The sequence below is a fragment of the Melozone crissalis genome, unplaced genomic scaffold (genome assembly GCF_028551555.1).
Source record: "Melozone crissalis strain CALT ecotype California unplaced genomic scaffold, PUWL_Pcris_2 ptg000005l_1, whole genome shotgun sequence".
NCBI lineage: Eukaryota > Metazoa > Chordata > Aves > Passeriformes > Passerellidae > Melozone > Melozone crissalis.
In genome coordinates, this window is record NW_026535783.1 from 60,914,807 (window position 1) to 61,058,985 (window position 144,179).

Genomic DNA, 144,179 nt, shown 5'->3' on the forward strand with positions numbered 1-144,179 from the left:
TATTAAGATAAAGCACTGATGAAGTTGGTTATTCTTTTAACTGTGTCAGGAAGGCAGAAGTTGTCCACTGTGGTGTTAGAAAAAGAACTGCTATATATTTTAATAAGCTTTAAGTCAATTAGAATGTTTTCTGTAGGCAATAAAAAGGGTTATCCAAAAGTTCATACTGATAAAGCAAAATAGATTCCAGAATTTTAATAGACTTTGGGATTTAACTTGTATGTCTATTCACACAGCAAAAACAATGGTATAAGTTCATGCTAATCAAAGTACATTAGGTTAGCATGAGTATATTAGTATATTTGGTTAGCATATGCTAAACAAAGTATGCATTTAGATTCCCTTGACTGTCTATGCTTCAACTCTTTCTGCATGTATGTAGTTTAGGATTATTAGCTAGGATTATTAAAATTAAAACTACTATAATTGAACCAGAAAGTCAAGTGCATGCTATTGTCTTAACTCTGCTTTGTCATCCCTGTACACAATCAGAATAAAGTATGTCCTGGAAGAAAAAAAAAAAACTGAAGAAAAAAAAAACTAAAGAAAAAAAGGATGAACAAAAAGATATATTTTTAAAAACAGATTTTGGAAAAAATAGCTTTATTAGTTGTTCTGGTGGGCCTGGAAGTAAAACAGAATTCTATTAACTCTTAAATTTAATTCTTACACTATAGAATCCTGTGGATATTTACTTGGGCCTATCACTCCAGAATGGTAGGTGGTAGGGAAGGTGATGGAAGAGGGCTTTGAAAATACAGAGACAGAAGATTATTGTAGTCTGACTTCGCAGGCACTGTATAATGACTATGGAGCACTCTGGAAATTATTGATGGTGTAAGAAGCAACAGAGTGAAGCCTGAAAAGCCACATTTTGACAACAGATCCCATATAATGAAGACTGAGTATTCAGTAATCTCTATTGTGTGCAGCTATAGCCTCTACTTTACAAGAAGTAAGAAAAACCAACAACAAAAACTCCTCAAAGAGATGATCTTGAAATCTCAAACTACAGACTGAAGCAACTGGATATGGAGAGCCCTGGTTTTGTGATCAGGAGCTGTAATACTCATCCTGTAGATAAATGGAGGGACAAACCTACACAAAATACTCAGCATGAGCTTTTCAATGGCATTTGTGTTGAAGTAACTTTATCTTAGTTTTGACAGATTTGTCATTAACAACAGGAAATTAAAAAAAAACCAACCTGTAACACAGTCTGATGATAATTTTGTCAATGAATTGCAGCCATTTTGTATTCTCTGACTATTGCATTAGTTTTAATAGAGTTTGTGGACTTTTCCAACTATCAAAGCATGTTCTCTCTTCTGGCCAAAAAATCATAAAAGGAAATCATAATTCCTCCTGACCATGGAGAAATCTTGTATGTATGCCTGCAATCTGTTGTTGGATTACTCTGCTCTTTTTAATTTTCTTTTTCTGTAGTAGCTCTATCACTGACCCCTAAAAAACCACTGGAAAAAAGCCCATTTTTTTCCCTTTTCTATAAAAAGGCCAATAAAAATGGCAAATATAGAAGACTGAATGGACATTGCAGTGATTCATTTTGGCAACGCACAACTAACTTATGTAAAGTTCAGTTGGTTCACGGAGTTGGACTCTATGCCATTATTGACGCAGTTCCTGCAGTTCCTGGGGTACTAACTCAAATTCACTCAATCAACTCCCTGAGCAACTCCAAGGATTCCAGATCTTCTTTCTCTGGGACATTCTGTTCCAAAATCAGAATGTATTTTCTCAGAAATTACTTTAGTGGCATACTACAAGAAACTGTACATTTCCACATGTGACCTGAGATTTCAATAAACAATTTGGAGTGATGCTGATGAAAGCAATCAGCTTTCAAACTGTTCAAATATAGATCAACAGATCCGTAGCCAGTGGAAAGTCTTTCCCTTCCATTTCCAAAATCACTTCAGTTGGCTTCAAGTTAGGCATCATGATTATTGTCTTCCCATGGGTGCAATAAGGAAGGTCTTCATTCCTCATTCTATTATGCAATTCACCTTGACATGCTTTTTAAATTTGAAGCTGTCCCAAAAAATGTAAAATATGATAGTCTTGTTACATAGATGTTTTATTTTCAGAACAGCAATAACAAGAACATTAGAGTTTCAGGAAGAGCAATAAAAGTAAAAACACACATTACATAATATAGTTTAAAGAATCTGAAAAGAATTAGTTGGAACTGTAAATACACTCAGATAGGCTGTAATAATTTCAAATCAGAAGGAGATCACTCCTAGGACTCAAATTCCATATGGGCAACAACTCTACTTTCCTAAATCAAATGAGTAGCCCCACAGGAGCCAGTGAACCAGGAGAGGAGTAATTTTTGTTTATGCAGGGCTTAGAATGAAGAAAAACATCTCCTACCTGCATATTCCATGCTCTTGCTTCTTAGTAACAGACAAGAAAGTTATCCTTTCAACAGCAATTATTTAGAACCTCATCTTAACCTGTTTCCCAATTGAGTTGAGCGATTGAGTTGAGTGATGAACAGGAGCAGGGCTAAGAATGGTAAAATTGATGGGTAGGACCATCAGTCATGCCAAGTGAGGGTTTGGAAAGTCAAGTAAAGTGCAGGATTTGGAAAACAAGGCAGCTGGATCCTGGTGGATACAGGACCTTCAGAGCAGAGGAGGGTGTGCACTGACCAGTCCCCTAGCAATGTCACCACACTGTCATAAAATCCTTGTGGTTCTCTGCAGCTCTGCACAGTAACATGTGCAAAGTCAAGACTCAAATACAAACACCTTGCTGGCTCACACATACCATTTTACAGTCAGGAGAGGATCAGGGTTCCAAAGGGTTTTGCTGCGTCTAAACTTCACCAAATGGGATGTTGCTGTATGTGGCTAGTGTGGCCCACTGGAGAGGAAGACATAAGATTCAGATGTGAACCCCACTTTGGATCTTACAGTATGGGATTTGAAAATATAATAGGAAAACAAATTTAGTAACTATGAATACTTTACATTTCCACTCCCACAACTTTAAAGGAGTTTACCTATTACACAAAATTTTAAATTGTAGAATCTTGTATAATTTTTTTTCAAATTGCACCATTATTCAAGCTTTCTCTTCATCTATAACCAGAAAAAATCATGCAGTTTTAAATACATAATATGAATCTATGGCTTTTTTAAGCTAGTTCCACACAGAACAATTTGTAAGATTAAAAAATATAAAGTCTGAGTCTAGTAAGATGACTTAAAAGAAATTATCCTGTTTACCTTATGCTTTATGAAATGGCAAAAGTGCTTATTGAAATTAAATCCTCAGTAAAATTTATCATTTTAATTATGTAAGTCTCAATAAAAACCAAAATAATAGAATGCCTCTAAAGCAAAATGATGAAACTTAATGATGAAACTTCTTTACAGAATAACAAAGATTAGAAGAAGAACTATCAAAATACCTCTGCTGTTATATTCATTAATATAACCTGGCCAGCTCTTCATAGAGAAGGAAGCACTGGGGTACTCTGAGAGGGTACATTTGCACATGGTTCTCCTCATGAAGAGATATCAAAATTGACGTCTCATACCTCAAAGACTTTGAAGGATTAGTAGAAGGGTAAAAACCTCCCTTACAACCCCTGGCTCCCTGGCTGCAGGTCTCTGACCACTATCCACAACACACTCATTCTTGAAAACCTCCTTTTAACAAGAGCATCTGGTGCAACACAGAGGAGATGAGATTATATTATCAATTTGTCTAGTCCAGGATGCTGGCAAAAATGGCATACCTTGTCCCCTTTGGGTGAAACTTCAGCGCACAGAAAAATCTTCAGGACAGTCTGGGCAAAAAAAGAACAAAATGATAAAGAGCACTGACATGCAGAAAAGTCTCATCCTGTATCACGGATTCTCCACACACAAAACCATGACAGTCAAGGACAAAGATTAAAAAATATGATCTTTGGAAAGAAGATACCTGTGTCAGAAAGGCAATACAGAAGTAGAAAAGATCAAGCTTTCCCAAAGAAATGTGAATCAAAAGTACATAAAAATCTTTCTAACAATACAGAATTTACAGCAGAAATGCTAATACCAAAATATTCTAAGGCTTATAAATCTTTCAGAACACATACTGGTCCTCTCTTTCCCCTATATTTTTCTCAAAAAATTAGATTCTTACCAATGTGAAGTGGTGCATCATGAAAAACAACACTAAATATTGGGCTGCCAATATAAAGTAGCAACATGAGGCTGAGCAATCATAACCATGAGTACTAATAGGGCAGGTCAACCTTTCCAGGGCTAAGATATGAAAGCCTTACTTTAAATAAATATTTTTTTTTTAAGTAGCATCAAAAGCAGACTTGATTAAATTTGTTCACAAAGTTCTTGGAATGATTCTAGCTGGAACACAAATATCTATTAATTTTGGTCCAGAGGAGAGAACACCAGTAAACCCATCCCAGCTTTTGCAGCATTTTCCTTGTAACGTCTGATCAGAGTTTAGCTTGTAGGATCCAAACACAATTGAGCAACATTTGATTATGATTATTTTATTTGATTTTCTGAAGTATTTGCACAATATTCTTGTTACTTTGAAGATAGCTCACTTCAAGCTGTTCAGCTTTTATTCAACAAAGCCAAACACAATTTCTTTTTATGAAACACTGTAAATATAGAAAGCTGTAAATTAAGTTGCTCTGGAACAGAGAAAGAAATTTTAAGAAATGTTAAGTGATATATCTAGCTTTGAAATCACTCTCCATGGGAAGAAACAGGACTTTCCTTATTTTCTTGCCAAAAATGGGAAGCAAAAAGGCTAATTCAATTTCGCGTCAGAAAAAAAGAAAATAAGTATGTGTATATATTATAACACATACCAGTAGGTAGAAGAGATACTTAAGAAAAGGAGAATTGTGCTTATAACCACAAAACTTAGGCGTTAGCGAAGGTGTTGGAAGTACACTCCAAATTTTAAAAGTTATAAAGCAATTACTGTAGTACCTGTTAGAATATATGCTTTAACTACTCCTTTATCTAAAATAATTAATTACAGGCTTGTACTACTATTTACATATCACAGTGGTTTAGGGACTATCATAATAAATTTAAATATTCAGGAAAGCATGTAAACTACACTACTGATATGAATAGATGTATTAATTATAAAACCTGGTTTTGCTTTTAACATTTCTTTCATACACTGAATCATCCGACCAGAAACTGAATTGAAAGGTATTCCTCTCTACAGGCTGGCAATTATTGAAACCTTACCACAGGAAAAGGTTTGGGAGCAGATGTTTCAAAACTGGTTTGCTGAGCTTAAAGAGTTTCCTAAATAATGGGTTACCTGAGTTGGAGCACTCCTACACCAGCAGCTCCATCTGATCCCTGCCACGTCACTGCTGATTGCCTCAGAGGTCACCCCTTGGCAGCCTGTATGATTGGCAGCCTTTGCTGCAAGAATACAACCAGCGCTGGAACCCGCTCTTCAGGTTCAGCACATGGGATCAAGGCCAAAGAAAGGCAGCTGGCTTGGAGGAGGGAGGGAGTCCAGGTGCTTTATATAGGCTTAAGAGCACAATAGCATTGGCCAGGCAACTGTGTCTGAATGGAAGTGCACAAAAAGAAGGCAGGACGTTTGTGGTGGTGTTCTGGCTTTAGGAACTGTCAGGAGAAAGGTGACAAGAATAGGAGAGAGATGTTAGGCTGCCATTTCTCACAGCCTGCATAAAACTGAAACAACCACCTTTACAAATAAAAGTAAAAGAAAACATGGAAGGCCAATATGGTGTTAGGTGACAGTTTATTTGTTCACAACAAATTGTATACCAGTCCTAGGTTGAGCCGGTCAAGCAGGTAAGTGAAGGAGTCCTAGAATCTGCTAATCTTATTTCCACTGAAGAAATTTTTATTCTAAATTTGTCATTACAAGCTATGTAAGTGCAAGGAACTTTTATAGCCAATTAAGTGTCTAAAAAATTCAGGAAGAAATTTTTTCCCAGAAACTGAAAGTGGTTTCTGAAAACGCAGTCCTGTGAAAGTCCAGTGCATGATTCCATCATCCACTTAATGTAAAATTTTCTGTGTGTTTACACTGCCTTCCAATTATCACATAGGACTTGATCATTGTGATTTCAATTCTTCTTAGATGCGTTTTTTGGGGACATCAATATAAAACAGCCAGTCATGCTTTTTAAGTTAACAGTCTATCTGGAAAGCATATAGGTAGATCTCTATTGAAGCAGTCCTCAGAACAGTATTGGTGTTCAATTTAAGCAGCTGTTGAGTGCAAAGCAGTCATGACAGCACTACTACCACAGTATACTACTCTAGCAGAACCTGAGAAGTTTTCTTCTGCTACATTTATGAGTTCTGATAATCAATATATTTACAAAAAAAAAAAAAAAAAACAACAAAACTGACCCTAGGACTAGTTTAATTGTTTAGAAAGTGGTGCTAATAAAACCAAGGTCAGGTGTTTGAGTGCCCCTTATGGGCCATTCACTTCAGTGCTGGACTTGATGATCTCTGTGAGTCCCACCCAACTTAGAATATTCTGTGACTGTGATAATCACACCTGGAACCTCCATCTGCCTTACACGTCCATATTACAGTGCTTGCTTATTGAAACTAAATTATTCATTACTGGAAGTAAAGAATCCAAGCAGCAAAGCAGATGGCTTCTTCACAATTTGAAAAGAAAAAATACATAAGAAAGACAATGGTGTAGGAACTGGTAGATTTTGTTACCCAGACTTCTGATCACAGCCCATTCTCTACCACCCTTCCCTTTAATTTAAAGAAAATTATCAACAGAAGTTTTATCTTTTTCCAAACTCCTGAAATCCAAATAGCGTGTCTCCTGACTAGGTTTTGTTCATTTTCTGCTAAATCTCTGCCAGAGAGCATTGTTTGTTCTTTGTTTGAAATTATCAGCAACTTTAACTAGATCTATCAGCTGCAAGGAAATCTCTCAAGTTCTGAGCAATTTCTCCTCCACAAGCCATCTTTTATTAGGCAAAAAAGTTGCTGGGAAAATTCCAAATTCCCTCTTCATCCCTCTGGGATGTTTCTTAAATTTCTGCACCAGGTCCTCAACAAAGAAATGAGCTCTTTCTTTTGGAATCAACAAGAATAAAGTGTTTAGTTTCTTAATTACTGGGCTAGGCTCTCTCCAAAAGTGTCTAAGTTTGGAATTCTTTTTCTGGCTACTTTTTCTAATCAAGAGCCAAGCATTTTCTGCTCCCTGGTTGGGAATATAATTATTTTCATTTCTTTTGGGTTTTTACTGTCTTTACTTGCAGCTCAGAAGTGCCTTATGTTCAGGAATACAAAGCTGTAGACAGATATGTAACAACACTACCACAAAAGCTACATGTACAGGACTCTGATAATTCCCAGTGCTTTTTATATTAGGAGAAGAAAAAAAAAAAAAAAAAAACCAAAAAAAAAACCAAAAAAACCAAACAAAAACCCAACAAAAAAAACCCCACAAAACCAACCAAAAACCCCCAAAAAACCCCAAAGCAGAAGTACAAAAATAAGCTCTGTAAAAGCAATGGATAATAGAACACTAGAAAAGTAAAAAATTGTTATTTTTATGTTCTAGCATTTATAGTCTTCACCAGGACTTTAAGCATTTAATTTGCAGCCTCCAAACTCCACACCAATCAAGCTCAATTTATTCAAGTGCAAATCCCACAGCAACTTTCAGCATTGCATAAAAGTAATTTCCCATACAGAAGCCGCAAGTGACTAGGATCAGCTTGGAAATTTAAATACAATCTAGTTCATAAAAATCCTTTCTTCACCAATTCAAATCCTTTTTGCTGTTCCTCTGTCAAAAGTCACTCAATTAGTTGCTACTACAATGGCATTGCCCAGGCATGCAGAGTGTACAAAAGTCTTTTCTCTCAAAATGGTGAATTTCCTCCCCTCTTGAAGAAATTTCTGGATCCTTTTTAACAGTCAGTTCTGGGATTGGAGGTGCAGTAGCAGAGATGGTTTTACTTTAAACCTGCTTCATCTTCATGCATGTTAAACGATGAACTCTAAATTGAAAGCACTCATTTGGATACCTTCAGAATGTTTCTAGTTCCTACCAAATAGCTATACTCTATTCTATATAAAGACTTGAAATAATTTAAGTACTTGAGAACATCTTCTATTCCCAAATACTTAGGATATATTATTTCCCCCTCTTTGGAGAATCCAGAGCATTCCACAGTGAGTTTTTCCTCATTTTAATTACAGTCAGAATAATATATTTTATATATTTTATTCCCAATGCTTTACATTGTCTGCTACAGGAGAAAGCTATTAGCAATCTTGAGTTATCTGTGGGATCAGAATCAACATGTCCTCCAGTTTTGGTCATACTTTAAAAAAATTATTCCTGCAAAGGATGTCTAATCAGCTCATTATTTAGTTTCTTTTATCTTTAGGTGATAAAAGCAAGATAAAAAGATAAAATCCCACAGGCTGACTTTCTGTCCATAACATTCTATGGCTTGTCCTAATGCTGCTCCAGATCAAATCTCTCAAGTTTTCAATTAGTTACAATTGCTGCTTCCTGCCCTTTTGGCTTGCAAAACATTCTCTAGATCTTTGACTCACATGAGCTTCACAGCTCTCATTCTGTGATTACCTTTGCAGAATAAGCTACAATGAACCCAGTGTCCTTGGTCTGTGTTCTGACAGGCTGCATCTTGGTCAGCCTTTGTATCCTCAACTGTACATTGCTCAAGAGTACAGTTCTCCATGTAGAGCAAAGATTTTGCTTTCACATCAGTGCATTCACTGCCTCAATGCTACTCTATTTCTGTGCACTTGCAATTTTACTTCATTTAACTTGCTTTTACAAAGCTCATGTAGAGATGGCCTTTTTCAAATATTGTCCCACCAATTGTAGAGGATCATTTTCCATGATGAATCAGTATTCTGTATGTGTAAGTGCTGCAGAATTCACCACTGATGTGTTCACCATGTCCTTCCTACCTCACTTTGGATTTTCCTTTATTCCTCACACAGCCTGTAAGCAACTGATCTTCCAAAGGCTCAGCACAAATATTTCACATATACTCACAGCCTATAAAAGGCTTCAAGATTGTGAAACAGTACCCAAATCATTAGATATTTGGACACCATTGATGAATTTAGAAATAGGCAGGACAGATGAAATACATCTACATGAAAGCAACCACTAGATAAATCTAAAGCTAAACACCTTAGCTAGGCAATTTCACATCATTGCTTTTATTTGATTTAATGAGATCAATATCACCCAAGAGTGGAAGGACAGTATGAAATTTAGATTCCTTTCTCTAAAGCAAAATTTTCTGCTAATTTCTCTTCTAGAAAGCTTTTATGCTTTAAGTAACCAGATTCTCATTCTAAGACTTCATCAGTGTACTGTTTTTATAAAGATCTTGGAGGAAGACATGTCAAGCACTTGGTTTAGGTGAGTTAGAGCCAATTAGAATGTGTTCTTTCAAAGGAAGACATTCTGAGCATCAAAAATGAAAACATTTTTGGAATTTTCATTTGGAATTTTTAGGAAGTTTTTCTTGAAAAATGAAATGCATTTGAAAACTCAATTTTATATGAAAAACAAATATGACCAAAACTACTTGATCAATTTTGGCTCAACAGATGGTGACAAGTAATGAATCTATTTCCAAAGACTTCTGAATTACTGCGCTGCCGCCTTGATCACCAAAACTGCAGATATCCACTAACTAATAAATCTAGGCAAAATTTTAAAATACATTAATTTTAAAATGTAATTTAAGTTCTAGTGTGCTTGGTACTGAAAAAAACTTTAACAAAAGTAAGTTCCCTTCAGAGTCCTACAGCCTCATAATTTGGATAAGATCCTAAGAATACAATTCCCATTTAATTCAATGGTAAGCACATAACTAAAACCCTGTGCAAGGCATTGAACATTTAGCACAGTATTCACTAAGTAGATCCAGATGATGGGCCAAATCCAGCTCTGATGTAGGTGGGCAAAATGCCATTTAAATCATTTGAGTTGCAACACTAGAGCCGAATTTGACCTTATATTTTTTGAACATGATGCCAAATGACTGCAAAAACAATGTAGTTTTTACTCAAGTGCAAATGAATGCGGTGGTTTCATCCTAGACCCTGGAGGACATGTATTCAGAGCACAAAAGCATCACAGAGTCTGGCACAGCTTGTAACTGCTTTTCCACAAAGATCCAGGACCCGAGTGTTTAGGGCGTTGCAGGTCATGAGCAGAAGAGGCAAAGCAGCATAGCTGCATGGACATGGCTGCACACTGCTTGCCTCTTGCTAACCTCCGGCCAGCACTCGCTTCCTCATTTTCATCATTCACTTTAATGTTTCAAGAACAACAACATCAATTTGAATAATTCTGAAGTCTCAGAGGATGTGCTTTCCCTACTGAAAGGCAACTCTGTAACTTTGTATTTTTGCTGATAGAACTACAAGCTGGATTTGTCTTGGTGTGGTTATTCACACCTGGCCTGTGTAATGTTTTACTTCTGAAGATGTGAAGGGTCTTTCCAAAGGAAAATTTATAGAAGACAGTGATAAATGGAACTAGAATTTATCATACGTAAATTTTCTAGCCATTCATATTTTCATATTATTTTCATATTTTCATAATTAAACTTTAGCTTCCAGAATTAGTAAGAATAAAAGAAGAAGGTCCTTTAGAACTATATGCATCTTTATTTAGCACAAATAAGTACACAACTGGTAACAATAAAACAAAAATCTAGATGGCCCATAAAAAGGCTGCCTAAACCATGAGATCCAGCAACTCCCCTCACCACTTTTTGAGGCTATTGAGTCCAGTTAGCTTCAACATCCCCTTACTGCTCATTTTCTTACTTACCTTTTCCATCTTAAGGTAACAAGGAAAAAGATAGATCCTTCCATAGGAAAAGGGGAAAAAGGTACAAAAACATAGTCTGGTGAAAAATTCCTCATTTTGAATGTGTGTACATGTAAGAAACTGGTGTCCAACAAGTTGAATATATAACAGAGAAAAAAGCAAGTCTTCTAATTTTTCTGGTATTTCACAAGAACAATTTTTGTTCTGCTCTTTGTTCATCTCATTTGTACTCTTTCAAACTGTATTGTCAACAAAGACACTTTCCTGAAAGAAATCAGAAGGATAATACCCCAGGACCACAGAATAGCCAAAGAAATAATCTGCAGTAGTACTTGTTCTCTTCTCACATAGAAAATGAGAAGGATAATTTGTTTCTGGCAGCCTTCTCCTTCACGTTCTTAGCAATTTTTATCACCAGTTTAATTTTTCCTTCCAATGTTCTCTGATCTGTTCAAACCAGAGACCATAGCAGTGTTTGTTTTGCAGTTGTATGGACCCCAAACCCCCACCTCTGCAGACCAAAGCCAGCACAAGGCAGGCCCTGCCAGTGTTACCTGAGCAGAAGAAACACTTGGGTCATGTATCCAGACTGTAAAGCAATTATGGCAAACTCAAATGGAGACTGCAAATTTATCGGGAACTCTCTTAAAAGCAAGATAAAAGTCTAAATCCATTAACTTGGTTTTGACAATTTTGATTTACTGCTCTTCAGGCTTTTGATTTGGGATTTTTAAATTTAATTAGGAGTAGATGCCATTCAGTGTTTTCCATTATATTCTAGATTACAAGGGTTCAAATCTCACAATTCATTTATACATCTTTCAAAGGTTCCACTCAATCATCAGCATGTAATACTGTTATATTTACCTAAACTTGCTCCATCTGGTTACAGTGACACCAGACTTAAATTCTTCAGACAAATTTTTAAACTGCTGCTGAGAAAATATTTTAAATTTCTGTAGGTGGCAGATAAACTTTTTCTTACCCTTTCCCTCCAACCGGTAGAAGGAATATCTCCTACAACCCAAAACCAAGACTTTTCAAATAAAAAGATGGGCAACATAGTTATTTAAAAAGCGTAGTTTACAACCATGGGGTTTTTCCTCTCACATTTTTTTTTCAAATGTGGTATCTGGAAAACCATAGTAAACTGGCTTGCAATTCCAGTAAGCCCCCCTAGGACAGCAGCTTTCAGTTCCAGGAGAAAATTTTTGCTTAGTGGCTAAAAGACTTCCAAGTTCATGATCCAGAACAGGCCAAGAGCACTTGTAAGTCAAAAACATCATAAATTAACTGAGTAAAACTAAAGTACTGAAATATCTGAAGTTGATTTCAGGGATATCAAATCAGAACTTTGCTCAGACTTCCAAATCTTGTTTAATTTTCATAGAGAATTTCTGTCCCAAAAACTGAGTCTTTACCAAAATACAACATCCCACAAAGCCCACCACTGAAACTTGAACAGACTTTTGCATTACAAGTGCCAGATTTATTTTTTCCCCCGACCATCTTTTTGCTAAATCAGACTTCAAATAGAGAGGTTTTCTGGGAGAAATTAAAAGACGCTCACAAACCACCCCCATCTTAGATTGACTTTGACATTTCACAAGGATGTTAGAGCTAAGTCTAGCCAAATTTGGGTGGAAGGCTTCCAGCCCAGGATTCTGTGGTGAGTAGGGCTGGTGAATAGGTCACATTCTTTCTTCCAGCCATACAAACTGATGTCCTAATATGGTGCTAGGTGGCGGTATTCTGTGAACAGATTCTTTTCCTAATAAAATAACTCTTCATTACCAAATACCACTGTACTCTGACAAAATTGTGGCATTAACCTGTTTTTCAGCAAATGCAGGACATGAGCTACCTTTGTCCCAAATGAGTTCAACCACTCTGTTTTGGTTCAGTTCATACATCAAGGTTCTTGTACTGCTGCTGTTAGAGAGGATATAGGTCTTTGTGTATATTTTGAAGTTGCTTCTGCTTTCAAATTAGGATCACATTAAAGTTAACACAATCTTTGAAAACATTCAATAGAGGATTCATTTGGAAAAGCCCCCTGGGTCCTTTAGAAGAAAGGCTCCAGATCTGTATGAAGAATTGTTTAATGAGAGAAAATTTAAAATCTTTGCTCTGTCATCAGTCTGTCATCAGATTCATGCTGCCCTACTCCCTAACATGCTGACTTCTTCAAAAATATATGGATGATTCTTTCTTTTCAGGGTACCCTTCACCTTCCCCTTTCCTTGCAGGCACCACTGCTGTACAGGGATCCAAGAACAAGAATTCGCTGAGACAGGATGTCTATTTCCTTAGGGGACTGAAAGCCAGGAACTTGGACTATAGTCATACACTTTTACATTTTTTTATCTGTATACCTCAGTTTCATCTAAAAGAAATTACATATCTTGACATAACTAAACTGTGGAATCCAACTGTCTCTTATTACCCGTTTCACAAATAAACAGAGTTTTCCTAGGCAAGCAGATCTACTTTCCAAAAAATGTAAAGCAGCAATGAGAGGGAAAAAGATTCCATCCCTTTTCATGGGAAATTTCTTTTAGTGTCTTGGTGTTGCTCTTGCTTAATGTAGTGTAACTTTCAGATGACACTTCCATCTGTAGTAACTCATAGGTCCTATATCAGCTCAGAATATGCTGGGGTTGCTAATGTCTTTTATTTATTTCTTGTATTTTATACTTGTTAACTATAGTCCAATATTTTTAAAAATAGCAGCACTAAGGAACTCTAATAAAAGAGAGTCTATTTTACATTTATTTCTTGCCATTCATTCTTACCAGCAATTTGATTACATTCTGAAAAAAAAATTGGCAATTAGGCATGCAATATGATTATTCTTATTAACCATTACATTCATAACTACTGCATGTTATTGAAAAAAATCATCTAGTAACAGACAGCCAGTTTTCATTACATGAAAGCCTACATGGAAATCTACAGATAATAAAGCTGTATTTTCCCAAGCATTTCACATTCAGCTTATAATAATAGGATATCTGTTTAAGCTGAATTCACATATATTATATTTTCTTCATAGGAAGTATAATACACTGCAAAAGGGAACTATCAGATTTATCATGAACACATTTCATAAAAATGAGGTCTTCATTAAGCACCAAATGAAACAAAGAAACAAAATCAGGAAAGCAGGGGGAAGGGGTGAGATCAGAGTGATTTTGTTTTGTCCTTTTTCAACACCCTCCTGCTTTCTAGGTTGGCTGTTTACTTATATATTCTGTTCCTGCATAAAGGCATTTTGCATTCCTCTTCCCTGGTCCCCCATTCCACCATCTCACATGAAAGATAAGAAGAATGGGACAGGTAGCAAAGGCAGAGCTTTCCCTGGCTTTGATAGCAGAACTATCCATGTCTCCCCTCCTTCGGACTGTAGCCAGAGCAACTTTCCCTCCCTTTGGAGGGACAGGTTATGGGCAGCAGGAGGAGCAGCCTCCAGGAGATTCACACTCACACTGCAGTCAGTTTGCAGACATCAAATAGCCCCATGGCATTGTCGGACTAACAGCTATCCTGTTTGTTGTTGTCTGTAGAAAACTTCTGAGTTATGCTGAGTTTACTTAGCTGCAGAAAGTTTGGTGAGCTTGAGTTGACTCTGAGGTCTGTTAACCTGGAAGGAAAAGTCCAGCCTATAGTTTCAGAGCTTCACTGCTTGATGACACTAATAAGATCCAGATCCAAGAGGTAGTGACAGCTGTGATCTTCATACACTCTGCCCTGCAGGGTGAGTATGCAAAATAAAGCATTTCATCTCACAGTGTTGCCCCTGCCTGTCGGATTTTGGGGCTGTTTAGATGGTCTGGGAAAAGCCCAAGATGGCCTTGGGTCACCCGCGTTCCAAAGGACGAGAAGAAACTTCAGATTTTTTTTCGGTCTCGGTGTTTATTAATTGCTTATCTAAAAGATTTTCTCTTGGCCTGACAGAGTTCTGCTCAGCAGTCAGCCATGGGCACACACTGAGAGCCCCTGGGGCGGCCACCTATCTTTATACCCGGAGTTACGTATACAATATTTATCATTTTTCTCCAATACCCTCTACCCTTATTAACCAGTGTTCTTTTAGTAAGGTCCAATTCCAGAGTGCCAACATCACCACAGAAGATGGAGGCCTAGAGGAAGAAGAAGAAGGAGAAGGGCACGCCCCAATTCCTCCATCTTACTTCTTTAGACCCCCCTGTACAGAAATCTTAAACCCTTTATGTCACACTCCAATTAGCTTATCCCTTCACCATTCACCCCAGTGAAATCCTCCTGTCCTCATACTGATGTCATCTCCCCTGTGGGATCAAAGTCCAGCCACCAGACATTTCTGGCAACATTCCAGGACTCCCGAGCCCCCCAGGGGTGGTCTCGTTCACCCTGCACCCCAGTTCTGAGAGACTGAGATCCCACACCTGCCCACTCAAGCGCCCAGGGTAAGGGGAAAACTGGAGAAATTAGTGCCTTGTTTTTGAATTAATAAGAATTTTTAAGCCTCTGCCAAGCAGATAAGACTTAGATGGAATGCTGTAAAGATACTCCAGACTCAACAACTTTTTAAATAGATATGCTCATTATGACCAGAAGATTAGAAGCTATTTACAAGTAACACAACCTAGAGAAGAAAAACTTATACATAAGGAGACTGACATAGGAAGGGTTTCTTTGAAAAAGTCAAGATAAAGGAAATGCAAAACACAGCAAAGAAAAAAAGCTGAGGATTCATTAAGCTCCAAACATGCTTCATGAAAATGTGGGTTTTGTATTAAAATAAAAATGAGTACTTAATGAACTAACAGATATTACTACAATTTTTAATAAAATGGCTTGGTATTTGTACAAAATATCAGTATCACAACTGAAAGATATAACAAAAGTATCTGATGGTAAAAAAAGCAATTTCTTCTTTATCTTTTTTTCCTTTGTCTTTTCATAAAATGCTTCCATTTCTAATATGAGCAATTACATTAAGGGCAGTCATCTCCTTAGTGTAAAATATCATTCACACATGATAGGAGTTATATAGGAAGTGACTGCATGCCACAAGGTCAATAATTTACATTCACTATTCAAAAAACAGAGATGGTCCAATTCTGAAAATAATGCCTTGTGGGTGAGCACCTTTCACTGATGGTACTTCTTTGAGCAGGATCAAGTCCTACTTTATGCACCTGACATCACACCATCAAGAAAACTCTGCAGATGTCAGATGTTCATCTTAAAACCCAACAGTGACACCACAAACTCCATCAAAGAAAACACAAAAGCCCTTTTGAACTGTATTTATTGTTGTCAGGAAATACATACCTTTCATCGCATGTAATGGGATATTTTGTTTTACTAAACCTAATTCGAACAGGTGAAACAATAAGAAATAATTCTGTTCATAGCTTATCTTTTAAATTCAGATGGCATTGCTATAGTTAAAGGGAATATCAGTAGAAGGCACAAAAGATAAAATGAACAGAAATCATAAGAGACTAAAAGACATACTTGTTACTGCATTAGACCTGTGGCTTCCAGCAAAATATTTATTTGCTTATTAGCTGATAAAAATTATTATCACTAGTCCTCTTTTATCATGAGTTGCTTTACTATTTTTTTAGAAAGGATTAGTTATCAAGTTTCAAAATATAATGGAGATTTTTATTCTATAAAGAGAATAAAAATCTATACTACTATAGAGATTTTCCTGTATAAAACTTGAGTTCAGGAGGAACCATTATCTCTAAATCAGTAGATTGCCTGTGTGATTTTTTTGTCTCCCTTCTACAATTCCCTCATTTCCAAATTCTTTATGGCCTACAGGATGTTTTAGCAATTATCTGGTTCAGGCACGCTTGGCCTTGACTTTTGTATCAGTTGTGTGCCTGTATCATGCCATATAAGAGGGATCTAATTTAGTTGCTGCATTGTCAGCATTGGTAAAAAAACTAAATTTCTTTCAGAATTAAAGAGTAAAAAAAGCATTTTAACATGCAGAAAGTTCAAATGTTGCAGATGGTTCCTATCAAATGACTGCTATCTGGATATAGCTTTATTGGAAAGCTAAATGTTTATAAAAAAATTTGGGCTTGAATTTAAAGGTCATTTAATTAAGCAAATAAGTAACATTAAATTAGTCACAAATGTTCTTAAAATATGGGGTTTGCCATTTACAATTAGCCAGTAGAAAGTTGACTCATACTTCTCACATCTGACAAAGTGTTACTTTTGATTTTTAAAGCAATAAGAGGTCTTAAGCTATGTCAGGGTACTAATATTTAAATACAAATAGAAACTTGGCATTGAGTCATATTTGGCATGATCTCCTACTTTTCTTCCAATGGCAAAAATTATTACTGAATTTCTCAGTAATTCTCATAGCAATGTTCTTTGGACAGATCTGGAGAAATTTGTCAGCAATTTATATTCTGGAATCCCAAGCACTGTAGAGATGCAAATTATGGCCCAGACACTATCTGCCAAAAGGTAACATGCTGTGATGTGTCTGTTTGCCATCAGGATACTGCTGTGGTAAATTACAGTAATAACTATAATATTGCAGTTATCCCAAACACCTTTTCAAAGCCACTGCTCCTCCTTTGAACATTCAGGTGGTGTTTACTGCAGAGAAACATTAATCTGAATGTATTGACGGTTTTTGATCCCTGTAATTGAGCACTTTTGTACTAGAGCATTTGTCAAGGAACAGATAAATACATGGTTTCAGAGGAAGATTTTTAATGAGACAATGAGAACCCTTTTTTTCTTTAATAGAATGGATACAGTTGTATCTCATCACAGCACTATCCACTATCCTTCTGTTGTTGACAATGGCTGTTTCAGCTTTATTTAATACCTTTTTGATTTCTGTCTACAGGAAGAATGATTACATATAGTCCTGCACTGAAATGTTTACCCGTTTCCCAAATGATGGGAAATTAATCAACAAACATGTATAAACAAAAGTGTTTCCCTACCTCTAACAAGCCAACAAACAAACAGAAATTCCTAGCCTGATGCAGCAGCATTTTAGAAAGCCCTAATATCAGGGTCCTAGAAGGATTACACACGCTGGTTTCAATTGCTGTAGAATTATTTTCACTTCAAAAAGCTTCTATTTAGATTACTTTCAGCTTCAGTTTGCAATGCTCAAATCTATGATCTACAATAGGTTTTGTTTCTAAACTTCATTTTAAAGATTGTTTTCTTAGCAGAATAGAGAATTAATGAATTCTCAATTTTACTTGATTCCTCTTCTCCATTTTGAGCATACCTCTGCTCCTGAAAAAAACTAGATCACAAGGGTGTACAACATATGCCCAAATCTTATTCTATAGCTCATGCCAAATAGTAATGCATGGGCTCAAGTTCCTGCTCCAGTGATAGTCTGCAGCATAATTCTCATGGGTAGAAAACCACATTGTGTTGTGTCCTCTTGACACAATGTATAACAATATCCAGCAAGCTTAATACTCTTGAATATATTTCAGCAGCAGAGCCACAATTATTTTTAGACATCTAATTCTTTAAGCCTTTCTGTGTTATTGTAGGGAATTTTGGCCATCCTCTGCACCGCCAAAGCAAGCTTGAATAATTTCTGTCAAGAGTTCAGAACTCACAACAGAGCAGGCTGGGAGATTGCCATTAGCCCCCAAGAGTCTACAGAATTCTGCCCACTTCTGACACACAGAAAGAGGCTGAGGTTTTCAACTTCATACAAGCTTAATAGCCTTAAAATATTTGCAAAGGCTGTAATTCACCTATTTAATAGAAATTTAAATTCATGTGAGAGAGCAAAATATGTCTTCCTTTTAAGGCTGTGTCCTTTTTTCAGGGATTTCAGTCCTTCCCTAATTAAAGGAAATTGCAAAACTCCCGCCCATTTCCCTAGGAGCAGAATCAGATCCTTTCATACTAGGGACTACACCCTGTGATGTGTGTTTTAATATGAGAATCATCCATATCCAAATGTATTTTTGCGATGGAATTAAGACAAAAATGAGGCCTGTATCACAGACTCCAGAGCAGAGAGTCAGTACTGTTTGCTCAACCCCTAGCATTTGGCCATGTTATTAAGTCCCAACAGGCTTGTTATAATCCATCTCACAGGCCTCAGGGTGTAGGAGAGATCCAACAGCAACAAGAGCTAGCTGAATAAACAACAAATGTGCAAGTGGAGCAGGGCATCCCACTTGTTTCATTAAAAGCCCTAAGCATACATGTGCCTGACTGTCATGCATGATCACACCCTAGGACATCACAGTACACAAAGCAGCTCTCGCTGCAGTTGCCTCATCTCTTTTCAGATTGCGCTGTCTCTTCTGACCAGCAAAAATAATCAAATGCTCTGCTTGGATACACTTTACAAACACTAAAATCTTGGTGTACAACCTTGTCTAACGCTTCCATTATTAGCTTGAGCTGTGGCTTGGAGGGTGTTGAGGAAGGAGCAGGAGGAAAGAAAAAGCTGTGTGTTAAATATTGTTAAGACTTCCGCTGTTTTATATGTAACATCAGAGAGAGCTTCTGCATAAGGTCGTTCTCATGGTTTTCATTATCACATATAGTTAATTAAAAACACTTCTACCCCAGGCAACCAACACGCTGCAAAGAGAATATTAAGAGGGTATAAAAGCATCCTACTCACTTGGAAACTAATTAACTTGGTTAAAAATGAAACAGTTTTTTAAAAAGTACTGTAGTGTCAGGAAGGGCTTGTTGATACCTCAGATTTACTATGTGTGGACAGAAATGAAAGCAGTTTTGCTTCTCTTGAATGTAATGGCAAAGTCTGTCTCCAGGGCAGGCAGATCAGGCCTTTAGCATTAGACTTAAACCTTGAAATCAGTAGAATAGCTGTATGGCATTGAAAATAGGCTTTAGGTGCTTGGTGCTGGTTTGAGAACAATTTAGTAATTTAATTCCAAAATAATAGCCCTGAAAATCTTTCTTCGATATCTTCCTAAATTTTGCAGCACCTCTATTCTTATGAATATCTATCTAAAATAGATAGATACTTTACTAAATTATCTATGAAATATAATTCATAGCTTCGTTATAAAGACTAAATATCTTCTTTCTTAAATGCCATATTGAGACTTACTTAAGTTACCACTATCCTGTGGCCAGGTAGAGACTGGAGCCAAGACCCTTCCATTGAGCTGTAGAGTCTATAATACAGATTCCCCATTCTGGCATTGCCATCAGAAATATTTCTATGGTCAAGGGAGATCATGTCACTACAGGTAAAAAAGTTCAGACAAAACTGAACTTCTCTGAGAGTTTACTCAGAACTATGGAATAGATTCTACTCACTCTTTTGTCAATGAGACACTTACCACAGTCATTAGGTAAAAGAAAAGAACTCTAGGTTTGGGGTGATGCTCCCTGTCTCTGTTAGCAAGCATTAATTCTCTGAGCATGTCTACTGAACACTAGTGGAAGTAGGACCTTCGTAAAATGCAGTAGGAAGTCCTTTCATTTGGAAGATGTGTGGTAAAACTGCTTTCCTTTTTACACTAAGAGATCAGAGAACACATGCATAGTATGAAAAAATAGTTTTCAATCTGTGCCAAAATCCCCCACGTATTGGCTAGCATGATGACCATTTACAGTTTAAGACCCTCTTAATGAAGATTCTCCACTGAAAAAACAAAACAAAACTAGAAATTTATTGAGCTGGATGAAGACAGCAAGAAGCAACAAGGCTTTTTGCAGCTTGGTGTGCAAATCCCCAGTCTCCTGACCAGATACCAGAAGCAAACAAGTGCATTCTTTCTTTTCTTTAGAAAACTCACCTTCAGCACAAGCTTGCATCCCCACATCTCATGAGGTGGCCATGCTGGAGTGCCCCAGCCACACAGCATTCCACAAGCTTTACAAATTGAGATCTCTTTCTGAAATCCTGACTAAAATACATAAAACAACCAAGCCCAATGGAGGGAACCATCCATGGAATCAATACTAATTCTGGAATATTTTCCAGACACTTGTTTGATAAGAAGAATACAGTTTCCATAATATGTGGCTAGCCTTTGCCAATTTTAGACCTAAACTTGCTCTCAAAGCCTGCTGCTTATATGCTGTGAAATTCTCAGCAAGTGCTTTGCTATGTTATAGGAGTTTCTGAAGAATGAAGGCCAGAATTTTAAATTCTCCCTTGCTGACACAGATTTAAATATGAACAGTCAACTGAATAAATACTTACTTTAAAAAAAAGCACTCAATCTTACATTACAGGATTATTAGAAATAGCAAAATTATTTAAACAAGGATCACTAATAGTACCTAATAAGTTAGAAGGCTAAAATTGTTAATGATGCTTATTTCATACTAGGATATTTTAAGTGTTATTCTGTTGCACCCGTTAATAATAGATAGAGCACATTACAGTGGTTTTCTTTACTCAGCTCTCTCTCACATGAAACTAATCCACACATACATTATTTATAAATAATGCACACCTCTCCTGCTCACAGCATCTAAATTATGCAGAATTAGGAGCAGCTAACAAACTAATACATATACTTGTTTATCTTAATAGACATCACTTTATTTTTAGCCAGCATACATGGTGAACCTCACTTTTGTGTAAAACACGAAGTTTAATATATAAATAGAGTTTTTTGACAAATGTCAGAACATTTGGCTTTCAGATTGATACCTGCCTCCTTACTCTTCTTTCAGATAAAATACATTAGAGTTAACTTAAATATACATTCAAAAGGATCACTTGAAATAATGCAGCCTGACAAAAATAAATTTTTTGCAGAGTTTTAGAGTAACTTGTTTTAGAGTATGTTGCACTGTAGCTCTCCCATCAACAATAAATAACCATCATACCAATGTTCATTTTGCCTTCCTTTTACAAAGCAATTAGTTCCTATTTTCATCTAGGAACTACACACATCATTATGAAGCAACATCTCTCAACAATCATGAAATATTTAGCACCTGAGAGCATCACCTAGTGCAGATTTTCAAAGCAATAATCTTAGGTTACATTTGCATTGGGTTTCCAAGTATGAGTTTTCCTAAGCAGACACACAGGGCCAAATTCACCTCATCAGTTCACTTAATTTACAACTGGGCTATTTTCACGCACCTGAAAATGCTGACATAGGCATTAGGGCTTCCAACCCCAAAAAGGTAGCAGGATCATTAGCCCAATAGAAATGCAGGTACATTGCCAGTGCACATTACATGAAAAGAAGCAGGTCTCATTTGTAGAAGGAATAATTTTAGACAGTTGCAATAATAAAAAGTGATGGGAAAAATTGCACAACTGGGATACTCTATTAGAGGGCAATCATTCAAATTGAGTTGAGTTATATTTGCATCTTCAGCTTTTTCTAGCTCAAAATAATTGCCTGAGAAAAGCCTCACAGAATATTTATTTAATAATACAATTTTACAGAGAAATAAGCAAAATTTGTCATAAAGTTCATTATTTGCTATATATTCTGACAGTTATGACTGGACAGCTCAGGTGTACAATTCATAGGGCTGATGACGTACATTGTGGGGTCTGGGGCCTTTTTGATCACTGGGGCAATACAAGTACAAGACAAAAGCATAAAACCCTAAAAGCAGGCCATTCTTCAAATACTGAAATCTAAAGCCCATTTTATTATGCTGTCAATGAACTGCTGAGATTCTCCTTTGCTTGTTAACATGATAGCAGACAGATGAGAAGAAATAAAAAGTACTGGCGTGTGAAAGGCAAATCAAAAGGGGAGATTGAAGGGATTTCTCGAGTTACTCAGGTGAGTCTTTAAGCCCCAGCCAGTGACCCAGCCAGTGGTCAGAACGGTGCAGGTTCCGTTTGGTTGCTCCGAACACTTAGACACGGTATCCAACTGTCTGCCCAAAAGGCTGAGAATTTGCAGTTTCTTTGTAAGCTTACTGCACAATTAACAAAAGAAGGGAATTTGATACTAACTAAACAGAGAATGAATAGTCAATAACATTGTATAAACTTTTTCAAGTCACAAATCTTTATGCAGCAGGAGCAACTTCGCATGTTACTGGAGTCTTTTACTGCAAAGATTGGGGTTTTTTTGTTCTCTGCACTCATGTTTTAGTTGTAAAATATATTTTTCTAAAATGGAGCCCTCACCTGTTGGCAGATAATGGCAAAAAATCCCTAACACAAAGAGAAAGATAAATCACAGACTAAACAGAAGTTACAGTAAATTAATAAAATGAAGAGCACTATGGTTAGAAAGATCCTTAAATTCGCAGAACTGCAAAATAATTATTTTTGACTTTCAACATGGGTAGCATAATATTTATGAAAGAAATTATTCCAGAAAAAAAAAATATATTTTTTCACTGCTGGATTTCTAATTCTTAAATTTAAAAAAAGCATTCAAAGTCCCACAGCCAACATTTTTAATAAATAAATAAAACACGAAACAAATTCCATGCTATCATAACTCAACAACTACAAAATGAGGTGGCATGTGAAGAAGAAATGCAGCAGACAAAATGCAAACACAAGTATATTTGTAAAACAAGTTTTAATGCAGTTAACTAAAGTTTATAGACCTCAACCTGAATACCCTTACAGTGGAAACATTATTGTTTGCATGATGGTGTATATTTCTCAGAATGCGCTAGCTGTCAAGTTTAAGTAATTTTTACATACCCTTTTCATAACTGCACAATTAGCTTTATGAAACCCAGCTGTTCAAAATAAAGCCTGGACTAGCAGTGCCATCTAGCATCTTTTAAAAAAACCCAACAACAACAAAATCTCTGTGCACTTACAGAATTGGTAGATTAGCATTTATTAAGACTATCAATCTTTGTAATTGATCTGTGCATCAAGTTATAACACTCAAGTGAGTAACAAGACATGTTTTGATAATCAGTGTATTAACAAATATAACATCTGTAATATGTACACGTCACAAACCATCTGGACAATAAAAGTGTCAGATAGAATTCTTTAGCCTTTGAAAGAGCTCAACTGAGACTGGGGAGAAGGGGACTGCATTTACTCATTCAGTGTTGGGTTCTAATACATGGATGTGTAACATAGTGTGAAAGTGTGATAATACGGTAAAAAGGAACAGTAAGGTTTTCTTTTGGGAACAGAGGCCACATACACAAACTGTACCCATTTCTTAGGGTAGACTACAGACTGCCTGGGGCCCAGGTTAAAGATGTGAAAGAAATATTCCCACTCTGGTACTGCTTTCTGAGTATTATCCATTTGTCTTGTTGAAAGCAATGAAGTGGCAACAAGAAATCTGAGGCAAATCAGAAGAGATTTCAGGATAACTGATTGAGGGATCAGAAGCAAGTGTTTTTTCTACTTTCCTTGCATTTTCAGGGACTGGTAAGAGAGAGTCAGAGACAGAGCAGAGTAATATCAGGGTCCAAGCCTGATATAATCAGCAGAATTTTTTGGGTTTTGATCCCAGGTCTGTCCCTGTGGCACCAGGCCTGATCACAACAGGAGAGTCACACCTATCTCAAAGGGTGAAAGGATCTTTGTGCAGGAGTTAGTAGGGTCACTGAAAGAGCTTTAAAGTAGATTTGAACAGTGAAAGGGGTAAAATCAGGCTCCCTAGAGTGGCCTGAGGGTGGCACATCAATGTCAGAGGACAGTGTGGTAGGAAGTCTTGCAGTCTTGCTATTTCAGTGGAGAGAGAGAGGGATGGAAATCAATGAAACAGCCAAGATGCAAAGGGTATTGATCTGTTAGAAACCATGGATCCACCTGAAAATGGTGACATAGGAACTGGGGCTTCTAAATAGAAGAAGCCCAACAGAAGTGCAGCTACACCAGTGCCCACAGCACAGGCAACAGCAGGAGCCATAGAGCAGCAGGAAAACTACCACACAGCTGACACCTTGAAAAGGTAGTGTGAAGATTGGCACAGCTGGGGTGGTGTAATAGAGATCTAAATTCAATGAGCAATGATGGAGGGACAGTGGGGTAGCCCTATATATTAGGAAGTATTTTGATTGTCTAGAGCTTAATGATGGTGACAAGAGGGTTGAGTGTTTATGGGGAAGGATCAGAGGAAGGCCAACAGGCAGATATCCTGGAGGGAATCTGTTATGGAGCACCCAGCTAGGACAGAGAGAAAGAAGAAGTATTCTATAAACCTCTCAGAGGAGTCTCACAATCACTAGCCTTTTTTCCATGAGAGACTTCAACTTATCAGTTGAAGCTGCTAGAAATATAATACAAAGGAGAGGTAACAGTCTAGAAGGTTCCTGAAGCATGTGGAAGAGAAATTCCTGTCATGGTTTAACCCAGTCATGTGGTTTAGACTGGGATATATAACTTTATCAATTATTTGAAAAAAGAGCTCAAGTGCACCCTTAGTACATTTTTCAACAACATCCAAGCTGGCTGGGAGTGTTGATCTGCTGGAGGGCAGGAAGTCCCTGCGGAGGGATCTGGACAGGCTGGATCAACGGGCTGAGGCCAGTGGTGTGAGGTCCAGCAAGGCCAAGTGCCAGGGGTCACAACAGTGCCACAGTCTGGGGCAGAGTGGCTGGAAAGCTATCCAGTAGAATAGTCAATAGTAGCTGAACATGAGCCAGAGTGTGCCCAGGTGGCCAAAAAGGCCAATGGCATCCTGGCTGGGATAAGTTACACGTGGCCAGCAGAACCAGGACAGTGAATCCAGTATTCAGTTTTGGAAGAAACACACTGAGGTGCTGGAGTGAGTTCAGAGTAGGGCAAAACGACTTGTAGATGTGACATTCAGGGACACAGCTTAGTGGTGGGCTCAGCAATGTCAGGCTTATAGTCAGACTAAATGATCCTAAAGTTCTTTTCTAACCTAAACAATTTTAATACTCTATGTTCTACCATTTCTTAAGCAACATAAAATACATAGAGTGCTTCAGATGATCCAAAAAAATATTTGCTCATGCCATTTAAAAGAAACATATGCTTTTCATGGTTTAATTAATTAATTCCTCATTCTGAAATCTGATTGGCTTCTGCTTTGCCCAGGTACATACTGACATGTAACAATACGTGTGAAGCATATTCATTTTCTCCTTTCTATATGGAGTTAAAAGACTTCGGATTCACAAAAGTGTAACAGTAAGCAAAATTTCACCCACTTTCATTGTTTGTTGAACAGAATGAATTGCTTGGCATTGCATAAGACAAAACATGAAAACAAATACTGCCTCTCAGAGCCTACAGTGTAGAGGACAGGCTCTGAAATGACAGGATGTACTGGGAAGCCTTGAAACACATTCATTAATTATTGTCATTGTTAGCAGCAAGCCTTTAGAAAGAACTTGAGTGCAAACAAGGATGGGAACACTGTAGCATATGAAGCTTAGGGAAAGAGAAGTGAGATACTATTGCAAGTTCAAATTAGCTCATTGGCACTATGGTATATAGATAGATAATATAGATAGATTAGATACAGCTATATATAGATATATAACCACACATTTTAGCCCTGAGAATAATTTCTATATTGCATAAAACAGATTAATTGCATTACAGAAATGATAATGAGATTACAGATCTTTCAGTTAAAGCCTCTGAAGAATCATTGCAGGGTAAAAAGTAATGTCTTGGTCACTTTTAAATAGATTTCACCTGCCACTGTTTTTCCCTATTCCTGTGCATTTTTGTGGTGATGCTCCCCTAGAAGGGTTTTATTGATATAGAACTCTAAATTGAAGATGAAACTTGCAATACCATTCTGCTCATGAAGGAAAATTCTCTCCCCACCCCAAAAAAGTTTTGTTGGGATACAATAAAAAATACAATGCAAAGTTTTAAACAAATATCTTCAGAACAAAAACAACCCCATCAAGTATAGATGCCCAGTAAGTGAATTCAGACAACCAGTGAGATCAGTCCATGAGACACCACCTGCAAAGTGTTTCTGAAGAAAAGCATACAACAAAACCCCAATAACAACAGCTTAATATACATTCTGACTCACATTTCAGAAATAAAATTGTACCAATGTAACAGTTCAGCAGCCACTATAACACACACTCCAAATATCTCAAAAGTTCTTTTAGAAGGCCTAGTAGAAATTCTGTGACTACATACATATATTAGGATATTAATTAAATTTATTTCCTTTCAAAGGACAAGTATCTCTTTCAGCCACATGATACTATTATCTACTTATTACACCTGGTATTATGTAAGGTTTTGTGAGCTTCAGCTACAGGTCAGCATTCTGCTGAGTAAAGACTCAGCCAATAAATACATATGTGTGATATTCTCATTTTCTGTGTTAGCACTTGGACTATTTGTTTTCCAAAACACTTTTTTTTTTTTTTTATTCCCAAAGAGAAATCTTTCCTGTAAGAAGAGTTATGTTTAAATTGTAATGTATTTTCAAAAAGACCGGCATACCATGTGGAGAAGTAAAGCAACAGACTGCCAACACTATAGTCTGAAAGGATGTTTTTACCTCTGTAAAGAAAAAAAAATTACAAATGGTGGCAGCATATTAAGACCAGTATATTCACCCTAAGCTTGAACCATTTTTGCCATTTTCTAAGAAACTTTTATTTTCTCTTCTTATTTTATTTCTGTTACAGCATACTGGCGTGATTGAGAATTCATACCCACTGTGTAAGTCTGTTTCCAGACCTAGGGAGGCAAGGTCCCTTCTGCGCACTAGAGTAGCTATTTATGCATCTCACATCAGTTCATCCACATCATAAGCCTGCAGAGCTCAGGGCCCAATATGCGTGTGCTCCCATTTGTCAAGCATCATCCCTTTAATGATTAAATAGTAAGAATGTTTACAAAGGAAGCAACAAGCAGAGATTGGAAGAGGTGGGGGAGGGGGCCATGATACATTCAAACTAGACTCTCACACACTCCACTGGCCCACTGGCGCAAAACTGATTAGCTGCCTAAGGCCACTGAGAGCGCAGGCACAGGATGTTTTCCTAAAGGGAGGAGGGGCGAGCTTGACCTTTTAATTTATAAAGGGAAACCACACACCCAGGTGTTGCAGCTCTGCTCACAAAGAACAATTAGGACATAATCTGGGCTGTTTATTTTGTTGGGTTCAGAGGTCCATGCTGAAAGATCAAAAAGGTCTTACAGTCATTCAGTAATCTCCATGCATGTGATGTTTTTCAACAGCCTTTTGTGTTGGTACTATTTAGTTATTTGTTTGTTTGGAAAGAAAAAACAGTCTCTAAGTAGGAAATCCCACTTGAGCTACAACAAGGCAAATTGCCCTACTCATGTTAGAGCTGGATTTTAAAGGAAAAGGACAGCTTCCTCAGAAGGGGAAGTGGAGGGGCAGGCACTGATCTCTTCTCCCTGATTATCAGTGATGGGACCCGCAGGAATGGTGTGAATTGTGTGTCAGGTGAGGTTTAGGGTGGATATCAGGAAAAGGTTCCTCACCCAGAGGGTGGTTGGGCACTGGCACAGACTCCCCAGGGAAGTGGACACAGAACCAGCTTGACAGAGTTCAAGAATTTTTTGGACTACACTCTCGGACACATGGTGGGATTCTGTGCAGGAACAGGCTTTGGGCCCAGTGATCCCAATGGGTGCCTTCCAACTCTGTGTATTCTAAGAGTTTCTATGACAGTACATGATAAAAGAAAGCATATAAGCACCAATTACAGCAGGTATTTTAAAGGGCTCTTCTGGGCAACAATGACATCAATGTCACAGCCAAAGTTGCACAGTTACCTCAGCAACTTTCTTATAAGTGAAGTGTCAAACTTGCATGACTCTTCTGACCTAAACTGTGCCAACAAGGCAAAGAAATTTGGGCAGTGTTAAAAAAAAATAAAAAAATTTCTCAGGCGGTCTCAGCACAAAACAAATAGTAGAAATATAGAAAATACTGTGGCATACCCAACCTCTGCTATGTTAAATCTTTTCAAAGATTTATAGGCGCTGTTCTAAAATGACAGCCTATCAGCAGGGTCTCAGGTTTCTTTATAACAGTCCTGCATCAAAGATGTTCACAGTAGACTCTTCAGCCACAGAATTGGTTTGGGGTAAATCTGACTGTAACAGCTTGTGTTACCAGTTTGGTTTCTTTATAAATGGATGCGTAATAGAGTATTTTAAAGATAATTTCTTCTGTCAACCACCCAGGAAATCAAAGTCCCTCAGCAGGGCAAAACCTGTCATTAATTATAGTTGTATATGTTGTTGCATATGTCATTTATTATAGTTGTGTATATATATATAGTTATATATATATATATACACACACAAAACTTTTAGCATAATGTAATGTGGTGGACAATCTTCTAGAATGACAGAGATTCTTTCCCTCTACTGAAGTGCTGGGTAGTTGATCAGTCATCAACTACCCACAAGAGAGTGGGAGGGTAAAAATAGACGTTCTTCACAACAAATTCCCTTCCAAACCTTTCAGATTGCCCAACACTGCCTCTTCTGTGGGTGCTGTTCTTGCTGCTACAGGGGACTTTGGCTGACTGGATGGCAGGCAAGCCATACACTGGAAACTCTAAAATCTTGAGACATGCGCAGAAAGATGTCAAAGCTCACCATCAGAGTTTCTTTACTGCTACAAATAACAGGTTGGGACACCAAGATCTGGTCACTACTCTTGCAAAGGCTTGCAGGGAACCTCAAGTTAACACAGCCTGATTCAGAAAACACAGATAATAATGGAGAGCTTTTTCCAGCTGATGTAACAGGCTGTAGTTTCAGGAATTGTAAACAGTCTTTTGTGTGGGTACCATCTCTTCCAGTGTGTGAATTTAAATTAAGAAGTTTATGATGGCAGAACTTTCCTGGGACATGTTGGTATACAGCATCCAAAAGCATTAGGAAGGAAGTAATACAAGGTGCATTTTTTTCTTGAAATACTTTGTTTATTTCTAATGTTTGCTGACATTTAAACTTTCAGCAAGGAACTTTAAAAAAAGACAAACTGGCTGTTCAGTCTTGTCTTCACTATATAGAAACTTTCTCTCTAGAGTTTTCATAGGAAGAAAATAGAATCCAAGTCTAACATCTCAAGCTACCAAATGTCTATTTTCTTTCTTTTTCTTTCTTTCTTTCTTTCTTTCTTTCTTTCTTTCTTTCTTTCTTTCTTTCTTTCTTTCTTTCTTTCTTTCTTTCTTTCTTTCTTTCTTTCTTTCTTTTTCTTTCTTTCTCTTTCTTTCTTTCTTTCTTTCTTTCTTTCTTTCTTTCTTTCTTTCTTTCTTTCTTTCTTTCTTTCTTTTCTTTCTTTCTTTCCTTCCTTCCTTCCTTCCTTCCTTCCTTCCTTCCTTCCTTCCTTCCTTCCTTCCTTCCTTCCTTCCTTCTCTCTTTCTCTCTCTCTTTCTCTCTTTCTCTCTTCTCCTCTCTTCTCTTCTCTTCTCTTCTCTTCTCTTCTCTTCTCTTCTCTTCTCTTCTCTTCTCTTCTCTTCTCTCTTTTCCCACTAAATTGGAGAAGTAAGTTTTCCCAAAGGTAATGGCATACAGAAAAATTCAGCATTTTAAGATCTGATTGTCTGCAACATTTTAACTAACACAAAAAAGTGATGTAGAGATGTGAGACCTCTCTTTATCTGACATTAATATTTTCTACAGGTTTGATACTCTAAAACATAAATTACAATAGAATCAGTTCTGGTATCTTTACCTTCACTGAAGAAAATCTGCAGCATTCTCTAGGATTAAAACTAATCTTTCTTTCCTCAGAGTTAAAAACCCATTTTCCAGGACACAAAGAACAAAGAGAGATAAAATCTGTTTCTGAATGAATCTGTTGGTTATGAACACAAGTTCAGCTAAGTTTTTGTTCTTTTTAACTGGAGAATATTAAAATGTCAAAAATACCGCAGAAAATAAAATTTAAAAGTTTCTACATTTCATCTGAAAATAAATTTTCTGCATATAGATACCAATTTCTTCAATTCTGATTACCTGGAACATATTTCCTTTGTATAAATATTCAATTTTGGGGGGTAAGGCTGTTGCACAGATTCATAAATTTCTAGTCCAGAGGACAGTGGATGTCACACTCAAAGCATGTTCCTCCTTATACTCTTGACTCCACTGTTGGAGGCTTTTGCAAAACTCCTTTTAACCACAAGTTATTAGATACAGGGATTATGTGGAAGATACACACAGGAAAGAGAAACTTTCCACAATTTTAACTTATGTTAAAATACAAGATTGACCTGATAGACATAATAGTTGCTCCTGGCTCTAGTATTGATGAAAAAAATGAAGCTTTATCAATAAGGGATGTAAATTTGTTACCATGTTTTAAAGAAAGCCTACCATGTACAAAGCTACAGAGCTACAAGGCTGGCAGTAATTTAAAAACAAAGACGTATTTGAGAAATAGAGAAGCAAAATCAATGGTTTATTTCTTAAATTTTTAAATTACATCAGTTAAACAAAAAAGCAAATTAATTAATACACAGATGAGCAAGATTGTATTTTGTCAGATATTTTACAATTCCAAGTGTACACTATATGAGAAGAAAGAATGTGCAGTACAGATGAAGTAGCAGACTTAGATTCTGGAGGTTTTACTCTTGTTTCTGTTACTGACCTTCCGAGTTCCCTCAGCAAGCACAGCTTGCAATTCAATTTCATAAATTTAATAGACTTCCTCTGAGAAAAATCACATTTAGTGATGTCTTGGTAATCTGTCATAAATTGCAATTTTTGTATATTTTAATGTGATCTTACCCTTTGTAAAGACAAAATATAGTTAGAGCAAGTGGGAGACTGTATCCCCACCATGCTACCCTTGGGCAAATAATGTTAAACCAGGGTTATTTGCAGAATTCAAAATAGGATTTAAGACAGACTTACATGTCTAATCAGTTGAAAGCTTTGCTCAAAAATTGTTTAATGCTCCTAGGAGCATCAGGCTTCAACAAAGGTGCATTGGCACCTACAGGTCAACTTCTATCATGTTAAAATGTACCTGAGCACCTAAAACTGGACAAACTAAGGAACTCAGCACACGAGTACATATATGTCATACATACATATATGTCATGGTGTCAGCAGATGCCCTGCTGGAGCTCTGAAATTAAATGTCCTTATTTCCGTGAGGGATTCAATCCATTGAGTGTCAACAATCAAACAAATTGATTGAAAATTAAGACAGACTTGATTATCAATGCCTGTTTGAACTGACATCAATCAACTGAACATTTTTCAGACAGTCAGACAGTCATAAAATGCCTAAACATACCATGAACAATAACTGGGATCCAGATCTTCTAGAAGAGAAGTTTAGTATTAGGCCACAGCTGGTGTTTTTCTGGACACAGGCACACAAAGCAGGAAAATTACATTAGAACTGATTAAGAAGATAAAGAGATTTCACCTAATGTGGCTTAAGCCCTTTTTTTTTTTTGTACTGTAGATAAGACTGAAATCTGCTTTAGGAAGAATTTGAAACAAGAGGTCTTATCACATTAGGAAGAACTGTGGGTGAAAAGCGATCACTACTTCTGCTTTCAGATCTGTTTCAAATTATCAGTTCCTACTTCATTTGAGCAAAGATTTACCTGGAATGCTTATAGATTTGAATGAGAAGAAGGGATCTTGCCCCTCTACAGAAGCAGCACCTCGGCTGGTGTTTAGGTAGCTAGGTAGAAGTCATTCTCCTACCTATACAGACAACAAATTAGATGCATCAAGCTGCAGCTTCCTCTAGGGGAGCTGAGCATCAGACTTAGGGACTGTGATGATGAACATCACAAGTGCTGAAACCCTTTATTGTGAACAGATTCTCATAGTACCTGTGTTGCACAGAAACAGAGCTCACTCTTGACATTAAGATGCCTCCAGATACCCAGTAATTATTGGCAGTTTCTTGCAGTGTTTCAGCTCAGGTTCCACCATGATAGTTCATACATTTTCTCATAAAAATGAATGTTTAGGTACCTTACATTTACCAGTAAGAAATGACATTCTGACAGTCAAGTTATAACCCACAACAAATCTGAGTCAAACACTGTATATGTTGAGTTCAGGTCCTTAGTATCTTAAACTACTTTCACATTTATTACAGCTAATTCCTAGAAAGTTGCAAAAAGCAACTGGTAAGAGGGGTTAGGAGTGGGGGTGTGTGTATGCACAAACATTTCTGAAGAGCTTGACTTGGTATAAATTACAGCTTCCTGAGTTTTTATTATTGCATTATTTGTTTAAATGCTGGATATCTGACGATCCAATTCTTGGTACAATTATCTTTATAGAAAATAGCACAAAATCTGGCTCAATACCATGAGCACAGTTAAATTTTTGACACAATTCGAAACAGCAGAGGTTCTATGAGTAAACAGGCTTCAGAAGCTGGTCTTGGACAACTGACAAGCCCTGGATTGGTAACATAGCCTTAAGTAAGAGTGACAAATAAACAGCATCATGACAGAAGAAGCCTGCTCTGAGTGAGATACCATCTTATGAACAACTCTCCCCTTTCTATGAAGGCTGATAATATCACCAGCAAAGGATTCCTCCCCTAGCTCAGTACTAGAGGAGAAAAAGGAACTCAGATTGCCTGTTATTATCTGGTATCACCATCCCCACCTAAATACCTTGGTGCATCACACACAGCTCCTTCCTACCTATGCTGTCATAGCAGACCTATGCCCAGGACAGCAGAAGGGTCTGGTGACGTCCTCTTTTTCTCAGCTCTAAGGATGCATTCTTCAGACTAATTGGTTACAAATGTTCACTTAACAAGCAAAGTTATTCACATGATGCAGTAATGCAATAGTGGGTCTTGAAGACTTTAAATGTTGTTGACTTGTCTTTCTGAATCAAAATCAGACAGAAATTATTATGGAAAAAAAATCATAATTAAAGAAAATGTCATTTTTAATATTGGGGAAATTAATATCCCAGAATTTAATGGATTGTTAGCATTCTTTTTTTGTGTGTGTTTTTTTTTTTTTTTTACCAAAGAACAAACCCTTACTTAGCTAGGAAAAAACCACCAAGAATTAGAAATGAAAGTAGGAGTCTTTTCTTGTTACAGTATTGATCCTTTTCAGTAAGATGTGATCAAACACTCATACTGTCTCACAGGTATTTAGTGCACTGTGTAGAACAAAATGCTAAATCAAATTCTTAGTGGATGTGGACACAGGACTATTACAAACACTGGCAAAAATTTCAGTCCAATGGAAAAGAAATCAGCATACATTGAATGAGCAATAATTGCTGTCTTCCTTAGTTAAAGCTGGGAATTTCCAGGGAATTTCTAGAATTGCCACACACTGATGCATCCTCTGCAGCTTGGTCAGTGCAGGAAAACCACACAGAATCTGTTGAAGTCATCCACCCAGAATCAACTGAAATTTGAGTCCTGTTTATTCTCCAAGTTTAGCAGAATTAGAGTTTTAGAGAGAATCCTTATAAAAAGAAATGGAAAATAAATTACTGTGAAATGATCAGAAAGCTTGTTTTGTTCTTGCTTGGGCTGTAGTTTTGCAGAAGCTGTCACTTAGTAATGCAAGTATTTTGTTAAGCTTTTAAAAATAGTCTGAGTCTGACATTTTGGATAATTTTTACTATTTTAAGTTTTTATAATCTCAATCCTGATACTATTCTATAAAAAGAATTCAACATCTGATAAACTTTTTACTGGTGAAAGTACGACTAGGAAATGGTGAATAAATCTGCCCTAAGAGAACTTAACTGCACCTGCAGCTTTGAACATAGGTGCTGTCATGTTGAAATTTATTGGTATATGCAGCTGCTTAAGCAAAGGCATAAGAACCACAAAGAATTACACAATTAGTAAGGCTGGAAGGGACCACAGTGAATCATCTGGTCCAACCTGCACCTAGAACATGTTACTCGCAATTTTGTCCAGAGGGTCTTGAAAATCTCCACTGATGGAGGCTACAGAACCTCTCCAGGCAACCCATTCCAGTGTGTGGTCACTGGCACATTAAAGATTTTCTTCTTCATGTTCAGGTGGAACTTCTTGTACATCAGTTCCTGACTGTTGTCCCCTGTGTCCTCAGACTCTACCAAGCAGAGCCTGGTCCCTCTTCTAACCCACCCCCCTGCAGACACTGATAGACATTGGTGAGGTCCCTTCTCAGCCGCCTCAAGGCTTAACAGGACCACCTCCCTGAGAGAGAGAGGTGTTCCAGACCCTTAATTGTCTTTGCAGGCCTCCCCTGGACTCACTCTCAGAGCTCCATGTCTCTCTAGTCCTGAGCAGCCCAGAGCTGGACACAACAGTCCTGGCACGGCCTCACAAGGGCTGAGCAGAGGAGCAGGATCACCATTTTTGAGCTGCTGGCACTGTTCCTCCTAATTCAGCCCAGGATACCATTGGCCTTCTCGGCCACAAGGGCACACTGCTGGCTCAGGCACACCTCGTTGTCCACCAGGATCCCCAAGCCCTTCTCTGAGCACCTTTGCAGCAGGTCAGCCCCTAGTCTGTACTGAGGCATAGGGTGCAGCACCTGCATTTGCTGTTATTGAACTTCAGACAGTTCTCTGCCCGTCTCCAGCTTGTTAATGTCCCTCTGAAGGGCTGTACAGCTCTCCAGGGCAGCAGCCACTCCTCCCAGCTTTGTATTGTCTAAGAATTTTTCTAGAAGGCTGGCAAAGGGCTCAAAGTGCTGTAGAGCTCCCAGTTTTGCCTGAAGATTTCTAACAGTTTAGAGGAATACATTTATGGACAGTGTTTTCTATGTCATGATTTCATGAGTTGACTTGTATTTATTTCTCTGACATCAGGCTCAGTAGCGACCTCTTCATAGATACAACTTGTATATTTACTTCTCTTGTAGAGGATAATACATTTTATACATTAGATGATGTTGGTTGGTTTGCTTTCATCAGAAGTCCAGTCTGGATGTGGTCATTTTTGGTGGCAGGCCACTCCCTGCTCCCAGTTCTATTCCACTTCAGAAATGACATCTATATGTGTGACTCATCAATCAAAATGCTGGGAGTCAACATCCTAGCCTCCATTTCTATGCCAACGTTTAATGTCAGGAATAGGATAGGCTGTTTTAAGGGTCCACAGTAGTTTCTGAACAAATTTTCAAGGATAAGTTTTTATTTTGGAGGATGTATGGCTACTCCCTAGCTCCTATCTGATGATACTAAACAATTGCAAGACATTTTTTCTGAAGGCCACCAGGGAATAACTTGTCCACTGCAGCTGTGGACAAGCTACCTGTCTTAGACTTCTGGAGGAACACAATTTCTGCAAACCATAGAGAAACTAAGAGATTTAGTTCCCTCTTCTCCCTCTCCTCAGAAACCTGACTTCTGGTGGTTTATCTGATTACATGAGTTCTTGACAAATATATGTGTATGAGCACAGAAATATTGTTTAGTAATCAAATTGTATAATTTGAATCAATACAATGTCTGCAAATACTATTATAAATTCTTTTAATTGCCATTCAGTAATGATGAATCTAGCTAGCACTCTCATGCCCAGAGTTTTTTGTAGGAAATATTAACCTGCCACTTTACTAGGTAATGAACTAACTAACTAACAGAATTGTTAATTAGTTGAAGTGTTTTCTGCCTTTTGATGTATATCTGACAAAAGCACCAACAAGTAAAGCTGACCTGGGCCAGTCTGAAACAAGGGTCACCACTGTTTTGTTAAACTGTCTGTACAACAGACTCACAGAAGTTCAGAAGGCATCAAACACACTGGTCTTAGATGCCTCAGAAGCTAAGCAAATATATTTACCCATATTTAATCTGTAGATTTCATAGGTCAGCCTACCTATTCAGCCCTTCCATATGCTCTCCTCTGCTCAGACAGTATTTTGAAGGTATGTAGCTCCTCTTGCAGTCAACAGACAGCACTTGCCACAACTAAATAACGTGCCCTTTCCTTTTTATATCATTTAAATAGATATAAATGGCTCCAAGATGACATTCTCTGCACAGTAATCACATGAATAGAAGAACTTGATGATTCAGAGCTGGAAGGAATATCAGAGGCAAGGCAGCATCACAAGCAAGGTCAATGAGAAAGAATGCCTATAAACCCTCCCTCCTTGGCCTCCTCTATGCTCTGGGTGCATGAAGTTCTTGTACACTTTTGAAAGCTACTCAGAATGATCTTTTACCATATATACCAGCTTCTCTTGCTTGTTATGATCATTAATGTCTCTTGGTATCACAAATCCCAGTCTGCTTTAAGGAGTATGTATGACTGAGCTGTGCCAAAACCAAACAAACAAACCAACCTGAAAAAAGCCAAAAAACCTCCTCCCAAAACCCAGAAACTAAACCAAACCAAAATAAACCACCAAAACCAAAACCAAACTAACCAAAAAAGACCAACATCAACAGACAATAAAACCCAAACTAAAAACCAAAAATTAACCAGAAAACAAGACCTGCAGCAGTATTGCTCATATTTAGAAATATCGAGGGAAGGTATTTTAGCAGTTATTGGCATACAAAAAAAAAAAAAACCCAAAACAAACAAACAAACAAAAAAAAATTGTGTCATTTTCAAGGTTCCTTGCTTTGAACTATGTATAGGGTACATGAAATGCAACGTTAATTTTACCAAATCTGGCATTTAGGAGCTAATCATTATCATCAGTAACTGGCAACATGGTAAGGTCTGCAATGATTTGGTTCTGTGTGGCCAGTTGTTAGCCATATGCCATAAAGAAAAATAATCTCCTTAAGCCTTGCAGAATGGATGACTGCTCTTCAGAGGCCTGCTTAAATCTTTAACATGCTGCAAACATTTTAAATAATGCTGGAAAGAAGATACCATATTGTTATCCTTTTTCTCTGTGTTTGATCTTAATAAAAAGTTAAATAATCTGCTAATAAATATAGAACTAATTAAGCTGCATTTTCAAAACCATAATCTGCAGCTGGAGAGTACCATATAACAGACGAAAATCATCTTTCAGAAGATCACTACTCAGCAATAAGCTGACTTTGGGGGACTCATTCTTTGATACAGAGACTAGAAAACAGCAGAGTCTGGCTATTTTTTGAAACCTAGGCCTAAACAATAAGAGTCTATCTAGCTGCACAATTATATCTGAGTCATCGTGTTCTTACATATAGCATTAAGTGTATGAGTATGTTCTGAGCTGCAAAGCATTTAGGGAAAAAATCCTCTGCGTTCAAGCTGCCTCCACTTTTGGTTCTTGCCTTCATGGCATCTTTGGTGAGACATGTTTGCCATATATAAGTGTAAAGGTACAGTCTTCAGAAGGGTGGTGGCCAGCCCTGCACAGCAATTATGTGGAAATACTGGTGGAATGTCCCCTATATTTTCCCACTCTGCTGCACATCCCCTGGGTGATGCCACACTGGAGAAGACTGACACCTGCCCAGCCTGGCTTAGCAGCAGCTCCAGTCTTGCCGGTGTAGCAGGAGACGTGGGGAGCTGTCCCTTCCTTCTCGGCCATGCCTCAGGCTCCTCTGCCAGCCGAGGGCTCACTTCCATCGCCCTTCCTCACGCTGAGAGGTGCTTACTCACAGAAGTTATCCCAGTGACTGCTACAAATTAGCTGACAAAGAAGAGGCAATGTGTGAGCTCCCCCTGCAATGTGTGAGCTATTAACCAACTCAGAGGGAGCCCAGCTGGCTACCCTGGTCGCCTGTGGTGAGGCAAGCGTGTTCAGCTGTTGGGCTGATGTTCCTAGCTGTCAGCTCTGTTTCAAATAGCTCCACGAGCAAAGCCTGGAAGTGACTTATTTACTCCCTTTCAGTAGCACTCAAGAAGGATGGTGCTGTGGAGTTTTAGTATGGCTTTGCTGCCTTTCTGAAATGGATTGTGATCGAATCCAGGTAGAGTACAGGACAGTTAGCACCTTTTAGGGTACACACCCCTGTGTGTGAAAAAGCACTTATAATTTTTTATCTGTAACATTCCCCCCCCTCCCCCCGCCTCCCGCGAAAAAAACCCAAAAAACATAAAAAAAATTAAAAAAAAAATAAAAAAACAAACCACAACCAACTTTTTCTAGTAAACAGAAACCATTCAGAAACCCAAAGATGACATTTGGGCACAATATTATCTGTTTTCTGCATCTTGAGAAAAAGCTGTAGAAATAGATAAAATAGCAGCGGTGGAAGGGGAGGAGGGGAATAATTACTGTTGCCATTACACATTACATAGAATACTCACAGGTGTATATGCTCATATGGAATGTATGTCAGAATGCCCAAAATATTTCTTCAAAGCTTTAATAGGATTCTTCATGGAAAATACAGGCTTAGATGACACTGAGTGGGAGGAGAAAATAATCTGCAAAGGCCTAATGGACCTCTTGCCTCTTCTTGGCTTCTTCTGGCTGGTTTGTTCTGAATTGCTCATATTTATAGGAGAATCTAAGTGGTCCTCATTTACGGTAGTATGAAAAAAGAAAAACAAATCCTCTAAGATTGAAGTACCTCCTTGAAAATACTGCCTTTTTCATTATATTTGTGCCACAGAGTAAGCAAAACTGGCTGCCAGCAGACCATTACTAAACATGGTCATTGTCCAACCCACACACATAGCTACTTATGGCACTACAACTCAGTGTCTGTGGGTCTGTAATTTCCTCTTGCTGACCTTCACAGAATGCATTTTTTACTTATTTCTTATTCTTCTCTTAATAGCTGTATTTACCAAACAAAAGCTATCCAGATATTTCAAAATGTCATACATCTCTTTGTAATTTTTTTTTGTCAGACACAATGTAACCATGAATGTATTTCGAGGGAATAACTACAATTAGCATTTTAGAGAGAATAAACCACTTTGTTAATTGTTTGCTTGAAGTGCAGCATTCAGACAGTTTTGCCAATGCATCCATGACAGAGTCACCACTAATAGTAATTAATACTATTACTCTAAGTAATGCAACAAAATCCTCCTGGACCCACAATTTATATGTCTATTCACAAGATGACAACCTGTGCATTTCTAAGGGCTTTTTCCTTTTGTTTGTGTTTCTCAAAAGAAAAACATGGGACAGGGTATATTCCAGTTAATCATTACCTATCACCTGTGGCAGTGCTAGCCCAGCCAACGCTTTGCTCTTCCACCAGATGTCAGAGAGTGAGTGGCATATCACTCATCTCTGGAGGACTCAGCCTACCTCAAGGGCACTTGGCCATTCTCACCACTGACTCTAGGCTGGTGGAAGCAGCTCTGGCTGGTTATCTCAGCTTCATTTTGGTTATCTCAGACACATTTTCTGTGTCTCTGCTATGTCTGATCTAGAAACACAAGTGGTTTTGAAATAAAAATGAAATGGTGAAACATGCATTTTATTAACCTTTGCTAAACTCTGCTTGAGTTCTCCATTTTTGGATACTTGGTTGGAAAGGAGTTTACACAGAGGAGCAAGGAGTATGCTGTCACTACCAAGTCCCATTACAGGCAGCTAAAATAGTGTTCTGGCTTTATGTCTTTTATTCCAGCTACAAAAACACTGATGAGTTACACCACCTGCAGGCTTGATCTTTGACAACTTAAGAGTTTATATACTTAATTCTTATACATAATATTGGAATAATATTACTTTTTCAATGTCACAGAGGTATATGAAATGGTAACAAATAGAGATTAAATTGTGATTTTGCAGATTTTTCAGAAGAAAAAAACCTGAAATATTATTTTTTCTCAAGCTTTAAGACATATTTTATTAGATAAAATTCAATGTCATTCAGTTCCTGTTGTTAGGGGACATGAACTACACTCTGTAAATATTTCAGCAAGCAGCACTGTGTCTCAAATCAAACAACCTGTCTCATTGATGGCTGCTGCTATGTGCCACTGCCTTTTCTTTGTAATTCAGAGATACAGTGCCACAGGCTGGGACAGAGTGGAAACTGTCCCAGCAGAAAACAACTTGGATATGCTGGTGACAGCAGCTGAACATGAGCCAGGCTGTGCCCAGGTGGCCAAGAAGGCCAATGGCATCCTGGCCTGGATCAGCAATGCTGTGGCCAGCAGGGCCAGGGCAGGGATTGTCCCCCTGTGCTGGGCCCTGCTGAGGCCACACCTCCAGTGCTGTGTCCAGGGCTGGGCCCTCACTGCAGGAAAGGCCCTGAGGGGCTGGAGAGAGTCCAGAGAAGGGCAATGGAGCTGGGGCAGGGTCTGGGGCACAAGTGCTGTGAGGAGCAGCTGAGGGAGCTGGGGGTGTTTGTCCTGGAGAACAGGAGGTTCAGAGTGACCTTTTCACTCTCCACAACTGCCTGAAAGGAGGCTGTGGCCAGGTGGGGTTGGTCTCTTCTCCCAGGCAACCAGCGACAGAAAGAGAAGACATGGCCTCAAGCTGCACCAGGGGAGCTTTAGCTTGGATTTTAGGAAGAATTTATTCACAGAAAGGGCGATTAAACATTGGAATGGGCAGCCCAGGGATGCGGTGGAGTCACCAGGAGCTGTTTAAGGAAAGACTCATCACACTCAGTGCCATGGTCTGGTTGACAAGGTGGTGTTCAATCACAGGTTGGACTTAATGATCTCAGTGTTCGCAGAATCAGCAATTCCATGATTCAGTGTTTTACAATAATACCAAGTTCTGCAGTTTGGAATTGATGTACAGAGGGAGGCATCTGAGCCATTGATGTGTTTGGCATTCCACACCTTGTTTCTGGCAGAGCTGCCTCTCTGGCAGTGACAATCCTGGCTGAAATCCCTCTCAATGAAATCACTGGCAAATTTCCCAATACCTTGAATAAGAACAGAATTGGGTGCCATGACCAGAATGTACATGTGCATCTCTCATCATACTGTAAGCAGCAAATGTTCATGAAGGCAATCTAGCAATCTAAACTGAGGGGCTAGTGACATCTGGGAGTAAGTTGATTATATTAATACCCAAGGACATAAACAGAACTTATTTACATCATCAGAAAAAATAGGACATTGACTAAACTAAATCATGCAAGGCAAAAGTTATTCCCACTTCATTAAAATAATCTTTGTCTGATCCAAGTCACCTACTTAACTAGGGAAAAAAAAAAAAAAGAAAAAAAAAAAAAACAAAACAACAAAACCCAACCCAAAACCCCGCAAATTTGCCTCCTTGCTGATGAAAAGACAAATACATGACATAAGCTATTGCTATAAGTATTTTAAAAATAATTTTAGCCTTTTTTTCATTAAAATTCACCTGTACAACTTATTTTTCTAAATATACTTTAGAGAGAAAACATCTCAAAAAGAAAATTCTTTAAATATATTTTCTACTTTTTTACAAATTTTTTGGAAAGTGTTTTCTTTATTTCATTCTGGATGGGTCAATGTAATTCATAATTTATAAAACTGCAGTGCAGGAGATATTTTGCAGAATTTTGCAGTGGTAAAAGGCAAAACAGAATTACTGGTTTTGAGCAGCAGGTACCATTTCTAGTCTAGGACTTGTACTGAAGGTAGCTGCTTTTCAAGCTTACCAATGGAACAATTAATAAAGAAACCCATTAAGGTCTGATTGTTGCTGCTAAAAAGGAAGGTTGAATTTCAGGCCTTTGAAGTAACTGAGAATGATTCAGGCCTCATTACAGAGATATAATCTACATTCATACATTTATGTTAGTGATTCAAATCTATTGGGACAGATTGAATTCCGTTAAATAGTGGATCTTTCCTGTGGAACTTTTCTCAGGCTTTCTCAGGCTAACCTAAGAGGTGACCTGACAATACAAAGTAGTGGGGTATTTAGGGATTCAACTGTGCTATAAAAGAAAGGCTATACAGAAGGTAGAAAAAAGAATGAGATATAATCTAAAAAGCTATGTCAGCTTTTCATTTGGACTCTGTTTTGTAAATGCCCTCCTTGTCATCACACAGGACAGAAAAGGACTCTATGCATTGCAGTAGTTTAAAGTACTGCCCTGAATATTGCACCTGCCAGAAGCAGATCTTATGAGAAATTCTGCGCGTGTTGAATTTTCTGTTCTTAAGTACAAAATCTTGCAACCAATATATAGATAATCATGAGATAGAAATAGGTTTAAGCACAACTCTTTTCGAGTTAGTTCAAGATAGTACTTATTTTTTCAGGGTAAATTATGGCTGTTTAACCCCCAAATTATTTCTAACTCCCACCAGAGATCCTAAAATGCCAATTTGCTTTATTTTCCAACATTTGACAGGAAAAAGAGAAAAACCGAAAAGAAAGACATACTCAAATCTAAAAGTTTAAGATATTATGGAAATTGTTTCTAATTTAAGCTGTCGGAATCAAAATTACTTCAATTTTAGAAATAATGTCTTGTATCCTTCATGACCCAGGCAGCACTCAAACATTGACATAAGTTTTGTAGACACACATGTAAGCTGTCAGGCATTCACAGAAAAGAGTGGTTTGCTTTACATTTTTTCTTGTTTCTCTGCTTTTATAAAATTAATTACCAAAAGGAAAAGCCTTAGGCAAAAGGAAAGCCTAAATCAGATTTGCAAAAAGAAAGATTTTTTAAATGCTTTGCACTCAGTGCAAATACATGCAGAATAAATAATCTGAAGTACCATAAACAACATCGTAAAACATATTGATTCTAACATTAAATGGTTTCATTTTTAAGGCTGTTTAAATGTCACCCCCAGCAGCTGAACACATAAATTTAGGAGCCAACTCTCTCCAGGATAAACAACACAATTGGAGAAAATAATTTCTAATTTCTGTTGTGAAGTTAACAATATATTTAACATCCTAATCTAATGAATCAGTCTAATTTTAGAACTGTTTGTTCTTCCTGCATTTTCTGTTGTTTAAACTAAGATTTAGTCCAAATGCCACATGGAATCACATAGGAGGTTTTCCATTGCATTCCACTGATCTGCATTATTTAACTGCCTATATTTCAAAAAAGTTTCCGGTTTGCTTATTGAGCTACTCACTGTGTTTCTGTACGTATTTCCTTGATATTCCATTCCCTTGCAAATGTTCCATCCACTCGTGTTCCAAAACAGGTATTTAACATGGCTAAATACTGACTAAAATATAATATCTTGCATGCCACCCATACCCTGTCAGTTTCTGATGCTTTATTCTGGTGTTAAAAGATAGTACATCATATGGAAGATGCTTGTTGATTGCGGGGAAAGCTGACACTTCAGTGATGGGCTAGAAATATGAAACTGTCATAACACTCAGTACGTGAAATGATAAATCCACTAGAAAAGATGGAATCATAGGAAAAACCAACAACATATGCCCCTCCAGGAAAATAATAGCTTGAAAAATCGCTGAAAATAGCCTCGAAAATGGAAAAATTGTTTCTTTCTGGCAAGGGAAACTGCATTAGTTTAAAAAAAAATTTAAAAGACAGCAAAGTATTCAGACAGATTTTATGGGGAAACCTTTGCAATGCCAATAAAATCCCTTTTGCTTTGAAGTCAGACGCGTGATTCAGTAAACGACTCATGTTAGCAATTAGAAAATGGTCATTTAGGGCCCTGATTTCTTTTGAGACAAGGAGAGTGAGGGTGGGGAAAGAGACACAATAAATCTTGAGAGGCTTAAAAGGAAGAGCAGGCTAAAGTGTGAACTTTTTATTTCAGCAACGGAAGCGAGAAATCAGTGATTCATTGAAGGAGGGAGAAAGACCTCCATGCAAGCTGGCAGAGAAGAAGGAAAAGGAGCTAATTATGTCTCTTCCCTTTTTACTCTCTCTGACCAGCATATAATCTGCTTTTCCAGGGTCTGCCTGTAGTATATACTCCTTTCCAACCTCTCCACCCAACCCCTCCTCCAGCGGGGGGGAGGGGGAGGTCTAGCAGGCAACAAGCTCCAGGTGGCTTTCTCAATCACTTCACTGCCAAAAAAAATAAAATAAAACCCTCCAGTAGAAAACAAGTTGGGGTTTTGGGGGTTGGTTTTTGTTAGTTTGGGAAGGCTTTTTAGGGGAGGAGGTTGGTTGGTTGGTTGAGATTTTTTCTTTTTTGGGGGGGGGGGCTGGGGGGGGAGAGAGAGAGTGGGGGAAGAGTGAGGGGGAGGGAAGCCTCCCTGGAGGGGATTGGTTCAACTTGGAAGACAGGGAAATTAGTAAAGCATGAGTCTCTAAGCCATGCTGGTGGCCGGCGCTCCGAGGAGAAGGACGCTTTAGGAGCAATTAGCAGCGAGCCGAAGGCGGCGGCTGCCGCAGCCCGGGAGGAAGCGAGGGCAGCTCCCGGGGCTGCCTCCGCAGCAGGCACCGCTCGCTCCAGCTGCAAAAAGGTTTCAGATGTCCCACCACTGCCTGACCCCCTGCAAATAAGGGCTGACCACCAGAGGCACATCCCACCTCTGACTTGTAATCGCTGACATTTAGGCTACAGCTTCCAACCTGTTTACAACCAAAGGGGGAGGGAAAGGAGAGGAAAGGAAGGGCGGGGGGACAAGTTGGGATTTCTCCTTCTCTCTTTCTCTCGTTTTTTTTTTTTTTTTTAATACTGTTCTGGAGAATTCAAAGCAAAACAAAGAAACTTCCTCCTCTGGGGTTGTCAGTGAGAGAAGGACGAGTTGTGCAACTGGTTTGGGATTTGCAAAAAGGCAACAGGGTGGGGATCAGAAGAAGGTGCAAAGCCACAAAGTGTGAGTGCGCGTGTGTGTAAAGGTGTATGTGTGAAAAATCCATTCCGGCACCCCTTTCCGCTGGCTATTATTTATTTTAGTCGTTGTTTTTGTTGTTGTCATTGACTTTGCTGTCATCTATTTTTCAGACCTTTCTGCATCTAAGATGGTGAAGAAAGGAGTGAGGAAGAGAACAAAATAACTACTGGAAAGTCTCAAACCAGGTTGGGGAGTGTGTGTGCATGTGGGGGGGGGTGGGGAAGGGAAAAAGAAAAGAGGATTAACCACAGCAACCCCCCCACCCAAAAAAAAAAAAAAAACCCACCAAAAAACCAAACCAACAACCAACAGCTCTTTTTTCTGAGGGAGGACTCGAAGGATTAAAAGGCAGCAACTTCTGAGGCGATTTGTCCCCTGAGTTATGGATGTTGGTGCACTTACTTCAGGCCAGATCAGAGCTCAGACGAATCTAACCAGAAGCAGCAACCACCGTCTCTCCACTTGCCTTTTACCAGGTTTTACCCTTCCAGTATGTTTCATTTGATAAGACATTTTCCAGCGCCCAGAGTTTCAGTACAATGTGCAAATGGATACTGACAAATGGTGCCTCAGCCTTTTCCCACCTGCCTTGTTGCTGCTTGCTGCTGCTCTTCTTGGTGTCTTCTGTGCCTGTCACCTGCCATGACCTCGGCCAGGACATGCTGTCCCCGGAGGCCACCAACTCCTCTTCTTCATCATCCTCCTCCTTCCCCTCGTCCTTCTCCTCTCCTTCCAGTGCGGGGAGACACGTGCGGAGCTACAATCACCTCCAAGGAGACGTGCGCAAGAGGAAGCTCTATTCTTACAACAAGTACTTTCTCAAGATCGAGAAGAACGGCAAGGTCAGCGGCACCAAGAAGGAGAACTGCCCGTTCAGTAAGTACAGCTCTGCCGCCGCGCTGCCGGGCAGGGGCCGCTGCTCCCCGGGCCGAGCGCCCGAGCCCCGGCCGGACAGAGAAGGGAAGGGACGGGAGAGGGAGAGGTGGCGCCGCGGAGGGGAGGGGGAGCACGGCAGGGCTGGGTGGGCTCGGCTCGGCTCCTCGGGGACGCCGCTCCCGGACAGCCCGTATCTGCGAACCGCTCCGGTTACATTTGTTTTGCAAATGGCCTCGCTGAGCACCGTTTGTTTCTTCGCCAGGCAGAAGAGCAAATTAGAAAGATTTTCAAGGAAGTGGCGGGGAGTGTGTGGGGGACATTGTCTCCTGAATCTGAAAATCATTATCCCCTGTCATTAGGGCGCCTTGACGAGAGCGCTGCATTGGAACAATTAATCGATTGCCCGCACGCTCCGCGCTCCCCGCGGCCCGCTCCCGGAGCAGGGCTGTTCATTCCCGGGGCCGGGCTCCCGCCGGGGCTGCCCGCGGAGCCGGAGCCCGTGCGCGCCCGCGCTGCCGCCCGCCGTGCGGCGGAGGCGGTGCCGCGCTGCGCCCCGCCGGTCCCGGGCTGCCGCGCCGCTATACCGCTACTCGCTCCATTGTAAACATCTGGGGCTGCCTTCCCACAGACCTCACACGCGTTTCATTGTCCTTTTCTTTCTTTCTTTCTTTCTCTTTTTTTTTTTTTTTTTAATAAATTATTTCGGAGCCAAAGTCATATGGCGGTGCCCATAGCTGAAGTTTCGAGCTTTTCTCTAGAACTAATTAGATGCTTAGTAATAGTGTGTTTCTGGTAATGTAATTTTTTGGCTGTTAGTGCTTGAAATGTACCCTTTACTTGGTTTTCCTGCCTGTGCAATCTCAAATTGAACTGTACTAAATCACAATGTATTGCTTTCTCTTATAAATCTTAACTATGTCCCACTATAGGAACATGCTGAGAAAGTAAGCTCTGTTAGGCAACTCGAGGAGACTCTAAGGCTTTCTTCAACTGGTAAAGAACAACATTTTGGTTCTTGTGTTGTTTTACATAAATCCAGATAAACCCGGGAATAAATCTGCCGTTAAATTAAAACAACTGAAAGCGAATTAAGTAGATCCCTTGCTAGCTAATGTGTAAAATACGGAGTCCTTCAGCAGGTTGCCTTGCTATATGACAGACACTACTGTTAATTCAGCTGTATTTCTGGTAAATACCATAATATAACTTTAGAAACAGTGAGAAAAGGGTTGGAGTATCATGTGTCACTGCTTCACTTGCTCCACCTTGCAACTTCATGCTTTATCACACATTCTAATGTTTATAAATGCTTTAGATGTCAAAGCAGCTGAATCTTACCACCTCCCGTTCTGTATTACATAGAAAGGCAAATTCTTAAAAAAAGCAGAGCTGTGAGGGAGGCTTAACTTTGATGAATTTGTATGGAATGAAGTCCTAGAACTGTGTTTCTTAGATTACCTTTGGATTTGGAGGAGAACAGCACCCCTAAAATGGGATTTTGAAAGCTTTGCATGCATCTCTGAGAACAGCAAACCGTTCTGTATAGCACACTGCTGCCATAAAGGGCTGTAAGGTGCCCACTCTGACAGCAGCGTACACAGGGAAGTAGCTACAGATCTGAGCAGTCCCACTTTGCCAGCAGAATTGCTCAGTGAGTAAACTTACCCACATGCTTGAACTTTTGCAAAGTCCTGCCAAGAAGAGGCAGAATAGACTGAAATGCACAAATACAAGGTCCTACCTTTTCAGGCTACGTGCAAGAACAACCCCCCACGACTGTGGGAGGGGGTGTGCACGGTGTGTCCTGGTTTTTCAGTCAGTGCATCAGAAAGAGAATTGCCTTCTCAGAGATGTCATGGTTACTGCCACATCTGCACAGTATCTGCACAGAGGAGAATGTAGGTTTTTTTCATATAAAAACAAAACAATGCCTTTATTATACATAATTGCATCCTATCACTGAAGATTACATGCAGCGAAGAAAGGACTGCCGTCATCTTAAAACTTGCAGCTTCCCCACTGTACTTCATCACAACGGCAGACCTAGTGAACATCCTTCAGCTCAAAACTATTCCCATCCTGTTGACAGAAGTCTGAGTTCTATGTTGCTGATTCATACTGATTAAAATATGGAGTTTGACATTGTCTTTTGTGTAAAAACATAGTCTGAGACTATTTAAAAATATATTTATTGTGCCTTTATTCAAGGCTGTTTGTGTAGCAAAATGTTGCAAGTGAATTCACTAAATCTGTTTTTCACAGCATCATGTGTAGCAGTGCTATCATAATACTGCTGTAATCCCCAGCTGGACTGATTCCATGCAAAGATATGGTATCTCTCACATGGTCTGAAATAAGTAATTACATGTGAATACATTTCTGCCTTGCATAGGGTTAGCCAGAGAGGCCACTAAATTGTAGCCTGTTTAACATTACAAGCTATTTAATCTCTAAAATTAGTTTCTCCCTCCGAAACCATGTTTTCCTAAACAAATAAGAGTGACTATTGACATACAAGACTGAAATATTCTAATTTGGAGGCTAATTTTCTCATATGCTAATGTTTAAAATTCGTTTATGCTGAAGTAAAGCCTTATCAGTAGGTCTGTAAGATCGTGATATGTTGTGTAATTAGACAACAGCCTTCATGGCTCTCTGCCAGTTAAGCACTGTCACGTAAGAAGAACAGTTGGAGAAATTCAGAATAAACATTCAGAAAGCAGAATTTACTCTCCAGCCTGTGAACGGCTCAAACAGCATTCATGGATTAGCTCTATAAATATTGTGTAGAGTGCACTAAATTAAAGTTTACCCTGGCAGCTGTATTCCGACTTGATTGCTTGGAACTATTCCATCATCCTTTCTCTACCTGCGGAGTACCAGGTGGTTCCTGACTGTTCTGTCAGAAAACTGGCAGAACTTGTAGCACTTGGCATGGCTGGAGGTGTCTGTCACTAGATAGATGTAGGACACTTTATTTTTCCTTACATCTGGAAGTTGATCCTCAAAATACAACTACTACCTTGTCCTACAGCACCACAGCTGTGAAGTCCCTTGCCCCTGTTCTTGACAGAGCCCTTCACAAGCACCAATAAAGAGAGCTGTAGTGTTTTCTGGAGGCTTACACACTAGATGGGGGACCAACAATCCAAAAATCCTCCAAAGAGCAATAACAAAAGCTTTCACTATACCTTGAGCTCTGGGATCAGCAAAAGAATCTAAAGACAAATATTAAAATTGAGAGGGAACTGCATGTATGCAGATTCTGACTTGAATCCCACACTGACAGTTCTCTTGATTAAGATAGAGAATCTCTGTGGGATTAATGGTTGACATGCATTAAAGCTACATGATATATGACAAGCAGGTTCAAGAAAACTTGAATGTATGTCTCAGTGCTATACAATTTTCAGTTGTCTTCTGAGGTAACCATTCACAGTACTATAGGGCACACAAACTTCAAATTTGCAGGACAAACCTTATTAGTAGAAGAACAACAACAAATACTCCTTTAGCAGCAGCTGACCTGCAGTCTGTGGAGGGCGTTCTGCCTGAGCAAAGTTTGCAGGACCAGGCTCTTATTTAGGTGCACGTTCAGGGAGTGCAGTCCGCGTCACTGAGCCTGGAGAGGAGTGGGAAGGATTGCTGGAGGGATCCCTGCGGGCTTTGGACCAAGCGGTGCTATGCAAAACCTACAGTAGATGGCGGCACAGCCACTGCCTGGTGTCACCTCTGCTCAAAGAGGTGGACAACGAGGGTCTGCATCCTCAACTGTGTAAGGTAATTTAGTTCAAGCAAAGCCATTCCAAGCAAAGATATTCTATTTATTTGTCTTCTGAGCAACCCAAGTGGTCTATTTCAAGAAAAAGGCACTTTGTTGCAGAATGAAATTGTATGTCAGGGGAGCTAGCAAGAAATAATTAGCTACTTCCCACAGGCTAACCTATTCCGGGCTTTTCTTCTGAGTATTCAATTATCTTTTATACTAAGCTTTAGGAACTCTTGAATTCCCTGATAGTCCTTGCTTTTGCTTTGGTTAGCATGGGATAAGCTTAACCACATAGTGAGTGAAAGAAGAAAGTTTTGACCCTCATTCTTTAGCCCAAAAGATTGTAAACAACCACTTAACTACTAGAAGTGCTGAACATTACTAATGAGGATTTTAATTGTGTTCATATATACGTGACATATAAATAGGTATTTGTATTCTAGATTGGTTTATATGCCAAAAAATAGCATTAAGTGTGTTTTGATTAGGTATACTTTATTTGATACTAATTTTTTTCACCATACCTCTGGTGCAGGAAAGACAATAAAGTGCCATAGGTACCTTAACATCAGTTATGAAGCTCCAAGCAGATTAGAATAATTGATAAAATAGACTCTTTTCCTACCAAACATTTTGTAAACTAACTGTTTGGGATTATTGACTCCTTATCATATGTGTTTGTAAATTAATGTGAGAATTTTTCACTGTTTTTCTAAAGACTGACTAGTGTTTTGCTCGTTTACTGTCCTAAGAGTTCTGTTTTATGGCTTTACTAATCAAAATACTTAAAATAGGAAATAATAATGAGTGAAGTAATTTGAAAACTTGGTTCCTTACTGTGAAATGTGTATGTTCTTAAGGACATGATTTCTCATTTTTGGGTAGGTTTTTTGTTGTTGTCGTCGTTGTTTTTGGTTTTGGGTTTGGTTTTTTTTTTTTTTTTTTTTTTTTTTTGTTTGGTTCGGTTTTTGCTTTTAGTCTGTAGAACTCAGTTATATAATTTATAACCAGCAGTATAAAACCGTAGGCACTTAGGATTTATGAATGTAGAAAGAATTGTACTATTTAATGTCTACATGACACTCTCCTGTTACCCTTACTGCATTCCTGCCTTGTGGACCCTCCATGCTGATACTGTAGCCCTGTCATAAATCTTTTCAAAATACACAGTTGTAAGAAGTCTTTTTGTCTCCATAAATCTAACTTATAGCCACTTGGGAAAAAAAAAAATAAAATCCCAAGAGTTAGGAGCAACTGGAAGTTTGTTCCCAAACCCCAGAAGAAGGAAAATAAGGGACATGGACGTACAGGTTTAGAGATGCCATGTTTCTGTTTTAATGGGAGGGTTCACAGGTAGTGGCTCAGTCAAAACTTCCCTTGAAGATGGCATTAGCTGAGTGAGCAGTATAGAATGTGCTTACACTTCTGAAACATCTTGGATGCATTCACTCATAGGATAAGATCCTCTGTTTTGAAATAAGGCATTTTAAGATGACTTTCAGATGTCTTTGAACTGTGTGTGTGAATAGGGGCCTTTTCACTTCAAATGAGAGTCAGATCAGATCCTGCAATAGGGGAGTTTTCATTTATTGCAGAGTCTTTCATGTAAAAAAAAAAGAAAACTTTTCTATGCGCATATCTTGTTAAACTGTGTCTTAAGTTAAAAATCGCAGGTACCTGTATGAACATAGAGCAACAACTCATGTGAGGCAGACTGCTGATTTTTCCTATGAGAAAGTAATCTAATTCCACAAGAAAGATTCTACATAGGAAAAAAAAGTATATGTAAATAATGTTTTGCTTCTATTTCTAGGCTTAGTATTTGGGATGATAGTGTCAACAAAGCAGAGAAATTACTTGGTTGGTTTGGGATTTCTTATATACTCCCTTCTTGACATTGATATGCCTTGACAAAACATTGTTTTCTATTCGATGGAGAGCTTTTTGAATCAAGCTCTTACAGTCTCTTTTTCCTCAAGCTAGTACCAGGTTGAAATTTCAGCTTCCTCATTTAAATGCTTGCTACTACTGCTTGCAGTGGTATATATCACTGAACTACCTTATCCTAATATTCTGGGGTATATTGTCTAATGACCTCTTTGTCACTTGGAACATCACAAATATTTTGTTTATCAGCATTGCCAACCAATGTCAGAATGATGAGGCTGCATGAAAAAGTAACCCTTGCTCATTTTGGGCTGTGTATACCAAACTACCAGATAAGAAATGGAGGACCAGTTTAGTTAGTCTTAGCACATGTTTGTTTCTCAATTGGTAGGTGTATTAGTGGCACTAGTCTAACTGTGTGTACCTGTCAAACAAGTTTTCCTTCTTTGACAATTTATTTTTATGTGATATTTTGCTATCTTACATCCTTTAATTGCACAGATGCTTTAACAGGGAAAAGTAGTTAATGGTGCTTCCAACATTAGTTCCGTTAACTAGAGGGATCCTTCCCTAGCTCCCCTAATTGCTTCTGGTTCTTGCGCCAATTTCTTGTAAAACATCTCTGTTGGTTACAACATAGTAAAAAGGAGACAGGAAACAGTGTTTCATGAAGTTTTGAAAAGTCAGCCTGGGAAAGCTCGCTGTGTTTATGAAGAGAATTAAAATCTTCAAGGGTAGGAGTCAGAAGGAAGTGGCTAAATCTTTAATCACAGAATGAATATTAAAAAATTAATTCATTAATTGGGCAGATTATTAAAATTTATTTTGGCGCTTCATGTGTATGGTGCAACAAATAGAAGTTGCAGGGGAAAGAAATGGTTACAAGTAAGCCAAGTCTCATACTAAATAGTGGCTTTAAAGGCACTGTTTTTAAATTAGGTCACTCGTGTTCTTTCTTTGAACATTCAGTTCTAATTGCAACAATAAATCAAAGAATATGCTCAAAGTAGATTCCCATGTAAGGTGGACAACTGGACAGTGCCTTTTTACTGCTACTAACACGTGCATCCAATTACTGGGTTGATATACTCACAATGTCAGCTGTAAAGCATTCCCCTATTTTATAGTTAGCCTAAAGAATTATTAGCCTGTCCCCTTTCACATTTACCTCTAAATAATCTGTCAGAGTGTATATCTTCTACAGTTAAAGAGGAATTTTCACGCACATCGAAGCTGACTTTCAAGAAAAAAGGAAATGTTGAAACTACACCAAACAGTTTTATTCCTTTTCGTTTTCCCTCTTCCATAATTTTTGGTATTGTCAAAGAGAGGAAAAGGTTATGGATAGCAGGAATATGAATGATCATGAATGTTATATAAAAATAAAGAAGAAGATCAGATCTTTCATAAACCTTGATTTAGGAAAGAAATATGACGCCTGCTCCTTTCGTGGTGGAAAACATATGTGAAGGACATAGTTGTTTTTTGCCATTCCTGACTCGTCTTCCTATGTGGAGAGCAGAAGTGAAAATGAGGGGGTTGAGGGGGGTGGGGGAATTGTGAGGAGTCTCTTTGCTCTTCTTTATTCTGCCACTGATATTAGAGGTTCAAACATTTCATAGAAATAAATGAAATGTAAGTTTTCTTTTAGGTTCCTGACACACAGCTGTGCAGCTGTAGTCAGTATGTGTGGGAGTTGGGGAGGGAATGCTGAAGCATTTTGGAATCATTCAGGATGTTATTTAATTGGAATTAAGGCACAGTGCTAAGTGGAGATTGGGTATAAATCAATGATATTGTGCCTGCATTAGAGGAAGTGGGTGGGATGTGTGACAAGTACCAGATCAGTACTAGAAAGGATGACAAGAAAGAAATGGGGGCAGCATGTGTCATGAGTGGGAGAGAAGTGGGGAGAGGGGGAGCATGGCTTACCCCTTTTGGCAGCTGTGAACTGCCAGTGATGTTGCGTTGTTCTGTCTGATCTCACTGTAACATCTGTTTGTCACAGACTGAAACTATGAAGACATTAAGGTGCCTTTTGAATTTGTATAAAAGTGTGTGCTTGGTGTTAGGATATGAACGTTCCACTCCCAATTTAATTGTGTCTTCTCTGACCCTGTTCTGTAGATATTAGATACTATTTGGCAGCTGTTCTAGGGTTTTCTTCTTCATTTTATCCTCTTTGAGAAGATTAATAACCTACGTTATTCCTAATATCAAATTCAGTATCAACTACTTGCAAGAAGAAGGGTAGGTGAATTGCCCCTTGAAAGTAATAAACCATTTGAAAGAGCTACACGCTATGCATTAAAGAAAAAAAAGTGGGGTTTTAGTTGGTTGGTTTTTCTTAATTTTTTCAGTATGCTAATACTACAAGCTATATTTGTTAAGAGAAACATATACCTGAAGGACATCAAGTTACCCTAGAATTCCAAGTGGTTTGACTTTTGGAGCAAGGAATAGAGTGGAGTACAGTGTTTTGGTTGGTGGTGTGTTATCAAATATGTCATATTTTGCAAGCTTATCATTAGGATTTTAAGCAGATACATAGTTACAAGTTTGTTGCTGCTGTGAGCAAGGGAAAATGTGTGCTCTGGAATGGAATAGGAGATGACTGCATTTAACACAATTAATATTTTATAAGACTGCTGTTTAGTGTCTTCTTCTCACAATTTTATTATGACATTTTAGGAGATGCTAAAGCTTCCAATATTCTCTGAGGCGGTCTTTTAATTTCAACACAACAAATTTTTTTCTCATTTATTTCCCAGATACTTCTTTTTTCTCTGTTTTTTCCTGAATGTAAGCAACAAAAATATAAACCATGTCATAAAGCTGTAGAGCTGTATAATATCCCAAGTCAGAAGGCTCCCACAATGATTGTTGTGTCCAACTTCTGATCCTTCACAGGGCAATCTGGAAGTTGATCTGGAAGTACCTCTCTTATCCTCATGAATTATCTTAGTACCTGTGGCACATTTCCCTTGGAGACAAGCTAATGAAAACCTTCCCCTGAACTGTAACCTGGGCTCATGACTCTGCCCCTCTGCCCTGTCTCAGAGGAAGCAGAGTGGTGCATGTGGTTCACATTCTGATGACAGGACACCTTTCCCTTGTCAAAACACTAGTGCTAATAACTGCAACACAGAAATTCTGTGCTCACTGAGGATCTGTCACTGCAAAACTAATGGCAACATGAAAAGACACAGAAGAAGAGTCTAGAGCTAACCTCATCAGCCAAGGTGGGGTTGCTTTCTGTTTGTCTGCTTGTCTGTCTAGGCCTGGTTACTCTGCCTCTTCAGATGCTGAAAATATAACCTCCCATTTAAGATTCATGTGTAGTTTTGGTGCTACTGTTTTAGTAGCTGGGTCAGCAGTTCATACTTTGGCTGAAGAGCTGAGTTAAGGCACCACCATATGTAAACTGGAGCAGAAAATTATGACAAACCTAGTTTCACTGGGCATTCTGACCTACAAACCATTGCAAGCTCTTTAAATTTTCACTTCATGTGGTTCTAACACAAATATCTTAGAAAGTGAGTAGAATGTAAGATGTGGAAGGAAATTATGATTGTTTCAGCTTCCTAGAAGTGAAGATGCTGATGAAATCACATGTGCAAGTCCAGTTATTACGAACAGTGACATTTAAAGTCATGTATGATCGCTTTTATTCATAAAGCAGTATTACCTTTTCTTCCAAACAGCCCTGAGCACACATAAGCAAGACTCACTTCTTAGTCCAATGAGTTGTTTCTACCACTTAAGCAGCTAATAGAAAATTCAGTAGGGCAAGCGCTGGGAGGTACAGGTTCTGCCCTTTCTGAGGCTTAAAGGTAGATTCAATATAAGAAGTTTTGCTTTTTTTCTTGGATTTTGGTTTGTCAGGAACCCTGCTCCTGGGGAAAGAATGATGGAAGGAGATGCTGAGATCATGCAGACTGGTAATTCCATCTACCCTGGGAAATATGATGTTTCCTATTGATGACATACTGTGGGAGATACTGCTGGACAGGGAAAGGGAGACAAGGCTAAAAAGAAAATAGTGCTCCAGGTGCTATGAACAGACCATTTCATTTACAGCTTTCTGTGTCTGAATAACCTGAGGAGCGGCAATTGGAACCCAGCCTGTACCTGCCATGGCATTTAAACTATGTAGCAACCCTATATTAGCTTTTCCTTGGTACTTCCTTTTCTCATATGACATAAACCAGTCAAGATCAGCAGCTGCTGATTGATTAAAATATGGTGATTATTGTATATTAAGAAACTACAAGACCGAATGCACTGGCATACTGAAAACATTTTAAGAACACCCTATGGACAGAAAGATTACTGTCAGTAAATGCAGGGTATAAAATACCTTGCTATAGGGCAGTGGATGAGAAAATGCTTTTTATCTGAATGAAATACCTCACAGAGCAGCTGTTCAGTTGTCTGAAAGGAAAGAAAAGGTCCAATACCAACTTTCTTTATAGAAGAGCTTGCAGGTTATTTGAACTTTAGATTCTTAATGACTACGGTGGATTTTTGTCTCAATACAAGACTGAAGCAGGTACAGACTGGAGTAATGATGTAGGACTATGGGAATGATTGTCCTTCACCATGTGCTGTGGAAATACTGAGGGGATAAAGGAAGATGAGGGAATCCTAATGGTCCTCCTCATGGGGATTGTCAAGTAGCACAGAGTAGGAATCTGCTTAAAAAGAGAGGGTAGAAGACTGGAAAATTTGGCATGAGGATAGTCTGCAGGAATTAAGATTTGAGTATAAGGAATTCCATAAAGTATTGGGGAATATTAGGTCTTATATGCTGGTTATCCATTGTACCTCAAAATTTCTGAGAATATTTGAGTCTTATTTCTCCTTGGCTCTTTGCTACTTATAAAATGAAGTTAGAAATACTTCCTACACAAGCAAGGGTGTTATGAAAGGCAATTTTCTGTGAAATAAACCAATAACACCATGACAAGTGCCAGGAAAAAAAACAAAAACTGAGGATGATTACCAGAGGGTAATGTCATCTGATAGAGCAGGCAAGAATAGGCTACTTCTTAATTCTGTTAAGAATTAACAGAATTGTCTGTTAATTCTGTTAACTGTCTGTGTACCTTAATTAAGGTATTTTTGTCTTTCAACAGAAAGAAACTCTCAAGTTAAAAAAAAAAATTACGATATTACCCCTCTTGCAAGCATTATGTCAAGATTACCCACAGATTTCTTGCACAGCGCAAAACAAAAATCAATGTCAAAAAGATCCCCTAACCAAATAGCATGAGTGAGGCAGACATTGGATCTGTCCTATAAAACTGGATCTGGTTATGCTGGTTATAGATCTGGTATGAGCGTTGTGATCACAAGCAATGTTAAAATTTCTTTTGCTTTGAAGATATGAACCTTATGGTGTTTCAGCTCAAGGATCTGTATAATTTCCATGTTAAAATATAATTGTTATTTGACTCTCTTTACTGTCAGGCCTATCAGCAAATGAAATTTGAGCATGACATCCTCCTAATATTTATTCTATTAATGTATTATGTACTTTTGGAAGTGCCTTAATTTTCCTGAAATGCTGTCAATCTATTGGAGTTAAACTACTGGAATTATTTGTTTGGGTTTTATTTATTTTATACCATTTTTTTAAATTATTGATACTTCCCCTTTAGTGTCACAGACATTATTCTTTCAGTTTAATTTATTACAATTACTTCTACATGTCACAACTTTGCTTTGAAATGACAGCCATCCAAGTTAAAGCCTTTTCAACTTTAGTGAAAACACTTATAATGAGGCTGACACTTGGCTCATGTGGAATTAATCTGGTCTCCTGGTCATTTCTTCAGTTTCTCCTGCTGCAGTCAGCTCTCAAAAAGACATATCTGCAGCTGGGGAGTACATAAGATTAACTTCCGCCTCTCTGTGGCTTCTTGCCTCAGACCACACACCAAATAATTCCTCAAAGCATTATCCAGATTTGCTCAAAATTCACCATGCTTGCTTTATTCCTTTAGTTCTGCCACACATGCATTTGTGGACTCTGCTTCCAGCTGATTCTCCTTATGAAACAGGAAACATTTTGCAAAGATGAATATTTAGAGACAAACATTCTTGTAAAATATCTATATTAATTTTTCTGTAGAACTCTCTGGTTTTGTTAATTTTATACATGTACACAGTAGACCATTAATATCAGCAATACACAACCTTTTTGTTTCCAACTATACTAAGGACATAATAAAGACTGATAGAGCTTTTCAATACCAACTGAATTACAGTAACTCTTTCACCCAAAATGAATTTTTTAAAAAAGAAAAACACAATGCTTATATTCATTAAGAACTTTAGTGCTGTCTGAACTATTAAGTTCAATAATGCTATAAAAAGTTGCCACTGGGGGAAGTGGAGTCAGGTCTCTTATCCAGGGACCTCCAAACATTAATCACAGTTCAGAATTTTTTAAACAGGAGTAACATATGTGAGGTATACGTACATGTGCTCACACAGCAATGCAGATTCAAAAAGTATCTAATGATAAGACAAAACACCAGTAGAGAAAAATATGGATTCTTTCTATTACCTTGTACTTTATACTAGAAGTTATAGATGAGACTTCATTAAACCCATAATGGGGAAGGGAATGTAATTTTGGTGTTTGAATCAACTCAGTCAGGCATTTGCTAGTACTCTCAGTGTTGGGTTTTCAACTAAATATTTTTTCATGAAGGTTTCAGAATGTTTCTGCTTTCCAAAGAGTCAGTATGTATATATAAGCTCTTCATTTATAGATGTGTTTTGTGTGCTGAACTACAGAAGTTCTGGATGCAAAATTCCCTTTTCAGATATACTGATAATGCAAGGGTAGATTGCAGGACAGTGCAGATAATGTAGCACATAAGATAATGCTTCCAAGGAATCTGTAGAGGCCTAACTGAAGAGCACACTTATATTTTGTCCCAGCTTGAGAAAAATATTTAGCTCTTGGAATGAGTCCAGAGAAGAGCCTCTAAGCTGATCCCAGGCCCAAAACACCTCTTGAGAATAAGTAGAAATATGTGCCATTGTTGCAATATATGAAGATATGAATAACTTCTGAAGGACTGTAACATATTTTTTACCTAGAAAAGGATGACAAATATTAGAGATTTCTAGACATCCAAAAGTAATTTCAGAGTTTAGTCAGTTAAAGAACTTACCTGTTCTTCAGCTCTCTTTTTCCACTGGTAATGAGTCCTAGTCAGCATGACCTTGTAGCAGAGTTTGTTGCTGTTGCCTTTTTTTTTTTTTTTTTTTTTTTGCATTCCTTATCCAAATGGTAGATTTGTTTTCTGATTCTGAAGGAGAGCTAATACTCACAAGTCATTTGTCACAAGCCACTAAAAGTGTCAAAGTCTTACAGCAGGTCCTTGGTGGCTTGTTAATCTCTCCTTTTTTACCCCCCTCCTTTTTTTTAAAGGAAACAGACTAATTCACTTAAGCATAATGAGAGCCATGCTTGCTATAGCCGACTATGTCCTACTAGCAAAAGTAAAATCTGTCTTATTTCTTCACCTCCTTTTCTTGGCTCCAACAATTAAACACAAAGCTGAAAAGCACAAGCTTTTATGGCAGAGCTATTTCATATGTCAAATGAAAAATGAAGGCTGCCGTTTTCATAACAGAAAAATATACAAATGTGCTTTTCCTTTTTGCCCCCCTCTCTTCTAAATTATCATCAGCAACATGCAAAAGATAAACCTCTATGTTAAATAGGGGGACCAGATGTATGTTTAACCTCTCACCCTCATTTTTCTAACTGGCTTCCATTAGGAACAAAAAGTTAATATATTCTAAACAAAAATAACTGATATGGTAAGGTGAACTTTTCAACTGGGTAAGAGTTCTTTAGAAAGAGACAGTATTACAGAGTCCTGTGTTGGGCTTACAGACTGTTTTACTGAAGTGATATTCAGAACAATAATTCCATGGTTACTTTCAATAAGTAGTAGCTGAAAGTTTGTTGAGTTGCAGCAAAACCGATTGTAACAAGTAGTTAAATTCTCATGTGTTACAGAAAATCTAGTAATATGTTCTAGATCCGCTATCCAATGTTAGAATTTTTCATCTATATAGTCATTCCTTAATCCAAACTTGAAACATGGCTGTGATATTTTCCTCTTCTTTGGAGACAAGGACTGAGGTAGAGAGTTTAAAGATCAGGATTTTCACTCTTTTGTCTTTACTCAAGCTTATTCCACTGTAAAGCCATAGACTGATGATTCTACTCTCTTCATTATTTTGTGTTCACAATACAAGGGTGATGTTCTCATTCTTAATAGATAGGGGAATAGGAGGATAAAGGGTAATACTGTTCAATTTTTATAGCAGAATGTTTCTCCAACATAAATGTGTATGTATGACAGACAGGATGACAAATTTAAAGATAATTTATCTTATTTAGGATATAGAAAACAGAGGAAAAGTCTACAAAAGTGATTAATTAGAGACAATAGACAATTCTATTGAAATACGGTGGTTTTGGAAAGTGCAGTCTCTTGGTAAAAGTGCCCCTCAGACAGTGGAGTAAAGAAAGTTGTCAATGTTTGATAATGGAGTGTTCTTAATGAGCAAAGTTAGGAGCTGTGTGTAACCCATAAGGTATCCCTTGGAAGAGTTTGGGAGCTGAGTTTGTTTTATCAGGAAAGATAAATGTTTAAAGTGCTGTTAATGTATTCACTACAGATACCATTTGTAGAGAGTCTGTCTTTTTGAAATTACGCAGTCTGAAAACCAGAAGATTTTGCATACAGAGTCAAAATTCATAGTTTTATTTGCCTCATTTTCATACTGTTAAGCTTGTATGGATAAGCTAATGTTTAGGAGAGATCTCCTAGAAGAAAAGATATTCACCCAGGAATCAAGGAGAAGTGATTACTGAAGGGCAGGAGAAGCAAGTCTGAAAAGAAACTATTGCAATCAGGGAATCCTTACCAGAAGTGAGTAGAGAAGAAGTCCTCTAGCAACTTGTTCTGACTCCTCAACTGGAGGTTATTAAATCTACCCAGCTCATGTTAGCATTTCAAATCTTCCCCCAAGCAAAATCACACATCTTAGCTTTACTGGCATAAATAAAAGATTTCAGCCACTCTGAATTTTGTTCCATAAAGCAAGAATACATTGGAGTGTTTGGAGAGCAGCTAAGCTCCATCTGGGGAAATAGCATAAGAGTGGCTGGTATAGTTTTTTTCCTTTAGGCATGATTCAAAAGGGTTTAAGAGATGTTTTAAAAGGGGGGACAAAAAAGTAAAGAGAGTATTAAAAATTGAGTGACATTTGAAATAAAATTACCAAAATCATTTACTCTCTGGAGAGAGAGGATGGTGTTTTGACCCAGTCCAGAGTCTCAGGATTTCAGTTATGTTTTTCTAGTATATCTCTGAAATTGGCAATGTAAAGTAGTCAATTTATTCCCACTGTGATTTCAATTTCTATCAAGAGTACCCTTTCAACACCTTAAAATACCACCTTAGAACCTAGTCCAGGAGTAAATACTAGTTGATTTCATGAGCTGTGCCAGTCCTGGAAGAGGTTGCAGGTGTCAGCTTTGCAGAAGGCTGAAATAGCCAAAGGAAAAGGTCAGTTGTGGGATAAAGAGGAAAAGGAAATTAAAAAATAATTTATTGTGCTGCAAGATGCAATGAGGAGGTAGGAGCTCTCTGAATTGCTACAATAAACTCCTCATTTTTTTGTTCCTTCCAACTACTGTAGAAACTCTGTCTTCTCATTATCTCCATAAATTTCAAAGGCAAAACCATATTGGAACCATTCTTACAGGATAATTCCAGCAGGCAGTTTCTGTGGAACAGCAGCCTATGCCTGGCAGCAATGATAACTTTACCATATTTCCAAAATGTGTCATTCACAAAATGGCCTCTCCCACGGACAAACATGTGTCTGTGGCAGCTTGGGAGCTGTGAGTATGTGGGGAGTGGCTTGTGGCTCTTGGTCTGGAATAGGGAAGTTCTGTAAAGCTGTGTAATAGGTAGCCAGTGAACTTACCATATGAAAAAACAATGATTATTTATCTTTCCCTGACTTCTTGTAACATCAGCCTTTGGTGGATCACTCCAAAGTAGCCAGGCAGGCCTTGTGCCCCAGGATCAGGAAGGAAACAGCATTGCTCTGTGATTTATGATGATTGGGAAGCTCTGTTCCAGGAACAGCCTTGGCACAGGCATTTGTTATACTTATGTATAAGTGTGTGTCTGTTAATTAAAAATCTGTCAAATTGCAGAAAAGGAGAACCAAAGAAAACCTCCTGGGAATCTTAACAACAGCTCCTGTTATCACCAGTGTTCATTATATAAGTCTGTTCAGAACTTTAACAAGTTCAGTCAACTCCAAATAGGTTTGCTCACTGTATTTTTTGGCTGTTCCACAGTAGAAAGGCTACAAATAGTTCTGACTTTCAACCAAAATACTGTCAACAGGACAAGAGGAAATGGCCTCAACCTACAGCGGGGGGAGTTCAGGTAGGATATCAGGAGGAATTTCTTCTCTGAAATGTCAGTTAAACATTGGAATGGGCTGCCCAAGGAGCAGGTGGATTCACCATTCCTGGAAGTGTTCAAGAAAGGATTGGACATAGCACTTAGTGCTACAGTTTAGTTGACAAGGTGTTCAGTCGAATGCTGGACTCAATGACCTGGGAGATCTTTCCCAATCCTAATGATTCTATGATATCATGCTAATCAGAGCCGCTCTTTAAGCTATTTCAGCCAAGTAGTATCCTTAACTGACCCAAAAATTTTGTTTTGTACAGTTTACTACACAATGTACATGTAGGAGGCAGTTGTATTCTCCCGTTTTTCTTTTCTTCTGCTAAATTTGATGTGCTAAGTTCATTGCTAAGCAGAGAACAGTGCGCTAGAACACAGCCCACTATCTTGCCCCTGAGATTAACTCTGTGGGTCAGAGCATGGTGCTAATAACATTATATTATGAGTTCAATCCCTGTATGGGTCATTCACTTAACAGTTAGACTTGATGATCCCTGTGGGTCCCTTCCAGCTCAGAACATTCTGTTATTCTGTGATCTTCCATTAGGTCTGAATGCAAAGCAAGGTAGCGGCATTCACACAGGTAAATGAGCTATGTGTCTTGCTGGGGATTTTAATTACTATATCACACCCTAAAAACATAGATTTCTTGTTTTCCAGTCCTAGGTTTAATACCTTTTCTGGGGGGCAGTTTAATTTGAAGTATTTCTTAGTGATCTGCTTGGATCTGTTTGGACATGCTCTTTTCTTGTGAGGTAATGCTTTCATTTCCTGACTTTCAAGAACTGCTTCTAGGTGCCTGGCCTTAAACTAGATCTGTGCACCATGTCCAAGACCTTAAAGAAGAATGCCCAGGTTACCAAGTGAGTTACCAAAGCTAGTGAGCCTTGAAACAGACCTCATTTCTGGCACTTGGCAATGGCTGCTTTCTCTCCCATTAGTAAACAAAGTGTGGCCTAGGCCTGGTTCTCAGTGTATTTGACAGTGCAAAGTGTTGAAAAGGTTGAAGTACTCTGTCAAGAGTGATGGTTGGAATGCAGTGATGCAGACAAATGAGTGATGTAGACAAAAGTGAATTTAAGATATTGATTGTGTAATGTCAGAAATGTAAATCTCATTGATCTGCACATAAGGCCACATGAAATTTGAAAGGATAATGTTAGTTAATGGGTGTTTCACTGAAAAAACTTATTTTCTCTACTTTCTTAAATATGTTGAAATGCCAAAGCTTTTTCCAAATAGAGTGAATAAGAAATATTGAGAAAGATTGTCTTACAAAATCAAAGTACAAAATAATGTCTGCTTAGATGAAGGATGACATTTTCTGGGAATTAGTTAGAAATATGTCATGAAAACTGTCCAATTTAATTTTCTTTTTCACTATCATAAGTTTGACAAGATGTTTCTCTGTTTCTTTTAGAAGTATAAAAAACTGATTTTATCATAATGTTTAGAAAGTTGAACTGCAAATTTGTTTGAAGCCCATTACTTCTATGGGGAAATGAAATTTATTTAGTGATATTTTCAAATGAAATAATGTTTGGTTATAAAAAATTCCATGTACAGCTTACTAATTCAAAAAAGGAAAAGAATTGAAGAAAAAAATAAATGCTCAGAAGACAGTTGTAGTATTCTTTGCCAAAATAATCAGGCTCTTTGCTGACATGATGCTAAAGGCAGAGAATGACTATGTTGTGTTTTGCACAGGCCTGTGTCCAAGTTCTTGGTCCAGGCAAGAAGTTTCACAGTTTATGAAACGTCTAAGTCAGTACTTGAGGCTTAAGGCACTGATGCCTCTATGGCTGAAGTAGGAGACATTTCCAGCTTGGTAGCTTCTGTCACTGGGGGCTGTTGAATTAGAAATACTAGAGAATGGCAGCACATACCCATTATGGCTCAACACTGCACACAGAACTGCTGATTTTCTTGCAGAAACCTCCCCATGGGTCATTCCTGCTCTGTCCCACATGTGGAAGGGAACAGGCAGAGCTCCACCTTCATTTCATTCCTCCTGCTAAGTGAATGGATTCAGTATAAACATTAGGAAATATGCTTGTTTTCTCCTCCCCAAGCCGAAACATTGCTTTCCCTGACATTTTTTCAGGACAAGCAAGACAACTACGTTTTTTTCTGGATATAGTGCAAGCTGAGCAACCAGGATAAATTTTCATGAATTTGTATATTTTTTATGGTAAAAACAGATTTGTATTTATGAAAGTGTGCTTTGTGGGGTTGTGTGTTTGCATATGCCACAATACAGGTCTCTTGCTTCTGTGTTGATGAAGGGACAGAAGAAAACCTTGACAACTGTGATTTTTTCCATATTGTGACAAAAAGCTGTATTTCCTGAAGCCTTTGGGTATAATTTCACCTGTTCCTGTCATTCTAAGAGGGATATATCAGCCAAAGCTATTCTTAGTCCTCCCCTGATGCATCAGGATGTCACAGAAGAAGTGTGGACTGTTGCAGCTGATATATGGAGATAATGGGCACCACATGACTTTCTTTTTTTTTACTTTCTTTTTTTTTTCCCCCTCTTTTTTTTTTTTACTTTTTTTTTTTCCCTGTTTTGCTTTTCTTTCGCTGTCTGTATGTCTGGCTTTAATCAGTCACTTCTCTGTGAAATGTTTCAATTGGGCCTAAACAAAGTCTTTGCTCTTCTCTGATATAGACCCGTGGATTATAGGTGAAACTACATTAAGAGGCTGCAGAGGTTAATTACGCCTGAAAGTTTCCAGTACTCTCCACATCAGTTGACACTCTCAGCACACTACATAAACAATCTGGGAGCAGCTATCATTAGCAAAGCAAGAGTGCTGCACTTGCCCAGCTCCTGCACTTGCATTTCGAAGTTTTCATACATGCTTGTACATCGTGCATGACCCATTTATGCATAGAAATAAATTTGTAAGTCAGCTGCATAGCCTCTGTGTGATATTTCTTTCATATATATAAGCAAAAAGATTCCTGCCTGCCCTACCAACACTTAACAGCCAAACAGTCCTTTTCCAATCCTTCATTTTTATTTTAAAGTACTTAATCTTTCTTTTTTTAAATAAAACCTTGTAGTAAATTTGGTAGAACACCTGCATATATTGTACTTGTCAAGAACTTTTGAGGTTCTGTAGGCATATTTTTCAAGTTTAAGAATTTTTTCTCTGTTGAGCTGAATGCTAAGTTTTTGGGGAAAATACTAAAACTGTTTAAACAGAAGTGTTGTCAAGAGTGCAGTGCAAACATCCTGATAAATCATTCCTCTCTTTTTAGTGGAATCCATGTAGGTGTTGGGTTAAAAACCAGAAGGCATAAGGTTTTCAAACAAATGCAGTCCTTAGGACAATCATGTCTCATTTAAGATTATTTCAGACCAAACTCCAGTTAAATCAGTTATCTCCTATGCAAAACAAAGAAACGAAAGGGCAAGTAGCTGCTTCCCTTTATCTCTTGGTATAATGTTTTCTTACATTCCAACACCACTTTCTTTACTGTTTTTGAAGAGAGAGGAGGCAGTTTTATGCTTTGGAGTGTGCAGGAACAAGTTGAGGAACGGTTGGAAGGTCAGCCAGTGAGCTCAAAGTGTGGCAATTCACTTCTGTCTCACCTCATTCCTGCTTCTTCAGAGCAGCAGCACAATAATCTTTTAAATCTGTTTGATATGGCTCGTATGCTTGGAGCAACTTGGACACTGCTTACATAGGAGCTGTCTTGAATTTGCCTATATGAGATCACAGGAAAAAAAAATCCTAGGACACTCAAGGAATTCTCCAGGTTGCTAGATTTAATTACCAGAATTTCTAAGGAATTCTTTTGTACCAAAAATAATTGGATCATCATTTTTCTAAGTGGATTAGATACAAAAATATAATGTAAAACAGCCATTATGGTGAGGTATGATGTGGGACATTTTTAGCTGTCAAAATGTGCTTAGAAATGTATAACAAATGCCAACATGATACTGTGAATTTTGAAAAGAAAAAGACGTGAGTTCTGCTGTTTGCTGTTGCCAGTAAATGTCTACTTTTGTTTGGACACTATTACTACAAAAGCCAAGATAAGACTGTGATTTGCCAATTGTTGCATTGTGCTGTCCAACTCTGGTTTTGAATTAAAATACACATATGCCAAAAATTATGTTTATATAATTTAGTATGTTGTGTAATGAAAGAGTGTTAGGTAGTCCAGTTAATGAAATTATTAAATTTTGGCAGAGTGCTGTTAAATTAAGTTTATATTCAATTTTTTTAGGACATTGGGTGGAAGGAAAGTTGAATTCTATTTCATATTAATTGAAACCAACTAGGTTGTTGATATAATAATGCCTGTAAATAGCAATTAACTGCATTGTGGCACTAGTTTTTTCTAAGAGGACAACTCAGAAAGTGCTTGCTTTGAAATAAAACAGCCTAAAGAGGAGTTTTTATTCTGCATAAAAGCGTGTGTAGATAACATCTATTTTGGACATGTTAGATGTTGCTAGTTCCACAACCACATACTGGAGGAAATATCTTATAACTCACAATGCAAGCCAAAAAAGGAGAATTAAATATTCAGTTCTTGAAGATGGCTTATGGGATATTGCACAGCTGATTATCTTATGTCAGATGAGGTCTTGATTCTCAAAGTGAGTACAGCATTTTACATTTTTTTTTTTGAGTACATGTACAGTTTTAAGGATCTCATTCTTTATCTCAAAGCCCTATTGCGGTCAGTTGGATAATTTTCTTGACTTTGAATATCACGTGGATGAGGGAGTTTGCAGGATCAGCCTTGTTTTCTTTGTGAGCTGCCCAAGCACTTTCAGTTGAACAAAATCTGCACACCCCAACTTTTTTGAGTTGTTTGTTGTTTATTTTTCCATTATCAAGATGACCAGTTATATGTTTCATAAGTAGGTTTAAGAGTGTGGCAAACAGGCTCCGGTCGTCCCTTGTTTGGTTTGACACACTTCATGGACACTAACACCTAATTAGTCATTGTCTGATCCAAAGAATTTGAGTAGCTTGTTGGCTTTGTTTGTTTATTCCATTCCATCCCATCAGCAAGTAGAGAAGTGTAAAACATATCTGGAAACAGAAAATTACGTGAAATGTCCATGTTGAAAAATTTCTCATCATAGGTAACAGAAGTTTGACCATTACACCATTCTTAAATTCATGTTCATTGTGCAGTGAGAGACAACGCTCTTGTAAAATACACATCAGGAAAAACTAGGAAAAGATTGAAATTGTAGTTAACAATATAACAGAAAACTGAAAGTGAATTTAGACACTTTCTGAGGCAAAAAGAAAGTCAGTCAAAATTTGAAAATGTAATCTACTTAAGCTAGATTGAAATAAAGTTGTCTGGAAATCAACATTAGCACTTTCAAAGGGTTTGTGCTGTCAGTCAAGACATATACTACTCTTTCTTCTGGGCATTTGTTTTCTAGTTTGGGATTTACTGAATAAAAATGTTAAAAAGATTTCCATGCAGACAAAAATTCCAGCCCTGTTCCTTTTTGAATGACTTATATAAACACTTGCAACAACTCAGTCCCAGAATGTTCATTAAAGTCAACGTCTGCTAAGCCTCAAAATTTCTGGCTTTACTGTGAATATTTCCAGTTGTTGTGAACTGGGTAATTAGGTTTTTCCCCTTTAACACAGCATATTTTGCTACAGCAATAAGCAAAGAGGTTGGTAAAGTTTTAAAGTATCATTTTTTGATCAATCTAAGCCAAACCTTGACAGTTTATATTTGTATGAAACCTTTTCCTTCATATTTATTTTAAATTGAAAGAAGTTTAAAATCTTTGATGCTAGAAACTAACCCTTAGGGTATCTAGTGATAATGTCATGTCCAACTGACATGACATTATCAGAGTCAGTGTCAATTATCAGTGACATTGTCTTGATCAGTGTTAATGTGCATACCTTCATACCTTAAACAAAAATATCATCACTGCCATATAGATCATGAACATTTGCTTACCAGAAGTATTCATAAAGATGACCAGGTCTTACTGCCCAGCTGTAGGAGGGCATTAGGTACCTTGTAGTGTTACCAGTAGATAGAAACCAAGAGAATTGAAAAGGGAAGAGGAGTGTGTAAGAAACTTTACACAAGGTGGGTAACTGCAAAATAAGGGGTATTTCAAATTTTTCTGGGTTGGGTGAGGTTGTCTTTTGGTTGGTTTGTTTTCATTTCAGTTTGGTTTTGTTTTGATTTGTTTGTTTGGGTTTGTTTTTTTTTTTTTATGTAATTTGTGTTATCTAGCTGCCTGGTTTTGTTCTCCTGGCTGCAGTTGTTTTGCCCAGAAACACATATGCATGAACATGTATTGCAGGGAATTTGGAGGAAGGGTTTACAGTAATTTGCAGAAGTTAGCCACATGAAATAAAAGCAGGGGCATTTCTGTTAGAAACCTGGCTTCAGCTAGTGTCTGCCTAACCACTGTTGAGTCTAATGAATAGCAATGGAGTCTGGTATTATGAAGTGCAGGGAATCATCAAAGGTAATAAAACTGAGATCAGACCAAAGCAGCATCTGGGAGTGAAGTTTTAAGTAGCAGACAGGAATGTGTACTAATTATTGCATTGTTAATATGTTGCATGTGTTGCTTGAATGGAGATGGTGTGAGTAAGGGCAGTCAGTAGCACAGCCAGTAGCCCTGGATTTTATCCATCACAGATTCTGTATTAAATCTCCAGCTGCTTTATAACTTTCCTAATGCGACATATTCCCATGCAAAACCAGTCTGTCCAACTGAGCACACCACTTCTTTCAGATGTCACCAAATTTATGTAGCAGCCTAGGACCACTTGGCTTCCTGCTAAACCGGATTGAAAGCTTAGAAGAGACAGCTGGACAATGTTTCATTGCTACTAAAATATTTGCATTGTATGCAACAGACACTCAAGTTCATGAAAATGCTTTGATAGCTCTTTTCCTATATGTATATATATAGGAGGAACATTTAGTTGAGATGATACTGCAGCACTGGATTCAAACACAGCTTTCCAAAATGTCTTTTATCCTTAGAGAAGACTGTTCTTTCTCAATATAAATCATGAGGCTTTGGAAAAAGTATTGTTTTTCTCCTGGTATGAGGTAGGCCAAAAAAGTACAAAACAGGCACTAGTCAACAACTACACTAGTCAAAAACACTTTTTATCCTGAATTTTACATGTCTATTACTTGAAATATCAAAACTGTGAAATTAAATTTAATATTCACCAGCCTGTTGAAGAGAGTAATATATAGCAATTATACTTCAAATTTGCAAAGCCAGAGCAGCGTAAGCTCATTAATGTTCTGGAAGCACAGGAAGCAATAAAAATCCTGTATTCCTTTGAAAATGATGCAGCAGGATAACGTAATCAGCTTTCTCATGTCTGCATGAGAAATAGTCTTGGATACTAGCTGCAGTAATAGTGGTAAGTGTGGTCATCATTTACCACCATTTAGCCTTCCAAATTTCAGACTTTTACTATCTTTACTGTTTAAAATGCAGAAAATTCACCTGTTTATAGGTAATATGATATGGAGTTTGTTTATCCTTTGTAAAATGAGGTATTGAATACTCCACTGGCAGTCTACTGATGTAGTTGGTAATCTATGATGAAAACTTTTGGTTAGTGAAAAGTAGAGAGGCACTGGAGGAGCTCACATCACCATTCGTTTGACCTGGAAATGGAATTTCTTCTGTGATTTGATTTGAGCATCCATCAGAACAGTTAGTTTTTCTTGGGTCTCTAGTCACAGAGTCATCAGGAAAGAAGGCATCAGGGCATAGGCCACCAGCTGGATTATGGTGGTCTGGATTTGTTCAGTAATGTTCAGTCCCAAACAATCCAATGACCAGATCCTAAAAAAAAAACATAAAGAACTCGTATTTGAAAAGAGAAAGGGGAAAAGGGGGAAGTGTGTTGTAGTTCTTCTGGGCTTTGTTCATCCTCCTATCTGTTATTTTTGCCAGTCAGTCAGGACTGCAATAAGATGTTCCCTATTCAAGTTTTGCTCTCTGACTCCAGGGATCAGAAAGTCTGATATTGAATTGTTTTCTCCTCAACTCTCTAAATTTTGAAGCCTATGTTTTTACTATGTATCTTGCTCTGTATTGTATTTTACTTTGGACACAAATGCCCACCTATCTGATTTCAGTGCTAGCAGTAGCTTGGTGAACCTCCATGGTGCAGAATGGGAATATTTTTGAAATCTGGAAATGTTTCCTGGGTTAGAGAGATGGTTTCCCACCCAGCTCTAACTAGCAGTCACATATTTATCCATGGAATTCCCATATGGCTTTGTGGGTGGTAATGTGTAGAGGGCAGATTTCCCACCACAGGAGTTTCCCTCAATACAGATTTATTTCTTTTTAGCTCTGCAGAGTTTTCAGTCTTAATCACTGCTAAACTTAGGCCTGGTGTTTGTATTAACTGTATGATTGAATAGTCTATATTGAACCTTACAGCTCTTTGGATACCCATTTGTTACTTTTGTCTTTAAAATTGGATAATTACTTTGAAAGTTTCCTCATCCTGTCTAGAGGCAGAATAGAATGTACAAAATCCTGGCACCAAGACTTTAATTACAAGCTCCAGCCTGGAGGCAAATTGGTGACTCTGAGGGTTGAAAACCTCAGCCATGCAGAAAGCAAAGAACCAACAAAAACAGAGTCCTCTGGCTGACTCCTGCCAGAGAGTGCTGCACTGCTCTGTGTACGTAGCGGGGGGCAGAGAGCAGTCAGCTTTTGGCATCTTTGTCAGCTCTGAAGTCAGCACTCCTCCGAAATTCATGGCAAGGAAATATTAGAGCAAAGGGGTCATCCTGAAATTGATAAATACCAGTTTGAAAATGCCTTACATTGCATAATGATTGGCCAGAGCCAGCCTGAGTGGGACAGACTGTGCGGTGTTAACTTGTGAGCTGAATCCAGAAATTTTAGATGTGTACCTGACTTTTGCTATTAATGTGCTGCAAGGGGCTGAGAAGTTTTTTGGCTCCAGTCCAGTGCAAACAGATCTTAGCTCAGTTAGATGATAACTTTCTGGCAAATGTTTCTCATTCTCTTATTTTGAGGAAATACTTTTTTTAAATCATGGTAGAAAAGCAAAATAAGGAAGGCATGGTTCAGTTGAGACCTGGGATGCAAGAGGCCTTTTAAAACACACTGTGACTTTTGATTGTGGCTTGGTCCAAAGGCAGATGCCCTGGCTGGACATTGCAGGTGACCACCTCCTCTTCCCTTGCCGGGTGCATGGACTACTATTATTCTACCCCTACCACACTAATGGGGCCCAATTATAAGTGCTGCTTTGCTAAGAGTTTTTCTTCATTTCGTGGAGCTCATTGGAGGCCAAAATGTTTCTTAAACCAGTAGCTTTTGAAAATATTGTATAGTGATTTAATACAAAAACTGTTAGCGTTTGGCGTCCATGCAGAAACCTCATAATGATGCACCAATGCTGATCATCTGGCTCAACTCTTGAGTTTTTGCTTTTAAGACTGCTTCAAAGAATTCTTGTCCCCTAAATGCTTAAAATTGCATGGACGTCATCATCACCTCACTGTGTTTTATTACTTCACAAGTGCTACTGCAAAGCAAAAATCTTGTTGAGTACCTTATCCATTCTTAGCAGTTTTCGGCACTGTTCACCATAGAGGGTTACACCTTCTTTCACTTCCCTTTTGTGAGTTACATACCTGTAGAAGCCCTGCTATTCCTTGCATCTCTTGCTGGGTTCAGTTCCAGCTTGTCCTTGGCTTTCCTCACCCCATCCCTATGTAATCAAACTTTGTGTCCATATTCTACCTGCATCACCTGTCCTGGCTTCACCTGTCTATGCATTTGCTTCTTTCTCTAGTCTGACCACCAGTTCCCTACTCAGCCACATCAATCTCCTGCCTTCCTTGCCTGATTCCTTGCCCCTGGGGCTGATAATTCTTGTGCTCTATGGAAGGTCCTTTCATCTGAGACATGGCAGAAGAGACCAACCCTCCTCTGGTCACAACCACTTTTCAAGCAGTTGTAGAGAGAGATGAGGTCCCCTCAGAGCCTCCTCTTCTCCAAACTAAACTGCCTCAATTCCATCAGCTGCTCCCCACAGGACATGTTTTCTAAACTCTTCACCAAGTCTGTTGCCCTCTTTGGACATTCTGCAGCACTTGAGTGCCCTTCACTCTAACAAAGACCCCAGCCCTGGACACAGCACTGGAGGTGTGGCCTCAGCAGGGCCCAGCACAGGGGGACAATCCCTGCCCTGGCCCTGCTGGCCACAGCATTGCTGATCCAGGCCAGGATGCCATTGGCCTTCTTGGCCACCTGGGTTCACCCCCAAGTTCCTTTCTGCAGGGTAAATGGACTCAGCCACTCTGCCCCAGCCTGTAGCACTCCCCAGGGCTGTTGTGACCCAAGGGCAGGACTCAGCCCCTTACCTTGTTCAAGCTCACTCCACTGGCCTTTGTGCATCGAAGCAGCCTGTCCAGATCCCTCTGCAGAGCCTTCCTGCCCTCCCACCGAACATGCAATTAAGCACCTAGGCATGCAACTTCCTTCTGCCTAAGAAAATTAACTTATAAAAGAATCTGATTTTGTGCTTCTGCAATTAATTGAATTTTATATAGTTTGCAATTTAAAGACATGAGTTATGTTCTCCTTTATAGTAGCATTGCCCTGATTCAGTCTTCTCATTAAAATAAATACCGAATATTTTTGGAAGTATACTTAAAAGAGATCAGGCTGCTTTTTCATGATTTTTAGTTGTTTAGCGATTTGAGGCAATTTTCTTTGTATGAAGAAGCTGGATTCTGAGACCACAAGGGCTGGTGTTTGAGGTGCTGTACCAGCACTAAGAAAGCTAATTGTACTAATTTTCAGTACAAGTAAAGTCTTTCACCTGTCTTTAGAAATAGCAATGACAACAAAAGCCAGAACAGAACATGTCATGAACTCTTATCAGACTCAGGATTTCAGGATTTCTGTTATAATTGTTAGGACCTTAACCTTTACAAAATGAAGCATTTGCTCCTGCTTTAGGAACAAAAGGTTTCCTTCCGCAGTTGTAAGTTTAGTGTAAGAGAAGATTGAGTAGAGCAACTGCAACATGCTCTGGAGTAAGCTGAGCCCCAAATACATTTACCAAATTTGTTGAAAGGTGAACCAGAGGAGGCTGGAATACTCAGAGAATTAGACTGAACAAAGGGAGCTGCACTGAAAAGCCATAAAAAGGGCTCTTAACCCTCTGCTTGCTTGAGTAACTTAGTGGCAGTATATTAAATATTGCAACTGACTGCAAGGGAAGCAGAAAGTTCAGCAGTTCATTCATTTTACTGCCTTTTGTTTGGAAAAAAAATTTAAGAATAAACCTTAAAAGAGGAAGAAATAAACGTAATTCTGAGTGTTTCTTTGGTGGAAAGCACTAGAGAACTCTTTCTTAAACCCAAGAAAAACGTTTTCTTTGTAATGTAAATCAAAGGTATCTTTCCCTGACACATTGATGCAATGTCTTATCTTTGATAGAGTAAAAAAATATTCTCTTTTCATTTTCTTTCTGAAGTTGGCAGAAGTTAGTTTTTTGACAGAGAGAAAGTCAATATCATGTCCTCAGCGAATTTTGTACATCTGTTAGCTGTATTACACCACAGTAAGAAAGTAGCAGCTGGAATTGCAGGACCTGATAATGTTCTCTTTCAAAGAAATTGTCATTTTTCCATTGACTTCATTGGGATTGAGGCCAGTTTACATTTCACTAGTGTAAATCACTGATTACTGAAGAAGAATGGCACTTCTAAAGCAACACTTGAACTACCTTTCACAACCTTCAAGTCTTAAGAGTGTCATGCAGATTTTATCTCATACAAAATAATCAGTTGAGAAGATAGTGCTCTTGGTAGTCACTGACAGTGGCATTCCAAGTGAGGTCTTTGTGCATAGCAGATCTCAGTAGAGATTACTTTGTCAGCAGCAAGGAAAACCTTCACTTTTTCTTCTTACAGTGACATTTTATTTTAAGCAGCTACTGCAATAATGTAGCAATGTGCAAACTGACAAATATGAGACTGGTTGTGCATGTGTTGGTTTCAGGTTTATTTAACTCTCTTGAAATTGCTGAGGCCATTTGGGTGTGTTTTTAAGTAGCCTCTAAATATGGTGTCACAGAAATAAACAAGAAAAACGTTTTCTGGACATTAGTTCTTTGTGGATTACTAGCAATATTCAAAAAGTGACAGAAGCTCTGATCATCCCCATTTGAAAGTCACTAAATCACTGAAATTCCAGAAATCAAATATTTCATTAGGGTGTTACATACCACCAATGCATTTACACATCATCACGGTCACAAAGTCCAAACAACTTCATATTCAAGAACATTAATAAATGGTGAAGTACCTTATAGTGACATAAAAGAGAATGTCCACTGATTCCAAGGGAGCAGCTTTGATATCAAGCAGATGAGGGTTTGGTGCCATTATTTTACTGAGTTACTTCAGTTTTTGCTTGTCTTTGTGAGTGGGAAGTATTTTACTGTTTTGTTTTTGGTATTCAAATATTTCCCTTTTAGAGGTCAAATAGGAAATGTCTCCTCATATATGTTTGCTAAGAGCAGTTGATAGAGTGATTATAATTTTTTTTTCTTTGCAGAAAAATATGTCCTTCACTCCAGATTGATTAAAAACAACTGTTGGTTGTATTTGGCACAGACATAGTTGATCATCAACATACATTAATACATAATTTTGCTATGTTTTATCTTACAGACATTTTCTGTTGTGTGTATATTTCAGATTGTGATAAAGTAATATATATCTAATAGAGAGTTTAGTTTGAGTTGCAAGGAAATGGACTTCACTGAGATATGTGCCACTAAAGGATCCAGACTGAAGTTCATGGAAACTTTTTCACTGGCTCCCTTGAACTTTAAATCTGATTCCTAATCAATTTCTAATTAAAGTTGCCTTCTTTTCTTAGATTACTCAGAAATACTGCCCTGTAGTTTTGGTTCACAATTGGACAAAAATAACATTTAGCTTAAACACTTGAATTCCAATTCTCCTGTGTAAAACAATATTTTATATGAGAGAAGTGTGTTCCTACATTAGTACTGTGATATTAGAAAGCAGGTACTTCTTTGTGAGGTGAGGAGGTGGAAACATATTTCATACAGCTGACTTCTGTTTTGTTTGATATTAGAGCCTTTTGTCTGCAAGGGCAATAACTTTTAAATGAGATTTTTAAAATTCTGTTTAAATGCAGCTCCAGAAAAATCAACTTCTAGCATGGTTGTTTTGGCAGAATACCTGTTTTAAGTACAGTTTCTTAGAGTACCCCAGATGTGTAAATGTGTATCCTCTTTAAATGATCAAATTACATCCCACCTCTCCACTCACCAGTCTCATAAAATGCTTCTTATTTCTAAAACTGCTTTATATGTCTGAGACTTTGCAATGTCTCACAATCAATTTAATTTGCCTTGTTGTCCAAGTTACTAGTGAAAACACAGAAAATGTATCAATTTTCCTGAAGTCCAGCCAGATAGATCCCATCCCATTTATCTTCCTTCTCCCAAAAATCCCCAACCAACCAGTCATCAAAGAGAGCTATCAGATTACCTTGGCATCATACTCTTTGGGAAAAAGCATGTTAAATTTTTATGCCATTTTCCATTTATTTCCATGCATTTTAATGAATGCAGAAGAGAAAAGACTTTATACTATGATTTTTATATTATTTCAGAATTACTAAGAGTAGTCTTTTTTCTCCTGAATCAGAAGTAAAACCCAGCATTACTGGGGTGTTTTTTTTTTCTTGATAATATCCAGTGGTAAAGCATTCTCTTTTTTTTATTCCACTCTGTAAAGAATATGTAATGGATAGGTGTGGCCAGCTACCACAGGACAGAAGTCTCAGGATGCCGCATTTTTACCAAAACCTGCCTCTAAAGCCCCGTGTCCTTGGAGCACCTCACCATGTGAAGCTTTTCTGAAAAAAAATGCTCAAATTCATTTTGGGGGGAAAAAATGTCCCACACAAGCACATGGGCACTGTAAAGGGTCACAGTCTGTCCATGTTTATCAGCAGATGGAAGTCAAATTACAACCTTGCTGTCTTCATGCAATCCAAAGGGTGAATGTAAATGCATGAGTAGGAGATGAATATATAAACAGAAAAAAAAAGAGACAAAATTATTTCTCTTATCTTGTAATTATGCGTCATCTGAACTTAATATACACAAGGATTTCTGCAATTCCTCCAGATGTCAGAGACCAAAATCTTTGAGGACAGCCATTTGTCCAGGAGGACCCTTTGAGATAAAAGTGTGTTCAGATTAAGATGCTGGCAAGGAAGAGTTCAAAGTCATGTCAAAATTGCTATCTAAGATCATTTTTCAGGAGGATCCATGCTTGTCTCCAAGGCAAAGCAAGAAATTTGATGCTTTGTCATCTATCTCAAGCATACAATAATTTTTATGGTTCATTATAACTTGGAAACATAGAATGGCTTCACACAACAAGTCACTTACCTCAGCTTTACTGCCATTAGTTCTTTATACTAATATGATTTAAAGCATCCAACAGGAACATGTAATTTAAAAATAATAATTTTGCTTTTGCTTGCTTTAGTAATTTTGTTGATTCTCTGTGTTTGGTACTGTTTAACACTCTTTTTACAAACCACAAAGTATCTGCAGATTTTTATATGCATAGTTACATGACTTCATGAACAACTACTCAGATTCATAATTTTTCATTTCTGGTTTTGCGAGAAAATGGTGGATGATAAGTTAGTTATTTGCAAGATAATGATTTACATATGGCTTTTGTCAAGCCACATTTGGAAAGAAATCAGCCTGTAGCTAAAAAATTCAAACCCAACAATTTAACATTGTTTTGTTAGTTAAATTACATTAAATGACATTATGTTGGAGGCACAAGAAGTACATTCTGTTGGAAGCATAAAAATTTGTCAAAATTGCTTTTCATTAAACTTTAACTGATTTATTAAGCAAAAGAGAAGTAAGCAGTTAGTTGCCAAACTAGCTGATTCTGGTTACTGTTCCTATTTTTTTTTTCTTAAGTAGCAGAACTCATCTTCTGACACCTTTTTTCTTATTGTTAGTCATTGATTTCTTTCCTGTAACAAAATCCAATATTTTTCAAAATCCAAATCACTTCTTAATTTTGAATGGATAGTGACACGAATAAGTTGAATAAATCATAATGAAGTTATTTTCTCTACTAAAACTCTGACACAAGGTTTCATGCACATCCTTTACTACTTAAGTATTTGACACTTAACTTTATTAGCGAATGCACTACTCTATTTAATATCATAATTTTAGTTTCAGTCCTAATATGTTGTCATACAACTAAACCTATTAAATAGTAGAATCATAGGACCACTTGAGCAACTTCCATGAATTACTTCATAGAATTATTTAGGCAGCTTTGGTGATTATAAAGATCCACACAGCTGGTCAATCACTCCTTCCTCTAGTGAGACTGGGGTGAAAATCAGAAGGATAAAACCAACTAAGTTATGCCCAGCCAGCTCCTGGCCAAACACCCTCCCCAGGGCAGTTTTGTTGTTGTGCATGACACTGTATGGAATGGAATATCCCTGTCATCCATTGCAGTCTGCTGTCCCAGCTGCATCACCTTCGAATTTCCTGTGCTCTCCCTGTTTCCTCGCTGGCAGGGCAGTGAGGGCCAGAAAAGGCCTTGAATTTGTAAGCCCTGGTCAGCAGTAGCTAAAACATCTCTGTGTTATCAGCACTGTTTTCACTGCTTACCCAAAACACAGCACCATTTGAGCTGCTATGAAGAAATTTATCTCTGCGTCAGCCAAAAAAAACAGTACAAAAAAGGCCAGCGTTGCATTTAGACTTGCACACCCTACTACAATCATAGTATCTCTTGATGGACCTATGAGATAAATGATCAATCACTAGATACCCAAGAGGCAAAATATTCTAAGGAGATAAAAGGATGCAGGGTTGAAATGAATACCACTGTAGTTTTAGTGCAACAGACTTATCAATGAATGAACTTTTTAGTTTTAGGCCAGTCTTGAAATTCCTTGTGCATTTATCTCACATGCCCACCCTAGTGGCACAAATAAAATATTCCCGCAATAGATAAGGCAAAATAATGTTGCCTTGGAAATTGTATGATGAACTAGTTTTTTGTGTACTATCTTATGTAATAATTCTGCAATAGTCACTAAAATTTTAATTATTCACGATGTTTTCAGGGGCCTCAGGCTTTTTTCAAGTGAATTTTTTCCAGGGTTAACAAGACTTTCAGGCAAGTGAAAATGTCTTACATGGAGAAGTCTTACATACAGAAGAAAGAGATTTGACTATAGCTGACACATCTCTACCAAAACTGCTGTCACCACTATTTGTCATGTGTGTTGACAGCTCACAGGAAGAAAATCAATAAATTCAGTCAATTTTGTGCATCTCTTGTCAGATACTGCACTTCATAATTACATGTAACAATTCCCTTATAGCAAAGCCAAAGGTTTTTTTCAATCTCTTTATTAACTAGGAGTCCCATGTCCAGATATATTTTTGCTGGTTCTTTGTTGATGTAATTGCAGTTACTCTGTGAGCATCCTGTGTGAATACACTTCAGCCCTGTGCTGCAGTGCACACTGGAATACAGTCCATCACTTTCAGTTTTCATCATGTATTTGCTTTGATGCCACTTAATGATGTTTCTGCTTATTTATAATATGCAGAAAAATCATGCATTGGGATATTTGGCAGACAATTTCTGTGGTATGGAAAAACATGCAAACACCTACATTAATGAGCTTAATATTCATAAGCATTATCAGTAGTAGATATTATTATCTTAGGGATATGTCTGTGTATTCACATGTATTATCTGATGGCATGAAAATAAAGTCATGGTCTTCATAGACATTTGGTAGAAGTTAGCTAAATACAACTAAGCTGAAAAGATGCCCATAATTAGTGAAAAGCTTGGAATACTTTCTGAAATATATCATTCTCTCATTGTAGCTTTTATTACTTTTGTTTGGCCTGCTTCCAGATGGGAAATAGCTTAGACAAGATCTATCCATTAGACAACATTGACATCTGTCTTGTGGGTAGAAATATGAGAAGGGAAGATAAATGATGTCTCATGCCTGTGCTGAAATGTATCAAATTTTAAGGGAAACAAATTCACCCTCTGCCCTAGGATTATATGTAATATTTGCAGTATGTCACTATCATTTTGCCTTCATGTAGAATCCCTTAACTGTTCTTTCCCACATAATTTTTGTATCAAAAATATTAATATCACTGGCTAGTTAATTTTATAAATGTTCAACCCAATTTGAGAGTATGAACAATTTGACAGCTATGTAGCAGTTTGGCCTCTGATGGGAAATATAACAGGTATTTTGCTTCCAGGTAAATGTACTTCAGAGCTAAGGAGTATATTTAAATTGAATGTGAAATGCTCATTATGTGTGTGTAAATATAGGTGTGTATATCTATGTCAGTAGCTAGCATTCATATTGTTGAACTATAATTTAACATCAGCAACATAATAAAGCACATCTATGTACAATATTTAGTATGCTCAGTACATATGCAAAAATACACATATGAAAAGAATCCCTTTTCCTGCATTGCAGCTTAATGCTGTGACAAGTGAATTTAGACACTTGCAGGTTCATAGCTGAAGATATTACCTCTGTCTGTTCATTTTTATTGTTGAAATTATTTTTTTTTCTGGTGTCTTTTAAGTAAAGAGTAATGTAAAACTTTTTGTGGCAACTTGGCCTTTGCAGCCAGATGCCAGTCTAAAATGCTATCATTTAAGACATGGTAAGATGGGAACAGAAGTGGAATCATCATTGCTCAACTGGACCAATGGCCCAGAGGCACAGAGAATCAGAATTACTGAGACAGAAAGGGCTAGCCTTAGTCTGGAGAAGAGACAACTTGTTCACTAAAGTATGACAAAGCTTTTAAAATTAGCTTTAAACAAGCAAGCCTGAGAATTAACAGCAGTGAAGTCACTGGGTGGAATCCCTCTGCAGAGCTAGCACAGTGGCATGGTGAGCACTCAGAAATAATTGAATGGTCAGGGTTGGAAGGGACCTTAAAGACCATCTAGGTTCCAATGCCCCATGCTGCTAATCCCTTCATGCTAAACAGTACAAGTACAAAATAGGAAACTGTTCCTCTGATACAAATGTGCTGCATATATACAAAATAGACATAAATTTATGTAATAAATTCATTTGGCATAGGTAAAAAAGCATGCATATATTTATAAGACATATATATTTAAACTCATTATTTACTTCTTTGGGGGAAGGAGTATTTATCAGATAGAGGTATTATATTAAAGTTGAATTGAATTTAAATTCAGTTAAGTTGTACAAGCTCCTAGCCTGCATGGGAGTTTGTCACACAAGTAGGTTTGCTCTGTCAGATACTGAGATGTCTTAACAAGTGGAAAGAATATATTTTCTTTTAAAATTTTCTGTTTACTGCCTCAACTGTTGCAAAATCTTTGTAGTTATAATTGTTCTGGTAAGTGATGTTACCCAAGTTTCTCTAGTCACTAATGAATTCCAAGGGTTTCAGAAGATCTGTACTCAGTTTACACTGTGGTATTTTAATTTCTCTATTAAGGCGAACTTCTGCCTCAAATTTTTGTATATATTTCTACCCTTTCTAGAGTGCTACCTATATTTAGTAGTACCCTCATGTATGTGCTTTGTGCACCACTGTCATGAGAGACAATGATATTCAAATTTTATTACAGATAAAACAGATATTTTTATCTTGAAAAAAAAAATTGCATACTTAAGGTTTTCTGCTTTCTTCTGCTTGAAGTTTTTATTACGTTTGTTTTCTAGAACTGCATTTTTCACAATGAATCCTATGGCCAGTGTACAGCCTGTATATTCCTGGTGTCTCCAAGCATCTATAGTTTCTTTCCACCACAGTGTGGAAAATAAATTAACACCAACTAATAAAACAACTGTTTAATAAACTTATCTCATATATTATGGCATTTTTTATAATTGCTAATCTGTATGTGGCAGTTCAAAGCTGCTAGAAAGCTTTTGTTACAATTCAGCTTTTTTGTTATATGTTTTCTTTGAACTTGCACTGCAATGGGGAAGCTGAGGAAAAGGCTCTACTGATATTTGAAACACATCAAAGGCTTAAGAAACTAAACATGCAAGACAGATGCTTTTGTTAATGTCTGCTGTATCTCATTTCACAATCTTTAGCAGCACATACAGCTTTGTGATTTCACACGACCACTGTTATCCTGCTCATTAACGTGAAAATTTGATGAGTAAAAAACCCTTGTTTCAGCATAAAATTCTGATTTTTTTACAAGAATTATAGTTTTAACATGCAAAGTTGGAAAAAAAATTTAAAAAGCAATAAATAGACAAAAAATTGCTAATATAAACCAAATCTTAGGATTCTTTATTGTATGGAAAGATAAATAGCATCTAGTCTGACAGTTCATGTATTGCAACCTATTGCATTTAACACTATAAAAGAGAATAGTAACTTCCACATTTAGCATCTGTGCATATGATTATGGCTAACCATATAACCAGATAAGCAGTAATCTTGGATTAGACATAAATTTTTAGAAAAACCTAATTTTTTATTTGCTAGGTGGTACCAAATCCCAATCCAAATTTTTCACTTAAGTGGTTTCTTTCTTAATGAGTTACCCTGACTACCGCTTCTACAATTTGATCTCTGCTGAGCCTCAAAGTATTTTACATTAGGCAGTCATCTTTCTTGTTTTTTTTTTTTATTAGCAGAAACCTCAGCACAGAAATAATCCTAGAAGTAAGCAGAGTTAAACACTATGGTTGTTAGAGCTAATCCTGCCTAACATAGACCCAACTCTAGACTCCAGTTCTGTAGTTTGAATTGGAAACTGTAGAGGAAAGGGAGTTTGAGACTCCTCATTCCTCCATGCGGAAGGACGCCCCAGGTATGCTTCCCCTGGTACTCCTATATTGTTACCTTCTGATTGCTGATATCTTTTCTTGAAATATAGTAATAGTTATGGTCAGCATATTTTAATACATTTACTAATTAATACGAAACAAATTGGCTAATGAATGTTGCCCTCTGCTGCAATAATCCTAAGGATGTGCATAGGTCCTGTTTACAATTATAAGTTCGAGTGGTAGAGAGGCCTCTTACAGCAGAAAGAGATGGGTGCTATCCTCACTGCTGCTTTGTAACCACAAATTTGTTACAGTACTTCACACATACTTCTTTCAGTTTGTAGACCTCATTGAAAATACTCATCTGTAAATATTCCCAGCTTTCCTCCTTGCTCAGAATATGATATTACCACTGGGATTTCCTTATCTTGTTTAAATTGAAAATGGGCATGGACTAAGGCTGTCAGTTTTGGTTTATTCCATTATAGTTAAAGTAGCAGCCTTTAATCATTACCAGCAATATTAGTGCCACAACAGTGTTTACATCTCAAATATGCTTCTAATTTTCCCAGTCAAAGGCAAATTGTTGGTGATATCTTAATGTTTTTTTAGGTAGCTAATGCCAAAATGCAAGGTTATGATCTTGATCTGAATATTTCCCAGATGTGTGGTAAGGTGAAAGGTGGAGCAGCTAACAGAACTTGACTTCCTATCTGTGTTAGTCTAAGTTAAGTGAATTCTAAGTCAGGCATAATTAGAGAATGAGACCCCTAGAAACCTTCACCTTCACAACTACTTGAGATGAAAGCTTAGCGCTTGGGTGAGTGTAACATAATCCACATGTTGGAAGAGAAATCAGAATCAGCTGTCACTGTCTTTTGCATATGTTTTACAGTGCCCCATTAACCACCTTCTTGTCAAAAGTCAGTGATCTTCTCTGAGCTTAATGCTTCTAATTCATTTACAGTGGAATCAGGACCAGATTCTAAATCTGATGCTGGTTTGAACACAGTGCCGTCCACTGAGGTTTCAGTTTGCATATGACAGATCCAGTTTGGAAAGGTGTAGTTGATAGAGATGGATTCCAGTGATCCTCAGTTACAGGAGTCACTTAACTCCTTTCAAGACAGACACATCAGATATAACATAGATAATAAAAACCAAGAAATAGAACAACATATGAAAATTTGGATTTGGCCCCTGCGGTTTTGACCAGAAGACCTTCAAAGGCTTTTGCAACCTGGAGCATTCTCTGAATTGAAAAAGCATCGAGAAATCTCTGCTATGTCCAAGAATGCTGAAATTGTTAATCTGGGATTCAGACACTGATATTCAAATAATTTGAGATAATTAGGAAAATTTGGTTTTTTTAATTATTGTAGTGTTACCAGATAAAACACTGACATAGATGTCAGATAGCAGTCTTCTTTCAAGTTTTGCTATTATCCTGCAAGGTCACTGCAGCAAATCAATCAGTCCTCAGAATCAACTGTTTGCTGGCTTCCCAAACTGATCTTACTGGCTCTGATTGCTAATGATCCTGCAATGAGGGTCACACGCTTTCCAGGGGTGGTAATCTGTATGCTAATATGTAAAATTAAGTGGAGTAGCATTCAGGGGCATGTCTGTTAACACTTACAGAGGTAATGGCTTGTTTTTAATGTACATGATAAAAATCTTTTTATGAGAGTAGAGTGGGAAGACATTTTAGAGTGGTCCCATAACAAATCCATCAGTGATTTGCCTTAGCCCTTTGTTACTGAGACATATGCCAGGTTTCTTGAAGAAGTGAAGTTTAAGTATTAGTAGGCTTCTCCTAATAACTTTCACTTATGTTCATTCACTTTTGTTAATGAATAACTCAGAGTTCTCATGTAAATGAGGATGTAGCTCCAATTAGAAACTAGGCAAAAAATGCGAGAAGTTACAAATTTTTAGTTCTGCACTATGAAAAATGGTAGATTTTAATCTACCACAGGCCACAGATTTGCAAGAATGTATTTTGTATAGTTTTCCAAGCTATGTATATTTCATTGGAAGTAGCACAGAAATCAGGAATTGCTGAAGTATCAACTGCAAATTATATTGCAGTATAACTTGTGATAGTACTGATTGCTGCTTATATGTATGTTACATCTTTAAGAAGAAAGAAGGCTTCTCTGAAGTCTCTCTAAAACAGAGCATACTTCTCATTAAAATCAATTTCTGAGCATTGGACTTAAAATGTTTTTGAGCAAACAATGGTGAAATAGCTGAGAATAGTGACAAACTGGTCACTTACCCATTTGTCTGACATGTCCTGTTGGAATGGAATTTGAGAAGGGTAAATCTGGCAAAAACTTATGCCACCCTTTGGAAATTCACCATCTTCTTGATTGTGTGTAGCTTGCCTTTCTTTGGGATTTTCTTCTCCCTTTTATGTGCCCCATTAGCACTGGAATCATTGCTTTTGACGTATATATCAGAGATTGATATATAAAGTCATCAGATCAATTAGGAGGGATTTCTGAGGTCAGTGGGCACTAGATCTTGTCAGCTGATATTTTAGCAATGGCACTGGAAGCTTTGAGATACTTAAGGCAACGTGCTAGATCCCTTTGAGCCAGAACTGTTCCATTTTGACACCAGAGAGCTGGAAAGGTGGTTTGCCAACAAGGATTTCATCATCTCTGTCCTGTTAAAGATTTTACAGAGTCTTTGCTGTTGCTCACTATGTAAGTGAAATATATGGAAACTAAAAATCACCACAAATACTTTCAAATTATGTTACTCTATTGTTATAAGAAAATATTTTGAATATAATTTTTGCCCTGATACAAAAATTTCTTCTATCTTTCCTTCCAGATTTTTATCTTTTGCTGTCTCTGAAGACTTTTGTGTCTTCATAGGCAGCTGAGAATATAACAGAGGGACTGAGTGGAGTCAGGCAGTTCAACTGCTCTGTAGTTGCATGGAAGGGAATTATGATTGAGCAGATGCATGACAAAAGATTCAGCAGTATTGTAATTTTTGTTAATTGTGCTAGTTTAAAACTAGCAAGGAGCTCCCAAGAGTGGTCTTGGCACAAAGTTTTTAAAACAGCAAAATATGTAAAGTAAATAAAGAGACTGAGAGATTAAAGGTAGCCACTGTGATCCTTAGTCACATGTTTCAACTTAGTCTTTTTCTATCAAGTTCTTTTGTTAGTGTCTACATGGAAAGGGAAGGAGATTACAGTGTGGGCTTGAGAATAAAAAGAGGTATTGGAAAGTAAAGAATAGGAAAAAATAAGTAATTCTATAGAGGTGGGCAGAAAAAAATGGCCATTAAAAATCAAATTTGCATAGGTGGTATTTTCATGCTTTGCCTTGTAGGATACTTGCTGTCTGTGAGCCTGATTTGTGAAAGGAGACCATAAATTAATAATTCTTGTAGGAACTATAATGGGGAGTCCAAGTTTCATGTACTGAATCGCAGGTTCTCTAGGATTTACTAGTATTCAAACACAATTTTTATTTTGTTTTTAAGTAGAATTCCCTTCACATTTCAGTCTAACAGGATTATTACAGTTGTCAATTACTACTTATTTACAGAAATCAATGCCTCTTTTATAAACAGCACTGACTGCAGTGTTTGAATCTGCAATTTGTTTTATTTGTCTAATAGAGCAAAAAAGGAAATATGGTTAATGTTGGATTTGATCAGATCATAAGCACAAAATAAGCAAATTAAGAACATGGGGATGCGGGACATAAATCTCACAATTTAGAGGCAAGTATCTAAAGTATATGTAATCTATAAAGACAATGCAATGTGAAAAAACTATGATCTTGAATTTTTTGTCACCATAATGTGAATGATCACACTCCTGCTGTTGCCTAGGACTACCACTATATCTAAACCATCTTCTGCTGCTGCCTAGACATTTTAGAGTTTCTTTGCGCTCCTGGAATTCCAGTGAACTAGCCAGAAATATCATACAGTAGTTACAACTGGTTCCTTTGTAGTGAAATATCGTCAGCACACCATGCACACTGTGAGTACATCGAAGTGCAAATACTGTAAAAAATACTGCTCTTTGGTGTAGTAAGTCCAGCCCAGCATATTCAGAAATAATTGATTGGCTTCCTGTGTGTGAAAACAGAGTTTTACGGGCTTGGAAGCATTCTCGAGAGATCATGTGGTACATCCCCTTGTCCCACAACATATCTATCATTAACTCAGCTGGACACTTTTATCACCTGCTCTTAAAGTCTGCACACACTCCAAAGTATCTTTAATGAATAAAGAGAGTTTTTATCACCCTTATTAAAATCTTATTATTCTTAACATCCTCTCTTACTCTTCTGTGTAGCTGAGCCCATTATTTCTGTTGTCTGTTTCATGCAATATTCCTCTTCTTCCCAGAAATTTTGAAGTACTTGAAAGTTACTGTTACACTTTTTCTTCCCAACTCTCCTCTTCCTAAGGTAAACTTTAACTTACAATTAATTACAAATCTTGTTTTTCTATGCCTAACACTATGCTGATTGCCCTCCTTAGGCTACCTTGAAACAAGCAAAGAACTCAGATGAATCCTTCCAAATGCTGGATTATGTAGAAAGATTTTCTTTTGTATTTTCAACATGTTTAGATGTGCCAGGAGGCTATTCACTTTTCACGTTCCTCCCTTAAAGCCACGTTGTACACCAGTAACCACACAGAAACTTTTCTGCAAAATAGTTATCTTGTTCTTCTTCCTGCATTTGTGTTTCCTCAACACTTCATTCTATTTTTGCAGTTAATCCTGGCAACAATTGCGTAAATACAGTTTTCTAGCCTGTTTTTCATCCTACTTAAAATAAATTTATATTAAACTAGGGTATTTATGATAATGTAATGTGGTTGTGTCAAAAGCTTAACTACATAGCCCTTTTCATGACGTGACCTGTTACGCTGTTATAAAATCAGATTAGATTTAATGAAATTTGCTCTTGACTGGTCTTTGCTGGCTGCTTCTCTGCTTTCTTTCATTTCTCTATATGGGGGAATGTATATGTAAGAATTAAAGGGTGACTCCACTGCTTCAGACTAAAGGTCAGTCTGGTTTCCTGTCTCTGACAGTAGCAGCAGGAGAAGCCCCAAGAGGAGAGGAACAAGCAGACAGTGCTAACTGCCTGCTATACTTCCCTACTGTGCATCAGTATGCAACTCAGAGACTAATGATTGTATTGATTTACTTGTCTTACAACATAATTTTGGAATTAATTGCTCAGATTTCTTCTCAGTTCAGGTAAACTGACATCCTAACAATGATTGCTGTAATCTGACAAGTGTGAAAAAAAATCACTTCTTTAGTTTTAAGCATTAAATTTTTGTTTTCTAGCCAGTAATTTCATTTAAGATTCAGCGCATAGTCCATACTCCTTTTTCATTTTCTCAGTTACTTTCAGTTTTACAGATTTTTGCTACTGAAGTCATTTTTGTTCCACCCTGCAAAGCCAAGTGGTTTAGGCATTCCTCAAATACTAGTTAACCATTATTTCTGATAGTGCATGTTGCTCTTTCCTGCAGCTTTTCCAGTTCTCTTCTATCTTTTATGAAACAAAAGACAACTGTAGCATTTGGGTTTAAAATGAAGTCATGGATGGATTTAAACTTTGTGGCTGTATTTTTCATTTCCTAAACATCCTACTCTTCTCCAGTAAATTTCAATTTTTTTTAGTACCTATTACAAGACTAAGAGCTAGCAGCTGGGCCATAAATCATTCTGTAACACATTCAATGTTTATAAACCTGAATGTTTATTTTTCCTGTGTGCATCACTTTTTACAACTTTCACCTACACTGATTTTTTTCTGGAATTTTATTTCAGAAATTTATTTTCTGCATTTTATTCTGGAATAATTGCCTTATCAGGTTGGGTTCTGAGAGTCTTTTGCAATTATTATTCCCAATTCCTTCAGATTTAGTACCCTGAATAATTTAGTATAATCAGCAGGGTTTTTCATGGCATTACTGTAAATCATTAATGAATACACCGAGGACAGAAAATACCAGGACTTTGTTGATTACTTTCCCAAGAAAAATTACTTTTCCCCCCTATTTTTAACCCATAGCTTGTTTTTTTATTGTTTTCTATGCACCAGCTACACAACATGTAGAGAGAACCTGGAATACAATTAATGAGTTGGTCAAGCACAAGCAGTTGTAGATAGTTTTTCGTTTAATGTCTGTGCACAGGCTGTACAAGGAGCATGCTTACCATTGATCCGACATTCTCAGGTGTTTCTGCATCCACATGCAAAATCCCATTATATGGCAGCTCTTCAGCTGCTCATCTCCAAAGCTGTCTGCAGGTCTGCACTGTCAAATAACTTATTTCCCAAGGTGGCTGTTGGATCCAGCGCTACTGTTTTACACTGCACATGTTAGTTCACACCTAGCTTTATTTGGCATGAGCTATTTTCCACTGGGATCAATTTCCATAAGATTTTCAATATAATTCACTGCAGGGACCACATAAAAAAGACCAAGCCAGTCCTACTTCCTTTGGTTTTTAACAGTTTGATGCCAGACCGTGCAGAGCAGTGCCTACATGACCTTGCCATCAAACTATACAGAGACCAAACTGGTGGGCTGCCACACAGCCTTCCCAATGTGTCAGACAGAACAGAAAATCCACAGGTGTCTCTGACATGCAGGTGAAGCCTCTAGAGGTAATATTCTGAGGAAAATTGATCCAAGCCCTCTCAGGGACACACCAGACCAGCTCCATAAGGTGTGAATATGATTGTCAGACAGGTTTCTTCAAATGGCCTAGGGACAGGTTCTCCTTGCAGTGTTAGGCAGTGGTGTAAACAAAAGTATGTCTGAACCTGACACAGAAATAGGCAGAGAGGATGGGACATTCTTTGCCTGCTCTCTACACATTTCTTGACACAGCTTCTGCTGGTATGACAGCACAAATCACACTCACTGTCAGCTGAGTGGTTCATTGGGGTTCCTTGGTTGAGTGTGCTTTGTGTTGCTAAATTACAGAATGTCGAGGCAGAAAAACTGGAAATAATGTATCAAACCTTGTGGATTTTATACATTATCTTTTAAGTGTCCTAAACATAGTTTAGCGAGCATTTGTGCACACACACAGTTTGAGAAGAAGTAGCCCCAAAAAATTTCAGCAATCCAGGCTAGGGAACCATAGTTTTTATAAAAGGACAAGATGTGAGTTGCAAGCACGTGGAGGTAGATCACATAATCCTGTGTGCAAAACATGCTTGTTAGCTGTTATCTGAAGATGTCAGCAGGGAAAATGGAAACAATATAGAAGGAGACTTGAAGATAATAAAAGCAGAAGGGTGTGAAGTGATTGTGCTCTTCAGATCAGCCTTTTAAGTTTCTGTGCAAGATTGACGATTTTGTAATCCTGCTTTTTATGAGGTGTTGAATGAATGCTTAAGAAGACAGCACTTATCAGTGCTCATCAAAGTTTAAAAAGAACTGTTTGTACTAGCAGTCTGAAGATACCGGGTCTAACCAGGTTAGAGACAGTCAAGTATTAAAGATGAAAACACTGTGAAAGACATATATCAGGTTGCACTGCAGCAGGCCATAGTTTACATATGTGTGCTAGAGTACAGACCTTGTTACATGCTTTTACTGCATACCTTTGATGAAGAAGGAAATGTACATAATAGGTAAGACAAAGGAAAAAAATCTAGCATTAAATATTGAGGAGTGGGTCACCTAGCATTGTAACAAGAATAATTCAGTTATTGAATGGTGTCTTTTTGAGTGGTTGCCATTTAGGATGCATTAAGCACACAAAATTATTTATGTCAGAGAAAGAAAAGCAATTAATGGATAAAAGAGTAAACTGGTGATCAGAGGTCATCATGTATTTTTCAGCTGCTAAACTGCTGGCCTTAATATCTTCTCATATAGTAACAATATGCAATTAATTTATCTTTCTTTACTCCGAGACTGTTGAACAACAAGTTTTATAACAATTGCGTCTTTCAATAAATACTTTGTTTGAAAAAGTTTAGAGAGTGGTTTGCTTGCAAAGTACCAACTAGGTTATAAGTTACTCAAAATCACCCATCAAATCATATACAACATTGTCCCAAACTATATAAATATAAGTATTAAGGTCAGAGGCCTGCCTTTTATTTGATCATATCCAGACTGGCTAAGAAAAAAAATTCTGGAGAAAAAAAAAAGCCAGGAGGGACAAAAAACAGATGTGAATTTTAAGGAATTTTTAGATACAGTGAAATACTGTTTGCATTGATTTTCTAAATACTGATTACCCATACCGTAGAGCTGCCCTAGTGTACACTTCCCAGATATTCATTCTGTTCCCAGAGTCCTTATAAAGTTTTCTTGCAAAAGTGATTATTATGATCAAGTAACATTAGGAATATTTGTGGCATTGCAGAAGAAAACTACTGAAAGTGTTGATGAGTAGCTACCACCAAATATAATTATGTGAAAAATAATGATCATTACAACTGTCCAGGGGTAATCTTTCATTATAGACATGTGGGTCCCGTATTTTAAAATACCATGGATTCCTTTTTCCTGTGTGAGGCAAAGACAGACATAAACCATTAGAACCAACAACTAACTGATGTTGTGGATTAGTGTGTTTGGCAACTTTCTGATTTGCAGGGAAAACACTAAAACATCATTTTTTTCCCAGAGAAACATAGCAGTAACAGAATACTGCTAGAAACTGCTCTTAGTCATGGTATTTTAAAGAGGAGCCTGTAGAATTCTGAGACTTTTTTTTCTATTTCCCCCCATTACTAAGTTATTATGCCCATAGAGATTCAGGAGAAGATCCTACCTGCCACAGGCAGTGCAGTGCACACTTCTAAGCTTTGTGATAGCTATGCAGGTAGTTATGCTTCTGTCTCCTACCTTCCACAATAAGGTAAGTTTTGAGATGGGGAAATAACAGACCATATTTTTCCAGTCCTATTTGCTTGCACAGAAGGGAGTCAAGATCCACCCTAAAGAAAAATGAGGTCAAAAATGAAACAATACTGATGAAAGAGAACTATTGTCCCATTTAGCTGTTGTTCTAGCAGCCTTAGCTAGAGCAACAGTCACAGTATGTGTCAGACAGTCTTAGCAGCAGACAACAAACTTGTCATTTGGATAAAGATTGTTGGTAGACAAATTGCAGAGGACGTCTGCAGCACGCTGGGTTTCCTTTCCCATAACGCCTATACAATGCCTCATAAGACTTTTTTCATCTGTTTGTACATACTCTGACTGCTTTAGCACCCTGGCTCACTTCCATCTGCTCATATATGTCAGTGCCTAAGTACTGTTTGGCTCCATTTAATTGTCATTTGCACCCCCTTTGCAAATACAGGTATTGTATCTGCTAGCTGATTTCAGCCCATTAATTCTCTTGCCAATACATTCCACGCAGCTAGGAGATACTCCCTTCCCCAGGAGGGAAAGGACAGATTGCAGGTGATGTACAGATACTTCTGTCAGCTACCATGCCTTTGGACTGTTCCTTCTGCAGTGCAGCTGTCTGTTATCCCTCCATAGTCTGTTGGAATGGACATTAAATGGAATAGCCTTACCTCTATCCAGTTTCTTCCAGTTAAAGTTATTCACTTTGAATCTTATACAAGTGGTAAAATACAGGAGGCAAATAAAGTAATCATGAATGTCCAAGATAACTTGGGATTTCACCCAGGCAGATTCATACAGCCCTCAGAAAATGTACTGATCTGTACTACTCACTTATAAGCTTTCCATTCTCCTGCATGTTTCTGTGGAGACATGGAAATTTAAGATTTGGCAAAAATCCTGAGTGCCTGGTCCCGTCTACAAAATGGAAAAATACATGGGCTGCCAAGTTTCGATTAGGATTTGGATTAGGATCCAAGTTTCCTTATAAACACATGAAGTAGTCATTCTGCTCAAGTCAGTACCCATCAGGCCTTAGTTAGAACATTGGTCCAGTCTTGGGCACCTCAGTTCAAAAAAATTAGTCATCTGGAAAGAGACCAAAAAGAGAGCACTAGAAGGTCCAGAAAATATATACTACTAAAACTGACTGCAAAAACTTGGATTGTTTAGTCCTTAGGGTTTAAGGCTGATTTGTTTTCTATTGGGAGTTGTTTTTCCAAGCCAAATCATTCCAATGATTTTGTTTATACTGCTGCTCCACAAACAGTTACATTTGAAGGGTTGGTGAACTTCAGTACAGAGGCAGGAAAAAGAAGCCAGGGAGGGCTGAAACTCCTTAAGGCATCTTTGTCAAGAGATCTAATCAGATAACTGCAACCCTGCATCTAATCATATGTACTATACTGTTGTGGTGTTTTGTTTTCCATTTTCTCTCTTGGCATATGAATCACTGCTCTTCCTTGGTTAGTATGAGTTGTCACTTATAGCTTCTCTGTCCCAAAACCAGATCAGATAATGTATTCCTACGCTGTCTGTGTCTAATCTAAAAGTTACCAAATCTTGCAGTGTTGGGGTCAAGCAGGCTGAGAGGCTCAGAAATCAGCATTTTCTGTCAACATTCATGCAGCTGTTTATATGTCTTCCCATCTTAGCTCAAAACACAGAGCCCAAGAAATCTGAGCTCTGGTTAACAGAACCAGAGCCAAACAGGTACTGTTGGCTCTATGTGCCATAGTATTCAATCTCAAGAGCGTGAATTAAATCCATCTGAAAGAAGCAAACATGTTTATATTCCCTAGCACTTTAGCTAAATCTGATTACACGCTTGTGTGTTTGTGATGAAAGTGACAGACATGGTGTCCTTGAGGGAACATCTGAACTCATCATAACTGACAAGATAGATGTGTCCTCAAAGTCACTTCCAGCATTTCCCTTGCTTCAGTTTAACCTATCTAGCTTTGGAAACTTAATCGAGGGAGTGGTGGTGTTTAGAACTGTCCTTTGAAGTTGGCTGTCTTCACTGACCAGAGAGAAAAATGTAGGCTAACTGTGATTCTGAATTAATTGTTTCTGTTACATTGCAGGATGTATACTAGATAAACTGATTCCTACTAATTTTGTAGCTAAACCAAAACTCCTCCTTTGCTAACCAACAGCTCTCATTATCGATCACTAAGAGGTTCTCTCATCCCAGGTGGCACCCTTCATTTGCTTGGTTACAGAGAAACATTGATTGACTCATCCGTGCTCTGCTCTGAAATTAAAGCCATAAAAGCAGTAAAAGATGAAAAGGAAGTTGGTACAGACTGTGTGAATCTGAGAACGGGCTCTAATAATTAGTCTTTAATGTGATTTTTATGCACTGTGGACATGTCACATCTTACGCTGATACTATGGTGATGCAGGAAGTCTCAGAGGTTTTGTTACCATAATCTTCCATAAGTTTAGATACATATCTCAGGCTTATACAAAAGTATTAGATGTGGGCCTTGGATAGAAAAGTTCATGGAACATTAGTATTTTGGTTATAGTTGATCTAAAGATGACATATTAGCAGATTGCTTTGTGGTCTTTCAGTACATTAACTTCTGATTTACAGTAGGAATGATGGCAGTCTCAAAAAAAAAGAATCAAATATTAATAAAATCCAGAATCAAGTCTTAAAAACAGAACTGGTTTAACTTCAAATAAACTTAATTTTTAAGTCAAAGCTTAGGTTTGGTTATTATTCAGGTTGGTTGTTATTTGAGGTTTCTGCCCATAACTGTGGCACTGTGGGTTGTGTGACTTGTATCTTAAGCTCCCTTACAAATTCAAGCACAAAGTCTGTAAGGTTGCCTTTCAGTGGAACTACTTTTGTTAATTGAAAAAGTTTTCAAAGGCAAGACTTGCTTGCCATCTTCAGTTTTCCATGTTTTTTATTTTTATTTATTAACCCATCATATTTCTTTTTCTGTTATCACAAAATACAGGTAAATATAAGAATATCAGTATAATTTGTCATTTGGGGATATTTTCAGCTTGCAGGTGTACTTGGTGAAACAGAGTGGAAACAGAGGCAGTGTCCTCATATACCTTAGTACTTGACCCTTCCATGACTACATCCAACAAATCTATTTGCTTCAAACCCCTTTTTTTCAAACTACCATTTTTTGGACTACCATGTAGTTCAACATTGTGCCCGAACACCAACTTGTTTTGACTTAAGCCAGTGGCAGACAAAGGCACCTCTTCAGAGAAACTCCCAGTTGGGGCACAAAAGCCAAAGTTCTGAAAAGTCAGTTTAGTGTCACCTGCAGTCACACCGAGCCCTGTCTTCTCCAGCTACCTGCCAAGAGCTGCAGCATCCTTCATGGGCCCAACAGCTTCTTGTCACCATTTGGGAAAACAAAAGCTTTCACAAGCTCTCAGTCATCATCCCATTCTATCCAGCTGACCTCACTCTTCATCTACAATACTTTTGCAGACAGAAGAAAACTCAAAGGGGGGAGGAGAGATTGTTTGTGGATTGCTGCATGTATGAGATAATCTTTGAAAGGTGTAGGAAGATGAATGGTGGTTCCATTCTTCTGCACAGATAGGACTGCAACTAGTGATGGAGATGTTCTAAATGTGCTTATAAGAACTCCTTACACAAATGATACAACTACAGGAAAATTACCGCTGTCTCACACTGCAAAGAAGTTGAATTTGGCTCCAGAATCAAGTGTTTCTTGTGGCAGACAATGTCTACACCCACTGCGCTTCTGCCTTGACAACAGATCTGATATTCTGTCAAGTGCCCTTCCTAAGAATTGATTGACATAATTTCATTCCATTTCTAGGATATTATGCATTTTTTGCTTCATATTTATCAGCATTTTTATAAAATATAGGACATTTTTAATTAACATATAACCAAGGAAGTGCAATTTTCACTTGTAGTTTTTACAGACCCTCTGTGCAAAGCAAGAAGACAAACAGGTTTCTGTTGCCTTGTAATATGTATAATGATCACTTTTTTAAAGTATAAAAATACAGTTTATTTAAGGTAAATACATTTGGGTTCTATTGGGAATATGTTTAAACCCTTTGGGACCTGTAAAGAGAGTGCATGCACAGCTACAGGGCACATCTCATCTTGATATTTGAAATCTTTCTAATTATAATTGGAAATTATTTGGGTATTGAAAGCTATGCTTTTACAGTGCATGTGGTCAATGGGGATTAGTTGTAATTGTTGGGTTTTACAAAGTTATGGCTGTGAAATAACAGTGTGCTATCTGGTTTAAAGCAATAATAGAGGCCAGAACATTTTGATTATTTTTAGTTATTTCATTTTCATTTCCAAGTTCCTAAGAAGCATGAAATCAGAATAAGTAACTCCTAAGACTTTTACTCCAATAACATTAATTTTTTGTACTGCTTATTATCGAGAATAATTTCAAGTCACATTATATCATGGAAATTATTTACCTCAGAGATCTTCTTGGACCTAAGTCTTAAGGCATGGAAATACCTAAGCCCAAGCAATGGTATAATATCAGATACAAGAAGCATGCAAGGAAACATATTGAAATGCCTTTTTTGTTTCAGTCTTAGAGAAAAAAGAGTTCCAATGAAAGGTAACATTGTTGGGAATAGAATAAGAAAATAAAAAAAAATAAAAAAGAAAGGGATGGGGAAAGGGGGAAACACTGTAGTTTTAAGCTTCATACTGTATATCTCAATTTCCTTTTAAAATATATTCCTGCTGAATTTAATAGCACTTCAAGAATAATCAAATGCATATTTTCACCCTTACAACAAATGCATTTTACTTCTTTTTATTCTAATTAAATTATTTCAAAGTTCTATAAAGTTCTTAGGCTTTCTTGCAGATTCATGTCAGAGGAGAAGGTGATTTGTCTACAGCAGATTTGTCTATATCACTGAAACCAATAAAAGATTCCTACTCCCTTCAAAAGATTTCTATCAAATTAGAGATTCTTCTCTTAGGAAGATCTGTAAATACAGTGAATAATTTGCAATCTAGACAAGATCTAGCTGGTAACCGTGCTTGTAACTAGCAGGTAACTCTTGGGGGACTACAGAGAGTAGCAAAGTATCAAAGTATCAAGTTAAGTCTCTATTGCCCAAGGGTTAACAGATCAAGATTAAATTGATCTGAAAGAAAAACATCCATTAATTATCTGCTTCTCCCAAATGAAATACTGTAGAGGATAGAAAATGCAAAATTGTCAACAAAAAATACACCTTTTTAAGCTTTCAGGTACACAGAACACACTCAGTGAGAATGAATTCAGGATCACTAGTTATGATATTATCAACCTGACAATAATTTGGAACAATTCTTTTATGTTTGGCTACAACTAAATAGCTTCACCAGCTAAAAGCAAGCTAGTTGTTTTGAATATAATAAATGTAGTAAATGTAATTTCTCCTCATGGACCTCCTTATAGTTGCTCCACCAGGAACATAATGGAGTATGAAACTGCAAACAAACTTTACCAGAAAAAGCAGACTATATTTTCATTAATTGTACTTGTGTTATTTTTATTTAAGTATTTTCCTGGAAAGCAGTGATGTCCATCATTCAAGTGCAAGACACTTAAAATGGGTTAATTCTGTACAAGTTTCTTATTTAGACACTGCTCTCCTTCAGCTCTTGGTGAAATAGTTAATGAAATAGCCTAATACGTTATTGTTACAATGATAGTACAGCAAAATCCAAATCAGTTTAATCCCTTTCAACATGAAAATTTATAATGGCACATGTTATGCCAGTATTTTTCTTGCTTCTTTGTTTGTGTTTTGGTTTGGTTTGGTTTTTTGTCATGGTACTGGTGATAGAAATTGACCCAGACACAGTTCAGAATACAATTCTGTAGAAAGAATTAACTGAATTATTCTCATCAGTTTTGGCATGGAAAATAAAAAAGAAAAAGGCATCACTCATGGTGTTGTAGCAGTGTTTGCATCAGATTCTTGCCCTCTATTAGTTTGCTATCCAGAAGTTAGTCCATTTTACTCTGATTTTGAGCACAATTACTCTAGCAGATGTCCTGTGGGAGAGCTGCTCGGTCCTCTGTAACAATGCTCTCTCAGAAGATCAAGAAAGCAACTTTGGCTTTTCTTTGCTGTGAAAACGAACAACATTTTAAGAATAATACGGATTAGAGCCCTGCAAACATGGGCTCACTGACCTGCCTCTATCAATGGCATGGCCCTGGTAAATGTAAGATACCACAACCTAATCAAGGAGGACAGTTTTGGCCCTCCTGTAATTTCCCTATTGGTACACCTTAAGTGTGCCACACTGAGTTAGCCAGGATATTGATCTAACTATTGCTACGTAGATGTCAGGAGAACAGTAGAAATTTTGGAGCCAGGCATGCAGTCTCCTACTCCCAAAACAGTATGTTCCTGGGCAGAAAACAGAGATGAAAAGATCTATCTCCCATTACAGGTCCCTTGAAGCATCCCAATGTCCCAGAAAGAGACTGTTTTAAAGCCAGGGTGTGGGGGAAGAATAATATTTATTACAAACAGCAAAATGTTTCTGCTATCTGGAAGACAAAGATAATGTGGCCATTAGTGTTGGTTTTACTATTTCCCATATTGTCAACACACTTGCCAAAAGTGAATTTATCAGCTCAGTGCAACCAAGAGATTTAGTTTATCTAAATGTTCTACAAGGAAAAAATTGTTTACCCAGGGTTTTAAAGATTGGGGAAAATCCAATATTCTATTGACATATGCTATATATTTAATTTGATGCTGTGGTTTAATGTCTCTTCTGATAAATTATAGTAAAATCTTTGCTAGGAAGAATGAAGTGTTTCAGTATCTATGAGTCATAAAATGTGGGGTTAGGAAACATGTTAATTGAAAAAACATTTGTGTATATTCTTGCAGTGACTTAAAAAATACTTCTGCTGAGTTTTTTGGTCAGTTGGTCCTAAATATTACAAGTTTTGTATTTTTCAGGTTTATTGTCTTTTCTACAGAAAGAAAATCCTGTAACAAAGTGATTAAATAGCTCAATTTATATTTTTTAGGCATATTGGAGATAACATCTGTAGAAATTGGAGTTGTGGCAGTTAAGTCTATTAAGAGCAACTACTATTTAGCCATGAACAAAAAAGGAAAAGTCTACGGCTCTGTAAGTACCTTTTCACATTCCAGATGGATTTCAGGAGTCAGCCCAGTTCCCTGTCTTGCCTATTGAAACACTGCTTGTCTGTGTATTGCTACTAAATAGAGCTGAAATGAGCTGTTTATCAAAATTTCATCCTCTGAAAAACCAGGATCACCCCTCTCCACAAGCTTCCTGTTGTTTGCTAGCTCATGTCATACCAACATAGCTGCTGGGATTTATCATGCTTACTGCCTCAGTCATATTGCTATTAAGGAGTGTTCAGTAGACAGGGTCTCACAAAATGTAATCTTTAAGGCTTGTTTTCCCTGGTTTTTTATACTGTGCAATCACACTTAGCAGAAATTTGAGGTTGGGGAGAGAGGAATAAAGATGCCTGAAATCATTGAGCTGATGGAGTGAACACCCCAAATCATTAAATTAAAACTTTGAAGAAGATTCCTAGAGTAGCAGGCTTTAAATTGACTATATTGACTAATGAGCAAGATTATGGATAGTACAGCGAGACATGAACTATCAGCAGCTGAGATTTATCTGAGCAGAATTCAGGTAACACTTGAAAGTTGTCCATATACACTTAATTTGTATTTGTGTAAGTTTGGGATTACAGATACTTTCAGGGGAAAAAATATCCAAACACCAAATCCCAAAAGTAATCAAGCAAACAAAAACAAACCAACTCAAGGAAACTCAGAAACTATCCAACTTTTTATATAAAGTGATATGATCTATAAATCTAACAATTAAACTCAAATTTATCCTCACACATCCCCATGATTACAGAAACACCAGGTTGTTCTGGTATTACATCTGGTTTGGTTTGCAGTTTTGCAATGTTGTTCCAGTTCCTGGAAAGGTTATGAGCCATTCTGCAGGTTGCTTAATGTTCAGATCATCCATATGCTTTAAGGATGTCACATATAGGGACTGAGTTTATGGTTGAGCAATGTTGCTAGGCCACTTATTTCTGCTGAAAACAATGAAGTAATGGTAATCTCAAGTGAGACTCAAAGGATCTCTAGTCATTTGGTTCTCTTTCTTAAGAAGAGAGTGTGTTGAGTTCATACAAACTATATACAGTGTCCTCTCTCACCTACACTGTGGCTAGTCACTCCTGGTTCAATAACTGCTGGTTTTCTAAACTCCGTGACAGTTTCAAAGAATCACATTAAGGAGAGACAAGAACAAGACATTTTTCTTATATTCCTGTAAATGTAGATTTAACTTCTAGATTTATACTTGTCAGAAATACAGGATGATCAGTGCTTATTGAGAGAGGAAACTGTGTACTGAGTTACTCAATACAGTCATTGATCATGGGTATGCTGCTGATGTAGGTGAGGGTTTTAGCATAAATCACCATGTTCAGTCCACACATCTCAGTGGTGCACCTCAGCCATTTGTGATGGTCCATCCCAAAGCCCAAGACAGACTCTCTAACCCCAGTTGTCAGCCTTGCCTGGTTGGTGAGAGTCTTTAGAGTCTGTCCCAACACTATATATGTACAAAAGACATCGAAGCAGCTTTCATGTACCATAGATGGAAATTGCTGCCATAAGATTCAGTAATTCATAGTGTATTAGAAATAGTGTTGACAGGAAGATACGAATGTGGGAAGCCTTTTTTTTTAATTCCAGCTGAGATAATTTTTCAATATTCACATCATAAAATCACAATATAATGATTTATCAAAACCTATTCCATAATACTTTAGCAATTTCAAGAATGCTTCTGTTACTATTTTTCCAGTAATCCCAGGACTTGCAGTTAGCCTCATATTACTGCAGTGTGGCAGCTTGCAGATGGATACGAATACCAAAACCAGAACCAATAAAAATTCTAAAAGCACCCTTGAGCACGTGCACAATAGACATTGGTGCAGACCTATGCTGAAATTTGTTTTAAATGAGTAAAACAGTCCTGTGTATTACTCAGACCCCTGCCAGTAAGACTTCAGAAGCACATCAAAACATCATATTTTCTGTTATCTAAGAACAGAAGTACAAGTTGAATTTGAGTACAATTCTGCATCTAAGAAAACAAGCAAAGCTCTTTCTATATTAATCAAATACTTTTCCATTTGACTGATTTTGGTTAAAATGAGGGGGGAAAGGCTCACTCTTAGATTTCTTTAACAAATTTAGCTTCTTTAAGTTTCTTTAACAAATTGGCAGATAGGAGAAGTTACTATGGTTTAGGACTGTGATTGATGAGCACCTCCCTTTTTAATATCTTGATGCCAGAGGTGACATATTGCAGAAAACAACTGGTAAATTATCTATATGGTGGCTTTGTGGTGAAGGCAGGGCCAATAGTGGTCTTGTAAAGAGTCTTGCCTTGATAGTGTCTTCCTCGCTGATCATTGTTCAAATAACTACTAATCCTGAAATTAAAGAACACTTTGGGAGCCAAATTTAATTTGAATGTATGCAATTCCATCAAGCAAGTCTTCAATGGTTGTAGAAGCAACCAAGGGAAACAAACTGTTCACACAAAATTCTCACTGGATCAAAGCCCTTATCATTAACTAGTATAAAAATTCTAATTTAAATTAATAGGTACAGGAAATATAGTTAACTTGATTTAATTGACATGAAACTTGATTTATTATTCAGACTTATTTCTTGTCTTGTTCATGATCACATTAAAAATAGTACATGTAGTTAGTACATCATACTCTGAGATTCTGACCTGCTTCTCCCTGAACTGTGCAATGACATTTTCTGAAATGCAGGAACAACAAAATGCTGATTTTTCATTCTAATTTAATTATGTTTCAAACACCCCAGTTTTAAAAGCCTTCTAAATGCAATATAAGTAGTTTGTTAAAATTGGATGGCTTTATATATACTTGTTTATGAAAAGAACCATTCTTGACTTCTATATAGAACAGTGCATCTACGTAAAACTACATTTAACAGTATAAAAAATAAGTAGGCTCCCCCACGTTCTTCCACAGGCTTGTATTTTTGATTCATTTTAACAGCCTGACAACTGATTCTCCTTTAAAAATAGAAAATCTTAATCCCTGGTCCCATACATAAAATTACTTCCTAACTAAATTGACTAAATTGTTTAGTCAATAAGATATGGGATCATACATGATTCCTTTTTAGGCTAAGCTTTTTTTCAGGTCAGCCAAGTGATAGGCCTCACACCAATTGTGATAGCAGCCTAGCAGTGATTTACACCTATCCAAAAAAAAGCCCTTTTTCATCACCAGAGTGGTTCAAAGATTCTTACTTTAAATAAGAAATAGTCCTATACCATCAATATTTGTTTAATGTATGGTATCAATAATTTCATTCAAGATATTTAAGAGTTATATTTGTTAGAAATGAAATGTGATTTATGATTCCAAGATTGCTTCTTTATGCTTTTGAGTTTATGAATGAGAACTTGATTTAATATTCTTGCCATGTTCCAACAGAGAGATGCTGATTTTCAGTTCTTAATTAATGAAATCATTTAACTGCTATATTTATGCATTGAATTATTAATTATATCCTTTTTTAATTTCACTTTTTGCAGTCTAACTGATGATGCTTTATATGCTGTGAAACTTTTATTTAAATACACTGTGGAATCCTAAAAGAGTGTCACATACAAAAGACTACAATCTTTTGAAACATTTTTAAAAAGTATTTTCTTTCAGTATGCTGAAATATTATGTTTGTTCTGAATCTGTGGGTTTTTTCTTCTTTTAACAGAAGGAGTTTAATAGTGATTGCAAATTGAAGGAAAGAATAGAAGAAAATGGATATAACACATACGCGTCCTTAAATTGGAAGCACAATGGAAGGCAAATGTTTGTGGCCCTGAATGGGAGGGGAACCACAAAGAGAGGACAGAAAACAAGAAGGAAAAACACTTCAGCTCACTTTCTTCCTATGGTAGTCATGTCGTAGATGAACAAACTTTTTTTGACGCAGTTGAACCAAAGGCTGTTATGTCAAGAATATTTGGTAATTCTCTTAAAAGGTAGATGCGGAGAAGTAGCACAGACATCTGCATGTTTGAAATGAGAGCAGGGGAAGCCTTTGAAGATTTTGTACTTATTGCTGGCACATGAAATACCTTTATTTAGTTCGTTGTCATATCTTATAATCAAAATGAAGCTGGATCAAAGGGGATGGAATTTATTGCCAGTGTGAACTTTTTTTTTTTTTTTTTAATCACTGCAACAGACCTTGATGGACATAGGACAATCTGTTGCGTGATCTTCATGGGGAATGCTATTTATGGAATACTAACTCTTATCAAAGTCCTTAATTGCTCATTCAAGCCTAATGATTCAATGAACAGTTAGACACACAAGCATTTACTGGAAGCACTTGGGTCATATGCACAAATAATGACATTTCTGGAGAAGCCTTGTGGACAAATGGATAGGATAAGCAAAGTAGTGTATAACTGTTCTAACAAAATGAATAGTATGGTTTGCTTGTATGTCCTAAATTCATTTCTCTTTATTTCTCTCTAAGTTATTTATTTAATAGGATGTTAAATATCTTTTTTATTTGAAATGTTTCCTCATTTGCTTCTTTCTTATTTTCCCTTTTTCTTAGTACTTCACAGAGGGGTTGATAGATCAAAATGTCAGAACCTCAGAAGTACTCAGAGAATTAGACAAGGCTTTAAAGGGAAAATTTAGAGTGTATACTCCATTTTTTCATAAACTGTCTTGCACTTAAGCATAAGACCAAACAAGCAGTGCTTGGATTTATGGTATTGAGTGTCTTTATATTGCAGAAATTTTTGTACTTATCAGCACTCAAGAAAAACCTTCAAGAAATACTTTGTTCAAAGGGTCTTTCTGCTATTTTGAAGTTGAGAAAAGGAGCCACATCTGTACTTGGGTGTCAATGCATCTGTGTGTATATTCACCTGACTTTAATTTCAGTTTGGAGCTAGGATCTAACACAATGCTATCAGTGTGATATTCTGCAGCACACATTGGGCTGGAACCCTGATGTGGTCAGCCCTGTTAAAATCACTGAGACTGCGAGCATTGAAGTAAAACAGTAGTGTGTAATTCCTAAGTGTAACATTTGGCCACTGAAAGGCAAGCAAGAAGGCAATGCAGTCCTGCATACCTTACTCAATTGATACTTATTCAACCCATTTGCCTTTGGTACCAGCTTGAAGAACCACAGGCATATAGTGGGAGTGATATCTAGCTAAGGGCTGCAAGACCAAAATCACCCTCGTGCAATCCAAATCATGCTCATGCATTTTTCAGAGATTATTACTCATGTGTATATTATATATGAGAGCCAACTGAAAAGCTGTGCTGGTTTCCAGCTTTAGCATGCCTTTCACAACCATCACAGTAACTGAAGGCTCAAAATACATAATATCCAGCACAATTTTATGAAGTGTTACTCATCCCATGGCTTAACTTGAGCAACTGCAGTATAATAAAGTTAAGCATAATATGAAGCCTGTTCAATTAAAGGTACATAAGGTTTGTTTTATATTTTGCTTTACTCAGTAATTTTAGAGAGCTCTGGAAAGCTCACCAGTGTAACCATATTGAGATTCATTTTGTTAGAGCAGATAAATAGAAAACAGTACATCAAACAATTTGTACCACTGTCTTCACATTGTATTCCACTAAATAAATAAATAAGCCTTTGCAGTGTCTTTAGTAAGAAACAAAAGTAGTATAATATTATTTTGTTTTAAATACTTTACTGATAACTATAAGATTATATTGATGCTGCAGTTTATCTTCAATATTTCTCGTTGTGAAAAAGTTGGTTTTATTTTTATTGTTTGGAGACTGTATTTTGGTACAAAGGAGAGCCTTGCTTAATGTGTCTTTTTGAGAATGTTTAACCTCTATAAAGGCTGGTGTTGTTGGAATCTTCTATAACTTATTTAAGTCAATGTTTAACCAGCACTTCAATCTTAATCTGTTATTTAAATATTAGCTGTTTTTAAAAAAAAAAAGCAAAAAAAAAAAGCTTTCCCATAAAATACAAAATGGTCAGATTATATTTCCTGTCCTTAAATAAAGTCAGCTGTTTTAAAACTAGGAATTCATTGAGAGACAACATATTTTTAGTTGATAGCTGATGTTGCATTTCATGGTAGTTTATCTCCAGTTTTCTTCTTCACAAATGGCATTTTTCTAGAAAGAGAAATAAGAATTTTAGATTTTAAATGTAATTGCAACTCACAGCAAAATTTACCTACCATGATAAAAGCAAGTCTCTGTTTAAATTTGTAATCAGTAATTAAAACTGACAAGACATAATGGACCACCCATACTGAACCTTCAGTGTGAGTTGGATGAATGCAGTATTGAATGACGACTTAAAGAACATTTAGGGTACAAATGAAATTCTCTTCTTACAGACTTACCTAGATGACTTGGTCAGGGGAGGATTATGCATAAATATTATCATAGTACTCAAAACACCATGCTGCTCAAATGACAAGATCAGGAAATATCACTTTTCCAAAGTGAGCCAGGAGCCATTTGCGACATGAAGAGTGGTTTCTGAAAATTAACCAAAATAAAAAACCCTTGAAGGAATCAATGATTCCTGTGTGTTTGGTATACTGTAACGCCCACTATAGTGGGAGCAAACTGCAGATATTAGAGTATCCCAGGTCCTCAACCATAAGCTCTGTTTTCTGTCACCCTGAGCATAACAGTCTCCTGAGTAAAAGGAAAACAGGGGAAGGGGTTTAGAAAATAAAAGGGATACCAAAATCACTGAGCAACAATGTATAGTATGTTATATTTAAATAAAAATAATAAAATGTGGGGATTAGAGAATAAAAGTATTGTCTTTGTTTGTTTTATTAACCTAAAATTGTACTGCACAATAAAAATAAAGAAGAAAAAGATCTGGTGTATTACGAGCTCTGCTTTCATGCTGTGTACTCCCCAAACAAAAATAATTTTAACATTTCTAAGTATTTTTAATATTTTGTATGTGTGAGGCCTCTATCTCCACACTAATAACAACCAAATGTTCCAGATTCTTCCTGTATTTGAGTCCACCTAGTTTTATACAGTGGGAAAAAACAATGAATTTAGAGGAAGCTTGATTGATGAAAGAAAGAAGGGGTTTAGGAAGAAGAACATGTACTAAATATAACTTAAGCTATAAGATTCCAGCTTTGGAAGAAAAGATATGGCTCAGTTTATCATGTTAAATGAGTACTGTATCCTTTCCCTGACAGAGACAGATAAGATTTAATCCATTTATTTATTTAACCGATTGCTTCTTAAATGTTATTAAATGAACGATATAGTGTGAGAGAAGAGTCTTGCTGATAGCCATAATTATTACATTTCTATGGTAATTTGGAGATACAGTAGGAAGGTACTGTGTCAGAACTGTTAAAGTGCTTTAATACAAAATCAGCATAAGTTCACACTGAAAGCCACCATCAAGTAGAAGATGAATGCCTGGGCCTCAAGATTGAGGAACTCATTTATACAGAAGTTCTGGCTGGCCCTTTACTCCCCTGACTGGTGTAGTGTCTCAACCATTCTTCACAACAAAGTCATAACAGTCAACAAAGTCAAACCTGAATGTGATTACATGTATAGGTGTAGAATGTGAAGCCAATTCCATTGAAAGTCAGAAAGTGACAGCTTCTGAGTTTAAGTCACCTGCAGCAATCTTTTTTTTCTTCCCCTCCACTCTGTAACATTTAAGATTTTCCTTGGACTTTTGTCAGAGGCCTGTCACAGTTTTTCCTCACTGCAGATGAAATGCAATGCAGCATGAGGTTTCTAACAACATGTCCTACCTATACCAGCTAAAAATGAAAATTCATTTGTGAAGAAAATCCAATTAAAACCCTCAGGTGGAACGTTGCAAACACAGCCATTGCTGAAACCTGCCTCTGACACACAGGACTGGATATAACAGCAGACTAGTCCTCAGCACTCATGTGCTTAGTTTAAGACTTACTTGTATTAGATTTTCCTCAAACTTGTCATCTGTTTTGTTATAAAGAATGTCAGTGAGATTCAGATATGAGCTTGTCCACTGGGGGTGTTTAATACTAGACACATGGTTTTGGCCCAAGAAGTATTTGAGTTTCTTGGTGCTTTGGAAGTGTACTTTAAGGAAATATAAAATTTCTCCATTCTTCTGCTAATCCCTCTGGCTACAATTCTGTGCTCACTGTTGGAGACAAAACATTTTAGAAGAAAATTTTTTTGTCTGTAAACTGATGAAACATGGACTTCAGAGATGGCCTCCTCAGCAGAAAAAAAAAAAATTGTGGCATGATTGCACTATGAAGGTTGTGGAGAGAAGTTGTCCATGCCAGGACAAACACATTTTAACACCTTTGTCAGGGACGTGGACAGGGGGATCCAGGGCAGTCTCAGCAGGTTTGCTGCTGACACTGAGCTGGGTGGGGCTGTCCACACAGGGGAGGGCAGGGATGGCATCCACAGGGACCTGGACAGGCTTGAGAGGTGGGACCCTGCAAACCTCAGGGAGCCCAGCAAGGCCAAGGGCAAGGTCCTGCACATGGGCCAGGGCAATTCCAAGCAAAAGTACAGACAGGGCAGAGAATGTATCAAGACTCACCCAGGAGAAAAATACTTGGGCATGTTTGTGGTCAAAAAGCTTAACATGACAGGACAACACCTGCTTGCAACCCAGAAAGCCAGCCACATCTTGGGTTTCATCAAGAAGCCTGACCAGCAGGTCAAAGGAGCTGATTCTCCCCATTTACATTGTTCTATGAGACCCCACCTGGAATACTCTGTACAGATCTGGAGTCTACAACACAAGAAATATGTGGTCATGTTGGAACAAATCCAGAGGACAGCCATTAAACTGATCACAGAGATGAAAGACCCCTTCTGTGGTGACAAGATGAGAGAGCTGGGGCTGTTCAGCCTGGGGAAAAGAAAGCTCCAGGGAGATTTCATTGCTGCCTTCCAGTACCTGAAGGGGGCTTGCAAAAAGGCTGGAGAGAAATTTTTCACAAGGGGGAATTGTGAAAAGTTGAATTAAGTTGAAGGAAGATAGGTTTTGATGAGATATTAGAAAGAAATTTATAATCCTAAATAAGATCATCTCAAAACCCACAAGTCTTATGATCATCATATGAGAGCATTTCCATATCACCATGCACATATAGTGTCATCTGATTTTGAAGTGCAACCTCAAAATTACTGAAGAAACATTAGATTAAATTGCTTCTCCAAATATATAGAGAGCAGTCATAACTGGTTGCATTGATTTTTAACACAAGTTGAGCTGGTAGTTTTGGTAGTTTGATAAGAAAAATATCTCTATTTTAATCCAAGGTAATTTAAGAATAAAATCATCTGAATTAAGGGAATAAAACTGAATTAAGGGAAATTCAAGTTAAGTTATTTGGAAAAACCTCATTAATACCAAGAGCTCCAAAGTAAGCTGATTTAGATAATTGTACAACTTACTGAGTTTTAGGCATGTAAGAGCTATCAGGAATGGTTTACATTGCTGATTCTGCCACAGACATGAGCATAAAGCAGATCTCTTCCAAAGTAACTTATAGCAATATTTTGTCTGATCCAACTAACCATCTGCTGAGTCTATATAAAACACAAGACAGTTATCTGCAGGCATAACTTTCAGTTGCTACCAAGTTCAAACTCAAGCCAGTAATATGTAGAGAGCCTCTTAAAATTTTCCAGAGCCATACAGTTACCCAATTATGTGCAAGTGTGTTGCAACAGGACAGAATCATTAGTATTTAAAATGTTTCTAAGTAGAAGAAATCAGAGTGACTAAAAGCAGCCAAAGAACAAGTTTTTCTGACAGAGCACACACTTACGGGAAACGTCAGCAAGCCTTTCGGTCCCATCTTACCAACCTTTGTAAAGAGATGCAATCTGGGTCTGACTCAAGCTTCCATTGCACACTGATTGCAGGAGGAAATATTGACACCAGCACTTACAAAATGAAAAGATCAGTACCCATCTCCTTTCAGCACTCTGTAACTTGCATGAAAAGCAAAAGATGATTTTCATAGATAATTACTATATTTTTCAGTGGTTCTTGCAAGAATGACCTCACAATGAATAAAACCCTTCATTATCCCTCAAAATGCATGTCCTCCTAGTCTGAGTTGACTTATGGATATTGTTCAAGAAAATTGAGTTATTTCAGCTTTTACTAACAGCACTATAAATAAACCTGTAAATAGAATCACAGAATCATAAAATGGTTTGAGTTGGAAGAGATCTTAAAGATCAGCTATTTCCCACACTCCCCATAATGAGAAGTGAAAATGAACACCTCCACTAGACCAGATTGCTCAATGTCCTGTTCAACTTGGCCTCATCACTTCCAGAGATGGGTCATCCACAACTTCTCTGGGTAACCTGTTCCAGTGCCTTACAATACTCATAATGAAGGATTTCTTCCACAATTTTTTCATATTTAATGTAATTTTTAATCTGATGGCAGCTTAATAGTTTGTAGTGTTTATTTCATGTATTTTTTCTTCTGTTAATTTTAAGCAAATAGCAGACTGATCCTTCATTACATAGAGATGTCTATTTATATTGGGGACAGCTCAGCCACTTACAGTTTTTTCTTTTGACAGTCTGTACCATAATTTTAATATACACAGTGAAAAAGGGAAAATACCCAACATTCATGACTATTGCATTACTGCTTGGACTCTGCAAACATGGGAAAGATTCACCATGACTAAAATACAGAGAGAAGAGGGAAAAATTATTCTTCCAGTTAATTGTAGTACCAACAGATATGGATATATCATGAAATATAAAGTATGCTGCACATTGTGTCATATTCTTAAATTAATTCTATATTTATGTATATAACATGTAATAAAACTTACATCCAACAGTTATAAATAACACACACAAGCACAGAGGCTTGCACCATTGGTAGTTTCCTGCTAATCTCAATCTATCGTTTTCATTTCTTTAGCTCTGGAGGACCACCCATGTTATTCCCTCCTGTAGCCTCTACAACTCAAGTAGGAAGTTTGCTCAATCAGCAACCTTCAAAGATAATACCCATCTCTAAACTCCACAACCCTTACAACCCATCTGACAAAGTCTCGGACCTCAAAATCACTAAGGCATGTCTTATCATTTCTCTGTATGTTTGGCAGCTATCAGTTTGCTGTTCATAGCAAAAGTACAGATGTTAGCTACAGCTACTCCTGTTTTCAAAACTCCAATGTTTTAGATGCCAAAACCCAAGAGTTAATACACATTAATGATCCAGTATGATTATTTATCTCTGTTTTGATATGCTGGTATATGACAGAGAACAATAAATAAATGAATGTCATAATTGAAGTATTATTATGCATACTCCTAAGATGTATCTTAAGGAGGTAGGCCTTTTTTACTAAAGAGACAGAATTCAAGGAGTGATTTATTTTAAAAAAAAGATTATACAGGTTTCCATTTGGAGGATTTTATTTTCTTCAGTCCAAAGGAAGGAACATGAACAAAACCCCTGCAGACATACTGAAGGCAGAAGCAACAATCACAGCTAATATCTCAAGACCAGTAAGTCATGTAAGACCTACCAGGAAAACTCTCGGCGGAATCCTCTTCTTTATGGGTGGGTGAAGATAGAAAGACAATTATTGAGTGCCAAGCCCTGTAACAGAAGAAAGATTTGAGCAGCTGTGTTCTTAATACTCATAATAAAGGGACTCAGTGCAACTGGCATCTGAGACAAATAGCAACAGGGCATAATCCCTGATGTCACCATGATGGTATTTCAGAACACTACACTTTTTACTCAAAAGGTTAAGGAAGGAATTAGAAGTAAATTGATATTTACCCATTTGGAAAACAGTATCCAAACAAGATTTCATTATTTTAATTTAGTTAACAAAGTTAGTGAGCAAAACATAATAATTGCCTATTGTGCTTTGGAAGTAAGTACTACATGTATTCCAGAGAAGAATAACATGAACATTGGCAATGCACTGTAACGACCAACATAAATGCTCCGTGTTGTTGAGAAGTGGCAGGATCACCTATATCAACAAAGAGCTGCAGAAAGGGGGAAGTGGATACATCCAGACACACACAAAACTTTGACTGAAAATATTTTACCTCAAATTACTTCTTATTTAAGCAAATTTTTACCTCAGAAACTATAATACATGAGACTAAAAGGGATTGTGGCTACATGGTAGAGCAGTGTTTCTTAACTTAGAAGGTATGCCCTGAGTGCAGCAAGATGATATATGGAGTTTTATAAATAGGAGATCACTGCAAAAAAAAAGTTAGTCCAGGACAAGCATCATACCAGGAAAGCAACATAAGCATTTAAATGTGACTGGATGAGGAAGACAACAGGAAGACAGGAGTATTGGGAAGAATGAGTTAAATTAACATGCAGAATCTCACATCAAAGTTTCAATTTAAGTTTTGGGCAGTGTCTGAGCCTTAGGGAGAAGTTGAAATTTTCTTCAAAATCAATCCTAGAAGTAAGCTGCTATTGGCTTCTAAATATTACATCAAATGTGATTTTGTTTGTTTCAAGCCCTCACAGATTGTCCACACTGTAAACATTTTCCTGGTAACATTATTGTGTTTTATGTAAATACGGAGAATTTTCTTAACTTGAGCCAGATTACGTTTTAAACAAGCACCATGTAACAAGGATGGCCCTAATTAAACAGAGGACTGCTGGGAGTACTATTGCAATACATAGAAATCTTGTGCCATTTCCTGTCTTTTTTTTATTGAGCATGAAATCCACAACAGATTTCCTGCCACCTAGGTAGAACTGAACAAGACACACTCTCACTCTTACTCTGCCGTGCAGATGCATAAGCCAGCACTGGGTGTCTGCAGCAATCTGTGCTTACCTGGGTTCGTGACAGAGCCTGTCACCATGAGACAGTTTAGCAGGCAGCATGAACAAGAGCTCAGCCACTGAACATGGTTAGAAAATCCAGGGGCTTTCTGAGGGAAGGGGAACTTCACTCGGGTAGCTGTCACCATACAAGATCACACTTCACTTTTTGGAAGAATGGCAACTTTAACCAATAGTGGAAGTAGTTAATGAGGTTCAAACGGACCAAATAGGTCTGATGTAGTCAGTGTTTTGTACATGTTCAGGTAAGGCACTCGCTCTGTTTTACATATTGCTTCCTAGAAACACCAATAAGAGAAGTATAAAAATCAGAAACAAGTAGTGAAGTCAAGACAAAAGAGAAGAGCTGAAGCAGAAAATACAAGAAGCTGGCTGCACAGTGGGTTGGCAGACGTGGTCTTGTGCAATTATCTGTACTTTAACTTATTTTCTGCAGTGATCATCACTTCCCAGACACACCTCAGGCTGCTTCCATTGCTTGAATGAACCACTGCCTCCACACTACCACAACTGCCATGCCTTTGATCGTGAGTATTTGAACAATAGTTTTTTATACATATTCAGTTATAGAACTTTTCAGTAATTACACTTGCAAGCAAGACAATTATCTCCTTATCTTTCTTCACACATCCAAAAAACATGAAACTAGAATGGAATATCACTTTGTCTTCACAAATTTCTCTATCATGGCTGTATTTTCTCAACCAGATTGTAAGACACTATGGCCTAATTTGTGCTTGACTGAAGTATATCCACTTGAAAATGATCTTATCTTGACAAGAGTATTTAAAGAGAGACAAAGTCCAGTTTTGTCCCAGTCACATGCTTTATTGCAATTGTGTTTTTCTGGTTTATTGCAAATCTTGGCTTCAGCTTTCCTTTTTTTTTCACTGTAGCTAAAAGGCAGAGATAGCTAGTGTTTTACTCTGTGAAGGACCAAAATCAACTCACTCCTTATGTTTCTAAGTAGTAAAAATTCTTTCAGCTCATAAGGCATGTGGTTCCTCCTCTGATAAAGCTTAATTCTCTTAACTCTCTCTCTTTCTCATTTTTGTTCTTCTTATAGTATCTCTAGTGTCTAGAGTATCCTACCAGAAAGATAAAAATAAAAAATTTTTGGTTTTTTCACCCCTACTTATAATTAGAGCATGACATTAGTTCACCTTTTTCCACAGAATGTTTTTCATTATGTTAGTTTGTACAGATAAGTAAGAAATTGATATTTATGTCCAGGGCAGTGATTAAAACCCTGAATAACATCAGGCCTAATATGGAACTCCTGTATGTTCAGTTGGGTTCTTTTCTGAATACCAGTTTTTGCCAATGTGTTTTACTGCTACTTCATAATTTGGAATTTTTTTTAACTGAATTGAGATACAATGACTAATGGAAAGTTTATGAAATATAGTATATCTACACATTACATTTATCTGTCAAACTTGTTATCCTATTAAACAAAATCTAATTTACTTCATAAGGTCTAAATTTCCTTTGAGGTCTATTAGCTATTACAATACTTTCATTCTCTGCTTCACAAATCTTGTTGCAGAAATTGCATAAAACTGACTGGTTTATATACCATGGAGTTGTCCCACTTGTCTGTCAGATGATAATTGCAATTTTGTATGCTTTTTATTAGGGATATTATTTAATTCAATAATTTTGATATACTCTTTGTAGATAGTTCCAAAAGGAATGAGAAAAACCTAGCATCAATATGCCTAATTTACTAAATATTAGTTCACATTCTCATTTCTACTTAATCTGCAAATGAATTTAAAATTATTCATCTAATCATTATGACAATAGTTTGCTGCAGGAACATAGCAAATAAGAAAATTTATGCTAGTTTTGTTTCTCATGAATCCCTTACTAATGAGTCACACATGAAATTAGGCAATATCCAGTAAAACAAACAAGCAATTAATTACTGAATCTCTTTGGAAATTTACAGATAATCTTCTATTAGCCTAGTACTTATTACTACCACTATTATTTTATCAGCAAGCTGGAGATATAAACCTGATAATTTTCTATTCCAGAAATTTTGTCTATACCTAATGTCTGACAGAAGCTCATCCAACAGTTTAACATATCTAGTTATGGAAATTCTGCTGCTTTTTCTAATAGCTTGCTTGTGTGTTGAACTGGCCTTTTGATGTGAAAGTTTTTCTTAAAATCCAATATAAATGGTCCTTTCTAACAATTAATCTAACTAGTTCACATTCTGTCTATTACAGAGATGAAAACACTTGATCACCATCCTCTTTGCAATAACCTTTTATGCATTTGAAGCCTGCTATCATAGCCTGTCTTCATTTTTCTCTTTGCCAGACTAAACAAATGAAATTCTTTCATACCTGCTTTCGAAGTCATGTTTTCTAAACTGCTTATCATCTGTATTATTTATGACAAGTTATCTCCATTTTCTGTGTCTTTCAGCAAAAGCGTCCCCTCCTCTAAAAGTGCTCATGGTATAAGGTAGCATAAAATAAAGATAACTGTAATGAGAGTCATGCTTTTAATAACTTTCTGAAATGGCATTTGTCTCTTTTGTAAATGGCATTCAGTTGCATATGTGTCCCCAGCTTCTTTCCTGCATTTTCCAAGCCAGTCCTTGAACATTTCCTATTCCTGTAGTCAGTGAACAATAGTTCAGAGAATTTTCAACCATCAGTGACCTCACTCATTATCACTGACAGCCATAAGTCCTTAACTTGCTTGACCATGGATCAGAGGACTTCATGGAAAGCATATAACCCGTACAGATAAATATTAACCCAGACACAGAACCAAAAATTATATGAACTAAGAATTTCCTCTCTCTGCCCTCCAACATTACTCACTACAGGCTTGTAGCTATGTCCTATCCTTTTCCTGCTCTAAAAATTTAGTTAATACATTTGTTTCTTGAGAGCCAGCAAGTAAGTCAAGCTAAATTGGCTCACTTTTCATATAAACCTCATATAGACAACTGTTTAATTTAGTTAGTTTACTCTAACATGTAACACATGTAACATGTTTATGTTACTCTAACACTTGCCAAGCCTCAGTGTCTAAGAGACAGCTAACTGCATCTATAATAATCTAGACTTATCCTACATATCCCAGATATTGTTTTCAATTTCTAAATAAGCAGCTAGCCTGTCTGCTGTAACAGGCCATTTTCTGAACATTACTCCTAATATTATATAATTAAAAAAACCCAGGAATATTGTTTATCATTATGAGCAGATAGTTAATTCAGTTCAGCTTTAGAGAGCCTTTAAGGTTTTTATTTCTCTGCCTTATGACAGGAGTGATGGAATACAAATACACCCCTGAAATCCTCCCTATTCAATTAGATAATAGGGACAAATTCTTCACTGAAAGGATTTTAAAAATTGGAACAGGATGTGCAGGGAACTGGTTGAATCCCGACCTTGCACAGGGTTGAAAGATGTGTAGCTGTGGCACTAAGGGACATGGTTTAGTGATAGATATGGCAGTGTTGGGTTTATGGTTGGACTAGATAACCTAAAAGGTACTTCCAAGCTAAATGATTATATGACTCTGGAATATTTTAAGGAAAATCAGTGTCATATTTTAGGATACTTATCTTGAACTCAACAAAGGAGAAAAATGGAAAGAATTTTTCATAATTTTATGCCACCAGAAGTTTTCTGCTAATTTTTAAAATTGCAGATTAACTTTTACTGGTCTTATTAAACAAAAAAGCCAACTCAGAAATAAAAATAATATTGTTCAATTAACAAGCATTAAAAACATGCTATTGTTAAAAGATATGATAGCGGCTTACTCTGAACAACACTAGAATCAATATGCTTTGAAAAAGGGATGTGAAGGTTGACAAGAAGTTTGAATTTCATTGTTTTATTCTCCTTATGATGATATGTCCAACTTCAGACATATAAAGTGATTCTTGCCTACATTAAGCTGCTTTTTAATGAAAAGAATGTCCTGAATCCCATGCACAGAGCCTAGAACTCTGTCCCTCACTACAACCCCACCAACATTGATGCGTAGACCATCAAGAATAGCAGCACACTTCAATTCTTCCCTTTAATTTTGAGGGAACTCATATTTTTTAATCAGGTTTTAACTGTACTTGCAAGACTAAGTACCAAGAAATTGCTTTGATTACCTGTCACTTACTTAACTGTCACTATGCATTTAGTGGGTAGGTTTTATAAATTATGTTTTATTTGGCTTTCTTTTCTTTAAGATCACACACGATGCACTTCTACACCTACACCCTGCAGTGTTAATTTTCTTCTTCACTTGCTATGTTTAATGATAGACTACTCTTTTTTAAGCTTAAAAAATACTCAGGAGATTCCATTAACCTATTTAAAAAAAAGCAGCAAGTCTTCAGCTGCAAGGTCTGCAAAATTTATAGCTAAAAAGAAGTCACCCTTCAATTTTGCAACACAGGTTTCAGAAAACATTGTAAATACACCTGTTAACACTTATGCTACATGCAGTCAGGGATGTTCTCTAAGCCACTGTTCCAGTGAAACAAAAGGTAAAAATACTCATCACACGGGTCAGAAGGGAATGGAAGTGGGAAAGACCTATAGAACACACTGGGTTGTGTTTGGGTGATAAATGAGCAGTATGAAGGTTAGCTTATCTTTAGACCAAAAATCTGCAGAGGCACTGATGTTATGGTACATGCTGACAGCAAGCTGCTGAATATAAACAGTGTCTTACTGAAACCTGCTGGATGCTAAAACTAAGAGGTCAAGACTGGTGCCCTGATGCAATTTAAATCTATGCCTTTAATTACAAATTACCTGTTTTGAATTTAGAACCTCAAAAAATAGTTTTTCAAACTGCATTTCAGCATTGTCTTTGAGTGGCATGAGCACTGAAATATTGAGGAACCTCAAATGATGAAAGCAGGTCAAAAAATATAAAAGTGCTATTTTATTTGGCCTTTACAGAATGAGCCTCTCTAGCTGAAGCTAGGTAGAATGGGGAAAGCCCATGTTAAATGCATTATAGCAGCCTTACACTCCACTTCTGAAGGGCAACTGTGAGTGCTAGATACTCTGTCACCTCGAACCAAAAGCTATCCCTCTTTGAAATGTTTACTGTAGAAGACAGGAAATCTGTTTGCAATCTTAAACACAGACCAAACTTTTCAAAGGATGTCTCTAGTGTGTAAGCATAAAGGTAATCTTGTGGGTAAGGCACTGGACTGAAATTCTGACCTCAAATCTCAGCGGCCAGAGTAGCTGTATAGAACCTTGGTAAGACATGTAGAGAAAAAAATAAATAAAAATTCCTGTGAAAAAGATTCAAAACTGTGTCTTTGGCAGATACGGTGACTGCATTGAAAATCATAATTTTATTTACCTGTCCTTGAGAAACACCATGTGATTAGTAGATAGGTTTTACAAGAAATGTATTACTCAGCCTTCTCTTCCACACTCTTTAATCTGCCAACTTTTTTTGATTACTGCTTAAATTCCATAGCCAGTTCTTTCTTTTTGGTCAGCATTCCCAACACTCGATGTGTTGTACGCCTTAGTGTGATCCACCATCTAAGCTTCAAGCTTCTCCTTAGCTTCTCCTAAGGTTACTTTTCTTCTGTGTGATGTGCTCATGGGACCTGAGGACTTGGACAGCTAATCTTACCTCAGCAAAAACAAACGAACAAAATGTATATGGCAACTGTGATGTGACACAAAGTGGAAATTTCTCCTACAGAGGTGGATGAATCCCTGAAAAGTTCATGCTTGCCAGAGTTCCAAGAACACATTTCTGAGGGATAGATGAGGAAAACTATTCTTCCAGTCATTATGTTGTGGAAGACAGCACACATAATTGAGGCTACAAATGATAGTAAGGTGTGGTTACTAAAAATTATTACTTCTCTAAGTTAAAGTATCATTTTAAGCAATGAATTTTAACATCAAAAAGCAATAACTGATATTTTATACCCTTTACCCTCTACAGAAAGAAAGTAGTTGCTCATTTGTTATTTCTTTGGTCAAACTGTACTCACTGGTATGAAATAAGATCTCAGACCAAGATGAGATTAATCTGTCTACAGGCAGTTAAGCATATTTCATAATCTCCTACTAAAGCTCTAAAGTGTAGCTCCTCCATTCTGACACCAAGGAGGTCTGTATGGGGTTTATAAGTGCTTGTGTTTTACAAGCCCATCTTTAAACGCTCTGTTTGATGCTGTTGTTCAATACTTAGGATCAGAACTTTGTTCCTGGATGTTCATCCCAAATCAAAATACCACGGCATTAAACATTTTCTGCCAAATAGAACATCTAGAGAATGTTTCACATGTTTGGCCAACAGAGAACAGCTTATAACACTATTGCAATTACATCCTGTACAGATGGCACATGCTGTATGGATTACAATGTTGCTTGTTCTGTTGCTGAGGACTCAGTTTGAATTGTCTCTGAAACATTTGAACCATAAATCAATTCTTCTCCCTCTCAAATTAAAATAAAAAAGTATTTCAAAAGGAATTTTGTGCAAAATGGCAAGAGTCAGGGGTCTAGGGTAACCTTTCACTTTGTACCAAGGACAAGGAGCCTGCTGAATGAAACAAAGAGGAAGCCACCTCTTTTATTTAACCAGTTTTTTCTCCTGAACTCATACATCAGAAAGAAAATCTTCATTGGAACAAACTATAATGGAAGGCAGACCATGTTCCACCATGTCTTGTACAGATCTCCAGGGCTGGCAATTGTTCTCATGAACAACTTTTCCATCAGTGGAAAGCTGAGCCAAACTCCTGGTCTTAAAGCCAAAGTGTTCATGGCTGGAAGAATTGTAAAACATTATGACAAGATGGTTTTCAAACTGAGTGTTGAGCCAGATGACAAGGTAATGTCATGGCTTGATCAAGCCTTATTTGGGTGTGCGGCACTATTAACTATCAGTTGCTCTCACTCACATTTACCTTTTTCCATGAACTGATAATCAAAATTACTGTATTTAGAGAAACCCTTTAGATAAAAAGGTCAAGTGATTTTTGAAAAATTTTATCTTTTGATCTTGATCTTGTGTTGCAATTACTCCCAGACGTTATTGTGGTTTCCTGCACAGAATTATATCCTTAAGCATACCAGTTCAGCATTTAATACAGATACAGGACAATAAAAAGTCAGCAGCAGGAGTCAATATGTTTTATATGTGCAGTTAACTTCACACAGCACTGGAAAATATTGGCAAGTGGCACTTAATTATGTTACCCCTGGATTCTTAAAATGTATCACAAAGAACACAAAGGCACAAAGAACTTATTTACTGTAGTCGGGTTTAGAAACATTTTACAGATAAACAGTCTTTACATATTAGAATGCAATTTCAATATGTTCTAATTTTGCTAATACAATTATACTTTCTTGCTTTTGTTCTTCGTTTACTCTTAAATAATTTCCAATAAATAATTCTATAAAAAGTGATTTCATTTGAGGCATCGGAGAAATTATTCCAGACATTTAATCCTAATATTTTTACCATGTTGGTTCTGGGTCTGGGAGGTAAAGGAGGGCAGAGGATTTTCTGCTCCATTGCACAATACCTAGATCTGAAAATAGTACCAATGATGGAAAGAACCATATAAAACAAAAGGCAGTCTACTGATACATCACCAGCAAGATATTTTAGTTTGTGGCCTACTAAGACTACATCCTAACATGAAATTGATGGAAATGCTGAGTTGAGAGGTTGACAGTGAAAAGATAATTGAAGAAATGATCTGATGGTCAAACCTTCATATTTTCTACCTAGTGATGTGCTCAGATTCCAATGATTTACACCATCTAGGTAATATTGACCAAATTGTATGCAAACACCATATCTCACTTATTTTATGTCTTGATAAAATGTTCTAAGAAATTAAGCTGGCTTAGCACAGTCATATTCCTAACTTAATGCAACAACAGCAAAACTTGCCATCTGACACATCTGACAGTAACTGTCTGTTTTAGTAGCTTGTGCAATAATAATTTTATATGTTAATATAAAGATATACCTGAATATATATATATATATATTCAGATGTACTTGAAAAATACTCAGGACAATAAGCACCATCTGAAAAATATAGCTACTACATACACCGTACAATCCCTCCCTGAAAAAACTAGTTCAGAATTTGATTCAAGGCATTCTGAAGAAAATTCTGAAAATATTTGGTCAGAAATTTTCAGTTTAAGGTCTAAATGGTAAAAAGGGATATTTGGGATATACTTATTAAAAATGCCTACAAAAAAATCTCCACAGGTATTTATTTTTTCATAGATGGTGGATTGACATTTACTTAGTTTTTTGATTTCATTTTATTAGGAAAGCAAATCTGTAATATGTTAATTCCACGTGAACTCCACAGAACTGGACAATGCTCTACTTTCAATACTGTGAATGTATCTTAAGAAATTCTGATTTTACTTTCACTTAGTGCAACATACAGCATAACTTTCTCCATTAAAAAAAAAATTTTTGCTACTCTGGCAGAAGTGTTATTGAGTTATTATTGGATTTAATATTGTTAACTTTTGAGTGACACATTTTTTCTTACCAAGTTTTGACTTTATCGACAACATTCTAGTTTTGCCAGCTTGATTTTAAAATAATGACAATTGGCTCATTGCAAAATCTTCAGAAAAACAGCTATTCCTGCCATTCTTTTTTACATTTTCTTATTGCTACCAGGACTGCACATAGCCACACAATTGCTGTCAGCAATTTGTAAGCACATGTGGAGATGTGGAGTGTGCATGACACAAGGCCATGTCCAAGGATCTCCAGTTCTCTTAAATCCTCCTGTTGAATCCATTCTGACTAGCAAAATAAAAAATTCTGGGATTATTGTTGTGTTTGGATTTTTAAAAACATTTACATTTGGTCTCAGTTCTAAAGGAAACCACAGAGAAGCCTTTCACTAGACTCCTCTCTGACATGAGACTTTTCCACTCACTTCTGTAGCATCTCTGCTGCCTCATACCAGATTAGGATCTGTTTCAGTCTGTGTTAACTCTAAGGTAGAATCCGAATCTGTGTTGATCTCTCTCCAAAATGAAAGCTGCAAAATGAGCAAAACAAAAAAGACATTGCAATGTGGGAAATTGGTATGTGTTTTCTGTCCAAGCATTACTCAAGGAAAAATGGCTGCTGTCTCTGAAACTTGAAGGTGTTTTCAAAGTTCAAAATGTAATCCACAGAATAGGAAGACAGCACAAATTTAAAGTCACATAAACCAAAAAACTTTTATAACATTTAGATTTGTCATCTAGAAAAAGTACTGAGAAATCCTGTCTGACAAGCTTGCACTAAAATATTGGAAGAAAATAAAGGAATTCTGCCCTGTATCAGCCTGCTTGAAAACTCTCAGTGTGTAGCTGTACTCAGAGATCTCTGTGGCTCAAAGAAAATTCACCTTTTTGTATTTTCAGTCTCCCTCATATTAAAAAAGAAAAATTACGCCTGTGGGCAATCCCAGTACTCATTAAGTAAATAGTATACACAGTTACAGGTATTTCACAAAGAACCTGCAGTTGGGTGACAGCCCAGAAGATGAATCCCTGTTTTCCATTTATTAATTTACTAGATTATGATACATCAAAATGAATTATTTTGTTTATACTTTCTAAAAAAATAATTACAGTTTGAGAACACAAACATACATTTTCTCAGACAGTTAGGAGTATTGCTGCAATGCAACAAATTAGTGTAATTTCACACCACTGGAAAAGCAGGATGCAAATGTTGATCCTTACCATATAGATTTAAATTAGACTGACTAAGATTCGCTCATGACATTTGGAAGAATGTTATCATTCTTTGTGTGAATGATACTGCAATCCTGTGGGTTTATCTTACTTTTATTGCAATGGAAAGTCTGTCAAACCACAAAGATGTAAATAATTAAGCTTGACTTTGATCCTTTAACATCATTCTCTCTCATTAAGCAGATACATTTGCAGTTTCCACTGTCTTTTCAGAGATAATATATCTTTATTTTCCATATATTTCACTTAAACAAAAAATGTTCTAGGTAGGAAACCCCTTCCTGAAGTACATTTTTGAACTTGCTGGTTCAGATGTTATAGGTAGTGTTATAAATGTATGTTTATCTGATTTGTACCCAGCCATCTAAATGGCAACAGGGGCTATTCTTTATTCAGTGTATAAAGGGACATTTTAGGATAGTATAAGTCATCTCCAAAGGTAACAACTTGCTGCCATTGATCATCTGGCATGCTGGCTAAGACAATAGGCGAGAAAAATCTCACCCTCATTTTTTGAATGGAATGAAATACATACTTTCAGATATACTAACAGGCTTTCTTTGAACACATGACACTTTGTAGCCATGAAAAAAAAAAAAGCCAAAACAGACATAAGACACTAAAATCAGGTGATGTGTAATACTAATACTCTGGAGTTTCTTGGGAAGCATTGTGCAGGAACAATATACACATCCCCAAAATTTATGGGTTTTTTGACTGAGCATAAACAGGATGGATAAGGGATATTACAAGATTCCTTTGATATGATTACACTATGTCTATCCCTGTGAAAGTAATTTCTAAGCATGTATCTATTCTGAAAACTAAAATCTTGCTCATAAATCTTCTTACATAGTGTATCAAGAACTGGAGATCTTGAGAGGAGATCTAATCTGTCCATGAAAAGCCACACAACATTTGAACTAACCGCATATTTTCAATGAGTTAAATAGACTGAAACCCCTTACAAGATTTTTCAGTTAAGCAATTTTAAATCTCTATCATCTACTGACATGAAATATCAAGCCCATAATAGGAGGGAGCATTAACAGCTAGTTAAATGTACATAAGCAAAAGCTAAAGCAGGTCTCTTCAATATTGCATACTAGTTGCTGCTTTTTAAAATTTTCTTTTTATAATAGCTGTTACATCTTAAACTACTTAAATCACTACTATAAAACCTATATACATTTATACACTATATATTATATACATTTTCAATTATTCTTTTCCTGATCTTTATTGTTCAAAGCAAAAAGATAAAATATGTGAAACTCTAAAGAGTACAATAAAATATGTTAACTTGCAAACTACACATAAGACACATTAGTAATGACATACAGGAATGTTCTAATGTGATTTTATCTAGAATAATTTTCTCCAAAGTAGCTAGTACAGGACTGTGGTTTGTATTTGTGCTGAGAACAGTGTTGACTATACAGGCATGTTTTAGTCACACGGGATCAAGGTCTTTTTTGCTTCTCACCCCAACCTGCCAGTGAGGAGGTTGGGGGTGCACAGGAAGCTGGGAAGGGACACATCCAGGGCAGCTGACCCCAGCTGATAACAGGGATATTTCATCCCACAGGGCATTGTGCTCAACATATAAAGCAGGTGGAAGAAGGACAAAGGAGGGAGTGATGGCATTTGTCTTCTCAAGTCATTGTTATTTGTGAGGAATGCTGCTTTCCAGGGGATGGCTGAACACCTGACCACCCATGGGAAGTGGTGAATGAATTCTTTGTTTTATTTTGCTTGTGTGTGCAGCTTTTGCTTTCCCTATTAAATTGTCACTGTCTCAATCCACAGCTTTTCTCACTTTTACTCATCCAGTGCTCTGACCTATTCCCCTGTGGGAGCAGTGAGTGACTGTGTAGGGCTAAGTTGCCAGTTGGAGTTAAATCATGAAGGCTATTAACCCACTTCTGAAGACACTGAAGTCTCTCAGATGTTGGTCTCCAGACTAATATCACATCCAAGAAGCATACCAGCAATCTGATAATGTGCACTCCTGTTGTGGCATGTTATTATATGTCTCAGTGCAACTTCCACATGTTCCAGTTTTAAAACTGCCTGACATTTCTCATTGAATATCTTGTGGCTAAATATGTGCAGGAGCAGTTTTTTCAAAATTATGCATTTAGTTATTTCAAAATGTTTATTTCTCTGAGTAGCCAAAAGTACCAATCCACAACCACTACAGAGTGGATTGGAAGGGTTTCCAAAATTACATTTAAAAAAACAATGCAATGCTTGAGTTAAGAGAAGTGTGGAAGAACATCTGAAAGTAGTAACTCCCTTTTTCTTTCTTTTTAGTTTTATTCCTATTTATTCATTTGAACTACTGTAATTTGAAAAAGAACCAAACAGGTTTTTGAAATATTATGAAAACAAATGTGCTGCTGGATTGAATATCTAAGTGTCAGTCTGGGAAAACATTTTTACAACTACATTATAATACTCTGAAAGATATCAAATGTCTTTTGTCTTATTACTGAGTAGGCTTATTACTGAGTACTCAGGTTTTAAAGCAGTTCTATTCTGCCTTGCATTGTGGTCTTCATGCTTAGAGCTTCTGCACTTTGAGTGTCCAAGGGGGCAAATATATTAAAATGTCATCATTGCTTGGAGAACTCCTGTGATCTGAATCGGAAAGAGTAATTCACTTTTGGACAATTTTCTTTAGTACTTCTCTCATATTTTAAGGCAGTTTTGTTCAGCATTTTGAGAATGGAATGTTCAGGTTTTTTGTTTGTCATATTTTTCTTTTGTCATGTTCTGTTTGTCATATTCATCTTCTCTTTTCATACCTTTTCCATCTTTCATTTAGTCTGCTCCTATTGGAAGGTTCTCCTTGCATTAGGAATCAAGTAGAACTAACTGACTCACAATAATAACCACTACAAAACCTCTCACTTCAATCCTTATTCTCTTTCTACCTTACTGCTGCTTCATTTCAGGAAGTTTAATTATCATTCTTATTTTTCAATGTTTCTTTACTTACATGTAAAAAGACCAAACCAAAACAAAACAGAAAAAAATCAAACCAAACCAAACCAAAAAAAAAAAAAAACCCACAAAAACCAACAAAAACAAAACAACAAAAAAAAAAAAAAAAAAAAAAAGAAAGACAAAATCTCACACACACAAGAACCACCAAAAAATAAAACCCACAAACATTTCCTTCCTTTCGACCTTACTCTCGGTCCTTACCACAGTCACATTAAATCTGGACTGCTTGCCTCCTCACCTCCTCCCCTTTACAGAATCTGTACACAGCAGTGGCTACACTGTCAGGTGCAAGGCCACACAGCCACCCCAGCGAAGCTCCAACCTTATCAGCTGAGAACTTTCCTGAACTATTGTGGATCAAGACAGCACCAGACCGTTGTGGCAATTGTTTGCCACAAAAAAAGAAAGCACGTGTACAGAGACAACCCAGCCTATTCTTTTTTTTTATTACCAGCCTATTCTTTGCTTAAAAAATGAAGTATCTTTTTTCCTCCTACTATCTAGACATGGTCTGCACATCATCTCCCTTCAGAGCTGATCCAAAAGAGATGTGCATGAATGAAGATTGTAATCCATATATTTCTGGCTATTCCTCATTCCATTGCACCACTCAATTCGGTGTAGGTTGGATGTTCTGCAGGATTTGACCTGTCCACACAGGAATGGAAGCAAAAAAAAAATCAAACATAGTTGATTTTTGTGCAATAAAAAAGCATTGTAACATTAAATTTCTGAGGAAATTATTTGAAGTTGCACTTAATTTGCCTGAAAATTGAAGAAAAAATCATAGGAATAGAAAAGCCTCTTACTTGTAGAATTAAAAACTTTTCGTTCATTGTTTTAAATAAGGCACAAAAATATTTCAATATAATTCAGATCTATTAGAATTACAAAATTTACCTGTTGTCTTAAAAATCGAGTCAATACTAAAAGGCAGGCATGATTCTGCCATTGAACATTGCTCAAACCAGACAAAGTGTAACCCTAAATCAGATTACAACATACACTGAAAAACATCCTAATAAATTTCCTGAAATGGCACAGCTTAAAAGAGAAAAATATTCAGAAAATGGTAGGAAATAAGCAGTGTTTACATCTGTGTATGAAATTATATTTCCATGAAGTATTTATGATTTGAGCGCACAACTGGGGCACAACTGGGGCACAACTCCCAGCTTTGTTATAGAAGCCTTCAGATACAGTCTGAAAGTCCTGGTGGAGATTTCTAGTCCACACCACCGCCTAACTCAGTTTTTCCCTTTATCATTTCTGAATGATGCCTTTGGATACAATTTTTAAGGCATTCAGTAATGGAGATCCCAGGATAATCTCAAAAAAAAAAATCTGCTCTAGAATTTATCCATCTTTATAGACTGTAGGATTTCTTTTTCTTGTTCACCTTAAATTTCCCATGCTGTTGCACAAACACATCAATTTAAGAAAAGTTGGGGTTTTTTTTAATTTCAATATCCTTCACATTTGTCGAGAACAAATTATTTTATTTCTGCATTCTCTTCTAAGTAAGACCCATGAACAGTGAACCTATTCAATCCTTTCTTATGGAGCATCCCCAGCCTTGGGTGAACACATATACTGTGATCCCCTACCTAAAGCTAACCAGCCATATCACTGAATAACGGGGAACAACTCAGTAATAGTGAAGACTACTACATTTTATACTGAGTTCAGCAGCTCTTACCAAGGCTTCCATCTAGTCCTATCAAGTTTACAGTATACTTGAGATACTCTGCACAGGATCATTAAAACTTAAAGCATAATATTTTTAATAAAAAATCAGTATATCTTTTAATTTTCAAAACATGGTAAACTGTTGAAACATATTTAACAGAATGTATGTAGATATATACTGTAACTCATCACATTAAAATTCTTACATATTTTCTTTTTTACTTGCTTCCTCGTCTTGTAACATTTCCAAATTCAGTTACCATGCATCTCCAGAGACTACATACTAAATTGAGAGAAGAAAAACTTTATTGTCTGCTATGGTGTTGATCCACCAAAAACTGCATGGGAGATGGTCTAAAAATGTCTACATGAGACTAAAGGTACAGAAGCAAAGCACAGTATTATTGCTTTTGGAATGGCAAGGCAGATTTTAGCCTAAATTAAATTGCTGGATAACCCACCGCTGGTCTTCCATCAGATGGAATAATTTAATCCCTCAGGTTTGGCTAAATTAAAAGCAAAATATCATTAAGGGACTTAATGGGTCTTCACTTGCATAGAACCTGTATATCAAAGGAATAAATCTATTTCGGTGTCCTACGAATGAACACACAATATTTAATGGTTTAGATAATAAGAAATTACTAACTTTATAGTAGTAATTTCATAATTTTATATGAAAGGATAAGCTTATGATTTCCATGAGTCTTTGTCTTGTACTGAAAACATCATTAGCTTTAACGTCTAATTAAGTAATTTTTTCTCTCACTCTGTTTTCTACCTCCCACCGTAGAAGGAATAATAAAAACCAGACCAAGAATGAAAAAAATATTATTTGCAGAAGATTTAAAAGCCAAAACAAGGGGGCCTGGATGGGAATGGAAAAGGTTATGATGCAAAAAAATTAGGTTGCTAACTGTTATTGTATCTGAAGACAGGCAGTGTTCAGTACTCCTGGCAAGTCTGAATGTTTCAAATAGCTTAACCAAGACCAGTTGGTCCAGCACTTTTTTTTGAAAGGATGGAAGAACTCTGTATTTAAATGTCAAACATTGTGGTTGTCATGTTTGTTTCCTTTCTAGGGGAATGAGAGAGGGAGACAATCCTGATAGGAAAGTGAATTTAAAATAAGACAGAGAAAATTACACACAGAAGAAGAAAATAAATATAAAAATATGCAAAGCAAAGAAAAAACAAATAAAATTCAGATGGAAAACCAACAGGTGGAATAAAAACAACTAGTAACAACAATCTGCTTATGTTCTCCCTGGAATGTCACTCACACCTTAACACAAGCCCAAGATTATTTTTACATTAGCTAAAAACAGTTTTAACAATAAATTTTTCATGTCCCTTCTAATGTGCAGATGTTTTCAGTGTTTACTGCCTCAATTGGTTTAAGATACAAACAATACAAGTGTAGAGTTTCCTTTCATTTATATATTTGAACTGTGGGTCTATACAACCGAAGTAATTTTGCAGTTTGATTTGAAAACCTTTTCTTTGTTTTGGCATGTGATCAAGAAGCTGAATTTACATGCTAGTGTAAGGTTGTGCCTGAGCCACCTGCTTCCTTCTGTCATAATCTAAACTGACAAATACCAGAAAAGTCTGTTCACAACTAGCAGTGCTGAATGTGAGCATCTTTTACACATGCCTGAGTCTGAGATGTTCTGACTCTTAGTCCAGTGCCATAATCATGATTGTAACTTACTCTCAGAGAGTAGGTATACATACATATATATATATATATATATATATATATATGTGTGTGTGTGTATGTGTGTCTCTCAGTATATAACATCTCAAAAGCCATTCATATTCAACTTGTAGCTTACTTGTCAGACACTTTCAAAATTAGCATTTCAGAAATAAACTTAATTGGTTTACGTTTTAATGACCTTAGACCTCAACTGGGATAAGTCAGCATTTCATTGATAAGTCAGTAAGTCAGTTTTGTTGACTTATTTATGCCAAATTTAACTCTAAATTTTTGTACAATATAATAGATATAACCATAGACTCATAAAATTGTTAGGGTTGGAATAGGCCTCTAAGGATCAAATCCAATATTCAACCTAGTACCACCACAGTGACACACTACACCATGTCCAAAAGTGCCATAAACATATTTTTTAATGCTTCCAGGGATGATAACTCTACCACTTCTCTGGCAAGCCTATTTCAAAGTTTGACCTCGTAAAAAAAAATTTCCTAGTATCTAATATAATCCTCTCCTGGAGCCACCTGAGGCCTTTTTTCTTGTCCTGTCTCTGGTTGCCTGGGAGAAGAGACCAACCCACATCTCAGTACAGCCTCCTTTCTCTTGAGCCTCCTTTTCTCAGGCTAAACGACCCTAAGTCCCTCATCATAAGTCTTCCTTCTCCTACAGACCCTGCCCCAGCTCCATTGCCCTTCTCTGGACTCTCTCCAGCCCCTCAGGGCCTTTCCTGCAGTGAGGGCCCAGCCCTGGACACAGCACTGGAGGTGTGGCCTCAGCAGGGCCCAGCACAGGGGGACAATCCCTGCCCTGGCCCTGCTGGCCACAGCATTGCTGATCCAGGCCAGGATGCCATTGGCCTTCTTGGCCACCTGGGCACAGCCTGGCTCATGTTCAGCTCCTGTCACCAGCACCCTGAGGTGCTTTTCTGCTAGGCAATATTCCATCCACTCTGTCCCAGATTGTGGCATTGCCTGGGGTTCTTGCGACTCAAGTACAGGACTCAGGACTTTGTTTTGATCAACCTCATATCATTGGCCCATTGTTCTATCCTATCCTGATCCCTCTGCAGTGCTTTCCTATTTCATAGGAACATATTTCATCCATGAACTTTACAGAAATTTCTGCTGCAAGAAATCTTTCTACTTTAAGAAAAAGCAACAAAGAGTCATTATACTTATGTGTATACGGTCTAGATTCTAGATTTAAAAAAAATATACTGTCAATACAGTTAAGTCTGCAAACAGGGGCAGCTCTGATAGCCCCAAATGTCATGCCATGTGTCTGAGAGCATTGTCCAAAAGCTTCCTAGACTCTGGTAAGCTTATTGATGTGACCACTCCCCTATGGACCCTGTTCTAGTGTCCAGCCACCCTCTGGCTGAAAAACCTTTCCTTTACACCTGACCTAAACCTCCTCTGATGCAGCTTCATACTACTCTCTTGAGTCCTGTCATGGGTCAGAGAGATCAGTTTCTGCCCCTCCACCCTCTCCTCACAAGGAAATGCAATGACATCTCCCCTCAGTCTCCTCTAGGCTGAATGGATCAAGTGACCTCAGCCACTCCTCATACAACTTCCATTCCAGGCCCTTCAAAATCTCAGTTTGAATGTTACCTAATAGTTTAGTATATTTCTTGTATTGTGGCACCCAGAAGTGCCCCCAGCACTGGAGGTGAGGCTGGCCCAGTGCAGAGCAGAGCAGGACAATCCCCTCCCTTGCCTGGCTGCTGATGCTGTCCCTGATGCCCCCAGGACACGCTTGGCCCTCCTGGCTGCCAGGGCACTGCTGGCTCATGTTCACCTTGCCATGGACCAGAGCCCCAGGGCCCTTTCCATGGCACTGCTGTCCCGCATTCCCCAATCTGTCCATACATCCACAGCTGGTGCATCCTAGGTCCAGAATCCGGCATTTTCCCTTGTTAAACTTCATATAGTTGGTCATTAGCCAGTCCTTTATTATTTATTGATGTCTCCTTTTCCTTGTTATAAAAGGATTTCAGGTTTGCTAAGCAGGATGTGCCGTGCACACAGTGGTGCTGGCTATGACCAGTGACTGAACTGTCTTTCAGTTGTTTTTCAAAACCTGCCAGAATAATCTTCTCCACACTTCACAAGGTACTGAAGAGAGATTGACAGGCCTGGAGTTTCCAAGGTCATTGCTCTTGCCTTTCTTGAAAACTGGGACAACATTCACGAGCTTCCAGTCCAATGGGACCTCTCCAGACTCCCAAGACCATTCAAAGTCATTGAGAGAGCTTGGAGACAACATCAGCCAGATCTAGGAATTCTTGAATTGATCCCATCAGGCCCCATAGATTTATAGGGATCCAGCTCAAGCAGCTTGCAGTAAATGACAAAACTGGAAAGAATAAAAATAAAAACAACAGGAAAGTAGATTTCCTTACATAATGGCACTTTCCACTTGTGATCTGAACACAATTTCTAATTTAGACTTGCTAGGGAACCAGAGGGAATTATCTCACAATACTTTTTGCCTCGTTTTTCACCAAAAGAAAAAAGAAGCAATACCTCTAAATTTAAAAAAAAACTTTTGAGGAGGAAATTCATTGTCATGGAATATTCTGATCATACAAAATGGACAGCTGTGTACCTTGCTTGTCATTAGAGTGGAAGGATGCAAAGATAATTTTTTTGCAACAGGCTGAAACAGTGATTATCAATAATACAATGGTATGTCACAATTACAGATCATTTTGTCTTTATCACTCTTCTAAAAAAGAAGTGACTAAAATGAGTGTCTCTAAAGTCATTCCTATGACTTCTGTCCTAAAAGATTTTTGTAAAACATCCATCACCAGAAGGATTTGTTGAGCACAGCAGAGACTCTTAAGAGCTTGAATCCTCTCTGAGTCTGGAAATTAGGTCACCTTACTTTGGTACTCCAGTAAGAAAGGTCTGGTCTTACTGAAAAGCTCAGAGAAGGATCACAATACTTTTTTTTTCAATGCTTTGCATAATTTTGTCTAGAATACCTTGACTAAGTGACTTTATGAATGAAGTGTTGTCTTTCTAACTTGCTAGGCAAGGGCTGAAATGTATAACCTGTTCTAAGTCAAAATGAAATAGGTAAAATCTGCACGGGGTTAGAGCTATTCACTATTTGGTTTTTAGGTCACTTCCTCTCCTCAGCTCTTATTCTCTACCAAAAGATAAAATGAGCTTTGCAAACTTCAAGACTGCTCCATGTGTCAGAGACTACAAAACCAGCAGGAATCTACCCTGTGTCTGTGTCAGCAGCCATGGGATTGGAAAGACAAATGTTGTCATAACCTCCACCCACTGGAATCTGGTTGTTGGTTTAGTTAACACATCCTCTGGCTATTTGAACTGGTCACCCAAGAAGTCAACAGTAAGTCAAGTTGTCATGCATTCCTTATTAGTCATTTCCTCCCACAGCTGGATCTTCTGCATTCATGTTTACAAATCAGCTGAAATCTTGTTTGTGCTTCGAGGATGAACTGAAGACATTAGAAGAGTATCTGCAATTCTGCAAACTAAAATTTAGGTTCTGCCATACAAGCAAACTCCATCAACTTTCTGTTTGCCAGCTGTCTTGCTGCTCCTGAATTGCATGGGGTTTACAGTATCCGGGATTTTTTTGGGGGGTGGGAGAGTGGCGGGTTTGTTTGTTTGTTTGTTTGTTTGGGGGTTTTTTGGAAGGGGAAGGGGCACAGAGAAGGACACAGACATCACATCCTCTGAACCCTTCTATGTAAGTACCCAGGGAGGAATTTCAGCTATTTTCAATGAAGGAAATGCTTGCATTTTTTTCACTTAATGTGGTAGCACTGAGCAGTTGTGTTTGTACACATAAAGATGCGCGTATAATTACTTTTTAAAAATTTAATTAAACAGCTATTTCTGAACAATTTTTCCAGCTATCTGGCAACGTTGAGACCTTGAGTTGACATAACTGCTTATTCTTGTTTATTTTTACAGAACAGAATAAAAATTTTACCTATTTAGGAATTTTTTCACTTTATTGAATGCAGAAGAGGCAGGGTACAAGAGACAGAAAAAATGGGCATGATACAAAGGAGAAATCTGGGAAAATTCCAGCTAAATCCAGCTCATTGTGAATGACATTTCTCTTGACTTACTGCATTTCCTGGCAAAATTATTTTTTCTCTTCCATCTAAAGTGTTACTTACCCTCATCCTGCCAAATCTGACTTGCGTATCAGGCTTTCTTAAAACATAGACTTAATCTTTCCTTTTTTTTTCCCCTTAAGTATTCTCACTGGAATATTCTATCTGGATATTGACATTAAATAAAATATTAGCTGTATTAAGAATTGTCTGGAGAGAGCATAGAATTAGCTGGAGAAAAGCAGGTTAGATTTGCATTAAAACAAAAGCAGAAATAAATAAATATGTCCAACAGGTGAATTTTGTTATTCTACCCTGAAAGGCACACTGCTTACACTATAGTCAGAATAATTTTACAACATGTCCTCTACATATTTAAAATCATTCTCTCTAATTAACCAATATCTAATCACCATCTACTCTAGAGTCTTCCACAAGACTCTAATGCAGTTTTAATTTTATAAAAGAGCCAATTGACTTTTAAGGTCCACAGAGATTAAAAGTCATTGTGACAAATTTTCTAAAATGGTGGAAATTCTTATATAATGCTTAATGGTTTTACTATCAGGCCTCTTAAGTATTTTTTTAATTAATAAGAAGTTAAATGCAAAATAATCCTATTGCTTGTATTAACAGAATTGTAGCAAAACAGATGCTAGTGTCATTTATGCATATTATGAAATAAGAACATTTTGCAAAAATGTCCCTTTGCTTTTTCAGGATGAGAAATATTTCCTCAGAAGTCATCTCAAAGCAGCCATTTTTTTAACCAGATAAAACTTGTCTTGAACCAATCAAATATATATTATACAGCTATTACACCACTAATATGAAGACAAACTGCTCAACACTGAATGCCTTCTCGTGCGCTTGTTGTCAGCAATTAAATATCACAGCAGAAAAATGTGTCTATTAGCACTAAAAAATTTTTCACCTTGACAATAGAGGGTTGCATTCACACACAGGACTTTGTAGAAATTCACATTTGTGCTGATATTCTACAACCCCTGCTGCTGCTTCTGCTGCTGTCCTCAAGCAGATAACTTTCTTGTGGTCCACTGTGCTATTTGGCTTATTTCCAAGAACAGATACAAACTAAATCGTGGGATCATCTACTTAGCCAGCAGATGAAAACAAGCAGAAGGAGGAGGGATATATGGATTCCAATCTCTGTTTATGAGAACATCCTTCCTGTCATCAATATCCGCATTCCATTAACGTATGGTTTCAATTCTGCCTTTGCGATGTGGTTCAAGCACAATAGTCAAAGCATATATGTTCCAGTCAAGCACATTTCACTTTATATTAAATCAAGTAAGAAGGGATACCATAGCAGTTTCTGTGAAAGCTCTAGCTGTTTAGTAACCTGCTGCTCCTAATCATTTTCAATGGTACTGCAAAGCTTTTCCATTACGTAAGAGAAAATGCAACCTCTGATAAAATATTATGGATAATATCCATGAAAAATAAGATGTACTCCAAAATACTTATGGTTTTCATTATTTATCTAGTTGTTTAAAATTTACATTAGTTAAAATATTACTCTGTCAAAAACTTGTTTGAAAGAGCACAAAATGAGAAAAGAAAACTGAAAGAGAAAAATTAATCATTAATAAATCAAAATGTCTATATAATTTCCTTTATTTCCATAGCATGTGCACTGTATCCAAGTTCATGGCCTGTGAATAGCCTTAGGAAAATGTTTGGAATGTGAACTGATACTGCAAAGGAACTGAGGAATCTATTAAAAAGGTATTTGAAGGTATATAAGCTATACTGTGGCTTGAATTGCTGGGGTCAGCTCTAGGGTATGCACTAGAGCTCCAGTGTCTGTGATACAAGTGTGCGTACAGCATACATGGAGACACCCATATATAACCACTTAAATCTAAATTTCTCAATCTGAAAGATGAATTCCACATTAAAGGTCTTACAAGGCAGCTTTAATTAACCTGGAGATGCATCAAAAAGATGTCTGTATTTATGTCAGCAAACTGCTGACAATATATAATCCTAGACATATTTACATAGCCTGGCAGGAATACTGGAAGGTAAGTTTACTGCTTATAATTATTTTCCAACATCGAGAATTCAGATATTTTTGCAGAGCATTGCATCACCTCACGCACATATAATTGTCACCACGTATGAGCTGAATCATACCCAGGGACTAGATCTGCTTGATTTTTTTCCATGCCCTATGTTTATGACATTCACACAACCTGTGTACAAGGAAAGAAAATCACCTTGATCTGCAGCTCTAGTATCTTTTCTAATTTGACTTGACTAAAGTGTAAAATTTCAGTAGCAATTTGATCAGAATCAGTATTATAACTGAATGAGTGATTCCTGAACTTTGCACTAAATTTGTAACTATGTGTGAATGCATTAGACTACCACACACTAGCCTCTACTTTCAGACAACATACATTCCACTGTGAAGAAAGGATTGATACGGTTTGAATAACAGATCATTTCTCTTATGATGATGGGAATTACTGAAGACAAGATAATTTTAAGGTTAGGAAAGAACAGTAGCATGCCACCTGTACCAGTGAACCATCTCTAATCTCTGTTAACTTTTCTGAGGCTTCCCATGACTTTTGGAAAATTTGTTTCTTGCTAGAGGGATATTAAAAAGAATCAGACTATTAGTATTGCAGAAACAGTATTTATAGGACTGCACCTGGATGCTGAAGTGGCATTTTTCTTGCTTACACCAGGTGCTGTATCTAACTTAAATCTGCCTGGACAAATTATATAGTCATAGAATATTTTACACGTTTATTAAAATGCTTTCTCTAGTCATTGTGTATGTTAGATCTATTTCTCCTTCTTTAGAAATAAATAGGACTAAGATGAAATCCTTGGTTTTAGTAGAATTACTCCTGATTAACAAAGCTTAATGGCTCCTTAGCTCAGAAGTTAAACTATGTTATTATGGGTGTTGTCCAAATGCCTCTTAAACACTGACAGGCAAGGGCACTGACCACTGTCACTAAGAAGCCTGTTCCAAAGTTTGATTACCCTCTCAGTAAAGAAATACTTTGAAATGTCCAGTCCAAACCTCCTCCAGCACAGCTTTGAATCATTCCCACACATCCTGTCACTGCATACCAGGGAGAGGAGCTCAGCACCTCCCTGGGCCCTTGCCCTCCTCAGGAAGCTGCACAGTTGTGAGGTCGCCCCTCAGCCTCCCTTTCTCCAAACCACACAAGCCAAACCCCTCCATTAGCGTCCAGGACATGTTTTCCAGCCCTCTCACCTGCTGTTTCCCTCCTCAGGAAGCACTGAAGGACCTCCCCATCCTTCTCCACCTGCAGGGCCCAGCAGGCCCCAGGCGAGGCCCATCCCCTCCCTGGGCCGGCTCTGCCCCGCTCGGTACTCCGGGATGGGCTTTGGCCGTGCCCTGCTCGGTGCTGTAGGATGGGCTTTGGCTGTGCCCTGCTCGGTGCTCCGGGATGCGCTTTGGCCGTGCCCGGCTCAGTGCTGTAGGATGGGCTTTGGTCGTGCTCTGCTCGGTGCTCCGGGATGGGCTTTGCCCTCGAGGCTGCCCGGGCACTGCTCACCCACCCTGAGCCACCCTTCTCCCACTTCACCCCTGTGCCCGGTGTCACTCCTTCCCAGCTGCACAATCCACCATTTGGACTTGACAAATTTCACCCCATTTAAGATTTCTCAGTGCTCCAGTCTATCTAGATACCTCTGCACAACCCTCTTGTACCTCAAAAGAATCCACAGCACCTCCCAGTCTGGATCATCAGCAAACCTGCTACTGGTGCACTCACCTCCAGCACTGATACAGAACTGGCCCTGGAATGGAGCCCTGAGGACACCACTGGTGTGACCAGTCACCAACCAGATGTTGTCGCATTACTACAACCCTTTGGGCTCCGTCCCTCAGCCAGTTCTTCACCCACCACTCCATGAACCTGCTCATCACACAGCTAAAAAAATTGTCCAGAAGGATGTTATGAGGGACACTATTGTTGAGGAATAGATTCTGTGCAGGTACCCCGTGTCCAGCTGCAGTGGAACTGCAGGCTGAGCTCCGGATGACATGAACTCCAGGCAAGAGGCCCCACATTACTAACTTTTTTTAACAAAGGGCATAGGGACCTGCAGTCAGGCGACCAAAACTCTGAGACAAAACAGGAGCTAAGGATCCTAGACTCTTGCAAGCTTATACTCGTGATGATATAAAAGTCCAGGTTTTCCTTTGTTTGAGGTACCTTTTTAGGAGGCATCCAGCATGAGCTGTGATTTTGCTACTTAGTTGTTGCACCAAGATTAAATTATTTTAAGGAGCAAGACGTCTGAGATTCTACTATGAAAAACATGGTGTTGAGTCAGTGAGGAAGTATTGTCTGACAGTGTGAGTGTGGTGTGTGTAGGGAGTTAGCAGGGCATTTAGAAGCTCTGGATCTGCCCACTGAAATGGCTTTCTGTCCCACTTCAGGCGGTGCAAGTTTGACTGTCAAGACAGGAAAGTTTCTTTAACAGTATCTAAAGCCTAACAAAAATACTGGGAAATTACATCCTCTGCTTTCCCTTTCTCTACTAGATGAGCCTTATCATAGAAGAATAGCAAATTAATTAAATGAGATTTCCCCTTTGTAAAACCATGCTGACCGCATGGGATGCATTGTTTGTTACACGCTTTTTAATAATACCTAGTGTAATCTTCTACATAATTTTTCTAGGAACTCAAATTAGTTCTGTGCTGCTTCCAGCCAGGACACAGTTAATTTTCTCAGTAGTCTCGAGGGGGCATGTCTAAAACCCAGAGATTATTCTATACCAGCTCATTGCCAAAAACAGAGGGAAAGGAGTCACTGACATGGGTGCAGTGAGGTGGTAGGCTCCACAACATACATTTTGGCACATTAATCACTCTCTCTTTCATACACTTTTGTTATTAATTTTGTTGCTGTTACTGATTCTTTTATTTCATTGCTATTTTCAGTAAATTGCTTTTACCTTAGCCTGTGAGCTTCAATTTTTTTGCCTTCAATTCTCCACTCTACCCCACCACAGCTGGAACAGGGAGGGAAAGTGGAGGAGTGAGAGAACATCCCACAATTTAGAGAGCCTCGATGGCTCTCAGTGAAGGTGGGAGGACCATTCCTATACCATGACAAGTTCCCTGGCTCTTCCCGCACACCTTTTTTCTAAATTGGAATACCACTGTTTTGTTTCCAACCAGCAGAAAGAGATCTTTAATAGATGCTGAAGAGCTGAACAAAATCCCACCAAGCCTCATGGACTTGAGAACAGTCAGCTGATACAGCTGATCCCTTACAACTTCAGTGTCCAAAAATGGAAATTCACAGTTCTTGCACATGTGGGTCTACAGACCCAAGGCCTTAGTATGCCCCAGGTCTCTCATTAAACATTGAGGCCACAGCCACATTGAATGCCTTCACTTTTTTCTTCATCCCTAGTAGTCAGCTATCTTCAACAAGTAATGATCCGATGTTTTCTTTAGATGCCCTCTTGTTATTAACATACTTTAAAAGCCTTTCTTGTTGTCTGACAGATCACTGACCAGTCTCAATTCTACCTGAACTCTGACCTTTTGTGTCTCCCCCCCTGCATTTATGAACCACAGCTTTTTAATTCTCCTGCAAAGCTTGACATTACTTTCACAGATCATACAGTTTTCTTTTCCTCTTGAGCTCCATGAGGAGTTCCCTGCTCAGCCAAAGGGGATTTTGCTCCTCTTGCTCCACTTACACTGCAATGGGATTGCCTGTTCCTGGATATCTTAAAGACAGACCTGCCTCCATGGACTTGTAAGCCCTCAAGAGCAAATTCTCAGGATAGTCCACTAAATGGTTTTTTCTTTTTTCTCCTTACACTAAACACATTGAAGCAAGTAATTTCATGATTGCTATGGCCAAGACACCCACGTACCATCACAGACCCCATGAGTTCTTCTCCATTCACAAATAGCATGTCTAGGATTGCAATCTTCCTAGTCTGCTTACTTAGTATCTCTGACAAGAAGCTATCTGCTAGAACCTTCAAGACTTTGAATAAACAGACATAAAAAGAGGAGGGGGAAATTATGTTTTCATTTACTAAGTTAATTTGTTGAAGAGAATCAAGCATTCTGGAATATAAACAAAACTGTTTTAAATAAGCATGTAATCTGAAAGTTTCTTGTGGGCAAAATAGCTATCATTTCCTGGAGTGGAGCCTAACTTTACTCTAATAAAAGTGACTCCAATACTATGAGAAAGAGCTGGAGACTGGAAATTTAGAAAAGAAAACAAAAAACATTTGACCACATTTCAATATTGTGATGCAGGAAGTGATGGGGAGACATAAAATTACCTGAAATTCTGCCAAAGCTTGCAGAGGAGTTGCAGTCAGTTCCTAATGAACAGGGTGTGCCCCAAAACCATTGTGTGGTTCTTGTAGTAACCAAACAATGAAATTAATTTTTACGAACTAGGTATTCAGGGGCAGGGGGTTCTATTTCCACAGTTCAGCATCTTGGGATTGTAGCAATTGACCCCTAAAGAAAATGTTCCTGCAACATGTGTCACAACTAAAGAGTTTTCAAGTGGAACTATATTTGAGGATGTGCCATTTTTCTGTTAATTCTTAGGCTTCCCTATGCATGCAGCTAGAAACACATATCTATTTTCTTTCAGGAATTCAGATGTTGTGATTCAAATAGCAAAGACAACAAAAAGAAACCATATTCCCAAGCCATTTCTATTACTCTGAGTATTGATTATGTTCCTAGTGGTAGTAGCAGCTACAGTGCCTCAAAACAAAGAGGCACTGTATTATCAGTTTATATTAATAAATAAATTTTATTTGTTTATATTAATAAGTAAAAGAAAAAGTGAGTTTTCACAAACTCATATTACTTTTACTGGATCAAATGTTGCTTTTGACACTGTGAAATCTCCCTGACAGTGCTTGAGTTGATGTAAGTTCATTTCATGGGAGCAGAGTGTTATGGGCACCAGGATACAGATGTCAGGACACAGAAATTAGGAGTGCATGGACCTGAGTTTGTGGATAACTGGGAAGTGAATCACAGGGTTATGAATAATACTGATCATTAAAACCAGGGCAAAAAAAACAGCTGTTGGAACTTCTACAGCTTCAGGGTTTCTTTTCACAGAGCTTATTAGTTGGAAAGAATTAATTTGAGATAATAAAGTACAACTCGCCTCTGAGGGATTTTGTAGGTTTGTAAATTATTGAAGTTTCATATCCATAACTAAAGCCCTTATTGCCTGTAGTACAGCAAACTAGCTAAGAAAATCATACAGTAAGCAAAGCAAATTAAAGTGGACATGACCTTTGCTCCATTTCTTGCACTACAAGAAAAATGTGGAATGAAAGGCTGAACCTGAACAAACACTTAATCCCACAAAACTCCTTCCTATTTTTCTGGAATTGTAAGTCACAAAGAAAAGATAAATGCTGGAAGGCACTGGTTTAAGAAATATGGAAAAAATACTACTAAGAGAAAAATGCAACCATTCTCAAGAAACTCTCAGATAGCTACTTGAAACCGTAGCTGTTAAATGCAGTATGTTGCTCTAGCCCCCAAAAGAGCTAGCCCAAAGAATCCACAGTTAGATGTGTGGATAAGAATTCAACTAAAAACCCTATTAATATTTCTAGAACTGATAGTGGACGTACCAAAGGGGGACACTAACAAGTTATTCCTCAGTAATTCATTCAGTCCTCCTACTGAAAAAAAGAAGCCTAATACTGTTCAAACAATACAGTTAACACAATAGCTCCAGCCAGAGATTTATAAACAAGTACATCATAGAGTTAAATGTTGAGGATTACATGTTCAAAGTGAGATTCAACCCAAAATCTAGGAGAATAATGCAATATCTGTTTTCTAGAACTAAGTGACTAACATCTCATCACTAATAGTGAGCAATGAACTGAACAGAATTACTGTCAGTCTTCACTCAAAATTTCTTTCATTTGCAGAGGCAGATACAGTTATAGTCAGATAGGCCTGTTGACACTGATCTGTGAACTGCTGATTTTCACAAACAGATTTGCTAGCAGTGCTGCTCTTCTCTGCCACAGGCTAAGTTGGAGGTGGTTCTTACCTCTCTCACCATCTTCTCTCATTCCTTGGGCAATATATTGATGGGTGGAGTATCTTTGAAAGAGATTCAGTGGTGTGCCCTGGAGGCTGGTCACACATGAAGCCATCCTCCATCACTTATGAAAAAACCCAGCAACATTAGCAGCTGGACAAATGGCTTGATCCAGCGGGTACTGAACTAATAACCTGAAAATTTTAATAGAATTCACAAATCAGTATGGGAATTAAGAGAGTTTAATTAATTGTATACTGTGGTTTATATCCTAAACAAAAATTAATAGAAAATAGGTGCTTATTCCTGCAAGTAGCAACTGTAAAGTCACAATTTGGAACTTCTATTATGCCAATGTTTTATGGAGTCCTCACCAGGTATCTTATTTCAATTTTGCTTATTTTTCAAAAAGTATTACTTAAGTGGTCTATATTTATAAGAGCAACCTAAAAATTAAATAATTGTGTGGCAGTCAAGACTCTTTATGTGCTCAAAGGCTTTGAAGAACTTCCTTTCAATCAATTTCCATGAGAATTTTACTTACAATAGGAAAAATCCCTTAGTCACACTTCTGTGTGAAGTCTGTGAAGTCTGTGACACACTTCTAATAACAGGCACACTGACTGTTATTCAGAAAGGCAACTAAACTACACAGATGAACAAATATGCTCATTGGTTTTACCTTGTCAGATATAGTAAATAGGGCAGTGTGCAGTGATGTTATGTTTATGGTTATTCCATTATACGGGTCACTTATAAGAAGTATCTCTAAAGAATATATTTTTTCTAATTTCCTGGGAAAGGAAGACAAAAGGATCACTGCATCTGACACCCACAGCTGCAACTAAAAGCTCTTAGAAAAGGAAAAAAACACCTTTTATAATCTTACAAATCTTACAAAGAACAATACTACTGAAAATTATTAATCTTTTTTTCTAGGATCTATAGATATATAATATTTTGAGAAGTACATTGCCAGGCTCTTATGATATCTATTAACTACATTAGGCATCTACCTATCCCTAATTATTGACTTCTAAGTCATAGAGAACAAACATTTAAATTCTTTCTCCAGTCAGTGAAGAATAATAAAGGATCCATAGGGATGAGCATTAACAGATACACGAGCATGAGTTGCACTCAATTACTTGAGTGCAATTCATATCCTTCTGAGAGTGTTAATTATCATCTTCTCTGGGCAAAGCCATGGTACCTCGCCAATCCTGAAGGAAGTCTTAGTATGTCTGCCTGTTAGAGGCCATTAAATTGGGCATATTAGTCCACCCCTAAATTCCAGGAGTACTTCAAAGCCCATTAGATATTTATAAGGTTTATGCTCAATTTTATTTAAACTTTGACTTTTAAAGCCTGGGTTTCACACTAGTTGCTTCCTTCATTCAAGTACAAGATTCTCCCTACTGTGCAGTGTTCAGCAATCCTAAATCTAGTCCCTAATGTTCTGAAGGAAAACTGGGCTCCTCTGAGAAAAGGTGATTAACCTCATTTATTTAATTTTGGACTTGTTTTTTCCTTTAACAGATGGTGACCTTCTCTAACTGCCAGGAATCCTCATGCACGTGCTGACCTGTAACTAGTCATTTATTCCAGGGAAAGTGTGCAATAGTTTGACTCTCCACTTTATCCTGGCTGACCTACAAGGTTTTTCCTAATGTTCCTACTCACTACAAACTGGACTTTTCACCATATGACAGTGACCTCAGAAGCCAACCACACACTCTGTTAGATAAACAATATGTTTTCAAGATAAACATAATGGCGGATCAAAGCATGAGTTTTTCCAAAAAGGGGCATGCTAGCTTTATTATTTGTTATGCGATCATCCTCAGTTTGTTGCATTGCTGATTTTCTTTCCCTTGTGTATTAGTTTTCATCTGTATTTTACATATCCATTAAAAAACACCATATACTCACTCCAGCAGAGATTAAATGTCTAAAAGATGGATTTAAGTTCATGATCTCTTCTATTTCTATGTAATTGCATTGCCTTCCATGTTGCAGTACAGGTCTCAAAATAACTCCTCAATTCCCCGCAATCAAAACTTTCAAGCTAGTTCAAGTTCCAGGAATTCAGTCTACAGAGGGCTCAAACTAAACAGACTCTGTCCCAATGAAAATCAGGCACTTTTCCAAAAGGTGATAATGGATAGACACCAGATGGCCGATAGCGAGGAAAACAAATCTCCTGGTATGTGCCAGAAAAAAAAAAAAAAAAAAAAAAAAAAAAGAAAAGAAAAAAAAGAGAGAGAGAAAACAACAATAAAAAAGCAAAATGAGAAGTGGATTAAAAGATTGGCATCAAAGGAAAATAGTAAAATGCAGCAAAATGTAAGGCTAGGGCACTTCCTGGCAGATGGAACAAGCTGGAAACAGAGATGAAGGACAACAGGATGCAGGATTTCTGGAGGACAGGGTCAGGTTTCAGTGGCAGTGTGCAGCCCAAGACACAGCTGAGAAGGGAGGCAGCAAATGTCCTGGTGGCCCTGCCCTGACAGCAGAGGCTCCAGCCCGTGGAATGCTGCAGAGGGTGAAGCCGTGTTGGAGCTGGGCAGCCTGGGCAGCCCTCCCCCGTGGGCACACCGCGGGCTGTCCGGGCAGGAGCAGGAGCAGGTTTAAAGCCAGCCCTGAGCAGAGAAAAGCCATTCCCGGGGGCAGAGGGCAGGCTGCAGCGCTGCAGGGGCCTGGACAGGCAACCAAACTGGACCAAGCCATCCTTCCCCCTTGCCCCGGAGGAAGACACAGCAGCACCTGTGGGAAAGCATTGCCCCGCCTGCACTATCCACTCCCGGCATGGCTGTGATTTTTAAAAGTTTGCTGTTCTGCCCTTTTATTTAATTGTGTGTTTTGACTTTAAAACATAGCTTTGGAGTTTAAAAGGCTCCATTGGTTTTTGTTTGCTTTCAGAGAAATATAACATGGGCTGCCTCAGAGCTTGACAGGGAATTCTTCAGGGAAGAGAGGTGGCATCTCTTGGGGACCATACAATAACTCTATTGCAATAAACAAGATTCTTGGAAATATTATCTAAAATAATATTATCTAAAATAATTCACTCTAAAATACTTTGTCAATATCATTCAGGAAAAATAATAAGATACATGGGGCTGAGCTGGCTCCCAGTGCAATTACAGGTAAATTTACTGGATTCAGTTGCATATTTGCAAAAGCAAATAATGTCTATTCCCAATTTAAATTTTCAAGAAAGTAAATAGAGTATCTGCAGAGTTGGGATAAATTATTATCCCAAAAAATAACTGATTTTACCATGCTTAGAAACTCTGAAATAGGTATACAGTTCCATATATCTGTGCTGATTTGAAAATGAGTTCTACAAATAAATAGAAGACCAAGAAAGGTCACAGATAGCACAAGCCATTGCATATTTCAGAGGATCTTCCTACTTTCATTAAGATTAAATAATTTTATTAGAGTTAGTGGATTTTTAAAACAAAAGGCAAATTTGTCCAATATTTCTTCTGCTATTAGAGTTTCTAAAATATTGAGCTTAGAAGCTGTACATTCCATGTACCTTGGCTACCACCTTTAACAAAGAAGACTGTAAGTTTTCATACTTCAAACTACCCTAAAAACACCCTTTATATGTATAAAGGTCTGCTCATTTAAATCAGTCAGTTTCAAATCTAAATATAGTTAGACTTCAGAACTGAAAGGTGCCAAAGTCCAAAATTTCCACAGCTGTAAACAGTAAATACCTGAAGTGGGGAGAGTAAGAATGCATGAAACTTTCAGTTGAATGTGTTTTGCATTAATGTACACAAATCAAATGTTTTGTGAACTATTTAAGTAAGTGGATGAAACATCAGGAATGAAGCAATATAATCCAGTAAAGTAAAGCATGCATACCCTGAGGCAGAAGGGGTTTTAGTTTTCTTGTCATAGCACAGCATTTTGTTTTGTGTTTGTAAGGAGGTAGGGGACACTGGAAACAAGGAACTGAGCAAAATTCAAGAAAGTCTTTGTAGATATTTCTGTTGCTAAAAAACAGGCCACTTTTTAGAGTCAAAATCCATTCACTTTGAAAAAGTTGTACTTTTCCCCACATAGGTTTTCACTTTTCTCTCTGTTCTAACCAGCAAAGTATTTCCCTGCCTTTTCCTGTATGCAAATATAATGCAGATTGCAGACAATGTATACTTGTAGCACTGCTTGTTTTACTGCTACACTCAAGAATTCATTTTCATTTGAAACCACATTTTTCTTCATTCTTTTTTTCCTTAGCTCTGAGCTAAAGAATTTAGAAATTAGGCTGCAGTGTTCCCAGGGCTGGGAGTTATCCACGATCCAGTCTTGTCCTTCCTAAACAAGGAGTCCAGGGAAAATCCAAACACCCAAGAGTTTTTTTAACCCATTGCAAGATCATGCTTCATACTTAAACAGAGACAAAAATGCCTCTGCATACAACCTGCCACCCACTGACAGAGCTTTGCAGAGTTGAGACATTTGCTATAAAGTGTTATCTTCAGCAGAACTCCTTTCAATTAAATGTTTGGTTCCTATCTTTGCC

General features: G+C 37.6%; 1 protein-coding gene across 2 annotated transcripts; it reads left to right on the top strand.

Annotated features, from left to right (window-relative positions):
• Positions 1 to 45,729: 45,729 nt before the first annotated feature.
• Positions 45,730 to 105,175, top strand: FGF10 (fibroblast growth factor 10). 2 transcript variants are annotated; one of them, XM_054285040.1, is made up of 3 exons: positions 45,730 to 46,227; positions 98,290 to 98,393; positions 102,098 to 105,175. In XM_054285040.1, the coding sequence occupies exons 1-3, from the start codon at positions 45,891 to 45,893 to the stop codon at positions 102,293 to 102,295; spliced, it is 639 nt and encodes a 212-aa protein (XP_054141015.1). In that variant the 5' UTR covers positions 45,730 to 45,890; the 3' UTR covers positions 102,296 to 105,175. The 2 variants fall into 2 exon arrangements, with proteins under 2 accessions (XP_054141015.1, XP_054141024.1); XM_054285049.1 differs by having other exon boundaries at positions 102,101 to 105,175.
• Positions 105,176 to 144,179: the final 39,004 nt, after the last annotated feature.

Excerpts from the sequence above, each read along its gene's own strand:
- FGF10 (XM_054285040.1), top strand. The coding sequence starts at position 45,891 with ATGTGCAAATGGATACTGACAAATGGTGCCTCAGCCTTTTCCCACCTG. Across the intron at positions 46,228-98,289 it reads GAAGGAGAACTGCCCGTTCA|GCATATTGGAGATAACATCT; the intron begins GTAAGTACAGCT and ends TATATTTTTTAG. Across the intron at positions 98,394-102,097 it reads AAGGAAAAGTCTACGGCTCT|AAGGAGTTTAATAGTGATTG; the intron begins GTAAGTACCTTT and ends TTCTTTTAACAG.